Source organism: Pristis pectinata, chromosome 4 (genome assembly GCF_009764475.1).
Source record: "Pristis pectinata isolate sPriPec2 chromosome 4, sPriPec2.1.pri, whole genome shotgun sequence".
In the NCBI taxonomy this organism is placed as follows: Eukaryota; Metazoa; Chordata; class Chondrichthyes; order Rhinopristiformes; family Pristidae; genus Pristis; species Pristis pectinata.
In genome coordinates this window covers 89,289,505-89,403,331 of record NC_067408.1, presented here as the reverse complement: position 1 = coordinate 89,403,331, position 113,827 = coordinate 89,289,505, and the positions used below count along the sequence as shown (strand labels likewise).

Here is a 113,827-nt window from a genome sequence, read left to right as displayed (position 1 = left end):
GCTCATGGTTTCAGGGTAAGAGATGAGCTATTTAAAATAGAACGAAGGAATTTCTTTTCTCAGAGTTGCGAATCCTCAGAATTCTTCACCTGGGGATCCGTGGGTTCTGAGTCGTTAACTATATCCAGGGCTGACATAGACTTTTAGACTTTATAGGAATTATGAGAACCAGCACAGTGGACTCCACCTGTGTTCACAGTCGACTCCACCTGTGTTCACAGTCTGGCATCTGTTGTATGGTCTTTGTTTCACTTCTATTTTCCTCCCAAACTTTTTGGCCATCCTGTTTTGGTTTTAATTGCCCTAGCCTTATTCCTCACAGGGCTGTACCTAGACTGTAACGCAAATATTTCCACTTTAATGGCTTCTCATTTTACAATTACAGATTTACCTGCCAAACTTTTATTCCAGTTTACATTAGCCAGATCTGTTCTCATCCTGTTGAAACTTGCCCTTCTCCAATGAACTATTTTTACTTTGGCATGGTCTATATCATCTTCCATAACTATTCTAAATCTTGTGATTATGATCATTTTACAGACCCTCCCCAACAATACTTACTCCACTGTGCCTGTCTCATTTATCAGAATCAAATCTAGGAATGTCATTCTCATTGAGAAAGAACCTCCTGCAGAACACATTTCAGAAACTCCTTGCCTTTTTACCCTGTTGTTGATGTCCAAGTCAAGCCGGAATCGTTTTATCTTCCATTACTACTAAGCCATTGCAGAGATGTGCAAAACCAATTTCCCCACAAGTTTGTTACTCAATAAAGGGGTCACAAGTCTAGGGAACTCTCCTCCTCAAAAGGAAAGTGGAAGCAGAACTTAGAAATATTTCTAAGATAGAGATGGATAGATTCTTATAAGTAGGTGAATGGTTACAACAGGTAGATGAGGTTACTGAATGGTGGGGCAGGATGGAAAATTTTTGTGTACATTTTTATATCCTTTCCACTAGGTGAGGACCTAGAAACCAGCTCTAGTAACATAACCATGTTGCAATTGTTTAACTCTAAACAGGTGGGATGTTCTAGAAGGATTAGTGACAGAACTTTTATCTCCAGCACTTAATATTCTCACTCAGAACTGTTTCACCACCACTCCATCCCTTTTCCATCACCACCTTTCCCAAACAACTGGTAATTCAGGCAGATTTAGAACCCATGCCTGCCCTTTAGTTAGCCAGGTCTGATCTTTGGAAATATTATTTCAGAGAATGACTGGAAAGGTATTGGAAGCCAAGTGAAAGAAAAAAAGCAAAACAGTATTCCTCACAGTAAACTGCATGCAAAGGCCCAACAAGTAACAAAGGTGGCTCATGTCAGTGAGATCAGAGGCCCAGTCACCTGAAGATATCTTCATGTGACTATGCATCTCAAGTCTTCTTACACAGCACTTCTTTTAATTTTCAATAACTCCTTTCGCATCTTTAACATATCAAATGCTAAAGAGGTCCTTCAAAAAGTGTTTAAGCACAAGGAATGTAAGCAAGCCTCAAAAGGAGTTATTGGGACAGATGTTCGGAAGCCATTGGTTATTCTGAAAACAGCGCAAGTCTACAAGCAGAAGGTGACAGTTGAATGGTGCAATGTGGAATATGGGCAGCAGATGAGCTTAAGAGTAAAAGGTGTGAAAAATAGGAGGCTAGGTAGGACTGGATTGGAAGACCTAAAGCCAGAGAATTAAAAAGGAAACCATGAATGCAGATTTCAGTAGCTGATGAGTTAAGGCAGAGAGATAGTCAAACAAGTTGCTTTGGAGCTTGATGTGGGCATCTTAGCGATGCCATGGATATGCAGAGGGAAGCTCATCATAGGATCAAATAAGGCATCGGCTTTACTATAAGTTAAATTTCAGATAATTATTAGAATGTGATTTTAGTCTTTCACCCAGTACTGAAGGTCAGATGAGCAGACGGGCAATTAAGCCATGAAAGGATTGAGACGTGGAGGTGGGGTAATAAGAGTTAGGTGTTATCAGTGTACAAGTGTAAACTGACATGTTTTTGGGAGGGTCCCAGTGAAGGATCTTGAAATGAAACGTAAAATGTCCATTTCCCTCCATAGATGCTGCCTGACCTGCTGAGTTCCTCCAGCATTTTGTGTGTTGCTTCAGATTTCCAGCATCTGCAGTCTCCTATACCCACAATTTTGGACAACATTACTTGATGGGCAACATGTAAATGACAAATAGAGGGCTAGTTGGGGAATGGGAGTCTGGGGTTGGGGAGTAAAACAGGAAATCAAGACAAAACATTAAAACCAATTATAATTATCTGTAATCTAAGAACTCTAGAAAAGTTGGGCATTGATAAAAGATCAATATTGGCAAGAGAGGTTGGCAAATAGGCAGTAGTTTACAAGAAAAAAAGTAGTCAATTATCATTTTCTGAAGGGATGATGACAGCAGATTTGAAGGAGAGAGAGTGAAACCATACCCAAGGTCAGTTACTGTACCAGGTAGGGAATTGGGCAGTTAAGTTTAGTGGGAATCAGGATGGAGGAAGTGGTTTTGCAGACATGAGCAGCTCAGGGAGAGCATTAGTATAGGAGAGATTAGGAAAAAATGGTTAGTTTTAGATTCAAGTATTCATATTTAGTACTTGCATTTTTAAAAAAAAAGACATTTCCTTTCCCATTTTTAAATATATAGATGTTTACCACATTGTAGCCTGTTACAATTTCAATAATACATAACAGCAATAGATCACTTGGTTGATGTCAGGCATACATTTGAAATTTATGAAATTATTTCAAAATGGAGAGTTTTGTCAGATTGGTTATCAACAAGAGCACAGAACGCTGGTGTTAAGAATTATAAATATAACAATGGCACAGTGAGAGTTCTTTTCCTGAAATTAATGGCAATTTTTTTTTGCAGGAAAGGAAACATTGCACTGTCATTACATAATAACTTAATGCTTCATGCATTACCAGCAAATTCTTATTGGGTACTGAGGAAGAATATTGTGATATTAGGATTGTGGAAGATACTCAGCGTACAAGTGTAACACCAGCGAAAGCCAGAGCAAGTTGTTTGGGCTTGACTTGCATCAAATTTACTATTTTTCAATCTTCAAAGTTATCAGGCCATTGTGCTGAGTAACACATTTATCATCCACCTCCAGATTCATATTTTAAAAATCTAGTTTGCCTTGCTTGTGTAATGCTAATTCATTCACTATTTTACCTCCCCCCCCCCAGTTGTAGCAAAAACGAACTGATTCTTCCCCCCCCACCCACAGAAGATAAAACATTAAAAACTTTGTCATATTTTTATTTGTATTCTGCAAATATAAACAAGTTTAATTGAGGTAAACATCTTATTGTCAAAAAGCAATGGAAACATGAATTACAGAGTCTGTATTTGATAAGTAGCTTACTCAAAAGTAGAACAGGGGAGCACAAAATGTAGGTTTCATGGAAAAAAAAATGTCTTTATATTGACCAGTTCTCAGCAATCTCATTACAGAACTTCTGTGAAAGGGAACTGAATTTGAACAAGCAATGGTCAGAATTAGGTTGAGTAAACTGTTAGCTATGATTGAAAGGCAGCAGCACTTTGCCAACCCAGAATTCATTCTGAGAATGTTTTGATTATGTAAACTTTGAGTTACATGGTGAAGTGCCTTGTATAATCATATTCAATGGTTGGAATGACTGCTTGAACAAATTTCAAAAAAATAAGAAGGTACCTGAAAAAAATAAGTTAAGGAAACATATCTAACAACCAATACAAATAATAATTGCACAACTGCTTTTGTTTTTTTTAAACAACTAAAATACTTAAACATTAAGACTTAATATTTCTTTGAACTCAGCAAAATTTTCAAATATCTGAAAAAGGTTAATAGCTTTTACTTGGTGGCTACTTCAAACTTTCTCAGCCCTTGGCACAGATAGGATTGAAAACAGGCAAAACAAAATTTAGGTTAAAAGGGAACTATACATTGCCAGATAACCCTAAATGTTAAAATATTCTCACGCATCTCTAATGGCTTTGCTGTCATCCCGCTGAAAGATTTAAAATATTGGGATGCAATGATGGAGTAGACATTTTTAGAGTACAGGTCCTCCCCTGGTTATGAACATCCAACACATGTATAGCTCATACATATGGGTGAGAGACCAGGAGATCGGCAGGATAGATTTACCAGCTGCTGTGGGGCTGCAGGCACCTTCTGCCGTTATAGAATATATAGAAAGTAGATGCTATACTTTTTTTAATTCATAGTCTGCTGTGTTTAAGATGGCTGCTGATCTCCTTAAGATGGCCGCTGGGTCTCCTTCTCCAACCCGAGCACGGGAAACTCTTAGTGCGGGAAACATACAGCTCATTAAAGAAATAGTTAGCCTATTCCTAGGGAGACACTTTTGATTTAGTGTAGCTCATTAAACAGATGGTTAGCCCATTCCTAGAAAGACACTTGATCTATTGTGTAGCTAATGGTCATTATAGCTAGTGCGACTAATGATTTTGTAGCAGTTCTGTAGCTGATAGTTTTTATAACTGATAAGCCAGGTGCCAGTAAGTCTCAGAACTCATAGGTTATAGGGGCATATTGTGATGTTTTATAACTGTTAGCCTTGTAGTTAATAAGCCTAGTATTGTTTTATAACTGATAGTTCTGTAGCCTAGTGCCAGTACTCCCAATGCCCATAAATAATTGGGGCACCCTGTGACTGAGTCAGGAAGTGACTGTGGTGAAAGACAAATGGTTGTGAGCCAGGAGACAACTGTGAAAGGAGGAAAATGGTGAAGGATGAAACTGTGAAGATGAGAGAACATGATGGATTGTAACAATGTAATTGAGCTATGAAAAAAGGTATAAAACAAAGGCCCGCGAGCTTTGCTAGGGGGCAGTCAGAGAAAGCAGTAGTCAGAGGGTGACTGGTAACTGATTGGCTGTCAAAACTTATTTGCAAATAAAGGTTTAACTTCTTGACGAATCCTCTGCTTCTCCTGGTCATCTATTTATTGCGGGTAACCACGACACCGTGTGGTAACTCAGTTTGTGGAAATATCTGTATGGTTGAACTAAATGCCCTGGTTTTAAACCACCACCAACCCCCCCCACATGCGCACACACACCAACAATCTTATTTTAGCTCAATTGGCACATCCTCAGGAATCCCATTGGCCAAAGCCAACAGCTTTTCTCTTGCTGGAGGAGCTGACACACAACAAGGCAGAAGGAGTCAGAAGAGTTGTCCAGAATGTACACATTTTGTCCCTGTCGCAGGAGGCCATCATGGACAATATAGGTTGGGGGCATGGAACATTAAGATGTCAAAATCCCATGGTGCTTTTATTCCAACTCTGTACTGTTTCTTACACAATGAATGATAAACAAGCTTTTGCACTCATTAGTCCGTCACTGCTTACCCTTGATCCACTCAGATCCTGAAACTAAGCATCCCTCAACAATTACAACAAATAACATACGGATTGTCATTCTGCACAAGTGTGCAGGATCAGGGCGGGTTAATAAGACACGCCAAGCAGCATACCACTGGTGGAGCTAGGAAAGCAGACCTTGCAAAAACATTCTGTGAAAATGTACAAAAAGCAAAAAACTTCAGATACTGGAAGACTGAAATAAAAACGGAAAGTGGAGGGGACACTCAGCAGGTCAGGTAGCATCTGAGGAGAAAAACAGTTAATGTTTCACAAGAACTGGAAAAGTGAGAAAACAAGTGTGTTTTAAGAGAAAGGGGAAGAGTGAGAAGAATAACAGGAATATCTGTGATAGGGAAATCAAGAGAATCCAGGTGAAGTAAGTGCTCTTGGTGCCATCTTAGAGAGTGGTGAAGGCTTATTATTCACAGCCTGTGTCCAGAGAAGATGCATATGGAGGGAGATGACAGGACAGAAGAGAAAGCACAATAGAATGCAAGATGCACAGCACTATAGCTGCTGGTAATCTGAAATAAAACACTGGTCAAGCAGGTCTGTCTGCTGAGCAGAGAGGAAAAAAGGTTGATGTCATACCAAAACTGGCTAGCTCTAATACAAACAGGAAAGGCTGGTACTCCAAAACTGCTGAATGTAGTAGTGCAATCTCCAGATAGAACACTGGAATTAGTGGATACTATTTCAGATTTCCAGCAACTGCTATGATTTACATCTCAGCTGCAGCATTTTTTTTAAATCTTTCTCCTCATTCATCTCACTTCATTTACAGATCTTTTGAAAAGCACCAACAATATTTGTCATCTAGATTCTCCTGGTCTTCACACTAATCATAGACATTCCCTTTGTTCTTTCCAGAAAGAATCTGAAGCATTAACTGCTTCTCTCTCCATAGGTGCAGTCTGACCTGCTGAATACCTCCAGCAGTTACCATTTTTAATTAGTTAGCTATGCCACCTTAATTACAAGCATCCAGTTTATGGCAGAGAACACCATGGAGTCCAATTCTGGATTCCAAGAGACAGCAGACAACTTTGGACAATGGAATAGATTGAAAGAGAAGACATTTCTGTAATGTTGTTCTCAGAGCAAGTGATTAATAATCAAATCAAGCTTTGTAATGCCATCATTTTCCCCCACAACCATTAGACTGCTACAAACATACTTATCCTGCTCCTACCCACCTCAACTGATATTCTACAATATAAATTACCTATATTCAGAGTCAAAACTATCTTTCATAGGTCATAATTTTAAGCTAACTTGGGCATGTTTTTCACCTGCAGCAATTTTTCAAGTCCCATGTAAAACAGATTATTTAAGGCTAGCTGAGGTTACCACACAATCCCCATGGCTTCTGTTTTCTGCACAAATGAAGCTCAGATTAGGGGGTTAATTCAACAAGCTAGAATCAGATATTTTAAAGGCCCTTCAAAACAATTAGAGAAGTTGATACTTGAAAAGTCATTTGGAAACTGCTAAAAACACTGGATGCATGCAAGTAACTAAGAAACTGAACCAAAATCTTAAATCAATTTTCAAGGATACATGTGTACACCAAGTTCACCTCCACCTTCTGCAACTGTTTCAATGATTTTTTTCATTACTTCTGCGTGTCTGTAACGAAAGAAATAGGTTGCCCTTAAATTGCTTCTTACAAATATACAGTGCTGACCAAAGAGTACATCACTCAGAACTAATCAGATTAAATTAACATTCAGTTATGTAGAAGTAGATAATATTAAACAGAAACCTGCTGTAAGATGTATAAGAACATACAGTGGCATGCAAAAGTTTGGGCACCCCTGGTCAAAATTTCTGTTACTGTGAATAACTCAGCGAGTAAAAGGTGATCTGATTTCCAAAAGGCATAAAGTTAAAGATGACACATTTCTTTAATATCTTAAGATTACCTTTTTTATTTCCATCTTTTACAGTTTCAAAATAACAAAAGGAAAAGGGCCTGAAGCAAAAGTTTGGGCACCCTGCATGTTCAGTACTTAGTAACACCCCTTTGGCAAGTATCACGGCTTGTAAACACTTTCTGTAGCCAGCTAAGAGTCTTTCAATTCTTGTATGGGGGATTTTTGCCCATTCTTCCTTGCAAAAGGCTTCTAGTTCTGAGAGATTCTTGGGCTGTCTTGCATGCACTGCTCTTTTGAGGTCTATCCACAGATTTTTGATGATGTTTAGGTCGGGGGGGGGGGGGGGGGGGTGGAGACTGAGGGCCATGGCAAAAACCTTCAGTTTGTGCCTCTTGAGGTAGTCCATTGTGGATTTTGAGGTGTGTTTAGGATTATACTGTTCTAGAAGCCATCCTCTTTTCATCTTCAGCATGCTTTTTTTTCCATGGACGGGTGATGTTTGCTTCCAGAATTTGCTGGTATTTAATTGAATTCATTCTTCCCTCTACCAGTGAAATGTTCCCCATGCCACTGGCTGCAACACAAGCCCAAAGCATGATCGATCCACCCCCGTGCTTAACAGTTGGAGAGGAGTTCTTTTCATGAAATTCTGTACCCTTTTTTCTCCAAACATACCTTTGCTCATTGCGGCCAAAAAGTTCTTTCATCAGTCCACAGGACATGTTTCCAAAATGCATCAGGATTGTTTAGGTGTTCCTTTACAAACTTCTGACGCTGAATTTTGTGGTGAGGATGCAGGAAAGTTTGGAGAAAAAAGGGTACAGAATTTCATGAAAAGAACACTCCTCCAACTGTTAAGCACAGGGGTGGATCGATCATGCTTTGGGCCTATGTTGCAGCCAGTGGCACGGGGAACATTTCACTGGTAGAGGGAAGAATGAATTCAATTAAATACTAGCAAATTCTGGAAGCAAACATCACACTGTCTGTAAAAAAGCTGAAGATGAAAAGAGGATGGCTTCTACAACAAGATAACGATCCTAAACACCTCAAAATCCACAATGGACTACCTCAAGAGGCACAAGCTGAAGGTTCTGCCATGGCCCTCAGTCCCCCCCCCCCACCACCCCGACCTAAACATCATCGAAAATCTGTGGATAGACTTTAAAAGAGCAGTGCATGCAAGACAGCCCAAGAATCTCACAGAACTAGAAGCCTTTTGCAAGGAAGAATGGGTGAAAATCCCCCAAACAAGAACTGAAAGATTCTTAGCTGGCTACGGAAAGTGTTTACAAGCTGTGATACTTGCCAAAGGGGGTGTTATTAAGTACTGACCATGCAGTGTGCCCAAACTTTTGCTTCAGGCCCTTTTCCTTTGTTATTTTGAAACTGTAAAAGATGGAAATAAAAAAGTAATCTTGCTTAAAATATTAAAATGTGTCATCTTTAACTTTATGCCTTTTGGAAATCAGGTCATCTTTTACTCGCTGAGCTATTCACTGTAACAGAAATTTTGACCAGGGGTGCCCAAACTTTTGCATGCCACTGTATGTCAGAATATATATGGAAGGGACAGAAAGTCCAAGATAATGGTTGGGGATGGAAACATTGATGAGTAAAACAGGCTCTATAGGCACTATTAGGTATAAAGATGAATTCTGACATGATCAAGAGCAAAAAGAACAATTTTAACTGCACTATGTAATGAATTGACTTGTAAGATCGGTTTGTAAGACAAGTTTTTCACTGTACCTCAGTACAAGTGACAATAATAAACCAATACCAAGAAAGCCAGGATCCAACAGAAAAAATCTTAGGCTCTTGAGCCAGAATGAGGTAAATTCTGGACCCCCAGGAAATTTTTCTGGGATCAACTGTGGGATTGCTTAGCTCTATCCATTGATTGTTTTTGCTATTTATCACACATCAAGTCTAATGTTGCAGCTTCAGCAGATTGGCATCTTATTTTTAGTGAGGGTGCTGGAGCTTATTTCTGGATCTCTCAATAACATAGGGTTAGCCTCTTGTCTTGAAAGTAATGGGAGAGGGTAGGAGGTTGTAGTGGAATACAACAGTTGCTGCTGATGCCATGCAATGTGTCATAGAGACACACTTTTCAGCTGTCAATCTACTGCAACCAGTACAATGGCCATACCACACAACGTGATGGAGAGTATCCTTGGGCTGAAGATGAGATTTTTTTCTTTACAAGGATAGATGGTAGTCACTCCTACCACTACTGTCACTGGCTGTTTCATCTGCAATGGGTTCATTGGTGAGGTGGTTGTTAAATTGGTTTATCACAAGTGTTGGTTCACTGACCACCTGCTGCACACCCAATCTGGCTGTGCAGAGCTCAAAAAAGCAAATGACAAACAGGCAGGAGAATCCATAAATGTAAGCATTTACAAAATATTAGGATAGAATTTCCCATTAGCAGTGAGCTACTTCTGCTCTCCACTGGCCTACTCACTTTCATGGATCCCTTGGTGCAAAGTGCAAGCCTGATCCTTAATGGCATGGCCTGCAAGCCAGAATATTGCTCACAAAATGTCATCTTGTGGGAATGAGAAAGTGAGCCCCACCCACAAAGCAGCTGTCAGGGTTTTACAGCTGGGTAAACTGTGCTCCCTAGATTTGTTGTCAAACAGTTCAAAATATGAATATTCCTGAATGCCTCTAACTGCTTAAAAACTTTAAAATAAAACCATTTAAAGTTTTAATAATTTGTATATACGAATTGTAACATTTAAAGACAAAGACAGTTAAAATATTTAATTAAAAACAATTCAAATGATGCAGATTACCTGTATCCTTGCCCTCAAATAATATTCCACAGTAATTTGCTAGTATCTTAACTTTGCTTCATACTTAAGAAATCTCAGTTGTAAATAAGCCACTTGATAAATAGATATTCAGATTTCTGTGAACATATATTTGAAACAACTTCCAGAAGGAGCTTTAGATGTTACGTCCCATTGAAAATTGATAAGACAATTTAGCTCAAATGTTTCTTCACTTTGTCCATTTAGTTACTAGCTGATTTAAATTAGCTGTACTTAAATTTTAAACAAACTTCTGCAATCATTAATTCTTAACTTAGTTTCTTTAAATTATGTACCTGCATGGATGAACAGAGCACATTGAAGGTGGTGGTAAGTGAGGATGATTTTCAATTGTCACTGTTTTTTTGACATGGTCCTGGCTAATGTCCTCATACATCGCTTCAACAGTCAGCGGGAGTCGTTGCTGGAAATAAAAGATGCCAGAGTAAAGGAATTACTAAAAACTAAGATTTTATGTAACTTTAAAAACAATCTTCTTTTATTAGAACATGAACATCACATTGAAAGGAACAAATTTGGTGTATTCTTCATTTCAGTTACATCTCTATAATAAAAACCAATAATCAAGAAAATAAGGCCCAGAGATGAGGGTAAGAATCCAACATAAAATCAAATGAAAGCAAATTTATTTACCTCATCATAACCAAATAACCAAAGTCTTGGTGTCTGGTAATATTTGTCATATGTTATGTATAGATCATAGGTTCTAGTTTGAAGAATTCCATCTTCTCCAGCAGAATCTGCTTTAGGCTTATTCACTTCTGCAACCTTACTGGTATCCAAGGTTGCCTAGGGCAAAACAGTTTAAAAAGAAATAGTGCTTCAACCAACCATCAGAAAAATTCTGTTTTATTTTTATTGCAGCATTTAAACAAAATCTACTTTTCTCTTGACCTTTACAGTCATGAGTAATCTCCACACCTAGAAGTCTCTCCTGCCAGGAAATAAGTCAGATCATCTTTACTCAGATTTCCTTTGCATGAGGAATATTCCTTAACACTAGAAATTACTGCCTAGAAACCCAAACTATCTAATCTCTCTCGATAGGACAACTCTTTCCTCTCTATATACAGACTATATACAGTTCATTTTATGGAAATCTCAGCCTTCTCAAAAATACTGTTTTAAACAAACATAACCAACGTCTTTTGCTGTGATTCCAGTCTCATGACCAACGTCTTTTGCTGAAAACCAGTCTCATAACTAAGTGATGGAAAAATACAACCTTCAACTTCTTATTTGATGGTTTATAAGTTGGTGATAACGTAGATGAATCGAGTGAGCACACTTGTCCAAATTTCACACTAGAGTATCCTCTTATGGTACATAACTTAAGTGGCTTGAGAAGGATAGGAGGAAGGCATCTGGAGACTGAAGCAATTAGTTACGGTTGTACATCATTTCAATACTTTTACAGTACGCTTCTGAATGCCTGTTCACCTGCAGCCTATGTAGCGAGTACAGGATACCATCATGTATGCAGTCTACTTTCCCACCTTCCATACTCGTTTTTTCCCCCCCAAAAAAATACAAAGTTACAAGAGGCCTCAAAAGAGAAAACCTATTGTTCCAACATCACGGATGCAACAAAAACAATATGAAAAACATTAAGAAAACATATGGAAGTAAAATCTAAACAGTATAAAACACAGCTTCATAAGGTTATGTATTTTCCTGTGGAACCTTTATATGCCCTTTCATAAGCAGGAAAGTTTAGCTGCCCTAACTCTCATTTTACAAGGCAAAGCAGTTGACTACAATACTACTGAAAAACAGCCAATTTGATGTCAATTTATTGGAAACCGGTATGTTAAAGGCAGGAGCTAAATGAACCTAAAAACTAATCTGAAGATACACCAGGCATTAATTAGAAGTAGTCTGGGATAATGGATTTCTGTGTTTCTGATCACTCGTGTTCATTAATTGTAAGTCATTTAAAAATCTATCACATTTGCCAAGCTATATATTTAAGTATTTATAAGAAAATTAAAATGTCAGTAAATCAACAAAAAGCCAAAGAACAAAAAAAAACCTTTACGTTTCTGCACTGGACTGCATTTTCTGAAGGCCTGCCAGCATTTACAGGCTTTTCTCATGAGAATACAAGCAAACAGGTACTCTTGCTCCTCACAGCCCTCTACATATCTCAGCATCCCAGCAGAACCTCCCAGCCCTTCAATCTGCAAATAGCCCTCGCTACTGTGATTATGGCTGGGCTCACGTGTTGCCACACTGACAACAGGAACTGTTCAGCAGCTATGCTTTACGTGGCTTCGGACACCTTCGAGATTGTAGCAAAGTTCACCCTTTGATTGATATTGTTTCTATTTTTAAATATCAATTTTTATTAGCAGCTGGTTTGTGCTCTCAGTGGTCTAGACAAAGAAGGCAGCCCTGGTGACAGCTACTTCTTTGCCACTACACCAACAACCTAGCCTAAGTAAGGACAACAAATAAAGTTTTAACTGATAGCATTGTTGATTGTTTGAACATTTATGCAAGACTAACCTATGCATCTAAACGGAGCTAAAATTTAAAAATTATAATTACTATTCTGACATTTATCAGTAGAAATTTTAAGTCTGGTAGAGCTGTTGGAAAGGGGGGAAGCAAAAAGGAACATACAGCATTATTGGAGTGTCAGCACCCTGCCAATGGAACAGCTGGGGCTCAAAGCCAGCAAGCCCAAGGGCAGCGACTTGATAACTGACAAGGTCATTTAAGAGGCAAAGGCAACCACGTGATCAGAAAGGCCCTGCTCTGCACATGGCCTCACCAATCAGAAACCTGTGCTCAGCAACATGTTGAAAAAACCAGTGTACCCCCAAAAGCATGCCCTGACAAGCTCAGGTTACAGAGTACTGGTTATCAGAATTGATAGTATGGCAAGAAACATTCTTCCAAGACAATATCCTCAAACAAATGTGATATTTGTTAGGTCTTTTAAGATAACAGAGGCATTAGAATCTGTCAGATTGTTTATTAGAGCTATACATAACTATTGAGGACTGAGGGCACGAGAAAACAATATACAAAAGCAAAAATCTGTAAAAATTGAGCAAACAGTTAAGATTTTATTTTGTATTGGCAACTTAAATTGATGATTACAAGTATTAAAAGGCAGTAAGTTTAACTGGGACTGGTGATATTGGCCATTGCAATCCTCGCTTTGTGGATCAGAAAAAAAAACAATCCCAGCTTTTTCTTAAACTAATTACATCATTCAGTACATATTTACCAATATTGACTATGCTATTAACTGAATTTATGATACCATAGTTGAGCAAGGGAGGAAGTTAAGAACAATAGTTTAACTGGATTTTCATGCTGTACTCTATTAATTGGAAAAAGTATTTTAGGTTGGAATCTGCTGGCAAATGGCTATAATTCCAGACCTCAAGCATCAGGAAGTTCAGCATCCTGCAGAAAACACAGGTTTGAATCATGCTGGCCCAACTTTGTCCCATTGACAATTTCATGGCTGAACTTTGTCACTGGACTCCTCACACTTGAACATGAAGCAACTCCCTGGCAGCTGTACTCAAGCATCTGCCCCATGAATGTGGATGAACACCAAAGCCATTTATTTAACTAAACAGGAGTAGCTGCAAGAAAGTGTATGGTGATTTACATGTTTTTAATTAATTGCATCTGACAATGCTTCAATTCGGTAAAAACCACAGGCATATTCGAAAGTATTCAAACACCAGATTTCAGTCAGCAATATCTAGTGGTGCCATTTTACCAGCTGTCAGTTTGTTTCAGCCACTTCATAGCAGAAGCTTGTTCTGGCCTACCCTCACCACCAGCCCAGGTCATGACATTAACATGATCAAGGCAGATTTGGACAGCAAATTCATGGGGGATCTAATAAAGGCAGCCCATAGTTGGTATATGGCAGCGGCATCCAGCGAGCTTACCGCTGGCAGCAAGTTTGGGCCATATTCTGGATGTTGCCGACTATTAACTGAAGTATAAAATTTGTTTTAATACGTACACTGTAAAATATAGCAGAATGTGTAAAATATGGTTTCAAACTAACAAAGCAGACTATTTAATACTATAATCAGCATTTGTGAAAAGACTTAATGTGTCCTTCAGCTTCAGAGTAAAAAAGCATTAGTTTTTTTTAGTTAATACAGGGTATTCTGTGGATGCTAAATTCAAGTTGCATTGGGGACAAAGTAGCAGTGGAGAACTTCTTGTCTTTGTGCCTACCATATTAGAAACAGCATCAAGGTGAACAGGTGGCAGGGATACTTAAGGCAATCCACACAATTTACTTCCCCATCATCTGCTGCTTACTTGTCTTTTCTTTGATGTGCTCTATCAAATTGACCCATTATGCTTTGGTACTGTTTAGAAAATCTTTAAGATGTTTTAAGATTTTTCTATTAAACACTCAAGGTAAACTAATACATTTTATACATTAAACAGAAAATTATTGACACGAACAAATCAAAAAATACATAGTTTTCTAATCTAGCAGTTTGCAACTTACATCATCTGCTTCTTCTAACAACCCACTTTCTTCATAGGCTGCAAGATAGGAAATATTTAAAAACTAAATATATAATCACATTAATACATTGCCAAGTTGTTACGTGTAGTAGCTTTGTTTACAAAATGCCATTAGATTTTGAAATGCAATAACGAGAGGTACGTCCTAACCTATCTCCAATATTCAACAACATAGTGTAATTCCAAATATTTTAAATCTGTTGATTCACTTATGGAATAAAATTGACTGTCATTGATTCCTCAAGGTGTTAAGCAATGCACAAACTATAGATTGTAAATAGCCAGTCCGTTTCTTTCTGCACTTAGATTATGCAAGGCAACAAGGAGAAGCAAAACTGAAATGGCGACATAGGGATGAAGAATAGAATTCAATGATGATAATCAGTCCAGTCAAGTGCCACCCATACATTTGATGGATAAAAGTCAACAGTGTTTTTAAAAATAAAATTCAGCTAAATGTGGATGCCTTTAGATCTTTCAGGTAGTGGAACGTGGCTGTTACATTCAGGACCCTACATTAACGACCTAGAATACAAGGTCAAATCCTTTAATTTGGATAGTTAAATAAATCTGGAATAAAAATCTAGTATCAGTCCATAAAAACTTCTATATTGTCAAAACAAAATATCTGATTTGCTAATGTCCTTTAGTGTGAGAAATCTGCCATTATTACTCCATTTGACCTATATGTGACTCCAGACTCTCAGCAATCTGGTTGACTCTGAACTGAACTCAGAAATAGCTAACAAGTCACTCAGGGCCAACATCCTAGCAGGAACTTTGCTGGTGCTGTTGGGGAATGCTTAAACTGAGTTAGCAGGGGAATAGGGTTCAGAGTAGATGTTCAGATGGGGAGGTACAGTCACTAGAGAAAAAGTTAGTAAATCCAGCAGGCAGAGCAGGCAGGTAAATGTACACAAGAGAAATACAAAGCTAAATTGCATCTAGTTTAATGCAAGGAGTCTAACCAGTATCGTAGATGAACTTAAAGCTGTAATTAGCACGTGGATCTAATTTTGTTGTCATCACTGAGACGTGGTTGAAAGACAGACAGAACTGGTAATTCCATATCTTGGTGCAAAGAATTTTCAGGTGAGGTGGAGGGGGATATGAAGGAGGCAGCATTGCACCATTAGTCAAGGAATGTACACCTTCACTATTGAAAGAAGATATCCTAGAAGGTTCCTCAAAGGCAGACATTTGGATAGAAATCAGGAACAAAAAGGGTCTCATCATTTTGCCTGGGGTGTATTATCGATCTCCTAACAAATCATCAGGTGATAGAGGAACAGGTATGTATGGAAACAGCAGAGAGATGCAACAAAAATAGGGTTTAGTACCAGGGACTTCTGTTTCCCAAATACTAACTGGGATTGCATTAGCAAAAAAAAAGGCGACAGTATTCGAGGTGTGTCCAAGAGAGCTTTGACACAGTATGTAGACAGACCAACATGGGAGGGAGCATTACTGATTTACCTTGGGGAATGTAGCCAGTCAAGTGGAGGGAGTGTCAGTGGGGGGGCATTTTGGACCAAGTGACCATTACACCATATATTTCAAAGTGGTTATGGAAAAAGAGATGGACTAGGAATAAAGGTCTTAAAATGGGAAAAGAGATTTTATAAAAATAAGACAGACTAGGAGCATCTACTTGCAAGCACATCTACAACTGCAGTGGGAAAGCATCTAAAGGAGAAAGTGTTCTGGGCCAACATGTTCCCGTAAGGGTGAAAGCAAAAGGGATTAAAAAGTACAGGGAACTCTGGATGTCAAAGGATATCTGGGGTTGGATAAAGAGACAAAAAAAGGAATCATTTAGGGGGTATAGAAAACTAAAGATAGGGGAGGACCATCAAGAGTATAAATTGCAGGGAGGCACTTAAAAATGAAATTAGGAAGGCAAGAAGGGGTCACAAAATATCAATGGCAGACAGGATTAAGGTTACCTTAAGGGCAAAATAACCAGGGAAAGTAGTGCAGAAGCAATCTGTGGGTGGAGCTAGAAGGTATAGGTCCGAAAGGAATGCTTTTCATCGGTATTCACAAAGGAAATGGATTTTGTAGTTGGAGGATTTAGCAAATGGGAAGGTGAAAGTCTAGTGCAAGCTTCCACAGAGGAGGTACTTGGTGCATTAGTAGTCTTAAAGTTGGACATATCCACAGGGCCAGATTAAATTTATCCCAAGTGGCTATGGGAGGCAAGGGAACAGATTGCTGGGGCACTAGTTAAGACTTTTAAATCTTCACTGGCCACAAGCAAGGTACCAGACAACTGGAAGATGGCAAATGTGGTCCCCCTTTTCAAAAAGAGCAGCAGGGAAAAGCCTGGTAATGACAGATCTGAGCCCAACATCAGTAGGGAAGTAACTGGAAAAAAGATGAGGGGCAGGATTAATGATCATTTGGAAAGGGATTAATGGAGATATCCAACTTGTGTAGGGCCGATCCTGTCTGACCAATCTGACTGAATTTTTTTTGTTGGTAATAAACTGTAGGAAAGAAGCAATAGCGCTGGAGAAAGTGCAGAAAAGTTTACCAAGATGTTGCCAGGAAAGAAGCACTTCAATTAAGAGGAGAAACTGGGTAGGCTACGTCAATTTTCCCCCAGAGTGGAGAAGGTTGAGGGGACGTGAAGCATGGAACAGTACAGCATAGGAACAGGCCCTTCAGCCCACTGTGTCTGTGCTGACCATGACGCCAAATTAAACTAATCCTATTTGCCTGCACTTGGTCCATATCCCTCCATCCCCTGCCTGTTTATAGGTCTAAATGCCTCTACAATGTCACTATTGTATCCGCTTCAACCACCTCTCCAGCAGAGATGATTCAGGTATATAAAAGGGGCATAGATAGGATAGCCTACAGGAAACTTTCTACCAGAGGTGGATAAAACTTGAGGACATAGATGTAGGGCAAGGGGGAAAAGACTTAGAGGAGATCTAAGGGGTATCTTTTTCACCAAGAGTGACCAGTACCTGGAATACACTGCCTGAGAAAGAGTGATGGAAGCAGAGTTGCTGACAGCAGTTAAGAAACATCTACATGAGCACTTGAATCACCAAGGCGTAGAAGGCGATGGGCTAAGTACTGGAAGATGGGATTAATACAGATGTGTGCCCACTGGGCAGTGTGGAAGTGGTGGGACGAATGGCCCATTTCCATGTTGTATGACTCCAAAAGGCCCAAGACTTAACTCCATACCTACCCAGTTAAATGAACATAGTTGTGAACCTACCACATAATTTGGATTCTCATGATTGTTTTTAAGAACTCTTAGCATCTCACAGTTGACTCCTAGATGCAGCTATGCACTTATGGAATATGAGATTGATAGCTGTTTATATGGACTTCCACAAGGCATCTGGTAAAGTTCCAAAAACAACTTAATGAAAATTGAAGCTTACAAATTAATGTCCAAATTTGATTTGGCAGTGGAAGGAAGAAGAGATAATGGGTCTGTACTCCAAAAAGGAAGTAATTAGTGGTATTCTATGAGGTGGCATCTTTAGTATTCATTATATTTATTAATGACAGCTTGTTAACTTAGTATAATTCTATTCCTTCAAGTCTGACAATAAATATTCATGGTAGAGAACATAAATAAGAAAAAACCGAGAGTGGGTAAAAATGTGCTAAGTGAATTTGAGTGTATTTGTAGTTAACCTTCCATGTCAGCTGCTTCTCCTTCATCGTCATCGTCATCATTATCATCCATGCAAGTAGTGCTGCTTCCTATACACTTTGAGTCGTCTTTGCTTTCTAAAGTAATTTCCGTAACAGATTCTGTTAATCCAGCGACACCTGCCAATGGAAAGAAATAAAAGTAAGGAAAGAAAGTCAATTTTGGTTCTTATTTCTTAAAATTTTCTAGCTTCTGGAAAGATTCCAGCAGATTGGAAACCACAAATGTAATGCCATTATTCAAGAAAGGAGGGAGAATAAAAGCAAGAAACTGTAGGCTAGTCATCCTAACATCTATCATTGCAGGATGCCATTAAGTTTGTAATACCAGGAAATTTAAACAATTATAATGCAAGCAAAGTAAATATGGTTTAATGAAAGCAAAATACATTGTTTGACAATTTTATTACAGTTTTTTTTTTGAGGATGTAACTAGCAGGTTAGAGAAAGGGAAACCAGTAGATGAACTGAATTTGGATTTCCAAAAGGCACAAGATGGAAAAGACAAAGATAAGGGCTCAACATATTGAGGGTAACATATTGGCACAGAAAGAGGATTATCTAACAAACGGAGTCTGGATAAATGGGTAATTTTTAGATTGGCAGATATCTAAAGGGGTGCCATATGGAGCAGTGCTGAGGCTTTGACCATTGACAATCTGTATTTATAACTTATTGGAAGGTAAGAGTACATTGTCACAACAGTTGCCGATAATGCAGAGACAGGAAAACAAGTTGTGAGGAGGTCACAAGAAACTGCAAAAGGCATAAAAATAGCTAACATGAATGAACAAAAATTTGACAGATGGAGTATAATGTGGAGAAATGAGAGATTATCCATTCTCATAGAAAATTTTAAAACTTCGTATTTTTATTTTATAGTATTTAAAAAGGTATTTAAAATTATTTTTAATGTTTATTTAAATTATTTTAAACTACTTTGAAACATACTTCTGGGGAAATCCAGCAGTAGGAGGAATAGCTACAAAACCTGTAAGACAGAGGTAAGGAATTTCTCCAAGAGGTTATGAATCTTTGGAATTCGCTATTGCAGGCACTTGTGGACACAGACCCATTGAAGAGATCGAGAAGGAAAATATTTGCAATATAGGAAGTGGAGGGTTATGGAGGACAAGCATAAAGTGGGGTTCAGGCCAAGGTTAGATCAGCCGTTAAATAAATTAATAAATAGAGCAGGCTTGAGGGCCTAGTCGTGTTCCTATTTCTTGTATGTTATTAATATTAGTCACTAAAAAGTGAACAATTCAACAGATAACAAATGTCTGACCTAGCAGGCAGTTAAGAAAAATAGGTGGAGGGGAGTGATTAGAATCTCTTCTGCAATTTAGTTACACGCTCCTCTATTCATCCTTAATCATTTATTTTGTTCACTTCATTCAGTCTGACAAGTTCAGCAAATTGCCACACTCAAATTAAGCAAGCACTGTACTGACACATTCTGCAGTGCTACAACTACCACCTGCAAATGAAATCCAACAGTATGAAGGTGTTGTCATATTTATGTTCTAAATCTAATAATTCAAATAGTGAATTAATCAGACTTCAAGCCCAAGAATAAAAAGTGTCAAGAGAGTAATTCCTCCAAAAACTGCTATTTCCTCTAGCAATACCTGAATTGTGGTACGTGTCTACCCATCCGCCATCACCATCATCTTCTTCAATGACTGCCTCAAATTCATCGGAGTACTCCATCTGTTTGCAGCGCTTATAGCAGGGAACTGAAGGAAGTGAAAGAGAAACTCTTAGCAAAATACTACAACTAGCAGTATTATTTAACAATATACATCACCCATTTTAAAAAGTTTGTAATTCAGCAATATTAGTGCTTTAAGAGTGCTTGGTAAGTGAACAATGTAACTTGAAATATTTGGAACCAAACATGATGTTCGGTGAAGTTATAACTTACAAGAAGAGTTCAAAATGATGTATTATGACCAAGTTAAAAAAGTAACAAATTCTGCAAGAAAAACTCCTACCATTCCTAGTCAGCAGAAATTGCTTTTCCTTGGGCAAGTAGGCTTTGACTTTGGGATCCTCTCCTGTTCCCCTGAAAATACAAGATCAATTTATCTGTGTATTACTATTTGTAATTTGTGACAGTATGCATTAACAGCATCTCAGGTTAATTTAAAACAAATACTACATTTCAGCTGTCATTATGCCAACAACCTCTACTGCAAATTACAAGGGCCCACTTGGTCAGCAGAATTGGTGCCCCCTCAGACAGGAGTGGCTGAATCTTGGTCAGACCTTTGGAAAGCTCAACTCTGGAAGGTGGCCTAAGTGGCTGTTGGCTGTGAAACTACTTGGAATTTTCACAATTATAATTGGACATGCCATTCAATCGATAACAAGGAGGGTGTCAGAGTAAATGAACAAGAGATATAAACAGGTTGTTAGAGATTCTAAATGCATGCAAAGAGTGGGTGGGGGGAGGGGGGGGTGGGTGTGGGGAGAGTAGGAAAGAATAGTAGAGAAGCAGCAAAAAAGCCAAAAGGTAGCCTCAGTAAAGGAAGATGTAATTGATGCAGAGGTGATACCAGAGGACTGGAAAACTGCAAATGTTACATCCTTGTTCAAAGAAAGATCTAGAGATAAACTCACTAACTACATTCAGTTTAACCTCAGTGGTGGTGATGATTCAGGAGGCCATGAACAGGGACAGCAGTCTATTGAATAAATATGGATTGATTAGAGAAAGCCAGTATCTTAAAGGCAAATCCTGCCTTACCAACTTGAAGTTTGTTTTGACAAGGTACATACAAGAGTGAAGGAGGAAATGTGGTTAGTGTTATAAAGGTGCCACAAAAGTTTTCAAAGTTGAAGGCCATGGTATAAAAAGGGGCTGTAGTAGCATCGATAGAATAGATGGAATCAGTACTAGAACCACTGCTTTTCTTAATATTACATGAATGAATTGGATGCAAATATGCAAGCCCTGATTTCCAAGTTTCCAGATGACAGAAAACTTAGGGGTGCAGTGAATCGTAAGGAGGAAACTAATTGACTTCAAGGAAACAAACAGGCAGAATGTGAGATGGTTCTTGTTGGAGCAGAGGAGGTTGGGAAGATAAAGGTGTTTAAAAATCATGAAGTGTATATACAGGGTCACTGTTTTCATTGGCAGACAAGCCAGAAATGGGGGATACAGAATGAAGTTGATTGGCAGAAGACTCAAAAGTGACATGAGGATTTTCATTTTTTAAAAAAAATGGAAGAGGTTAGAGTCTGGAATGCACTACCAATGTACTAGTGGAGGCAGACTCAATTGTAGCCCTCAAGAGGGAGCCATCTAACTGAAAGGGGGGAAGAAAAAAAATGAGGGCTGTGGAGAGAGAGAGCGCGCAATGAAGTAGGACAAACCGTCTTATCCTTCCATATAGCAAGTACAGACACCAATGGCCTCTTTGCATACTGTAATCCTACTGTAATTCACAGCAGCACAAGAAAACAAGCAGCAAAAGTAAATATATGCCTCTTAAAAGCAGAAAGAGGAGAGATTATGTTGAGGAGTAAAGAAGTGGCTGATCATTTAAAGAAACCTTATTGAATCTGTCTGCACTGCATAAGACAAAGAATATATTGTAAATTGTGGGAAACAAGGGTGTAATGAGCAAAAAACAATGATTCTTACAATATTAATAAAGAGAAAGCTCAGGAAAAGACAACCAGAAGCCAACAATCCTTTAGACCAGATGTTCTACATCCCAAGATTCTAAGAGATAGAATTACCGGACGCATTAGAGTAACCTTCCAACATTCCCTAGACTCTGGAATACTTTTGCTTCGTAAAAGAGAGGAGGGAGAAAATACTGTAGACTAATTTGCTTGGCAACAAGTACCATGACAATGCTGAATTCATAAATAGTAAAGAGTTCTTAGAAAGTCATGATAATGCAAAGTCAACATGGTTTTGTGAAAGGAAAATTATGTTTCACTAATTTAAAGATTTCTTTTTAAAAAAATATATCACTAAATGCGTGAATAAAGAGCCATTGTATATCATTCCTTTTTGAAAATCCAGAAAAGGTGCTAGATAAAAGGTCATTAAATATAACAAGAACTCCAAAAGCTGGAGGAAATATAGTAATGGATAAAGGATTGGCTGAAGAGCATAAAACCAAGTATGAATAAATGAGTAATTTGCAGGTTAGCACGCTGTTACTGAGGAGGTGCCACAAGAATTACTGTTGGTCGTCAGCTATACGCAATCTATATTAATGGCTTATATGAAAATCAGGAATGCACAGTATCTAATTTTGCTGACAATACAAAGTTAGGCAGGGAAGTTATCTGTGAGTAGGATGCAAGGAGTCTGCAAAGGATTATGGACAATTTAGTGAATAAGCAATAAAGAAGAGAAAATGAGGAAGCCATTCCATTTGTAGAAGTAAAAGCAAAACCGGATGTATTTTTTCTTACATAACAAGAAACTCAAATACTGGCATAAAGGGATCATAGCATGTTGGTGCATGACATATAAAATATTAAAGCTACAGGAGCACTGGAGAAGGTGCAAAAAAAGATTTCCTTGAATGATAACTCAACTGAATGACAAAACTATCAGAAAAGACTAAACAGGCTTTTTCTCAAGTAAATGACCTCTAACAATAAATTCAGAGGAAATTTTCTTATTCAAATGGTGATTAGAGTCATGAACAACTTTTACAAAGGATAATTGAGGTGGCTAGCACAGATGCATTAAGAGGAGTTGATTAAAATAGAGAGAGAGAAAGGGAAAAGATTGATGGGTTAGTTAGGAGGGTGGTGGGAGAAGGTTTACATGGAGCATAAACACTGGCATGAAACTGTTGGGCCAGTTTCCATGCTGCAATACTATCCATATCTAAAATAATTCTACTAAAAATAAATGTAAATTTCAATTCCCAATTATTAATGCAATTTTTCTCAATCAATTATTCACTTACCATTGCCAAGTGGGACAATGATGGACCAGGTGGTCTCCTGCCACCACAAACTGCAAAAACAGAATGAGGATACTGACTAAATTACAAATAAAGAACAGAAAATGGAGATACTCAGCAAATCTGGCAGCATTTGTGAAAATGACTATCTTGTTTACTTCACTGGAATAAGCTGTGTTTTGATTTGTCAGAGTTCTGTGAATGCTGTAAATGTGTTTAAAGGTATTATAGCCAACTGAAATGTGTAATTTTTAAGGACATAGTTATTGGTTTACAGACACATGAATTTAGTATAGGATACATCTGTTTAATAGAAAATATGCAAGAACATTGACAAATGCTGCCCGCCAATCACATACACAACCATCTTTGAATGGTGTGCAAGAGTATATAAACCTATATGATGTTATCATAACAAAAATGTGGTTGTTAACATACAAATGTATCGACTATAAATATGCAAAATGTTGCCTGCATCAGTGCAAGCTATGTATGTACTAAATTTTATTAAACACTTTTCTGCAGCCATATTTAAGAGTCAAACAAAAAATGTTCAATAAACAAAATTTTCCCCTATATAAAACTAGACTGCAAAGATCTGTTTCTTAAGATCCTAATCAGGCAAAGTTATTTGCTTGTGCCTGCAATCATTTCTGGGTGAAGTCACACTAAGCTTGAACTGAACCAAGCAATTTCCTGCACCGCCTACACTTCCCCGATCTCCTGAACTTTTGCCAACATCAGACACATGTAGCCATCTCCTGCCAGGCTCTTCTGCTGCTGGGTCTCCTGGATTCCCAGCACATTGATCTCTCTCCTGGCATGTTATCATAGTGATCAGATCTTGCAAGTCACTCAAGTAAACTTGTGAGCCATCTCCCTTTTCCCTGTAGCCATAGTGTTTTCCATAGCATCTGTAACATGTGTTGCTGCTACATGGATTATCATTCTAAGGCACTATGCTTTCTCTGAATGTGGCTAATAAACATGTTACACAAGATGCGCTAAATTCAGAGAAATCCTGTTACCCACATATCCTGTTTTGGTGCTTGTTTCTGGTTGTAAGCCTCCTTAATGCTGGTTCATATTTGATATTGGCTCCAGAATTTTTGTACAAGGAACCCAATTTGATGTTACCCAACATACACCAAATATTTTTGCAGACCAACAACAGGTTCAATCCAAATTTCTTTCAAGAATGATTCAAAATATAATCCAGGAGACTTTGAATCAGATTATTGAATTAGAAGAAATTTAATTCAGCTCTAGCAATCAGATGTATTTTGTGTTGATTGACTGAATGCACTGAGATTATTAAAATGAAAGGGGATTGTTAAAGGAAGATTAACTTTGATCAAACCAAACAGCCTCTAGCATCCTATTAACAGCATGAAGCAGCATTCAATACAAAAAATGGATAATGACAATATTTTGGCAAATTACCCAAGCATCCAGTATGAAATATATTATTCTGCATCATTTTAAAAGGGGGTTAGTCTTCTGAAGAAACAGACCACTTTGCTCAAATGATCCATGCTGCTAGTGTTGTTCCAAAGGAGTCTCCTTCCAACTTTCATTAACTAACTTTATCTTTATATCGTCCTATTCCTTTCTTACTCAAGTGGTTATGCAGCTTAACCTTTAGTACCTATGTGACACATCCCAAAAATCTCTATTACACCTTTGAATGAAGTTTCTTTTCTACACTGACATTAAACTAACTGATAGTTCCCTAGAGATCAAGCTCCATTTTAAAATATTGCATTTTTAAGCACTATTCTCTTTTCTAATGTTTTATTATAAGTATTATTTACATAAAAACGTTACATCAAAAGATTATTTTAGATACAAGGCTTGGTCAAAGAATACTTGAAATTGGCTTAGATTAAGGTAGCTTAAGACATAGCTGAATAAAGGACTACTCCATGCCTACCTTCTGCTGATAAATTTAACATCCTTTCCAGTATTACAAGTTTTTGGATACCAAAGAAGAGATTTATGATGTGCACTTACAGCAAAACCAAACAACTTTCTATCAACCTTGACTCAGGATCTCCAATACTCAGTTTGTTCATTATTATGCATTTGCACTACTATCCTGGGCAAATCATCCACCCAAATCAAATCCATGAATTAGCATAAAAAAAGAACTCACCTCCTCCGGGGTTATTACTCCAGTTTCTTTAAATTTTGACTCCTACATTGAGAAAAGGGAATGAGAATACACATTAATGATAGGGAATGAAAGATCTTTTCATTAATTAAGCCATTCTTCCACCAGCACTATGGGTAACAAGAGATAGTTCTAGCTTCATTGCCTTTAATAGAACAAACAAAATTACATCCAGAGGTGTAATTAGCACCTGAGCCTCCACGGCCCTGTTGGGCAAAGATTCATTACCTTCTGGATGCAGGAGGTTATTATTACTATGCTGAATAGCCAACCCTCACTTTAAGACTGCAACCCCTGGTTCTGAACACCCCAGCCAAGGGAAACATCAACTCTGTAAAATCCCATCAAGCCCGCTTCTCTCCCTCCCCCCCCCCCCCCACCACCAAGGATTGTCTATTTCAATATCACTACTCATTCTTCGAAACACTAGATAGTGCAGGCCCATTCGGCTTACATCTTCTCAAACAACAAATCTACCAGGAATTAATCTGATAAACTTTTGCTACACTCTCTCTAATCTTTCTTCATGAGGAGACCAGATCAATACATAATATTCTGGATGCAGTCTTTTCAACTGGAGAACAATGTCTCTGCTCCTTTACACAAATCTTGCAATAAAGGCAAAATACTGTTGTGCCTTCCTGATTGCCTACTGTACCTGAATATTAACCTTCAGGCAATATTAACCTGAAGTCAAGGACACAATGATGCAGCACAGATACCAGTCATTTGGCCCACTGTTTGTGACAGTTCCTTAAAAGAGCCATTTGATTAATCTATTCCCCTACTCTTCCTCTATTGTGTTTCAATCTTTTCCTTGAAGTATTTTCCCCAATTCTCTTCTGAAAATTATTTATTCTTTCTTCCAACCTTTCTGGCAGTATATTCCAAATCACAACAAAAACAAAGCCATGTCACCTCTGGTTAACTTAATGTGAGAGGAAAGGACCAGCCTAGTACAATACAGAAGATAGACCTATATGAAAGGCAAGTATGAAAAGAAAAAGCTCAGACAACTCAAAATAAATATTATACCTTAAAGTAATAGTTGCTGTATTCTACTAAACCACAATCTTGAAATCTTGAAATATTCTAATCTTATACCAGAACCGTATTAAGAAGAAATTGAAAAGGTTGCAGAAAACCCACGATCACAATCACAAATAATTTTCAATTCACAAAACTGTGGTTAGAATGAGATTCTTTTTAAAAGAAATCTGAGTTGATATTAAAACATAATTTTCAGGAAGTTGCTGAAAACACGACTGCTTATCTAAGACCGTCATGTTGCTGAGTAAGCAAGTCATTCTGTGATCCTAAAAATACAGGACAACTGATGAATAAGCGGAGAGTTTCCTCAATTTGACATGCCATTAATTTGTCAGACTAACTGAAAAACTGTCATCATGCGAGCCAGAGTCAGAGAAGTCTAGCCCCGAACTTGAACATTTTACTGTGCTTAGCTTTCCTCAGGCAGAAAGCTAGCAATTTTTGGTCTGACAGAGCAGCTGATATGCCTTCAGGAAATCTGAATGTGACCTTGAGACAAGGATTTTAGTTTTGTAGCAGTTTTACTTTCACAAAATTTGGCGGAGTACATGCAACTTATTATTGTGAGAGTAGGCGACTTGCCCGATATTCCAGTAATAGAACAGTACAGAACAGGCCCTTCAGCCCACAATGTTGTGCCAACATAGCTATTCCCTCCTACCTACAGAATTCCCATATCCCTCTATTTTCCTCTCATCTTGTGCCCATCCAAGCTCCTCTTAAAAGCCCCCAATGAATTTGCCTCCACCACCTTAAATGCATGCCCTCTGGTATTGGATCGCTCAATAATAGGAAAAAGATCTGCTACCTGCTCACCCATCTTCAGCATTTGTCAAGTTTCCAGAATATAGGAATGCTTACATTCATGTTATTTTGGGGTTAAATGCATTTTTGAGTAAAGGTGACATGGAGTAGAGTTTAAGAAAGTAGATTTTTCAGTAGGGAAAATACTGGAGAAAATTCTGAGGGAAGAGGATCAAACATTCAGAAAGGCAGGGAGTAATTGCAGACAGAAAACATGTTTTGATTGAAGTTTTTAAAGAGGTAACAAAGTACTGATAATGGCAGGGCAATAAATGTAATTTACATGGACTTCAGTAAGGCCTTTGATAACCTCCCGCATGGGAGACTGGATCACAAGGTTAGGGCCCATGGGATCCAGGGCAAATTGGCAAACTGGACCCCAAACTGGCTTGGCAAAAGGAGAATATAGGGTGACAGTAGAGGGCTTGTTTTTGTGATTGGATGCTGCTGAGTAGTGGTATCCCACAAGGATCGATGCTGGGACCCTTATTGTTTGTAATATATATGAATGACTTGGATGTGGATGCAAGTTCATGGAGGAGACAAAGTTGATAGTGTGGAAGGTAGGCATGGGCTGCAGTGAGATAGCAATATGTTGGTGAAAAGGCCTGAAAAACAGATGGAGTTTAATCCAGACAAATGCAAGGTGATGCATTTTGGGAGTACTAATGAGATTAGGGCATACACCATGAATGGTAAGGTTCTAAGAAGCACTGATGAACAGAGAGACCTTGGAGTGCAAGTCCATAAAGCCTTGAAGGTTGCAACACAGGTAGATAATGTGGTAAGGAAGGCATATGGGATACTGGCCTCCATTACTCAGGGCATTGAATATAGAGTATGCAGGTTATGCTACAACTTTGTAAAACCTAAGTCAGACCTCAGTTGGAGTACTGCATGCAGTTCTCGTCACCATGTTATAGGAAGGATGTTATATTACTGGAGAGGGTGCAGAGAAGATTCACCAGGATGTTGCCTGGGATGGAGCAGTTTGTGTATGGAGAGATTGGAGAAGCTTGGCCTGTTCTCCCTGGAGCAAAGGAGAAGTATACAAAATAGAGGTATATAAAATTATGAGGGGTATAGATAGGGTAGAGTGGAGGGAATGTTTTCCCTCATCAGGGGTGAATACCACTAGAGAACATAGATTTAGGGCAAGGGCAAAGAGATTTAGAAGGGGTACGTGGAGGATGTTCTTCACCCAGAGAGTAGTAAGTATCTGGAATGCACTGCCTGAGAGTGGTTGAAGTTAGGTGACTGACAGCATTTAAGTGTGTAGATGAACACTTAAATCGCTTAGGTTTAGAAAACTATGGACCAGGTACTGGGAGATGGGATTAATATAGATGGGCGCTCATTGGTTGGTATGGAAAAGTTGGGCCAAATGACCTGTCTCCATGCTGTATGATTCTATGCCTGACTCTTCTATTCTGACATTTTTGCCATGTAATGCTTCTGTACTTACTAGGGAACAGACTGGGGCTAGGAAGGTGCCACTGCTGGATTAGTACTGGTGGCACTGCAGTGGAAAAAGCTTAACTAGTCTGCATAAGGTAACCTGTTCTGAGGTGAGGAACCAGATTAATTAAGCATGCAGAAAAGTAGCTAATTACCCTTAGAAACTCACCTAGATCATAACTGCACAAAGACACTAGTGAGTATGAACTGTCAAAGACTGATATACACACTTTGAGACTACAAAAGCAGAGAACAGATACGATACAATCCAAACTAAGTTTATCTTTTATCTTTGCATGGTAAGAATGAGCTAGAGTAACAAATAAGTGAATAGGTGATTAGGTTGCCTCAAATTGATCAACATGATGTCCAGACTGTCCAATCCCAATGACCTTGTGCGTCAAAAAAAAAAGATGTGTTCAAAATTGAAAAGCCCACCACATCAAATTTTAAAGAATAGGCAATGAATTTAAAAAGTGCATGATATCTTCAGCTACAAAACAGATAAATAGATGTGCATTTTTTCTTATTTCATTGATAAAACAAAGGATTATTTCTTGAAACTCAGATTATTCCATACTAAAACAAAACACAAAATAAAACATCACCTATGTGTTTCTGTATGCTTTCCACAGGAAAGCAAAATAATTGCACATTGTTCCTTTGTATTTTATTACCTGGCCTGTGCTAATTTTCACTTTACCTCAAACTTATCCCTTGCTGTTGTCAGTGAGGAATCATATCACTAATCCTGTGGCATTCATGAAAAGTGTGGTGAAAAGTGATGGAGCAGGAAGAATCAAGTAATTGAAAACACCAAGCCCATGAAGGAATATCTGGAAATAGGGATATTTGCCATTAAGAGGTCAAGAGTAGCAATACATTTTGAAAAATGCACAAAACCAAAAGAACTGCACAGCTTTGATGGAGGCCTTCTGTGACCTGGCAACCATTTGTGCAAATAGAAAGCAATGCAGCTCCATGATAACAATATTATTCATCTAAAACACAGCACTGATCCTGGTCCTACCCAGCACTCTAAGTGCTTCATTTAGAAGCTCTGACGCTTTGCAGGAGCTTTGAATGGATGCAGAGGAGAGTCAAATATGGGAGTGAGCCAAGCAAGCTCACATCCAACAGATCAGATTAAAGTTCTGCCAACTACCACATCTAGTTGTGAATGGTACTGGACAATTAAACAGCTAATGAGAGAGGAGGGGGCTCCAAGAACATCACCTTCCCCATTGACAGCAAGGCCAACACACAGGTGCTAACGAAAAAGCTTAAGTATTTGCAGCCACCTTCAGCCAGAAGTACCAAATAGATAATCAATTTTGGCTTTATCCTGAGATCCCAACCATCACAGAAGATAGTCTCCAGCCAATTCACTTCATTCACTCCATATAATTTCAGGGAATGGCTTAGCCTGCAGATGCAGCAGAGGCTAGAGGACCAAACAACATCCCAGCTGGAGTGTTGAACACTCAAGCTCCAGAACTAGCTGTACCTCTACCCACACTGTTGCTGTATAGTTATAATACTGGCATCTGACCATTGCCCAGCTACATGCCAATCACAAAAAGGACAAATCCAATCTAGCTAATTACTACCTAGTCCATACTCAATCATCTCAAAATGATGAAAGTTGTCTTTGCCAGTGCTATCAATTGCAGCAATTACTCGCCAATAATCTATTCATTAATATGTTGTTTGAGTTTGCCGAGCCCACTCAGTTCCAGACCTCATAACACCTTTGGTCCAAACATGGAGCAGAGATCCAAATTCCAGAGATGAAGAGCAAAAGTAACTGCCCTTGACTTCAAGGCAGCATTTGACCAAGTGTTGCATCATGGTATCCTGGTAAAATTGAAGTCAATGGGCATCAAATGGAAAACAACTCCAATGGTTGGAGGCATACCTCAAAGAAAAAAAAAGTTGTTGGAGGTTAATCATCTCAGCTGCAGGGCAACAATGCAGGGAGTTCTTCAGGCTCAACCACCTTCAGCTGCTTCATCTATGAACTTCCTTCCATCACAAGGCCAGAAGTAATGATGTTCATGAAGCAAGACAGCCATGGGCTAATAAATTACTATCAACATTTGCACCACAATAACTGCAAGGCAATGACCATCTTCAGAGAGTCTAACCCCTACCCTTGATATTCAGCAGCACCATTAGTACCACCAAGTCACCCACCATCAATATCTTGGGGAGCTTGGGGGCAACACTGATTAGAAACTCAAATGGACCAACCACAAATCTTATGACAACAAGTGCAGGTCAGATGGTGACTGACTCACTTCCTGACATCCCAAGGCCTTTCCACCATCTGAGGCATGTAAGGGGCAATAATGAAATACTCCATGCTCGTCGGGATGAGTACAGCTCCAGCAACTCTAAGAAGCTCAACATCATCCTGTGTGACTGCATTCCATCCACCACTTTAAACACTCAGCTGCTCCATCAATGGTGCATGATGGTCACCAAGGAAACTTTGGCAGCACCTTCCAAATGCATGATCTCTACCACACAATTCTGGGCTTTATAACTAGTGGCTTAGAGTATAAAAGCAGGGAAGATGTGCTGAATCATTACAAAATATTGGCCCAGCATCAACTGGAGTATTGTGTTCAATTCTGGTTGCCTCATTATAGGCAGGATGTAGAGGCATTGGAGAGGGTCAGATGAGATTTATGAGAATAGTTCCTGGGACAAGAGACAAAAGTTGCATGGATACATTGGAAAGACAGACTATTTGAGTGAAAAGAAAAGGCTGCGGGGTGATTATGGTTATCAAGAATTACAGCGGGATCTTGATCAGCTGGGTAAGTCAGCTGAGGAATGGCAAATGGAGCTTAATTCAGATAAGTGAGGCATTACATTTTGGGAAGACAAATGAGGGTAGGACTTTCACAGTGAATGGTAGGGCCCTGGGGAGTGTTGTACTCCTGGGTCCCTCTGTTCTACAAGTACATGGTTCCCTGAAAGTGGTGTCCCAGGTAGACAGGGTGGAGAAAAAGGCATTTGGCACGCTGGCCTTCATCAGTCAGGGCACAGAATATAGAAGTGGGATGTTATGTTGCTGTTGTACAAGATGTTAGTGAGGCTGCATTTGGAATACTGTGTTCAGTTTTGGTCACTCTGCTAAAGGAAAGATGCCATTAACCTGGATAGAGTGCAGAAAAGATTTGAGGATGTTGCCAAGACTCATGGGACTGAGTTACAGAGAGAGATCGAGCAGGCTAGGACTTTATTCATCAGAGTGTAGGAGAGTGATTTTATAGAGATGTAGAAAATCATGAGGGGCATAGATAGGGTGAATGCACAGTCTTTTTCCAAGGGTTGGGCAGAATCAAGAACAAAGGGCATAGGTTTAAGGTGAGAGGGGAGAGATTTAATAGAAACCTGAGAGGCAACTTTTTCACCCAGAGGGTGGTCCATATATGGAATGAGCTGCCAGAGGAAGTGGTTGAGGCAGGTACATTAACAACATTTAAAAGACACTTGGACAGGTACATGGATAGGAAAGGTTTAAAGCAATATGGGCCAAATACAGGCAAATGAGACCAACTTCGAAAGGCATCTTGATCGGAATGAACCACTTGGGCTGAAGGGGCTGTTTCTGTACTGTACGTCTCCATGAGGGATCTGGGCAGGGTGGACTGTGGGGGCTGTTCCCACCGATGGAAGGTTTAGGGACTAGATGCAACACATAAGAGAAAAGAGAGAAAAGAATCTATACAACACATGGCTGGAATCCGAAATGCATTGCCTGCAGGTTCCACTGTGACCTTGAAGCAGAAATATATAGAGGGGGAAAATTTGCAGTGTTACAAGGGGCTGGGGATGGAACTAATGAATTCCTCTGGTAGTGAGTTGGAGCAGACACAAAAAGCCAGATGGCCTTCTGTACTACAAAATTCAATGATTTCATAAAGGGCAGCAGATGCACAGGAAAACCATCACCTGCATATTTCCGTCTGCTTATATCACCTGCCTATCATGTAACACTATGGGAGTACCTACACCAGAAAGATTGCAGTTCAAGGTGGTATCTAATCACCATCTTCCTGAAGGCATTTATGGAAGGGTAATAAATACCAACCACATTAGTAATGCCCACTTCCCAGAAATAAAAAATTGGGAGTGTATACATGTATTTGGCATTGTACAACTTGCTTACTGTTTCTTTTACATTACAATGACTATACTTGAGGAGTACTTCATTAGCTGTAAAGTGTTTTGGATGGTTTAGGTCCTTGAAAGAAGTTATCTAAATTCAAATCTTTATATCTTTGAAGATTGCATTAATTCTTCAGATAGGATCTGTACTTTTTCTCATGCCCCTCCTTTCCCCACACAAAGGAAACAGAAATTTTAAATGTTTGTGATCGTAGATTAAAAACAAATGTTCTTTTTTCCCCAGACTAGCATACACTGCAACTAAGAATTTTCAAATAACTTTTAATTAATTTAAAATGTTATCATTTAAAATTACATTAATAGCTTAACATAAAGTTATTTTAGAGACCATATGTTTATGACACAAACTCTGATGTTGGCAGAATGTACATTTTGTATCAGTTCATAAATTAGTGACAGAGGACAGATTTTAAAAATCCATGTTTAGGCTCCTGCTCTTTATACATTAAAAGAAAATCTACAAGAGCAAAATTTTACAACTTCGGGTAAAAGAAAATTCCCAAAGGATTAAGAATTTTTACAAAACCATTGGTTATAAAAACAAGGAAAATGTTGCAAGGCTAAGGCCAAAAGACAGGGAAGAGGGTCCAATTGGTATCTCTTTCACAGAGTCAGCACAGGCACGAGTAGTTAAATAGCCTCATTCTGCACTGTATAATACCATTCTTTTAACTATAGCCTAGAAATAAAGACAATAACTTGTGCTGTTACTGGAGTGGTAATCAATTTCATACTGGGCCTGGAACTAGAATTCAAATCCTCTTCCATCTACCAGGAGCCTCCCAAAACAATCTAGGTTTTATGTAGCAGGATTCTCATCAAAAATTGTACAACGCCAAATCTTTAATTTTAATGTATTAATTTGGAAACTAATAAAAAGATTGAAAAAAAGAAAGAAAACTAAAACAGAACTGTTAAATATTGGAGCCACAAACTATAAATGTTTACCAAAAAAAATATCACGAGTCTTGGTTTGTTGAACATTCAGTGCCAGGCCAATCACATTTTGGAAGTCAAAAGAAGTCGAGACGCATTCTGCTAGCTCCTGTCATTCAGTGAGCGTTTGTTGGTCAGACATTGCCTAGTAAGTCAGAACCTTACTAATACATTGCAGTTACATCTTCTGGCTGCCGGGTCCTTCATTGCTGACAGTGAGCAAATCCTTATTGAGCCCGTTACTCAACACACGGTCAGGGGAGGGTCAGCGCTGTCACTGGCGTTATAGTAACCACAGGCCTTCACAAACAACACTCACTCACCTTAAGTACAGGCGTCAAGAACTCTGCCACGCCAAGCGCAGTGCCTTTAACAGTGTTAATGACGTTCTGCATATCGTTAGGCCGCTCGACCTGAGCGTACGGCAATCACTGCCTGCCAGCGGTTACCTGCACCCCTATCCTCTGCCGGACTCCCCGTCCCGCTCCTGCTCCACTCTCCCACCTCAACAAGTTCCGCAACCACACTCGCGCATGCGCGCACCCTCGCCTGGCAGCTTGCGCGTGACGCGGACGGGGGGAAAAAAAACCCCAGAGAAAGCGCCGCGTGCGCGTGCGCGCGCTCCCACCGCCGAACTCGTCGGGCGAGGGCGGTTGGCCTGGCGCATGCGCGGTCTGCGGCCGTGACGACAGCAATGACCGTCGTCATGGACCTAATGAAAGGGTGCGGGGAACTGTTGTCTGGAAGTACTGGGAATGGAGCCATCCAGGGGCTTTCAGGTGTGTGGGGCAGTGTGGGCGATGTTTAACTCCGGTCAGTTACTTCTGGAGTGACTAGAGAGGAGGCCTGCCGTCCGTGGGCCAGAGTGACTGTGTTTGGCCGGTGGTGAAGGAGGCTCACGGTCAGCGGATGGCTCAGGTCAGTGCAAGACCCGGACAGTGATCCCTCCTCAGCAAAGGGCATGGAAGGAGGAGTGGGTGGTGGAGGAAATTGAGGTAAGGAAGTAGAGGGGATAAGGAGAAGGGTTGCGTTCCATTGGTGGTTCTCCGGCAAAGGGAGATCAATTGGAGTTGATTTTCGACTGAACTGTGCAACTGAACGCCACTGTACCGTCGATCAACGGAGGAAAGTACATCGCAGCAAATAGTTGAAGTTTCAAAGGTTGTAAAAAGATAATTATTAGAACTCGGCAGCCCTTGGGATGGCTTTGTGCACACGTTCATTCTCAGCTGCAGTATTCAGCCGTAAGAACAATTCTTTGTTCGATCCTGACTTGATGCAGCATCGAGGCCAGCCAATTAAAATTGTTTTCAAGGCTCCAACAAATTGTGTGAAATATACAGGACTAATTTTGGGGGCAAATGTCTGATAGCCCTCCTATGAAAACTCAAGTGCAAGTTTGTAAGTGAATCCTGCCAAACATTGCTCTTGGTCAAGATGGCCTTTGTTAATAACCTGCTAAAATTAAAAACAGAAAATGCTATAAATACCCTTCAGGCATGCAGCATCTGTGGAAAGGGAAACCGAGTTAATGTTTCTGATGGATGACCTTTCATCAGAATAGGGAAAGTTATAAATAATTACATTTAAAATTACAAAGAAAATGGGGAGGAGTAAAGAGAACAAAAAGGAAGTTGCCAATATATGACATGGCCACCTGAGTTTACTCTGCCATTTATTGAGATCATGGCTGTTCTGATTGTAACTTCAAATCCCCATTCCCAGTTACTAAGGAAACTTTTGTTCCCTTGCTTGTCAAGAAGATCTGTGATAGGGTGGAGACCAGCAAATATTGAATGACACAAGTAAACATGATGCTGCCTAAAAGACGATGGGAAGGGGCAGTGAACAATTGTTCCTTGGTGGTGCCAGACTGGGTTATTGGATGTTATTCCAACAGACTTAATTCACTTTTTTAAGATGTTATACAATAGAGTGATAAAGTTGGAAATATTACATGAAAATCAAAAAATTGTGGTTGCTGTAAATCTGAAATTAAAAACTGAAAATGCTGGAAACAGCAAGTCAGCAGATCTCTCTTTACCATCTGTTAATCAGCCTTTAATACACTCAAGTATATTACCCTCAATTCCATATGCTGTAATTTTGCAGCTTCAGTGTGTGACCTTATCAAAAGCCTTCCAAACATCCATAAGTCATAGGAGCAGAATTAGGCCATTCAGCCTTTCAAGTCTGTTCTGCCATTCAATCATGGCTGATTTACTTTTCCCTCCCAATCCCATTCTCCTGCCTTCTCCCTGTCACTTTTGACACCCTTTCTAATCAAGAACCTATCAACCTCCGCTTTAAATATACCCAATGACTTGGCCTCCACAGCCGTCTGTGGCAATGAATTCCACAGATTCAGCACCCTCTGACTAAAGAAATTCCTTCTCATCTCTGTTCTAAAGAGATGTTCTTCTATTCTGAGGCTGTGCCCTCTGGTCCTAGACTCTCCCACTACTGGAAACATCCTCGCCACGTCCACTCTATGCAGGCATTTCAATATTCGGTATGTTTCAATGAGATCCCCCCTCATCCTTCTAAACTCCAGTGAGTACAGGACCAGAGCCATCAAACGCTCCTCATACGTTAACCATTTCATTCCCAGGATCATTCTTGTACACCTCCTGTGGACCCTCTCCAACACCAGCACATCCTTCCTTAGATATGAGGCCCAAAACTGCTCAGAATACTCCAAATGTGGTCTGACCAACACCTTATAAAGCCTCAGTATTATGTCCTTGCTTTTATATTCTATTCCTTTCGAAATGAATGCTAACATTGCATTTGCCTTCCTTACTACTGACTCGACCTGCAAGTTAACCTTTAGGGAATCCTGCAATAGGATTCCCCAAGTCCCTTTGCACCTCTGATTTCTGAATTCTCTCCCTATTTAGAAAATAGTCTATGCCTTATTCCTTCTACCAAAGTGCATGAGCATACACTTCCCTACACTGTATTCCATCTCCCACTTCTTTGCCCATTCTCCCAACCTGTCCAAGTCTTTCTGCAGACTCCCTGCTTCCTCAACACTATCTGCCCCTCCATCTATCTTTGTATTATCTGCAAACTTGGCCACAAAGCCATCAATTCCGTCATCCAGATCATCAACATATAACGTGAAAAGAAGCAGACCCAACACTGACCCCCACTAGTCACCGGCAGCCAACCAGAAAAGGCCCCCTTTATTCTTACTCTTTGCCTTCTGCCAGTCAGCCAATCTTCTATCCATGCTAGTACCTTTTCTCTAATACCATAGGCTCCTATCTTGTTTAGCAGCCTCATGAGTGGCACCTTGTCAAAGACCTTATGAAAATCCAAGTAAACAACATCGACTGACTCTCCTTTGTCTATCCTGTCTGTTACTTCCTCAAAGAATTCCAACATATTTTTCAAGCAAGATATCCCCTTAAAGAAACCATGCTGACTTTGGCCTATTTTATCATATGCTTCCAAGTACCCCAAAACCACATCCGTAATAATGGACTCTTAACATCTTACCAACCACTGAAGTCAGGCTAACTGGCCTATAATTTCCTCTCTTTTGCCTCTCTCCCCTGTTAAAGAGTGGAGTGACAGTTGCGATTTTCTAGTCCTCCAGAACCATTCCTGAATCTAGTGATTCATGAAAGATCACTACTAATGTCTCCACAATCTCTTCTACTACCTCTTTAAGAACCCTGGGGTGTGGTCCATCCGGTCCAGGTGACTTATCTGCCTTCAGACCTTTCAGCTTTCCAAGCACCTTCTCCTTAGTAATAACGGCTACACTCACTTCTGCCCCCTGACTCTCTCAAATTTCTGGCATGTTTCTGGTGTCTTCCACAGTGAAGACTGACGCAAAATACTTATTCAGTTCATCCACCATTTCTTTGTTCCCCATTATTACCTCTCCAGTGTCACTTTCCAGCAATCCGATATCCATTCTTGCCTCTCTTATACTGTTTATATATCTGAAAAAACTTTTGGTATCTTCTTTTATATTATTGACTAGCTAACTTTCATACTTCATCTTTTCTTAAAAGGAATGGTCCTTTAGGAATGCTTTACGGGAAAGGGGAAGACCTGTTCAGAGGTGGCATTGCATTGGACGTGTGATCTGTTGAATGGGGACAGAGGTGCTGGCGAGATGAAAACCAAAGCCAGTAGGAACTCAGTCTATACTCTGGGTAATAAGAGAAGAGGTGAGAGCAGAAGTGTGGGAAATTCTGTATATTTAGTTAAATTGTTTTTAGCTAATGCTAGGATGAAAAAGCAGCTTGCAAGTAGATGTAAGGTAAGTAGGATATTGCTGGAGAGTAGAAGATGTTAAGAAAATCAAAGAAATGAGAAGGTGAGTGAATAGGAGGTAGAATTGATTGGGAGAATCACAGACCTCACAGAAAGTAGTGGAGGAAGAAAGATCATGGGGTAGATGGAGGGATGTAGGAGAAGAAGTTGGACAGTTGTGGGATACCTGACAAAGGCTATTGAATGGGCTTGCACAAAAGACTCCTACCCCACCAACAGTCCTTTAATTGTAGTTACCGTTTAAGACTTGTTCTTTTCATTTCCTACATGCTGGGATTTACAAGCGCTGGGAAACCAACCTTGTGTTTAAATACTAAAGTTCCCTTAAAATGGATTGTAGGGGCTGACCTGCTTCCTGAGGGCAGGTCACTCTCACATTTTCCCAAACCACCTTTTTTAAAACTGAATTAAGGGTGGAGTTTTCATTTTAAAAAAATAATATGCATTTAGTATAGAAAATTTTAAGTCAATGTATTCATCATAAGTTATGTTGATTGCAATTACTAATAGTAGCATGACATTATTCAACATTTATATGCAAGCCTTGAACAAATAGATCATGAGGTTTTAGCATAGATTTCTATCACTTTGTGTGAAGTGTCAGGAGGCCATTAAACTGCAGATTTCTTATGTTGAGCCTTTGCGGTGGGAGCATCCAGCTTCAGTGCATTTTTTAGCACTTAGCCCTGGACCTAGACTTGCTTCTGGAGCATGACAGTTTTGCAGCATTTGGTTATGGATCATACCTTGCATGGGAAGACATGAGTTTCAGGCAGTCTTTCATCAATTTGATATTTGTCTCAGTGGATGTTCCAGGGAGTAGCCTACAGCATAGAGCCCTGAATCATGCAGATATTTGGGACAAATCTTCACAAATACTGCTGCATCTCTTCCCAAACCTTCCTAATAAAGGAGATGGAGGTGACAGTCTCATTTCCATGATCTGACAGGGAGATATCTTCTTGCCACTAGCTAAGCAAGGTCTTGCTGCTTGTTTGACAGTTCTATTGATGAGGCATTCTGCAAAAGACCAACACTGTGCTTGGAAAACCAACGCAATCCACCATCTCCTTTCCTTGCAGGGCTCTGATGTTTGTGCAGATCGTTGCCTGAATAATTTGTGGTCATGCCACGCCCTCTGTCCCTTGTGGAATACTGTCCATAATTGAGAATGGAGCTGGATTTAAGGTTTTTTGTTGAAAATGAAAAACTGCACATACTAGAAATCTGAAATTAAAACTGAAATGCTACAAATACTCGAGTAAGGCAGTATCTCTGGAAAGAGAGTTAAATGTATCACCTGCAGTTTTATCAGATGAAGGGTCTTCAGCCAGGTAAGTTAACTCGGTTTCTCTTTCCACAGGTGTTGCCTAATTTGCAAAGTCCTTCCAGCAATTTCTGTATTTATTTGACCTTTTTTTGCCTTCCATCTGCTCTATATTCCATTCCTTGCAATTTTCAAGACCAACTAGATGCCTGCTTCATTTGAGTAAGTAGGTGTCAATACATACTCACTTTGCCAGTTTCTGTTAATTGTTCAACATGTGTGAAGAATTTAGTGAACTTTAATATGTTCCAAAGGATTCTTATTGATGACATTGGCCTGTAAAGCCTAATTTTTTTATTTGATTACTTAGGCGACGGCTGTTTCTTTTGAACAAGAAAATTAAGGAGTGAGATTTGACATAAGGACGAGTGCCAGCTACCAGAAATTCATTAAATTTTCTTAAAAGATCATCAGTTTACACAGTAAGTCTGCATGAATATTCAAATTCTAATTTGTCCAAAGATTTAATTTGCTTTTTTTAATTTAACCGAAGTCTTTTTATCTGCGATTACAGTAAATCATCACTCCTAATCATCCTTGACCTAATTGTAGTTATTGAGACACTTGATTGCATATTTCTCTACTCTAGTTCAGCTGAATGAAATTTTGTCCCTCCTTAGTTTCACATAGTCAGAGAATGGTCTGCAATAGCTTCTCTTTCCACTCCTGCACCATTACCTCTAATGATCTCCAAGGATCTATGCTTTGCACCTATTTTTTGTCCACAGTGTTTTAACTTAACATTGCCACCTCTCTGGCTCCCTCCACTGCCTTGGTTTTGTCACACTGCTTATCCTACATTCAATATCCAATTGAATAATTCGGAAGACCCAAGACCGTTGTTTTTGGTTGCTGTCCCTATTAACTGATTGAAATAAGCCGGATTGTTTGCAATCTCTATGTTTTTAATCCTGAGATAAGTTTCTGGTCGCACATCTACTCCCTCACCTAGGTACAGCAGGAATGTCACCTGACATAGAATCCACCTTGGGTCATATGGACCTGAAATACTTAGCCTTGCTCGTGTTACTTCTAGACTTGACCATTCGTACTCAGTCCTGGTTGGACACCCATCTTCCATTTATCTCATCCAAAAACCTGGTGTCGTTATCTCCAAGTTTTGTCCCCTTGTGCTTCTTATTCGGTTTTCAGTCTGACAGCACCTCAGATTTGTTTGCAAGTATTTAAGGTTTCCAAACTTGCTCAATTTTGATCCCTTGTGCATTCTTGAGTTTATTTGCTCCACAGTCAGCGACGCTGCTTTCACTTGCTTTGGGCACAAGTTGACATCCTTTAGAACCTGTCTTGCAACCAAGCTTTCTGGCCATCTGTCCAAATGTGTCCTATGTTTTGTTGCAAACAATGCTTTTCATTTATTTTGCACTTGTTAAGTGCCTTGGCAGTTTTTGCTGTATTATAATTGTTACATAAATGCAGGTTATTGTTTTATTAAATTTGCTTAATGTAGACTGTTGAGCTTCATTTATCTTCCAATCTGTCTGAAGTCGTTATAGAATAACTCGCTCGAATAGTACATTTCAAATAAAAATTCTGAATGAAAGGAGTGTAGGAGACAGAGGCCTGTGAATTGAAACAGCCATAAGGTTTAAACAAAGAATCAGGGGATTTTATAAAAATGTTTAGGGTAAGTAAATCAGTAAATAATCTAATAAAATTTTAGTTATATCTATTAATTGAGCTAACCTAATAAGTCATGGCATGGCAGTGCATCCAAGAATGAGAATTTGAGGATGCTTCTCATGTCCTGGACAACTACAGGTGCAGGAAGTTTCATCAGACAGAGGATCTACAGCTCCAGATGTTGGAACTTGAACGACAGCTGAGGTTGCTGCAGTCCATCCGTGAAGCTGAATCTATGGTTGATACAAGAATTGATCAACCTGTAGCTGAAGGAATGCAGACATAGATGGAATGAGTGGCCACCAGACAGATTAATTAAAAACAGTAGACAAGCAGTTCAGGAGATCTCGAGGCCTCTTCAATCTCTTTTTAGTTCTCAGTACTGATAGAGGAAGGTTTCCACGTGGAGTGCAGTCAGTCAAGATTGTGGCACTATGGATGGCTCAGCTGTATACAGAGAGAGGAGAAAGGTCAAAAAAGAAATAATTATAGGGAATTTGATCGTTAGGGGAGCAGACATGGTTTTCCTCAGTTGTAGACATGATTTCAGATGGTATAACTCCTTCCTGATGCCACAGGGTTAAGAATGTTACTGAGCCACTGCAGAAATGTCTAGAGGCAGAGGGTGAACAGCCAAGTTTGTGGTCCATGTTGGTACCAATAACATAAGCAGAAGAAGGAATGAGGATTCGCAGGTACATTTTAAGAGATAAAAGGTAGACCCAGAAGGTAGTCATCTCCAGATAACTCCCTCTGTTGTGCACCAGTAAGTATAGAGATAGGAAGTTAGTACAAAGCAAAGTGTGGCTGAAGAGATGATGCTGGTGGGGGAACTTTATATTCCTGGGGCGTTGTGCGTTTTGGGGGATTGGGACATGTACAGGGCAGATGATGGCACTGCAACAGAACTGAGACCAATGGGCTCTTGGGATTTGCTTGCACAATGGGAGATGTTTTAAACTAATTTGAAATGGTGATAGGCACAGTAAGGCAACATTAAAAAGAAGCAAGAAGGATTGGGGGAGACATGTATTACCAGAGCAAGAAATAAATTTCTAAGGTCGGTTTGAAGTGCATGTACATTGGCTGAAGTATACTGTACAAGGTTGGGGAACAATGCAATTAATCGCTTTTGATTACAATGTTGTGGCAGGACGGAGACCTGATTTTAAATAAAGGGACAAAATGGGTTCTAGATATTCCTGGATACAAGATATACAGGAAAGATAAGGAAGGGAAGAGAGGAGCAGGAGTGCCCGTATTGATTGCGTTCCAGTTCAAAAATTTAGGAACGAATGAAGGTTTATAGAGGGTTCAGAAATTTTTACTAAAATGTTTCCAGGGAGGTCGGTTACATGGATAGAGTAGAGAAGCCAGGGTTGTTCTGCTTGCAGAAGAAGAGGTTCCAATCAGTTATGATCGAATTATTTAAAATCATGGAGGACATAGATGGAGAGAAGCTATCCTCATTGACAGAAGGTCAAGAATCAGGGTATGTAGAATGAAGATGATTGGCAAAAAGAACCAAAACTAAAGTGGAAAAAATTGCAAGAAACGACTGATGCCTGAAATACACTACCAGAGGTAGTGGTGGAGGCAGATTCAACTGTAGCATTCAAAAGGAAGCTGGATACATATACAAAAGGAAATAAATTGCAGAGTGATGGGTGAGGACTGGAGAGTAGAGTATCTGGATTGCTCTTATATTGAGTTGAGACCGACTCAATCTGCCAAATAGCCTCCATCCATGTTATAACCGTCCCGTGATTCTATTTTGACAAATAAATTTGTGTTCAAAAATTATTGTATACTCTTGTTTATGTGTGACTACAATGGATTAAAATATAAGGATGATATAAAGCTATTTGCTGATTTGCTTTCAGTGAAGACCCCATTTTACAACCTCTTTCTCTAACTTGGTGGTGATACAGATAAGGATGTTCCGATAAAGAACCCAGATCAATAAAGTCAATTTTCCCTCAGAGAGAGCTTACTCTGTCGGCAGATTAGTAAACTGTGTATTGTGCCACGTGCAGCAGGATTGTCCTGACGCACAGTATGCCAAACAACATCAGCATTGATTAAAAAGCTGTAATTATTTTCTTATCATTTGAAGAAGTTTATTTCCAATGATGCATGCCAATGGGCATATTAATTTGCCACATGATGTTTATAACACCTGTTTCGTATCAACTTACCTAGTTTAAATTAGTGGCCTTGCTTAGTGATGGTCTTTTAAAACATTATGGAATTTTGCAGCCTTCACAACATTGCATTTATATGATATCTATAGGTGCTAATTAAACAACTGCAGAAAGTAATGGATGATGTAACATTATGTAATTGCAAATTATATGTATTATGGTGCCAGTGGTTAGTTGGCTGAATCAGAACTCTGACTTTTTAAAATTCCCATGTCCTCAGCAAGGAAAAACACTACATTGTAAGATTCCCTGTGTTCAATCAGGCTGACATGTTGTTCAGTATAAGCTGGAGAATGAGGATGAAGCCTTATTTGGTTTGTATAGTTTAGTAACTTAATAAGTTACTGTGTATCAAATAACTTGTGTGGTTTAGTAACTTAACAAGTTGTTGTGTATCATATAACTCGCATGTTGTGATATTCTGAAACTTCATTAAGGTTGAATTGCACAATTGTGTTTTTCATTGGCAACTGCTTTAGTTAATAAGTTCTTTTTGTATTTTGTCATTTACAGCTGACCAAAGGCTGGAATTAGAAATGGTATCCAAATGTTGTGCTTTCTCATGCTCCTGCTCATTGGGGTATACACTGATGCTGGGTGCATTGTATGTCATCCTTGGCTGCAGTCGGATTCTCCTAATGAAGTTTTCTGCCAATGAAGGTGCCAAAACTTTTGTATATTTTTCTAATCACAAAAGCCTATTTTCAGGTTTAGCCTTATGAATTTTATTTGTAGTCTGGCTACCAGTTCATTTGATTTTCATTTCAAATGGAGGGAGTGGGGATGCATATTTCCAAGGTGGAGGGATGACACAAAACTATGAGAAATAGTAGTTCTTTATACATGTTTAAAACTCTTTTCCACCCATCAGTCAAATCAAATGGGAAAACCTGCTGTAGAAGGACACAGCTGAAGGCCATTGTTGACAAATTTCTGCATTCAGCAAAGTTTGGGATTCAATTAGATGTGGGAAGGAAGAAAGAAAAGCCCTGGGTACAGTGAGATAGAGTTTGCTGGGAGGGTAGGAAAGAATAATGGGTCGTAGTGGAGAGCAGAGGAGGAGTTCAATATATATCTTGAGGTAGATGGTTGATGAGGGGAGGGTGTTGGGGGATCGGATCAACAATTAGAAGGGAGAAATTACCTTGAAGGGTATTTGCTTGCCACTAAAGAGTTGATTTGGGATTGGGTAGGGAAGGTAGAGGGAAGGGGAAGCATTCCTAGCCCACAAGCACTGCTTAAAAAAAACTGTTCCTTGCTTTTAACTGTTTGGTTTACAGTGACTGGTCTACCAGCATTAAATTAAAATAACTTTCAAAAATTTAGGAACCTTTTGAACATGTTATAATTACAGTCCCACTTCTTTACATTTGGTCATTAATGCCCTTAGATCCCTGCTGCAGTTAAACTGGAAGTCAGTGTGTTTGCAGTGTGGGTTTAAATCACATTTTATCTTTTAATAATTTTTTAACCTCCTACCCCTATCCCACCCTTCATTGAGGTTTATAATTAACCCCTTCTCTGTCACCTGACCCCTAACCCAGAAATAAGTGCATAATTCCTATCAAAATCAGTCTATTACAAATTTTGCAGATTTTATTCCACTTTAAGTAAATTTTAAATTGCATTATTTTGAACTGCCCCAGAAGATACTTTGGATTCTACCAGAATTGCTTTTTCATGTAAAATATTTTGTTTCAGTTTTAAAAACATTAAGCACTTAGACAATTAAGTATTTTTATTATTTTTATTACCAAAGTGACATTTTAGACATGATATTATGAGTGAGGAACTGGAAGCAATATGTAAAACAAAGTACATTCTAAAGTTCGGCGCTGAAACTTTTTAATTGATGAGCAATAATTTGCATCTTGGCAACCACAAAGAATGTAGAATTAAAAAAATAAAAAAAACTGATTATTTTATGTAGTTTATGGAGAAATAAAGTTTTTTGGGGGTACAATTATGTTGACAAAAACATTTTCATTAGAGAGGGAGAAAGGGGGACTACTGACCATTAAAACAGCATTGTCCTATTAGATGTCCTAAGGGATTGTGTTAAGATCAAATATATAAAAATAGGAATAGTATAATTTTCAATGTACATACTGATATATTTGCACAAGATAACTTCATACATTACTGTAGGCAGTTTTAAGTAGCTGATACAGAAAGCATATTAAAGCTACTAAAAAACACCCATCCATTTATCACTTGATACTTGAGAGAGAAGAAATTGCAAGGCTACAGGGATCTTGTAGCCCTAAATTGCTCTTGCAAAGATGAGCTGAATATTCTCTGTGCCCTTATGATTTTGATACCCTTTTGTTTACTATGCTTCAACGAATGCTGTATTAATGTGGTGACTTCTCCTCAACCAGAAGTGCCATGTTATTTATGCCATAAATCCATAATGCTGTATTTTAGCATGTTCAATTTGAAAATCTGTATCAAACACAGTAATTGCATTACATAGTCTATCTCATTGTTCAAAAGAAATTCCAGATTAAGAAATTTGTGTTCATTGTCCTTGAATAACTCAGGTTTTCCCAAGTTGGTTAAAACAACAAACTTAAGAACAATACAATGGAAATAAGTAATTTGATGTTTTATTGAGCATCAACTAAAAATATCTAAAAATATTACTGTTTTCTTGCTTGATTGTGGCTCTGAGATTTGTCCATTACTAATTTTTATGGACCATTAAGTTTAGACACGATCCAGAATTATTCCTGCCCTGCAACCTTCATTCAGTTGCACCAACTGTTGCATTGTTTCACAAAAATCTCAAGGAATCTACTTACTGCCACCCAGTGTTCAAATATAATATTGTCCTGACAAATCAGGCAGGAAATAAAAAAGGCCAGATCATGTATGATTTGAATTGCCATCTGCACTTTTTATGCACCACACTTATTTTGCAGGTCCAGTCGAGCTTGGGGCCATACTGCTAAGGCCATCTTGTGAGCTGAAATGGCTAGCAAGCAGCAACTAGGCCTCAGGTGCTGGATCCTGCTCCTGCTCTTCGTTTCTGATGATCTTCTGATAGTGCTCCGATCAGAAATTTAATAGCGGTTCAATTTTAAATAAGTTAACATAATGTATGCCAGAAATTTGATAGATCTTACCTCTACTGACCTTTTATATCAAGGTTGTCAACCCTATTCAAATGTATAGGATTGTGCTAAATACACCACTCATCCCTGGCATAAGCCTGCAGGGCTTGGTGTGAAATGCATTTAACCCCTCAACCTTGTGTGTTCACAGTCCTTTCCGGAACTCATTGCTGAGTCAGTGATGGAGAGGGAAGTCAGTTGTGCCACTATATAACCGCAAGCTCATTCCTGATTTCTGCATGACAATATGTAGGAGAGAACTGGTCCATGCACTGCAGTTAGCTGTCAGCTCTAAAAGAGTCCAGGCTAAAGATTAGCAGAATCTGATCTTAGTTTTTCTGTTTTTAGTGTTTGATTATACTGAAGGAAGATTTAAATTCTTATGATTGGAAATGTCTTACAGACAAAAATCTGTTGTAGGTGGCAGAGGTATATTGCTACATTATTTAGACATAAACCTATCTATTTCACTGATAGAATGAGCATATCACAAATAGGATTAAAAAAAATTAAGTAAATGTAATGTATTTTTGAATGTATTAATGATAGGGAGCTTCTACAATTGTTGATTATCAATGTAAATTTCTATTGAGGAAGTATCAACCATACTTGCAAGTGAACTTATTCTAAAGAAACCTGCATAGATGGCTGCTGTGAGCTGCTAGAATGTGTCATGCATCAAGGGTTAAATATTGTAGGCTGTGTCATTAAAACTGATTAGAAGTTTTGGATCTCAAAAATGAATCCTGCCATCATTTCAATAATTTGTTTAATAGGTAGTTTTCTTGCCACAGCAGCTTGAGACTATCAGAAACATTTAACATAATATTTATGCTTTATTTCAATGCTTTAATGAATGAAATTAAATGTAATTTTATCATATTTATTGAAATTATCTGATTAGTACATTTCTTGATGTTTGAACTTGTGAAGCCAAAGTCTTGAGACATTAATAGCTGCAGACATCTGTAGGAACCTTTACTGAAAATTTCTAGATAGTGAAAAATATTTTTGGTCAGATATAAACAATAAAGCTGAATGAAACTACTATGGAATATGGTAAAGCCATGTATGTAGTAGTACGACAAGACTTGTTTATTAAATTTCAATTATGTTTGAACATAATTCCTGTGCAACTACACTTAACATGTTACCTTTTCTAAGATTTTAGGAGCAATTACTAATTTGAACGCAAACCAATTGTTTGGTAATAACCAACCTGTATCTTCAGAGTGTATTGGTTGTCTCCACACACACATCTTAACTTCTAGTCTAATCCAAACATGCCATTTTTTTGGGGGTGGGGGTGAAATTGCAGGTTTAATATTATCCATAATATGTCAAGTGACTTAGACAATTTATGTTTCCATTTGTTCACAGCCAGATCAAGCTAGATTTTGTGAGACCTAAAATCTATGTGCCAAAAATCTTAACAGAATTTGCATTGCACAGATGAACAGGGATGTAACTTGAGAAAGATGTGCAAGAACAGATATAGGCAGTTTAAAAAAAATCTCTGCAATTTACATTGCAGGTTTATGAACATTGTGGCAATAGTGGTTTATTGTAAAATGATGTACTTGCATGAACTCTTCAGCAGGGGATAACTAAATAGAGTTTTGAATTGGAAATCTACCAATTAAGCATAATATTGATTTATCACTGAACTGTTATTGTTGATCAACACTTTGTTGCTCAGAGCAGTTTCTTGTTAAACTCTTGAAAACAGTTGAGAGCTCTTATTGATTGCAGTTATTGATGACTAACACAAATCCTTTGTATATTTCTCAGAGAATAAGTACAACTACTTACCAGCCACAGTGAATGTATGTGCAGAGACTGTAAAACTGATATTTTGTTGCATTCTAGCACTAAGAGTCCTAATACAAGGTGAGTTTAAACGTCAATCATTATTTCAGTGTTTCTGTGTGGTTATTGTACAGGTGTTTAGAGGATCTGTGCGGGGCATTTAGTTGACTAAATAATGTGAAACAAGGAAATATCAGATATGTTAAATCAATACTTTCCATCATTTGTCATGGTGGAGAAGAGAGCAAAGATATCTGATGGGCTGGGTTTAAGCAGTACAGAAGTACTTTTAACAATCAAGAAGGGCAAGGTATTGGAAAAACTGAAGGGACTAAGGACAGACAAGTTGCCAGGTCCCAATGGCCTGCACCTGAGTGTTTTAAAGGAAGTAGCTGCAGAAATAGTGGAACCATTGGTTGAAGTTTTGGAAAACTCACTAACTTCCTGAAAGATACCAGTGGTTGGAAAACTGCAAATGTGACGCCATTGTTCCAGAAGGAAGGAAAACAAAAAGTGGGTGAATATAGCTCTGTTAGCTTAACATCTGTAGACACAAGAGACTACAGATGCCAGAATCTGGAGCAACAAACAAAATGCTGGAGGAACTCAACAGGTCAGGAAGTATCTGTGGCGGGAAGTGGACAGTCGACGTTTTGGGTCGAGGTCCTTCATCTGGACTGAAAGATAGAGGGGAGGTAGCCAGTATAAAGAGGTGAGGGGAACCGGTGGGGCAAGCTCTTGCTCCACCCCTTCCCCTTCAAAACAAATCAACATGGTTTTATAAAAGGTAAATTATACTTGACAAATGTGCTAGATTTCTTTGAGGATGTAACAAGTAGAGTTGATAAGAATCTTTGGAAGTGGTGCATTTGGATTTTCAGAAGACATTTGACAAGGTGCCACATAAAATGCCAGTGCACAAGGTTGAGATCATCATATTGGGAATGGTGTGTTAGCATGGATTGAAGATTGTCATCACATAGAAGACAAGAGAGTCAGGATAAACGGGTTTTCATGTTAGTAGGATATAACAAGTGGAGTGTCCCAAGGATCAGTTCTTGACCCTTGATTATTTACAATTTATATGAATGACCTGGAGGAGGGAGCAGAATATAAGGTATCCAAGTTTGATGATGACAAAATGGATGGGAGGGTGTGTTGCGATGGGGATACTTAGAACATAGAACATTACAGCACAGTACAGGCCCTTTGGCCCACAATGTTGTGCCGACATTTTATCCTGCTGTAAGATATATCTAACCCTTCCCTCCCACATAGCCCTCCATTTCTCTATCATTCATGTGTCTATCTAAGAGTCTCTTAAACGTCCCTAATGCATGTGCCCTCACAACCTCTGCCGGCATTGCATTCCACACACCCACCACTCTCTGTGTAAAAAAAAATGTACCCCTGACATCCTACTTATATCTTCCTCCAATCACCTTAAAATTATGCCCCCTCGTGTTAGCCATTGTCGCCCTGGGAAAAAGTCTCTGAATGTCCACTCAATCTATGCCTCTTACCATCTTGTACACCTCTCATTCTCCTCCTCTCCAAAGAGAAAAGCCCTAGCTCACCTATCCTATCCTCATAAGACATGCTCTCCAATCCAGGCAGCATCCTGGTAAATCTCCTCTGCACCCTCTCTAAAGCTTCTACGTCCTTCCTATAATGAGGTGACCAGAACTGAACACGATACTCCAAGTGTGGTCTAACCAGAGTTTTATAGAGCTGCAATATTACTTTGCGGCTCTTGAACTCACTACCCCGATTAATGAAGGCCAACACACCATGCGCCACTTTAACAACCCTATCGACCTGTGCGGAAACCTTGAGGGATCTATGGACGTGGACCCCAAGATCCCTCTGTTCCTCCACACTGCTAAGAGTCCTGCAATAAGATATAGAAATGCTGAGGGAGTGGGTCAAAACTTGTCAACTGGAATTTAAAGTGGGAAAGTGTGAGGTCTTGCACTTTGGTAAGAGGAATCTAAAGGCAGAATTATCCAAGTGGAGAAAGACTGCAAATGAGCAAAGTAGAGAAGAATATGTACAAATCACAGAATGTTAGCAGCCAGACGTAGCATGTGTTAGGAAGCCAAATAGTATATTGGCCTCTATTGCGAGAAAAGTTGGAGTTTAGAAATATTGAAGTATTGCTACAATTGTACAGGGTACTGGTGAGACCACACCTGGAGCACTGTGCACAGCCCCCTTATTTAAGAAAGGATATGTTAGAATTGAAGGAAGTCCAAAAGAGATTCACTTGGCTAATTCCTGGGCTGAGAGGTTTGTTCTATCGTGAATGGCTAAAGAAGTTATATTTATATTCTTTGGAGCTTAGAAGAGTGAGAAGTGATCTTATTAAAACATACAAGATTCATAGGGATACATAGGGTAGATGTTGAGATGTTTCCACTAGTGGGAGAATGGACATAGTTGCAAGATTAGGGGGTGGTCATTTAAAACAGAGATTTGTAGGAAGTTCTCACAGAGGGTGGTGAATCCCTGGAATTCTATACCCCAGAGGAAGTTGGATCATTGGGAATATTTAAGGAGGAAGTAGAGAAATTTTTTGAAAGATCAGGGAACTGAACTGAACTGGCATAGAAGAGATGAGGCCTTGGGCAGATCAGCCATGGTCGTATTGAATAATAGGGCAGGCTTAAGGAGCTGAGTGGTCTACTAGCTGCTGATTAGTTCTGGTGCATACAGGAAAACTGAGTTATATGAAGTTGTTTAATTCAGTATTGAATCCTAAAAGCTAATTCTGGTTCTAAATTATAATACCCTAATTCTAAATTTTCTTACCAAAACCCTGTTGATGTCAATTGTGACAAGCTACCTCAGGGTGTTTTTAAAGAAGATCTCATTCTTCTAAACTCTAGCGAGTACAGGCCCAATCTAAGACAACTCTTCCTACCTGGGAGATCAATCTAGTAAGTATTCTCTGCACTGCCTCCAATGCAAGTGTACCCTTGAACTGCAGACTTAGTCTCTTTAAAGCTGTGACCCTAAACTTCCCTATTTTTGTACTCCATCTGTCTCGCAATAAAGGAGACATCTGCTTTGTCTTCCTCATTAATTGCTGCACCTGCACCTAACTTCCCGTGTTTCTTGTACAAGCACACCATGCTCACTTAGTATTATTCAAGGAAGCTGTCTTGAATATATTCATTCTCAAAAATTATCTTTGATATTTAAGTCCTGATCTAAATGAAGATTAACTTTAAATTCTGTTACTGCGTTATGTTTGCCACATTATTTGATTAATACTGAAGACATGTTTTTAGAATTCATGAAAGAGTAATTACTGACATGCTTTTCTTTTCAGAGGGGCGGACGTGCAAGGATTTGAAATGTTCCTCTTGGCGCAATGTTTTTCAGTTTATGAAATGGTCTGTTCCAGCACTTCTCTACTTGTGGATAACTTAATTGTCTTCTATGTGTTGGTCTACCTCCAGCCAGTAAGTTGTCAAAAAAATAAATGTTTTGGGCCCACAGAAGGTGTAGTTTATTAGAATTTGTGTTAATTTATTGGAGACCCAAGTTATTCTTGAAGGGGAGTAGGAATGTTTCCCCATACTTGGTCAACACTCTTCCATTATCAATAAAACAGTATCTCATTATTTTATCTATTTTGTGAGCCCTAGTCATATGCAAATATGAAAATTTGCCAACATTAACACAAACTATTTTGAAGTGATTTGGATCATCTTCAGTCGCAAAGGGTGCTTTACATCAAAGTTTAAACTTGCTCTGAGTGTAAACCACCTCTACCTGTTGAAGATTCAATGTGAAATACATATGAGTAGTCAGAAGCCAAAAATTTGTCCAAATTCGTCTGGTATGAGAAATGGAAAATATTTTTGGGATAAGGTAGGGACACTGCAAAGAGGACTTTGGCATGCATGTAATCTTGTCATTTATAACCTGAAAGTGATTTATCTTGAAACTGGGTGATCAAAATCAATTTTGACAAACATCCTAAATTGTGTCAAACAGATAGTTTGCACAAAATTTGGCTCTCACTAGTATCTACTGCCCATAATAGCAAATCCCACTGATTTGTATTGGGTCCTAGTCCTCAGCATAGAACATGGAACAATATAGCACAGCAACAGTCCCTTCGGCCCACAATGTCTGTGCTGACCACAGTGCCGAATTAGAGATGCCACAATCTGCCTGCACGTGATCCATATCCTTCCATTCCCTGCATGTTCATGTGCCTGTCTAAACGCCTCTTAAACATCACTATCTTGTCTGCTTCCACCGCTGCCCCTGACAGCACGTTCCAGGCATCGACCACTCTCTGTGTAAAACTTACCCCACAAATCTCCTTTAAACTTTCTCCCTCTCACCTTAATGCTATATATTCTAGTAATTTGCATTTCTACCCTGGAAAAAGATTCTGACCATCTACCTTACCTGTGCCCCTCATGATTTTATAAACCTCTATCGGGTTTACCTTCAGCATTTCATTGAGTGTCATAGAGTCATACAGCATGAAAACAGGACATTTCAGCCCACCATGTCCACGTCAACCTCATATTTAAAATATTCATTCTTTGTGGCCTTGCCTTTCCTGACTTTCTGTTTAAAACACACCCTAAACTCTATAGTTTTCTTGTGCTTTCTCTTTTCATCTCCACTATTAATGACCATGACTTTTGTCTGCTTTATAAAAATATACAGATGTGGCAAATGCAAGCATACACTTGGGGTGGAATAAGGTTCACTGCCTTGTGTGCAGGATTAATGTTCTTTGGCATGCTGTAAAATCTAGCTTTAGCTGAAATTTTCTGATTTAAGCAAACATTTGGGTATCTAATCAAGCTAAAGGAAAGAAATTCAGAATCAGTTCTACCTTAAATTCTATAGGAGCATTTCTTAAGTTGCACAGCAGGAATGGTGGAGCCCACAACAGTAATTTCAGGACAAATCTAATGTCCGATCTGTATAAGCGATAAAAGAAAAGTGGCAATTGGAAATGTTGATACATATACTAAAGGTATTAAAGAGTCATCCCATCCAATTAAGCAGTAAATAGGAATAAAATCAAAACCAAGCCCACCAAATCAAAATAACATGTATTGCTGCTTATATAAGGAATAAGGACAACGAACAAATAGTAAGAGTTGATTTCTGACTCATTACTTCCCACTTCCACCAAAATAAGAAACTGACTTTAGATTTTTATAATGCAGTTATCTTTAATTATCCTTGAGATGATAATTTTTTATCAGTGTGTTTTCTATAGTTATTGCACAGTTATAACATTTAGCACTTTTAAGAGTGTATACTTTGGCTATTTTGATTGGAATTCTATATTTTCTAAACTGTACATATGGGACTTAGAATTGGCTACCACATGTGCCTTACATTAGTAGTAGCAGATCATACAATAAATGCTTAACATGTTAAGGCTCTTGCTTGCATGGCTAACAAGTTTTCTTTCTGGTATTCCTTGTATAGGCAATGGCAGTTTTGTTTTCAAATTTTGTTATTATCACAACGGCTCTTCTGTTCAGAATTGTTCTCAAGTAAGTTAATTAAATAATTCCTGCAGTAATTTGATAATTAGAATGAAGGCTGAACAAACCAACTCATTTGATATTCTCTTTATACTGCAAACATTGTGACCAAATCTGCATTCAGTGCTCAAATCTATATGGTATGATTCAAGTGCATTTGCTTGGGCTTTCACTAGAGCTATAAATCCATTATTAGAAGAAAAATATGAGACAATTATTTCTTCACATTAATAGGTCTTGATTCACAAGGTTATCGACTGAAACGTGTAGTTAAATTGTAATGCCTTTGATCTGGCTGTCATGAAACTTATTGAATGAAAGACTAATTTGGTAACTTTTTTTGAGATTCATTGATAATACAGTGTATAAAATGCATTCATGGAAGTGTCCAGTTGGCTTGCTTGTACAGTCTTTGCATGTTATAACATTCATGTGAAAACTGGATTTTTAAGGTTTTGGTGCTCAGGATCTAAGTCATGCTTGTTTTGTTCTGCACTCAAAGGAAGCTGTTCATAAGAACATATAGCACTGTAAGACTGTTCCTAGTTCTGTGAAACATGTCTAGACTTGTCAGAAAAATATCATTTTATTAAATCAGAATCATACAGAGCATGGTTTTAAATGATGTGTTCAATCAGTAGCTTAGATATTTAAAAACATTATAAAATGGTTATTTTTTTTGAGTTAAATGTATTTTGTTACTCAAGATAGGGTTAGATATACTGAATAATGCTTTTTCATCCACACATGCAAATTGCAAGCATATAATAATGCTGTGTTTCTTCTTTCCAATAGGCGGCGCCTGTCCTCAGTGCAATGGGCATCACTTATGATTTTATTCCTTTCCATTGTGGCTCTTGTATCAGGGACTGGAGAAGCCCAAGATACTATACCTAGGCACATATCTAATCATTATGTGCACCTCAGTGCATCAAATAGCTGCTTCTCGTTTGTAACATCTCAGGATGAAAATGCACAGCACCAGCTACGGATCAATCTCACAACAGCAGCTCCAAAATGGGACACTAGTTCATTCAAAAAACTTGGCCTTGGTTTTGGCCACCTTTTTATAATTATACAATGTTTTGTTTCTTCCATGGCTAATATTTATAATGAAAAAATGCTGAAAGAAGGAGATCAACTGACTGAAAGTATTTTCATTCAGAATAGTAAACTGTACTTCTTTGGAGTTATATTCAATGGACTGATATTACTACTTCGATCTGAATCTCGCACCCACATCCAAAATTGTGGATTTTTCTATGGGCACAATATGTTTTCTGTGGCTTTAATCTTTACCACTGCTGCCTTTGGACTGTCTGTGGCTTTTATCCTGAAATTCAGGGACAATATGTTTCATGTCCTCACTGCCCAAATAATAACTGTTATCATAACTACAGTATCTGTATTTGAATTTGATTTTAAACCTTCACTGACTTTTTTATTAGAAGTTCCTGTGGTATTCCTGGCAATATTTATTTACAATTCCAGCAGGATAAAGGACCCAATGTATATCCTACAACAAGAGAGACTGAAGGTTATAAATGGTGAACTTCTGGAACGTTCCAGTGGGGTAGGTAGTTCCTATGTTCAAAAAGTATATTTTTATCAAAAAATTAGTAAAGTCATCCCCTGGTGTGAAATGTTTACATTTTTTTCAAGCATAGTTTTGTGCTGATGTAGCTTACAACAACTTGTAAATAGTTAGTATGCTCATAATCAGTCATTTATATTGCCAAGTTAAAATTGTCATGTATTTACATGCATACAAGGTTTGAGACTTAAGGATTTTCACCTACATATTTCTTTGTGCCATAAGGCAACCTAACGTTATTGATAAAGTAAATTTTTAAGGTCATTCCGCTTTTTAATAGTTTTATGATCATGGTGAAATTTAATCATGGTATATGAACTGAAGTATAGTATGAGGTACAGGGCCAGGATACAACACCCTGCCATGAGAAAGAGTAAAATCGAAGCATGTTAACTTGCATCAGCTTTAAGCACTTCCTTGTGGAAGATTATTGCTCAAATAAAAATAATAAGAACAACAAATGCTGTTGATCTACAGCAGAAAATGCAAATCAATTAAGAAGACAAATAAAACTGCAGATGCTGGAAATGTTAACTGGTTTCTCTTTCAACAGATGCTGCTTGCCTAGATGAATTCTTCCAGCCTTTCTGTTTTTGTTTGTAGTCAGTCAGGAAATTCTCTGTCAAATTCTGTTTCTTTGTTTCCAATGTAGTTTCATTGCAGTATTTTTTCAGATATTGCTCCATTTTTGATTTTTTGAATTACGTTTGTTTCTGTTGCCTTATGGAAATGTTCTATTATATCTGATAGTTTGCTATTAATTTCCTCCTATGATTCAAGTATCTAATGTCTCTTTACCTGTCCCTCTCCACCCCTTTAATCTCAAAGCTCCAAATAGGTTGCATGTCTTAATGGACAAAGAATAGCATTATGTGGGGTAAAATGAAAAGTACTTATAATTTTCACTAGTTTCCTGAATAATCTCATTTAACAATTTACAAAAGGGTGTTTTTCACAATCATCAATAGTAAGCAGCCTTGTGAGATTTTGAGTAATATGGAATCCAAATATTTCAATATGGTATATATGTGAAAAACAATTTATTAAATGGTCCCTGTTGACTTTGTAGTAATGTTGAGGATGTTAAATAGTATTTATTTGCCCAATCCCACATGTCATATGCTTTCTTTGAGCAAGCATGCAGTAACCATGAAAGTCTATTTCTGTCACTGTGACTATGGAATTGTGTATTTAGAAGCGCTTGAGGATAAAAGGAGCTGACTAGTTCTGATTACGCCACCTGTAGCAATGTCACACATTTGTGATGTGGCTCATTTTGCCATGGATTGTGCACACAGTAGAGCTTCACCTTTGAGTATAGAAAATGTTTACTTAATGCATTTAATAATTTTTGACTGTAAGTAATTCCACATGGTAGTCTCGAGGCCATTATGTATGTACGTGTATTTTCTTTATTGACTTCACTGAAAAACTGCTTACTACTTACAAAGAATGAAGGTTTTAGATCTAAACACAAGTAACAATCATATTTGTTGTGCATGGTATTTGAAGAATGTTATGGAGCTATTATTACTTGAAAAACCATGCAAAATTGAAAAAGAATCTTTTGAATAATTTATGAAGACAAAGAAGTATCTGTTCTTGTTCCCAAAGTTAGAATGATTGCTTTTCTTAAGTTGATACCTTTTGTTAATCTTTGTTTATAACATCAAAGGCTACTATGTTCCATATAGCAGTCACATAACCATGATAAACTGCTGTAAACATTGCTTTACAAGAAAAGTGATATTATTAGTAAGTGTGGTAATGGGGGAATGGGAAATTGTTGCATGAAGTGCATATGAAGTTTTAAAAAAAATATAATTATCTTAGTGCATCTGCAATCAATGATTCATTACCCTGTTTTTGAATTTTTAGGATGGTGAGGAATTGGAAAGATTGACCAAACCAAATAAGGATTCTGAAACAGAAGAAGATTCCTTCTAGAATATTAAATTAAACAATGTATTTGCTTCATTAAATGAATGCTCCTCACAGGATGTGAATTAGCTACCTAATTTCTTCTATACATCAGTTGTTTAGGAAATGTGGACCATACCTCATTTGCACTGGAATTTTTCTAAAGTAACTAAGAAGTCAGATGGATTTCACATCAACATTCCCAGCCTGGTTATGAAATAACACAGGAATGACTAATTTCCAGCTTGTCTGCTGGTTGGACTACCTTGTAAAACTATATGATGAACTTCCATTGACCTGGATTTTGTGGAAGGAAGAATGCTCTTTGCTCATTATGCTTATAACTGTCCTTTGATTTTGTTGGCTATTGTATGGCATTCTCTACAAGCAATCTGTGATGTGTGAGAATAAGAAAAGCACGGATGTGCCTCCTTAGTGAATCAGACTGAAGAATCCTTACTGGGATATACAGTGGAGGTTACTGATCGGGGGCTTGTGAACAGATGGGAGTATGTAAAATCTGGGGAAACTAACTGTTAAGAACCTAGCTCTGTTCCAGGAGGTAGAGTGGAAAGTATTTTCCAAGTTTTACTACAGGCATTCAGCAGCTTCACAAGGCAAAGATGTCTTTGGAGAGATTGTAAGTGCCTTTACAGGGAAGAGAGGACCAGGAATGTTTTCTCTTGGTTCTCTAGTCCATTCGGTTCTTGGGGATTAGACTATCCTACTTTTCAGTGAAGCCAAACCAGTCAATCTGACTGAATTTGGGCAGGAGATCTGACAGGGGCAAATGATATGCTTTAGAGTTGGTCTCCAAAGCATCCAGGGAACGGCAACTACTAGTTCCACCCCCTACTTCCATTGCAATATCTAGCACACAGTATCTAAAACAAGAAGGATTGTTGGAATGTTCAATATAATATGTTTTAATAATTAATTACCAGTTTTTAATTGCAAGTTTAAACTAGTTCGGCACAACATAGTGGCCAAAGAGCCTGTTCCTGTGCTGCACTGTTCTATCTCCAACAAAAATTAAAATGCAAAAGAAATCTTCAGCAACATCTCTAGCAATGATTTTTTTTCTAGTAGTAATTAAAATCAATCACTATTAAGTTTTCACTAATACAAGAGCATACCCCTAACTTTTTCTAGTATGCTTAGTAGTTTCTGAAATAGAAAATGTGGTGGTTTGGATGGCTTTCTAGGAGATGCTACTGCAGCTTCATACCCTTCATGTAAAACAATGCTCTATCTCTTAGCAGTATACTACTTGAGTAAAGTTTGTGCAGAAGCAAGACATTTTGGAAAGGAACTTGCTGTTATCCATGCACATTACACACAAGGATACGGGATGCTGTCTGATAGAAACCCTCCATGGTATCTTAATGCAAAATCCAGACCACTACATATGTCCTCTTTGTACTACAGTTAATCCATCACATAAAAGTAATAGTATTTTCTGTCATTTCAATGTAACAATTATTTGCAAACAAATCATAAGCAATGATAATTGAACTGTACATGGAAAACAAACACCTTTTCTGGCATTTATGTTAATAATTAACCTCGGGGAATTATACTGAGGATGAAAATAAGTAAAAGTAGTTTGATTTAAAAATACAGGCAAATAAGTTTCAAAAATGTGTTGCATATAGTTTAAAAATTATCTAGCTCAAAGAAAATGCACAGTGCTTTGAATATCTTGCTGTAGAAGTTTTTAAGTAGCACAATTGTATTTAATAACTAATATCTATGAGTTGATGCAATAGTTGATATTGGAGATTTAATAAATATGGCCATTAGCTTCTAGCCTTAGTTCAATAAAATCATGTTACAAACAGTAGTTATGTGGAAACTGATGGATCCAAGTCTTTTCAGTATAATAACTTATATAGTGCCTATCACTACCCTGGGATGTCTTAAGAGGCTTTACAGCTAATGAAGTTTTTTCAATTCCAGTCGCTGTTGTAATGTGCTCAGCAATTTGATAATGACCAAATTATCTGATTTAGTGATATTCACTGAGGCACAAATATTGAAAAGGACAAAGATAATAACTTCCCTCCACTTGCTCGTTATAGTGCCATGGGAAAACATCACCTCTGACATTGTAACAGTGCAATATCAGCCTAGATACTTTGAACCCATTACCTTCTGACTTAAGAGGCTTAGAATGCCACTGACTGGTTGATACAAGAATATAACATCTGAACCATGACTGTAAATTCTTTGTAACGATTAATGCAAACATCTTTCTTGGATAGAGAAAGTGATGGGCCACAGTTTCCTGCTAGCAGCAAACAGCCCACACTCACACTTCAAAATGTCATACTTTTTGAAGATTCCCTCTGTTTCAACTTGCTGCTGTGTCCCAGGTCAATTTGAAGTAGTGTGCAGCAGCAGGGCCTTAAGTGTTTTCATGTGCAGCGGATGGTGCAGAATGAGACATGCCCATGAAACACATGGGGAAAAGGTGTTGACATTTAGCTAGGCCATACTCCTTGGGGTAGCCAGCTGGCAAACCTATCCAAACATTGTCTGATTTTTGGCTTACAGAAACATTCATGAAATTCAAACGATTAATAATGAATCAAACAAAATCTTTTAAATAAACAAGCTCAAACACCCAAGAACACATCAAATGTTTAACCAAACTATATGCAAAGGAATGTAAATTATTTAATGTACCTTGCTTCCTTCCTGCAGGCCCTCTGTATTCAAATGAATGGATTTACAGTTTTTGCTAACTTGGCACAGAGTCAGACAGAATCCCTGGTGTAAATGCTGGAGAGCTGCTGCAACCTTGTGCATTGTTGTGTCCCATAATAAAAAATCTAACATCTGCAACTTTCTGTCTTACTTCAGTCATCGTGCTTGCAGCATCAGAGCATATATGTATAGGTAGGTAAGAAAGCTGAGGGGAATGCAATGCCTGCAGAGGGCTTTGGCGATTAAGATTGGTTACAACACTAGTCTCTCTACCCAATGACATGGAAAGTTGAATCAAATTGAATCAAAAACAGAAAATGTTGGAAGCACTGATCAGGTCAGGCAGTATCCTTAGAGTCAATGTTTCAGGTCAAGGACTCTTTGTAATTTTTTTTGACCTCCTGCATCTGCAGTTTTTTTGCTCCACTGTAGATTACCAGGTATGTTCTATGAACGATGCAGGATAAATCCAATTACCATTCTATCAATCTACTATCAACCAAAAGCAAAGTGATGGAAAGTGCTGTAGGCAATGCTATAAAATGTGAAGTAGCTCTTACCAATAATTTGTTTACTGATGTCCAATTTGAATTTTGCTACCTGGCACCAGACTTTGTAACAACCTTGGTCCAAAGAGCTGAATTCAAGAGGTGAGGTGACATCAGTGCATCAAAGGTCTGCCTGGAATTTGAAGACAGCGGGCCCAGGAATCAGGCTGAATGACATCTCCTTTAATTATGATAGTTTTGGCCCTGAAGGGCTTGTACAGGGAGATTGGAGTGCCTTACCTGTTGATATTCTGAAATTTGAAGAACAATCAATAATGGCTATACTGAGGGTAAGAAAAAATGACCCTGTGAAGCTATAGAGGGCATTGAGCCTTCCGGCATCCTGTAACGATGAGAAATGTTGCACAGGTCTCAACATTTCTTCTTGCACTATCAGGCAACAGTAGAGAATTTCTGTTGATTTGAGAACATTGATGATGGATATTTGAAGTGACTTTACTGGTTTGCATAATTTTTGGAAGAGTGTCTTTAAGTGGACCTAGAATTATGAACAGGTTAGGAAGTTGTGGGCATGCTCTATTGGCACTGGAAGCGTGGCAACACTTGTGGGCTGCCCCCAGAACACTACGCAAAAAGATGTACTTCATTGTGTGTTTCGATGTACATGTGACTAATAAAGATCTTAATCTTAATTCAGAGAATATTAGAAATGGATCAATGGCATGCAGATGGTATCATGACGATACAGGGTAGTTTTCTTAGATCTCTGCAAATTCAAGCTGGAGAGAGACCTGAGCTTACTAGAGTTTTTACACAGAGTGATATATCTCCCTTTTCAGAGTTAACAGGAGAGACCAACCCACTTCATCTTAGTAAGAATTATGCAAAAGCCCACAGAGAAGAAAAGTCCGTTGTGCATGGTTTACTGGTATGTGGATTAATATCTGCAGTTCTGCCAACCAAAATGCCTAGATGTATTCTTCTACCTGATAGAAATATATAAAATTATAAGAGGCATAGATAGGGAAGATAGAATCTTTTTCCCATGGCAGGGGCATCAACAACAAGAGGACAGTTTTAAGGTGAGAGGAAGGAGTTTTAAAGGAGATTTGAGGGAAAATATTTTTTACGCAGAGTGGTTTATATCTGAAATTTGCTGCTGGAGGAGGTGGTGGAATTGGATACATAACTATACTTAAAGAGACATTTAGGCAGTCGCAAGGCAGTGGACAATGCGGATTAGTGTGGATGGGCAAAAAGGTCTGTATGGACATGGTAGGCAGAATGGGCCTTTTCTGGTTCCATCTGCCTTTCACCTCTCCCTTAATGGTTCCCATCATCACCTTCCTTATTTATCACATTCCTGCACTGGCGGCCTTTGTGTTCCTGCTTATCATCCTCCTAGCTATCTCCACGTTTACTTTCCCCTCCCTCCCACCTGTCTCCATCTGCCTTTTTTTGTCCGCCTACATCTATCATCCACCAGCCTTTGTCTCCCAAATCCAACCAACCCCCACCCCCCCACCACCCAGTCTGGTTTAATCTTCCCACTATCCTTCACCCCTCCTCAGTCTACCTTTCACTTACTCGCGCCCCCCACTTCCCCCCCCCCCCATCTTTTTACTGGCTATCTTCCCTCTCCACTCCCAGCCATGACGTGGGATTTTGACCCAAAGCGTCAACAACTCCTTCCCCCTCCCCTGACAGATGCTGCTTGATCCGCCGAATTCCTCCAGCAGATTGTTGCTCCAGATTCCAGCATCTGCAATCTCTTGTGGCCCATTTCTGTGCTGTACAATTCTGCGACTCAATTGCAGAATTTAATTGAGTATGAAAAAAAGGAGGCCTTGAAAAATTGAAGTCAATCGGCATCAAGAAGAAAACACTCCAATGAGTTTTCCACATCCCATTCACAAAGGTGGATGCTTGTGGTTGTCAGGGGTCAATCATCCAAGTCCCTGGCAACACTACAGGAGTTTCTCAGCCAGTGCCTTAGGCCCAAACATCCTTAGTTACTTCATCATAAACTTTCCTTCCATTGCACAATGATCAGGTTCATTTGCAGTTCCACAGGAAATGAAGCAGTCTACGTATGCATGCAGCAACAATAAGATAACATCCTGGCATGAACTAATGCAAGCAAGTAACATTTATGCCACAAGATTGCTCAGTAATGACCATCTCCAACAAGAGAGGATCTAACCACCTACCTTTGATATTCAATAGCATTACCATTGCCATGTATCCCACCATAAATACCCTGAGGGTCACCATTGACCAGAAACTCAACTCAATGCAAGAACAAATTGGAGGATGAGTATCCTGTAGCAAATAATTCACATATTAACACTCCAGAGTATCTGCCATTTGCAAGGTACAAATGAGCAACGTCAACTTATCTGGATGAGTGAAACTCCAGCTGCGGAAGAATATACCATCTAGGATAAAACAACCTACATTGGTACCCCCACATTGTGCTAAATATTCCAACCTACACCAGTGCACAGTAGCTGGAATGTGTATCATCTACAAAGTGCACTGAAGTTATTTAGATGCTTTGTCACAGCATCTCCCAAACCTACAACATCTACCACAATGAAAGTCAAGGAATTCTGGCACACAGAGGGGAATGTTCAAATGGTGGTGCTCCTAAGTTCCACACCGTCCTAATTGTATCATCATTCCTTCATCATCTGGGTCTAAATCCTGGAACTCACGACCAAGACACTCCATAGGAGTACCTTCACCAGAAGGATTACAGTGGTAAAAGAAGATAGTTCACTACCACCTCTCAAGGGCAATTTGTAGTGAACAACAGTGCTGGCTTGCAATGCTCAGCTCCTGAGAGATGAATTTAAAAAAAAAGTGCTTAGCAAACATACTCTAGGTGGCGTATAATGTGGGAAACTGGACGATTGTCTGTTTTGGAAGCAGGAACAGAAAAGCAGAATATTAATTTGTGTTGTGAGAAATCTGGATGTTCACGTATAAGAAACAAATCTTAACATGCTGGTTCAGCTCTTTGAGTCTGTGCCCACACAATGCAAGAATAATAAAACCAAATTGTGTTCAGCTATTCTGATTTAGTTTTTAAAAAATGAGGTTCTAGATATAATAAATGAGGTAAAGGAATATACCCTTTTCCCCACTCCAAATCCAAAATCTTTACAATATAAATAAAACCAGGATTGATCACTGGAGAGTACTATTCAAGAGAACACTTCCCTCCAGTCTGAAAACAACTCTTCATTACAACTTTTTTTTCAGTCATTCAGACAATCTATTATTCAAGCTGCCATTATCTCTTTTATTCCACAGGATTAACCTTGTTGAAGTCCATGTCATGCCACTTTAGCAAATACCTTTTAGAATCCTTACACAGCACATCAATGGAATTGTTCTCAATGATCTTCTATTACCTCATTTTTAAAAACTGAAACAGAATAGCTGAACACAATTTGTCTTTTACAAATCCGTACTGGCTTCCACTAATTCATATTTGTTCAATTTTGTTTTGGTGTTAGTCATTTCTAAAAGTTTCCCCATCACAAGAGTTAAACTGATTGGATGGCAGTGGCTGAGTTTATCCTGATGCATTTAGACAGGAACATGAACAAGCAAGGATGAATGGATATAAACCATGTGCAGGCAGATGGGATTAGTTTAAATTGGCACCCTGGTCAGCACAGACATGGTGAGCTGAAGGGCCCGTTCCTGTACAGTACCACTCTCTGTTCTGTGTCCCTCTTTGAACAACAATTTAGAACATGGAGCATAGAACAGTACAGCACAGAACAGGCCCTTTGGCCCACAATGTAGTGCTGACATAGCTATTCCCTCCTGCCTACAGAATGCCCATATCCATTTTCCTCTCATTCATGTGCCCATCCAAGCCTCTCTTAAAAGCCAACGATGAATTTTCCTCCACCACGCTATCAGGCAATGCATCCCAGGCATCCACCACTCTCTCAGTTAAAAATGTACCCCCTCACGTCTGTTCTGAACCTACCCCCTCTTGCTTTTTAATATTTGGAATCTTCCAATCTTTTAGCTCTACCCCTATTACCCAAAGATGATTAAAAGTTATTGGCAGGTATCTCTGCAAATTCCATCCTGACATTCCCTCAGTAACCTGGAATGTCTCCTATCCAGATCTGATGACTTACCTAGCTTGCATTCAGCTAGCTTTTTTAGTGCCTCTTAATCCATTTTTAGTTTATCTAACATCTCAATTACCGTTTCCTATGCCTGGTATTTTCTTTCTACTTCGCTGTGAGCTTTCTGTACCTAGCCTAGTTCTTGTTTGTTATCAAACTGACATTTATTGTACCTCTTTGATTTGCATTTTTTTCACCTCATCCAGTGATCCGACTGATCTACTTTTCCCCTGGTTGGCATTACCTCGATTTAAAAAAAGAAGCACCTCCACTTTGTGTGTCATTGTATTTACAGAACTTGCCTGCCAACCTCTGATTCAGTTTACCTCAGCTGCTATGTTTTCATTCCACTAGAATTACCCTTCCTTTAACTTAGGAATTATGGTCCTGCTTTTTTTTTAATAATTGACATAATCATAATACTATAGTGATGCCTCCCTAAACATTACCTCCACTGACATTTGCTCCACATGATCAGATCCAGATCCAGCACCTCTCCCTTCCTTGTTAGGGCAGTTACATACTGATTAATTCTCATGAATGTATTTCAGAAATCTTCCCCTTTACAATCTCAGTCTCTATAACATCCTTCTGTAACTTCCCCACAAATTTGTTCATCTATATCCTTCCTAGTAATTAGTGGCCTATAGGAAAACACTAAGCAATGTAATAGCATATATTGTTTATTAATGCTAACCAAACTGCTTCTGCTCAAGAACCGCAGCAGCACTGAAATATTCTTCTTTATTTAGTCACCCCCACCTACCTCCTTTTCTTCTTTGTCTTTTCTAAACACTTTGCATCCAGGAATATTTAGCATCCAAATATGTCCTACTTTAAGCTAAGCCTCTGTTATCATCACAATATCTTAATTGCATATGGCTATTTGCACCTGTGGCTCGCCAAGATATTTACCAGAATTTGTGTATTTGTACAGATGCACTGTAAAGCTCTTCAAGTTCCTCTTGCATTTCCTCATAATCTATTTCCCAGTAATTTTGTACAATAAACAATTTCCTGGAGAAATTCAGTGGGTCAAGCAGCATCTGTGGGGAGAAAGGAATTGTTGATGTGATTTGTCGATGAATTGTTTATGTCTCCATAATACTGTTCAATTTCTGGCTATAAAGCTGTCTCTCCCTCTTTCTCTCTCTCAAAATAATGCGTGTGCAGTGTTACTCCTTTCTAATTGAGACGAGGTGAGGTATCTTTATTAGTCACATGTACATCGAAACACACAGTGAAATGCATCTTTAGAGTAGAGTGGGGGCAAGCCAACATAGCATGTCCTCAACTTCCTAACCTGTACTTCTTTGGAACGTGGGAGGAAAACCATGCAGATACATGGGGAGAATGTACAAACTCCTTACAGGCAGTGGCCAGAATTGAACCCAGGTCACTGGTGCTGTAATAGTGTCACGCTAACCGCTACACCACCATGACTTGCCCTGCCTTATTCTCATCCTCCTGAACCTTCCATAACAACAATCAATCCTTTGGTCAATACCCCTTAACTCTCCTTATAAGATGATGACGATGATGATATCTTTATTAGTCACAGGTACATCGAAACACACAGTGAAATGCATCTTTTATGTAGAGTGTTCTGGGGGCAGCCCACAAGTGTCACCACGCTTCCGGCGCCGACATAGCATGCCCACAACTTCCTAACCTGGATGTCTTTGGAATGTGGGAGGAAACCGGAGCACCCAGAGGAAACCCATGCAGACACGGGGAGAATGTACAAACTCCTTACAGACAGTGGCCGGAATTGAACCTGGGTTGCTGGCGCTGTAAAGCTTTACGCTAACCGCTACACTACCGTGCCTGCCCACGTGTCCTGGTATCAAATTTTGATTGATATCATGACTGTGGAGCACACTGGAACATTTTACTATTTTAAAGCTACTCTGTGAAAACAAGTTGTTAATGGGGCACAGGTCTTGGAAGTAAGGATTCAATACTATAGTTTCTTGATCCTCAGTGAAACCATGTGTAACATTGGCAAGGAATAAGAGATTAGATTTTGATTTTTCATGAGTTTCTTACTTCTGACCTTGAGCTCTTGGAACCCAGGAGCTTCAAGTAACTTGAAAATAGTCTCCAGATTGATGGCAGTTTTACAAAACTCCAGATTTCACAGCAAAGAAAATGGCAGATGCTGGAAATTTGAACAGGTCAGGCAGCATCAGTGGAAAGAATAATCTACATTCATGTCAAGTGGAAGAGTGAGAAGGACAAGCATGTTTTAAGTTGTAGAAAGGGGGAGAGTGGAGAGAGTATAGGGTGTGTCTGTGGTAGGGTGCAGATCTACATTATCAAGGTAACAACAACTTAATAACAAGCAATTGGAGCAAAATGATACAAAGACAAATTGAAATGTAACAAATTGAAACAAATTTGCAGCCACATGAAAGCTTGTGTTCAGCATCATGAGAACAATATAGGTAGCTGATGACAGAGAATCATAATAGGAGTGGGACAAAGAATTAATGTGACAGGCAATGGGAAGTTTGGAATTACACTTGGGAAATGAATGGAGGATTTGATAATTATAACTTGTAATGCTCCCCAAAATCCAGTAGGTGGCATATTGTGACATTTCTGTTGTGGTTTTGTTGATATAACAAACTAATTCAAAGACCAAGAATGTATTCATTGTGATAAATATCAGAATGCATTTCACCCTCTTTTGGGTGTAAAACTGATTTCTGGGCTTAAGGTCCCATGCCTGATTTGTGCCAAAGGCATTGCTGCACCATATCTTCTTTACTGTTTTATGTGATTGCATGGAAATAACAGTGGGCCAGTTTAAAGATAGGTAGAAAATGTCCTTTGCTGGTTTCAGAACCCTCCTACTAAATATGTGGAAAATATGTGATCGAGCATAGGGTTTACACGTTTTTCAGAAGCCCAATGAGTCATTAAACAAACTAACAAAAGCCACAAAGAAATAGTAAATAAGGTCTTTCCCCTTTTATTTCCTCTGTATCCGCAAGAGCCACGAGTATCCCACTGCATCTACAATAACACTATAGTTTGCTGGCAGTTCACCACAGATTTTCCATGGTTTACTTCTCACGCTCCCTCTGCCCCCTCGACCAGAACCTACCCAAGGGCTAGGTTGCCTTTAAATATTACAGAACAGTTACAGATAATAGATTCATCAGTTCTCTCCTAGTAAACTCCCCATAGTAATGTTCTCTCTTAATGTCCTTTATTAATTGACAGTCACAAACAACACCTGTGAGACTGTGGCAAGGACAAACTAACCAATTTCATTCCTGTTAAATTGTTGGTAGCCTTGACACTGTTGGCCACATCAATTTCATTTGTCATCCTGCTAGGTTGGAATGTACTAGTCCAGTTCCATTCTTATCTATTACATCTTAGTCAGAAAATATCTTGAAATGGCTTCTCCGGACTGTTATCTGGTGTTCCCTTAGGCCCCTCCCACTTTTTACCTGTATGCAACCCCTAATGAAAATATATCAGATTCCATAAGTATGTTGATGGGATCCATTTGTACCTTGCTATCACTAGCCCCCACAGAAGTTCTGTTTGCCCATCACTCTAGTATTTATTGATTTACATTGATTCTTAATTAGGCACAGTCTTGTATTTAATATTCTTGTGGTAGTTTACAAATACTTCCTATGCTCTGTTGATCCATATCTCTGTACTCTCCTCTAATCTTATAAAGCTCTGAGGTTTCTGCACTATTTATCCCTTTGTGGTCTGGTGTCAAGTTTCTTTCTTTTATTATATTAAAGACATTATATAAATGCATGTTGATGTACCACAGAGCAAGATGGGACTTCATAACTTTTCAACACCATCTACCTTGATATTCTGCATAGTGTTCTTGCATTGATATTTGAATTCCTTTTTCCTCCAATCTATAAACCTGGAATCAGTCAAGAACTGTGGGGAGAAAAAAAACCTTTTGTACACTGGTGAGCTGCTAGTTTCAGTGGAGCAGATCTTTAATTAGGAAAGTAGGCTTCTGTGGTGAGAGCAAAAATTTGAAAAGTTAAGAATATATTAAACCAATCCATATCTATACATGTTTAGCAAACACATCTGCAAAACTACAATTACTAAAGAGCTCATGCATATATGTATGTAGTCAGGACCTAATGGCTACATTATGCCTCTCATTCCGCAGTTGGCACAGTGCTTATGGGTTTTTCATATTTTCATCTTTAAAGTTATTTCTTAAGTTCCTTCTTTTGAAATATTCTTTTTCTGATAAAAGAGATTCGATGCCTCAATCACTCAGAATGTACTGCAAATTAAACAGACAATGAAACAATTTGATTTGTTATACTCAACTCATTGTTTGAGTTCTAATCAGGTACCAAAGTCTCTCGGCTGTTATCAAGTTGGATTTGGACTGTGTTTTGGTAATCACATTCCCTTTAGGCACCACATGTTGAAATTCAACATCATAACTGGAGACAAAGGTTTCAATCAGTGTTTTCACTCATTATGGACATCAGTACAGAAAGCAACAGGCTCTCAACATGAAAAATCAGAAAGCTGCAGATGCTGGAAATCTGAAATAAACCCTGTTTTTACACCGATTACACTGAAATAAACACAAATCTGTGGAAAGAGAAATAGATTTCTACAGATGCTGCTTGAGCTGCTGAGTGTTTCCAGCATTTTCTGCCAAAACACTGAGTCAGGTCACATTTAAATGGCCAGCATTTAAACTTAAGTGACAACAATTTTTTTCTGAAGTACTTTGCCTATATGAGAAACACTGAAAGATTTTAAGTACCTATGAAATCTCCAGTAATTACTGCACACCCTTGTTAGATTTGCATCAATATGAAGCAGTTTAAATTCTACCTTGACTTGAAAGATTAGTGTAAATAGAATGTCAAAAATAGAACCTGTGGTCTGACTACCAGATACATTACAGCAAGAGATGTAAGATTACCTCAAATGGAAAATCTCATGGCCTCTTAAGCATACACAATTCAGTTTGTACATATAAAAAGCAGAAATAATTTCGAAGTGCTTTTTGATCATAACATCCTTAAGGAAATAAACCAGACCTAATTTGGACTGACAATTAAAAATAACTTCTTAATTATAATACTATTAGAATCAAATAAAAACTGGAAATTCTGGAGATATTCAACAGGCTAGGAAGCATCTGCACAGAGAGAAACAGTTAACATTTCAGGTTGATAATTTTACCTCAGCACAGGTCAACAACCTGAAATATTAAATCTACTTAGCTCTTCACCAGATTCTGGATAACCTGCTAAATATTTTCACTTTTTGTTGTTTTGATACTGGTTTCCAGCGATTCTAGTATTTTGCTTTTGTATTTCAGAAATCTAATTTATAGCATAGATCACTTCAGTTGAATCCCTAGTTCTGGCCAAGCTATTTCCATGGTTATACAGAATTTCGGCAAGTATCTTGATTGGCTCCTGTGTGAGTTAAAGAACTTGAAAAGAAATTTAAGTCATAATGCACTTTGACTGGACTGAATATGAAGGTACTGTAATTTTCCAGTGAGTAATGTGATTATGCTTCATAGTGTTCCAGCTGGCAGGAATCTGCACAACATCTAGATTCCAGATAATTTGACATGAGGTAATGGTGAGCTGTGCCTGAATTGATTCCACTGTGACTTTCTTACTACTTTCACATATTTATTGACCTTCTTCAAATTATAGAAAAAGTGTGATTAAAAAGGAAAACGTAGCATGAAGAACTTGACCTGATGATTCACTTTTTCATTAAGCCAGTCCATTGTCAGAAAAGTACATCTCTATTGCTGTTTTATATTTTCAGATTTGAAACGTACTTTGGTGATCTTTTGTTACTTTGAGGCTTTTAAGATCAACTCATTTACTGAAGAAAATCTTATTTTACAAACTTTAACAAAATTAGCATTCAATCTATAAAACAGGGGAAAAAAATTGAGAAAAATTGATGGGAATTTATAACATGTTTTATTATGAATGTCCAATTACAAAAAAACATGAATATGTGGTGATATATGTTTTCACTTGGCATCTAGGTTTATGACTGCTATCGTGAATTTACACAATTCAGCAGCCTTGTGACTTTCAATTGCTTTGGATTTCCTTGGAAATAGGATTAGTGAAGTTTCCACAACATGATCCCCAGGCAGCAAGATGAAATCTTTCCTAATGCTTAAGAAAATAGGATTTCATCAAAGCGAGCATGCAAGAGTTGGGTAGACAATTTTGGTGTCATATTTTTAATGGTTGAAGACACTCAAAAGCAGAGTATCGTAACAAAGGAATATATTCCTCAAAAGGTTTCAGAGAATAGTAATACATTAAGTGGCAAGGTGTTAAGGGACAGACATTAATAAAGGGGTCTTCTCTAACTTTGAAAGATTGGAAGGATACCTACAGGTATCCTGCGGCTCTTTGCAAATCTTCCACTGAAGTTACTTAGCAAATCTAAAGAAACCCCTAGAAAATACAGTATTTTTAAGTTGGACATCTCAATATTATTTGTGGTGAGGTAATGGGAAGATTTATTATTTTCAGTGCAGAATTTTCTCCCAGTGATATTCTTCCTCCCATCTTCATGGCAAATATGCTAAATTGTTTGTGTTGTTGTCATTGTACAGCTCCACAGTACCAGCTACCCAAGTGGTTTGCATTCATATGTGTCCATGGCAATGAGCAACAGTTTGCTGCAGGAGATGTCACAATTGAGCTCATCCAGGCGTGGATTTGATTACACACAACTTATATCCAGCAGGATGTGGATTGTTTTGTTAGAGGTTAAGTTTGTTATTTCTTGTTGCTGCAGGGCTGGACTCCATCTGGTGCTCTGGGTACAGCCAAGTCAGACCAGTGATCAGATTGGGCTTTTCTTGGTATGGTTCAACCAGCTGAACTAGCAGTGGAACAGTTCTGTACCACAAGAAATGGTAGTGTAACATAACATCATTTCAAAAACAAGCTTGGGTTTATTTTCAGACCAATGATTTTTACTTTCTGTACTTTGGAACATTTTTAACGATGTAAAGTGCAAAGGGAATTCAGCACTTAAGTACAGACATAATATAATGTTTGCTAATAGAAACAATGGCATGGTCTGAAAGGAAAGGTGTCAGCACAGTATTTAGATTTTGATGGGGTGAGACAAGAGTAATGTGATAAAAGACAGAAGTTGCAAATGGTAAAATTAAAAGTACTAGAAAAGTGCAGCATTTATATAGAAATTGGCAGGTTACATATTGCATAACGACACTTCATCACCACCTTCAAAAGAATGTTCTCTACCCAAACGTGATTTCCAAATGCTTATGAACTTCCTATCAATTCCAACATTTGCTCTTTCCCATGAAGAACTCTGTTTACTTAAATATTAGGAAAGGTTCCTTCACAACAGCATGACTATGCTACTCCACTAATTGAACTACCCGGTCAGAAAATTGTTATACTGTAATTGCTTCCCAAGTAAGTATGATTTGGACTTCTATAAAAAAACAAATCACCTGAAGGAAAATAATCATTGTTCTAAATGTTACTATCCTAGGTAGTTATCTTTTAATAAGTGGGGTATTATACCAAATACAACTGAAAGCAGTGTTCGTCCTCTAAAACGTAATGCATCTCTAACTTCTATGTAATTCTAAGGTCAATGATTGTGAACCACAGCGCACAGTGTAGTTTACCACATACACTGCAGGATTTCTCAACACATTTCAAAGAGTCAGCTACAATAAACAATTTATTGATTTCTATATAACTATATGAAATACCCCTAGTTTGCAAAATAACTCTTTGACTAGGAATGGTTATGTGCTGTAATATACTGTGAAATAATACCATGCAAGCAGGTACTGTATCTCCCTCCTTTTACCATCAACTCAAACTTAGTCCCTTTGTAAAATGTTTGTTCAACTCATCTTCTCAACCTGGGAATGATTCACACAAATAAAAAGACTTGCATTACATAGTACATTTCACAATCTTAGTTCTTCCCGAAGTTCTTAACAGCCAAAGAAATACTTCTGAGGCTTAGTCACGGTTGTGAGAAATATGGCAGCTTAATTGTGAACAGCAAGGCCCGACATACAGCAATGGTATTAAGACAGATAATCTGTCTTCATGATGCAAATGCAAATACCATAGCAATCTGAAACAAAAATAACTTTGCTAGAAATGTTCAGTGGGGTTAGGCAGCATATTTGGAAAGTGAAATAGAGTTTTACTCTTCAGGTCAAAATGGCTTGAAATGTTATGTCTGTTTATACCTCCACGAATGCTGTCTGAACTGATGTGCATTACAGCATGATTTGTTTTATGATGTATCCTTATGTCAAGGAACAAGGGTGCTACAGTCTCCTGTGGTTTCATATGATTCTGTCATACTGCTCACAGTGTAGTTTAATTTGAAAAATGTCTGTACCCAGTACACAGCTTCTAGTCCAAGCTTTGTATAGGCCTTTCTTTGTAAATGTGTGTTAGATGTAATGCAGAGCCAAGAGTATGTCATTCTTATAAGCCCTTCACATTGATGGTGTGGATATTTTCATAGTGCAGACATTTTTTTTCTTTCTTAGATAAAACAAGTATTATTTATCACAAGTGATCTGTAAGTTGTGTCCAAATCTATATTTGAAATGTTACGCATCTTTTGCACGCAGCAGTTCTCACTAACATCTAAAACATGTGTTATTCAGACTGGTTTCATTTTTGCTGAATTCTTTTGAAATTTTGTGTCAGTGTAAATACATCTCAGTTGATACACATTGAAAATTCAGAGGAACGTTTCTGGTTGTGTCTAATTTATACAGTAGGAGACCAACTATTTCTATTTGATTCCTTAAAATTGATGCAAATCTTTCTCCCTTTAATACATAATAAATATGCAGAACAAAAACACCTCTAATTATGGATATACATACTTTCCATTATAAGTATCAGCTATAAAATTTTCTTGCAAAAGGCTGACAACTATATGGCTTCTGTAGCTACTATTTGTTCTTTAAATCAACAGAATTTAGAGATTTGTCTTTCAATATGTCCAAAATGTAACTGAAAATTGACATTTTTCCCTGATGGCTAGTGGCGGAGTATGTTCAGTAATTATATAAAACTCCAATCAGTATCAAATTTAGGATGCTTTAACAAAACTTGGTCCATGGACTTTACGGCATTCAAACCCAAATGCCACAATTTGTTTTTTAGTAAGGGTATCCACCATAGTGACCTTGTTGATGAGATCCATCTTGGTAACCATGGTAACTATATCCATATTCATCCTCTGGGCAACGCATACCCAAGGATTGTTGAATAGCCATTTCCTGTCGACGGAGCTGCATGAGTCAACGAGGTCATACACAATGGCCATATTCCACATTGGGGTTGGATACCATGACTTGACATTTCCATCCTTACCAACCAGGAGCATTGAGAAATACTCTGGGCTCACTTGAAATAATTCCTTATGTCTTTTACCAAGGACTGTGAGAGATCCTCACGATCAACAGTTGCAGTTCCTGTAAGTGTAGCATACAAAGTCAATTCACTTGTTTTACCAAACAGAAGTTTCAAAAATTTCTTCATTTGAAATGCAATTCTAGTGCAACTGACATTGATTATATATTTTCCTCAAAAGTGCACAAATAATTAATACATAATAATATCTTATACAAAGCAAGATTTTATTACAAAATACAAAGATTATTTTAACAGAAGACTAAGTTATGAGATAAGATATCTTTATTAGTCACATGTACATAGAAACACACAGTGAAATATATCTTTTGCATAGAGTGTTCTGGGGGCAGCCCGCAAGTGTCGCCACACTTCCGGCGTCAACATAGCATGCCCACAACTTCCTAACCCGTACGTCTTTGGAATGTGGGAGGAAACCGGAGCACCGAGAGGAAACCCATGCAGTCACGGGGAGAAGGTATGAACTCATTACAGACAGCGGCGGGAATTGAAACCCGGGTCGCTGGTGCTGTAATAGCGTTACACTAACCACTACACTACCGTTGCCTGCTTTACATTTAAGAAATCATTATCTATTCTATTCTGAGATAGACTATCTTCAGCTTTATATGCATTTTCACAAATTTATTTTGCTTAGCATTAGAAACATCATATCTAAAACTTTAAAAAATTTATACAGCACAGTAACAGGCCCTTCCGGCCAACGAGCCCTCGCCACCCAATTACACCCACATTAACCTACTGACCTGTACGTCTTTGGGAATGTGGGAGAACACCCGAACACCCGGAGGAACCCACGCAGTCACAGGGAGAATGTACAAACTCCTTACAGACAGAGGCGGGAATTGAACCTCATCGCTGGTGCTGTAATAGTGTTACGCTAACTGCTACACTACCTTGCCGCAAGAATTCAATCTTGCACCAAAATATATTAATATAGTCAACTTCTAAAACTTTCTGGTTTTGTGTTCAGTTCAGATGATGTGCCATAAGATAAACTTATGACACGCCATTTACCAAAGACCTGAAAGTTTGTTTAGCCAGTTTGTTAAGATTGGCTAAGATTAAGAAGCCAGCCAAACTTTGATTCTTATATTTTTTTTTACTTACTGTGATATTTGTATGAAATTGCTGTTGGTATGCTAGTCTTACAGATAGCAGAGCATATCAAATATCACTATCAAGAATACACAATCCCCATACCCTTTAAAAAAAACTTGATGTTTACCTGATTTGGAACATCTCCCAAGTAGAAAAATGACTTAAAGCCATGAAATTTCAATACAGTACATTATTATGACCACAATATTTCCTCCTTCTTGTATCCCATTATATGAGAAGCAGAGAAAAAAAAAATAACATTGCTCACAAGGATTTCTGTGTTAAGATTTGCTACTTTCTTGATTTTGACTTTGAGCAGAGGGCTGACAGCAATGGAATTAGCAAAACAGGAACTTCGAAAACTGCCACATCTGAAAAAAAAGATTCTCATGAAATTTTGAAGTTCCTCAATGTGTATTTTGGAGGCAGTAGTTGGATTATCTCATCGTACTTATGCAGGAATTGGGAAATCTTTACTTGATGAAACAATGAATCGTGGATACTATTTTTACAGTACAATTAATTGTGGACAAATCCTTGTTCTGTTCCAACAAATATATTGGATTTAGAAAACTTTAAAACCTACTGGAAACCATTGGGAAGTTTAAAAGGGTGTGACAATTCAGTCAAAAGAGTAATGTTTTATAGAAAACCATTATCTCAAGGCTAGGAAAAACATCAGAGGGATATTGAGGGAGGGAATATCAAAAGGTCATGGACATGTTTGGGTGGTGATGGTTATTGGACATGCGATTGGATGGTGGGGAGGGGTGACTTCAGATACGTGATTGGGGGCTTCAATGACTTCTGTAGCTGAGGGCTGGTGGGGGGTGGGGGGGGGTGGGTGGGTGGTGGGAGGGGAAAACAAGCAACTGAAGATAAAATTCTTAGAGGACTTGACTACCAGAAAATCAATTCCTTGGACTTCCCATCCTTCATGGACTTCAAATGCACAAAAATGTTGAAATTGGGACATAGTTTTGAAATCATATGAGCTTTGCCCGAGAAGCTAAATTCCATCAAGTAGTGCACAAAAATATACTATTTTGAGATATAATATCTAGCTTTCTATCTGCGAAACATTATGGTTTACTCTACATCATGTTCCCTTGGAAAATACTGATAAATTTCCACATGATACCATTCCAATGATAGAATTGCCACTGAAGTAACAACCCTCTTGTTTAGTTCCTACATCCAATTGTTTCAAGTCCGAAGACAGACTTAATGTTCCCTTAGATGTAGTCGTGCTGGCCACTCATGTAAGTGGTCCATGTTCCTCAAGTTTGTCTACACTCCCAAAATTTTACATATATATATATATATATATATAAAACATTTCCCAGGAAATCCTCTGTGATCTATATGGGATACTGACTTCCATTTTATGCCCTCATATGTGCTTCGCCCAACTTTTTGAAAATAAACAATTAATGAGAGCAGATTTGGTGCAAGTTGATAAGTTGATTAATTTTTATGTCCATAGAACACACAGAATAACAAAAATGATTAAATCTCACCTTGTACGGATTGTCCTTGCAAACAATGCATCACACAATCCGCATTAAAGAGTTCATTTTATCTTTTACCTGTTCACTCTCCTAATTCTGACTGGTCTATACAGCAGTTGTATTACTGAAATCCTACACACCCTCAACCGTGCCCTCTCCCAGCCAAGATATTTCAGTGCTGATATCACACAGGCTTCCATAGCTTTGTAGACATTGTCTAGACATATCATATTCACATCAAAACGAGGATTTAGTTTAGTAATTAAGATTATACTGGCAATCCTGAAGCATAGACTATTCTCACATTTACTTTATGGTAATTCCATATTTCCCAAAGAAGGCAGATACAAATTGACTTGAGGATATTATTTATTCAAGAACCAATAACAGCATCCATCTCACTGAATGCTGAACGGTATCAAGGGGCTGAAAAGAGTAAGGTCCCTACAAAGCTTGGTGAGAACTCGGCAAGGAGTCTGTAAATGTCAGTGACATTAATCTTTAATAAAAACATTGTCTGGAAAGGGATAGCTTAAACATAAGTTTCTAAAAACCTGCTGTAAAAGAGAAGGAATCATTTATCAAGGACCTAAAAATGAATTCTCAAGTAATGCTGACGACAAGTATGATCAGGAGTTCTACAGTGCCGAAAGGAAAACAGACTCTAATGGATGACAGCATAAATTAATCCCACCCTTCCATACCCTTATATTTCCAATAGAATATGGAGGAAGTAATGAATTAAAAGAGTTTATCATCACTTTTCTGTCAAATAATTTATGAGACAAAAATAAAATGAAACATTTTACCTATTTTGCAATAGGGAAATAACATTGATGAAAAGCTAGCCATGAGATGAAATGTAATCATGTAAAATTGCAAAGCCTCTCCTCAGTTGCCCCTATGGGCACTATCATTATTTACCTATAAAATAGCAGCATGTTTATATTGGAAAATGTTGGGCTGTCATAACCAGATGAGTTTCAGCTCAAACTGCAAAAAACATTGTTAAATTTATCCAAACTTAATGAAAGTTATCTTACCATTAATAGGATAGAGTTCCAAACCCCTCCAACATCAGTACCCACACCCATCAACTTCAGACAGCCAAATGGCGTAAACCTGAAAAAAAGAGATTTATTCTCATGTTGATCTTAAGGAATAAAATGTAGACCACAACAAATTAGATAAATTCTAAAATAATGAAACTTGGGATTATGTTTTTACAAAATCTCTCTTAGTTTCAAATGAGTCAATGAGGTAAGTATCTAAAGGTCAGTTTGGAAGCAGAATTGCTAGAAAGTAAATCAATAAAAAAATAAGAAAAATAGAGGATATATAGGCATAGGTTGAAACATGAATTAAATCCTGTTAAAAAATCCAAATTGGAATACTACTTTTCATAAAAGCAAACAAAGAGCTTTGGTATATATTTAATATGGATAGAACTGAAAGACAGAGATGCTATGCTAAAAAGCTGTAATGTTACACCCAGACTGGCAGGAGAGTGAAGAGGTCTGGTGTCATCTTTATAAAGAATACAAAGGCAATGGTGATGTACAAAAAAAAAATTGCAGGGTGATGCTGGAAAGGTTAGGTCATATCACAAAAGCACGGACAGGCTGAGCTTTCGATGCTCTTGAACAAAGAATGGACTAACAGAGTGTTCTTGCACACAGGGTAGAACAAAACCAGAGGCCATTATGTAAGAAGTGCAGCAGAGATTTGTAAAAGACTTCTTTACCAAGGTAATGGTTGGAATGTAGAACCCACTCCCATAAAAAGTGGTTGAGGTGAATAGTATGGATGCAATTTAAAGGGTAAAACAAATAGTGGGTCATACTGGGAGAATTTATGGAAGGATGGGAGGAGGCATAAGTGGAGCTTAAATGTTGTCATGGACTGGTTGGGCTGAAAGGTCTGTTTCTATGTTGTACTCCATGTAAATTTATGAAGTTAAATAACATGTATTATAGAAATAAAGTGTTATGTTGATAGGATGAGAAGACGAATGGTGAGTTGAGGGTTATGTGCCACTACAACACTGCCTGGACCAGTTGGCCTGAATGGTCTGTTCCTATGCTGAATATTTTATGTACATTTATGAATCTGACTGGATGGGGTTCACTATTTCCTGCAATTGTGCAGCCTTTGAAGGAACCACTGTTAATAATTCTTCACAGGAAACAAATAATCAAAAGACATTCTCTGAAATAGGAACAACTATTAGGTGCTGCTCACCAGACTCCTCTGAATTCGATTTAAGCAGAAGGTTTTGCAGAATAAACTGCACCACATTCGACAAACTACCTCCTACTGAATACTAGTTTCAGAATTAAACAGTTAGATTGCTCTTGCACATTATATTTTGGATGATTCAGGTTAGTTACAATAAGATTAATAGAAATTGTTGTGTTTCATTCTAACTAAAATGAATCATGGTTAAGCAACATAAAACTTAGAAAGTTGACAGCAGTGTATTCCAAATGATATTCCTCTGTGTGATGCAAGTATGCAGAAACACATATTGATCGATAAGAATGCTGAATTTTACCTAGGTTGCAAGCTTGTGAATTTAAGGCATAAAGCTGATGTTGATAAGCCCATTCTTCATCAGTTGGAGTAGAAATAATAAATAAACGTCTTCTCCAACGGAATCTGAGAGAGAAAAAAAGCTAATGAAAACACTTCAGTTATTTCTCTGTTCTCAGCTCTGCAGCCAGATGGTGTGCAGAGGCCCCAGGGTAACTCAGTATCTTGTGTCATCAACAGAGAAAGGCAGAAAAACTGTTTTCTACACAGGCATTTCTTTATTTAAAATAGATTAGCCAGTTATTTAAAAACTACCTCCATGTATTTTACTTTCCTAGAATCATGAGATTATAAGAAAGACACTTGCAGAACACCAGACATGGTCTATATATCAATGGATTTTGTGCTTTGTCGGCTATTAAAATAGGAGGATCTAAGTCAATCTGATTATTTTTTTTAAATGACTGATCTGATTCATAGGGTCGGGCATGTTTACATGCTGTACTTTGGCCGACGTTCTCCATGCCGACCAAGATGCCTGTCTTTACTAATCCCAGCTTCCTACATTTGGCCCATATCCCGCTATTTCTTTCCTGTCCATGCACCTGTCTAAATGCTTTTTAAATGCTACGATTGTACCTACTTCTACCACCTCCTCTGGCAGCTTGTTCCTTACACCCATCACCCCTTGTGTAAAAAAACTTGCCCTTCAGATCTCCTTTAAGTATTTCCCCTCTCACCTTCAACCTATGTCCCCTGGTTTTAGACTCCCCTATGCCTGTGTAGGGATTAAAGGGATATTTTGTGTCTGAAGATTTTGATCAAATAAAATTTGTGTTGACCACGTATATCTGAGTTCAGTTTAAACCTGCTAATATTTGGCACAGCAATTTGTATCTTAATCACTGGTTATTCTTAATAGTTAGGCAGTAAGGTAGGTTTGATCTTTGACTTTCACATCTGTAACTTAAGTCCATATCCATCCCAGACAGATGAGACAAAATTCTCCTCAAGCCGTTGGGAGTAAGTTTTTATTTCGAACATATTTCACCCACAGGCCACTGGGTGGATGGTGTGGAAAATGGAATAATGTCATACTATGTTCCAAGGCTAAGGAATGCTGCTGAGATGAAATAAATTTCTTTCTTTATTGCTTTCTACATTATTCTAATAAACCGGTTATGGTGCCTATCTACTGGAATTAAATAAAAATGAGAGGAAAGTTGATTGAAACATACAAGATGTTTAGGTGTCTTGACTGGTGGTAGGAGAGAGGATGTTTCCTCTTGTGGGAGAATCTAGAACTAGGAGGTCACTGTTCTAAAAATTAAAAATTAGGGGTGGCTCATTTAAGACAGAGTTGAGGTAATTTTTTTCTCTTTCAGAGGATTGTGACTCTTCTTCCTCAAAAGGGCACTGGAAGCAAAGTCTTTGAAGATTTTTAAGGCAAAGATAGATATTTGATAAGCAAGGGGGTGATGTAACACAGGGTTGAGTTCTCAAACTTCCAAGTAGATCTTCAAATAACAAAAAATCTATGGGAGGAGTGTAAAGAATGTCTGCCCTTGAAAAGTGCAGGTATTTTGCTGGCACATGAAGATTCAGTAGGCATGGCTGGGTGCTTTCCCCCACCATTCCCTATGTAAGAATAACTGTATGTCCTTAATCTTCTCGGCTCATGTGTGAAGAATGGCCATTTAGTTGACATACCATAGGTCCAGAATGGCCATCCAAGTATACCATAACTTTCTCAGGGAAACGATTGAAAGGGACAATAAAGATTCAATGTTAAAGCCATTTTGATCAAAATGTCTGGAACAAAATGCTGTATTTATTTAATCTAGAACATAACCATAATAAAACTAATCAGCTAAGTGCCACAGGCAACTTAAGAGGCAAAACATCTGGGAACTCAACACATAGTTATACTACAAGATATTTGTTGAACTTATGTCGTCTCCCATAGAGGGCCTAACACACAGAACCATAAAATGGCAGAAAGAATGGTGCAGTGGTGAGAAAATAGAATAAAATCAGCTCATAGATCTTTTGTTGAAGATAATAACTCCAGAATATTATTTTATATGAGAGGAAAAAACTTCGGATGCTGAAAATCTGAAATAACAACAGAAAATGCTGGAAGTAGTCAGCAGATCAAATAGAGAGAGGGGGGGGAGAGAGGGGGGGGGAGAGAGGGTGGGGAGAGAGGGGGGGGGAGAGAGGGGGGGGGAGAGAGGGGGGGGGAGAGAGGGGGGGGAGGAGGGGGGGAGAGAGGGGGGGGAGAGAGGGGGGGGAGAGAGGAGGGGGGAGAGAGGGGGGGGAGAGAGGGAGAGGGGGGGGAGAGGGGGGGAGGGGAGGGGGGGGGAGAGGGGGGTCAGGTGACCTGAAATGCTCTCTCCCCCTTCTCTCTCCCCCTCTTCCCCCCTCTCCTCCCTCCCTCCCTCCCCCTCTCCCCTCTCCCCCTCCAGTTATTTATCAGGAGATAATAACTGGACAAGGTAAAACTGCTTTAAAATGGGAACTGAAATAAATCAGTCTCATTTTTATTACACATTCACTTAGGATTATACATACCTGGATAAGAAATTTTCTAGTGATCTTGGTTTGTCTTCCTTCTTGCATTGTAATCCTTCTTTCTTCTGTTCTCCATCTCTTTGATCCTTGTTGTAAAGGTGTCAATCAAATCAAAGACAGCTTGCATTGCAATTGGTACTTCATAGTGTTGCTGTCAATACAGATAACCATGGTTTATGTTTCCTGTCTTTACATGAAGGATTCATTTATCCAGTAAAGCAACATATAATAGCAATACATCATTCAGTGCTATATAGTTTCATATGTACATTCAATTCAGTATGCATTTATATGGTGCATTTAAGGCAGTAGAATATTTCAAGCCTCTTCACAGGAGCTGACTTGTACAGAAATCAAGACCAAATCAAAAAAAGGGTTTTAGGGAAGATGACCAAAATGTAACCAAGGACTTACACTTTATGGAGCATCTGAAGGAAGAAGTGAGAGATGAATTGGTGGGGAGGTTCAGAGAGGGAATTCCTGACCTTTAACTTGACTGGCTCAAGGACAAAGGGAGTGGAGAGTGAGCAAAAAGCTGGAGCTGAAAGTACACAGGATTTTGCACAGATGCAGGGTTGGAAGAGGTTACAGGATAGGGAGGGGCAAGGCCACAGATGGCTTGGACCTCCAGGTTAATTCCACCACTGGCTCACTTTTATGAATGAAGCTGTACTCATATCTACGTAACTCTGAGTTGATCTGCCAGTTAACAATGTATGTTAAAAAGGACCATTCTTTGACCTAAAATGTTACTGTTTCTCCTTCTACAGATGCTGTCTGACCTGCTGAGTGTTTCCAGGGTTTTCCCTTTAATAAGTTCAGACTTCCACCATCTGTGATATTTGATTTTCAGAAATAGCTGATGATCTGCTATTTAACAGGAACAATAGAATGTGGTGCTCCACCACACAATGGATTCTCAGTAAGATTGTGCAATCTAAGTACAGTCTTATCTGGGAGATCATCAACCCGTGAACACAACAGGGAATCTTTTTAAAAGAGTTATGGAAACCTTTAAAAAATACTGCATTCTCAAGCACGATGGAAGGGAAAGAAATTACAGCTGCCAGGTGCATGGGAAATGGAAAATTCTTGCTCATAACACGGCCAGACTAACAGAAGCACTGCTTGAAGGCGTTCTAGATGAAGTGAGGCAAAATAATTGCTACTTTCTTCGCAATAAGAGGTAAACTCCACTGAAGAGTGGTCCAGTCAACCTGCCAGGTCACAGCTGATAAACTAAATGCCGTCAGCAAAATCCAGAAAACCTGGCAATAACTCCACTGAAGAGTGGTCCAGTCAACCTGCCAGGTCACAGCTGATAAACTAAATGCCGTCAGCAAAATCCAGAAAACCTGGCAATAAATACTTAAGTAATCACCAATATGAGGATGACTTCCATAGTAAAGCCACTCAGCAATCTCCTATTATAGCCGTTGTGGGCCGTATCTCAAACAGCAATGAGTCGGAGTACAGGAAGGAGACAGAGAGCTTAGTGGCATGGTGTCATGACAACAACCTCGCCTTCAATGTCAACAAAACAACAGAGCTGGTCATTGACTTCAGGAAAGGGGGTGGTGTACATGCACCTGCCTACATCAATGGTGCTGAGGTCAAGAGGGTTGAGAGCTTCAAGTTCCTGGGAGTGAACATCACCAACAGCCTGTCCTGGTCAAATCACATAGAAGCCATGGCCAAGAAAGCTCACCAGTGCCTCTACTTCCTCAGGAGGCTAAAGAAATTTGGTTTGTCCCCTTTGACTCTCACCAACTTTTACCGATAGCACCATAGAAAGCATCCTATCTGGATGTATCACGGGTTGGTATGGCAACTGCTCTGCCCAGGACCGTAAGAAACTGCAGACAGTTGTGGACAAAGCATCAACGGACACCAGTTTCCCTCCTTGGACTCTGTCTTTGCCTCTCGTTTGTCTTGGTGAAGCAGCCAGCATAATCAAAGACCCCACCCACCTGGGACATTCTCTTTTCTCTCCTCTTCCATCGTGTAGAAGATAAAGGAGCCTGACGGCACATACCACCAGACTTAAGGACAGCTTCTACCCCACTGTGATAAGACTATTGAACAGTTTCCTTATACAATGAGATGGACTATGGCCTCATGATCTACCTTGTTGTGACCTTGCACCTGATTGCACTGCACTTTTTCTGTAGCTGTGACACTTTGTACTGTTATTGTTTTTACCTGTACTACCTCAATGCACTCTGTACTAACTCAATGTAACTGCACTGTGTAATGAATTGACCTGTACGATCGGTTTGTAAGACAAGCTTTTCACTGTACCTTGGTACAAGTGACAAATATAAACCAAAAACAAGCAGCTGCCCAGTTGTCCTGCCACAGACGGTTTCCTTATAACCCGTTAAATCTTTATTGCATCTGATTCAAGGCAATCATACTGCCTCTTTGGCTGGTTCTATGCATTGCTATCTATTCCAGGACATGAAGCTGGGATGCTTATTTCAAATGATTGTCACATTGAAATCTTTAAAATGATGATAAAATACCAAAGGAGAAATTAGGCTTTTCAATATTACTTTGCCAACCAGATAATGCAGCCTTGTGCAATACTCACTTTAACTGCTAATAGCAATAAGCTTCAGGGAGGCAAAATGAGAATAAACCTAGCTAATTTCAGCAAAACCTCCAGGAAAGTTCTCCCTAAGGAAGGCCCAAAAAGACTGAAAGTACTTAAAGTCGCCCATGCAGCATTCATGTCCTGTTTTCTATTTTTTTCTGGACTAAAACCAAAATCAAAACAACCATCTCCATTCAACCCTGCTTTTATTTCTGTTTTGAAACAGAAAATGCTGGAAATATTCAGCAGATCAGGCAGCATCGGTGGAGTAAAACAGAGTGAATGGTTCAAGCCAATGACCTTTCATCAGAAAGATATTTCTTTGGAAAAGCCCCGTTTGTCAAAATTGACAAAACCCTAGCTGCATAACTGATAGTTAATCTTAGCTTCCTTTGACATGTATTTATTTATCATTTGTACACTCTCCTTAAACTTGCCATACCTTGGTTACAGAACAAACTGGTAAATAACAAAAGTGAATAAACCAACCTGGAGGAACAGTCAAGAAATTTCAAACCCATAAACAGACTTTGGAGAGGCCACGGTAAGAAAAAAATCTTGAGCCTGCTCTGCCATTCAACATTTTATCTAATCTTTTCTCTCTGACACTTTTCTGCAATAATCCCATATCCCTCAAGCTCCTTAATGTCTTAAAATATATAGCTTTTGGTCATGAATTACTTAACAAGTGAGCCTCCTCTGCCCTCTTGGGTGCAGAATTCCAAAGATTCACTGCCATCCAGGTGAAGAGACATCTTCTAATTTCTGTCCTGAATGGCTGACCCTGTATTTTGAGACTGTGATTCTTGGTTTTATATACTGCAGCCAGGGGAGCCATCAACCCCGTCTCTATCCTATCAAGTCCTGTAAAAATTTCTAAGTCTAAAATGAAATCCCTTCTCATTCTTCTAAATTCAAGGGCAGGTCAACCCAATCTACTTAATCTCTCCTTGAATGTAGAACATGCTGCTACAGGAACCAATCTGTTGAACCTGCATTGTGTTCCCTTTATCTCAAGTATGTTCTTCCTTAGGTAGGGAGACCAGACCTAGACACAGTACTCCAGATTTGGTCTCATCAGGATCACATATAATTGGAGCAACATACCTCTGACTTATACTTAAATCCTCTTGCAATAAAGCCAACATACCAGTTGTTTTCCTACCTGCTCACTGTACTTCAGTGTTAACTTTCAGTGATTTGTGTACAAGTAGTTTTTCGTTCTCCATGTATCCTTAAGATATAGAAGGAGGCCATTTCATCCCACAGAGCAATCCCATTTGTCACTTATTTTCTCTGTAATCTGCTCTCCCCGTACTCCCATCAATTCCCCCAGGTTCCTCTGAATTTCACCAGTAATTTTCAGTCTCTCGCCATTTGAAAAATATTCTCCCTTTCTGTATTTTTTTTTCTGCAAAGTGACGATCTCACATTTTTCCACATTACGTTCCATCTGCCATGTACTTTCCTGTATAATTACCCTTCTATATCTGAAATAAAAACAGAAAAATATTCAACTCTCAGCAGATCTGTTTCTCTTTCCACTGATAAGGCCTGACCTGGTGCATGTTTCCAACATTTTCTGTTCTTATTTCAGATTTTCAGTATCTTTGTTTCCGACTATCTATATCTCCTTGAACCCTCTCAGTAGCTTTCTCACAGTCCATGTTACCACCTAGTTTTGTATCGTCAACAGATTTTGATTTCACACACTTGATCCCATCAAATCCAAATCATTGATGTGAATGTAAAAGGCTGCAGCACCAGCATTAATCACAGCCTCCCAACTAGAAAATAACCTATTTGTTCCTACTCTCTGTTTCCTGTTAACCAATCCTCAGTCCATGCCTGTATATCATACTCAATACTATGCTGGACTTGATGGATTCAAGAGACTGAGAACATTTATGAAGGAAAGCTTCTTTAGCTCAGGCCAAGTAGCAACCAAGTCTAGTTATGTTGCATTCTCCTTCTCTCTCAAAGATTTAGTCTCCCATTGCAATTAAAGTTCTGTTCAAGGGAGTTGTGTTGGACTTTTCTGTTCATCTTGTTTTCTGAATCTCACAGCAGAGTAAGTGACCCTAAGCAGTGGGTGACACTTCACATTCGACTGCTCCACTCTCATTCCCACACACAGCCATGCACATCACAAAGGATTTAGAAAAGATGTTAAAGAAGCAGCATCAAGTGAGTGGCAGCGCACAACTGTTGGTGGAAAATAACCTACAGGAACCACGGTCCAGAGGACCAGCTCGGCATTTCTTCAGTTGCAGTACTTGGAGGTTCAGATTTCATAGGGCTTTCTTATCAAAATGAAATGGAGGATTGGTCCATGAATATTGCTTGTTTATCCAAAATACACTATGGAGAAAGCCAGCAGCTGCATCCATATGTCTGTCTAGCAAAGCCTTTCTGCATTGTATATTTAGTGCAGCAAACCAAGAGGCATCTGGAGCAGAACCTTCTGCAGCCCAGGTCCAATGGTAGTTTCTTTGTGGACATTCCAGCTCCTGCCAAGGAGGCTTTCGCTTTTAATTTTCGGGCAGTGGTTTGCCCAGCATCATGTGCTGGGGTATAGGAAGGATAGGGTAATCCGAAAAGGTTCTTCAGACTTTATTGCAATGCTGCAGATCAGGCTGCTGCTCATCTTGTCTGTGGCCAGAGGAGTCAGTGATGAAGAGGTTCTCTTTCAAGGCAGCACTATAATCCAATACCCAAGCGACATAAAGTGTGTCAGAGAGGATTGAGGACCAACCACTCATGTAACTGCAGGACCAATGGCATGGCTGCCTTACAAACTAGTACAAAAAGACATAGCGACCCCTGACTGCCACAAACCTCTGCAGCCACCCATTTCACCAAAGATTTAGCCAATGATTTAGGAGCACCTGCAACATGGCTGAAGCACTGAGAGAAAAGAGATCAAAATCATTTTCGATTACACAGACCTGGTGGATTAACTGCTTGTACTTTGAACTCTGTCCAGAAAATTTGTTACAGCTTTCTTTGAGAATTAGGGAGCTGCGTTGTAGGACTGAGCATCTGAAAGCTCCCGGAGAAATAGGCTACACGTTTCAGGGTACAAGATGTTGTTCCAACATCAATACCATGTGGAGAGCTAGTTAAGTGTTGATCCTTTTATTATTTTTGTATCCTTGGAGATATAAGTGAAACATTCTGGAGTCAAGTGAAATGTAGTCTGTTAATCTTTTGCTGCACCTAATTTCTTGATTTTGCTTCATAGACTATAACCTAAACCATATGGGTTGATAGAGTGATAATTCTACTGTATCCAAAGGCAGGATAAAATGATGCTAGGCTTGGTTTATTTTCAGTGAGCTAGTCACAATAACCACGTTCTCTATTCAAACAGTATTGCCACATACTGTGTGCGTAAGATCATATTTTGATACACTAAAGGTTTACAAGAGTGGTTCTTCACACTGATAAGATGTGTGTGGTTTCTAGTCTGTGTGATCTTGGTTGGAGCAGCAGTAGCCCTACACTTGACCCCAATAACAGTGGACATGTGAGAATAGGAACAATCAGCCCAAGTACCTGGGTAGTGAAACTCCTCATGAGCAGAAACAGAGAACAGTTACTTTTCTCCATAAAAAACAAGGCACTGGCTGATAGCAAAGTTGCTTGTTTCTGTGATTTCATTAAAGAATCATTTCATTAAAGATTATAGGACATTCCCAGTTTTATTGTTTAAAAACGGAATTTCTGATCCTGATCATGATTAGGCTGTACTGAGAAGTGTAGCTGTGTGATTGTTGGGTGAGAGCTGCATCAGGCACGGCTGCAGCTCTTCACAGTAAAGCAGTCTGCTGTTTAGTCTCACACATCGGCTGCCCTAAATGGATAAGGTCCTGAAGGCTGTCCAGATGTCATAGCACAACAAAAGTCAAGCCTCAAAGCAAAGGGGGAGAGCACTGAAATAAAATAAAGCTGGACAATCCAAATATTTAGTCATATTAAAAAAAATGTGTAAAATGATAAGCTGCAGAAAGTGAAAAAGGCTACTAAAACTTAATTATAGTGAACCCATACATTAAGACATGTTACATGCTCTGTATGAAAAATAACTTTGCCTTACCTTTACTTTCATGTCTAAATCAGTTAGTACCATGAAGAACTCATTCTCAGTTAACCCATACTCCTTGCGAAGTTCAGTGATGATAACTTGATCCAGGTCATTGTACCTTATATCTTTCACTGGCTTCTCATTGTCTTAAGATAATAAAGTATATCATCACAGTTAATATCTTTACAAATAAGTAAACTACATCCTGACACAAAAGATATCATTAACATTTGTTATAGAATATCTGATATGAAAAAACTACTCACTGAACAAAAGAGTCTGGAGCATTTTCAACAATATCCATTTTAACAATATTGGAAGCACACCATTCTCACTCTATTGATTGGGTAAAATAAGCAAACAGTGGCTGCTACCATATTAGAGAATATAGTTGTCACTGATAATTTAAATCCTTTAGATTTTAAATTTTGCTGGAACAAGGACAATATCTTTCAGAGCATCACATTTGCCTTCTCAAGACTTGTATTAATTTGTGCACTGGGGACAAGCTTACTAAACCTATACTGAGCAGCCAAACTCTTTAGAGAAAGTTTTCTGAACTAAAATGCAGCCAGTTGCAGAGGCCTGGTCCCCTGCAAAGATCATGAACTTGCGAGCCAAAGAGATGATTGTTGACTTTAAATGCACCTTGTGAATTTTGGAGTAGTGATCATAATCTCCTGTTCTTGCCTCCCCTCTACTTTCATCTTCTTCCTTGTTTTATATGCTCAGTGCTGATAAACACCGCGTAAGCCAAAGGTCATATAAGCTTTATTTCTTTTCAGGTGGTGATGGACGTGCTTTGCCAACACATTTTGACAAACCTACTGGAGCTTTTTGGGGATGTAACTTGTACAACAGAGATGGGAGGACTAGTGGGTGTGAGATTTTTGGATTTTCAGGTCTTTGATAAAAGTCCTCATGAGAGGTTAGTACGCAAAATCAAAGCTTATGGGACGGCATGTGATATACTGATGTAAAATGAAAATTGGTTGACAGAAACAGTGCTGAGGAGTAAATGTCTTTTTGGAGTGTCGTGTGGTAACCGCAGGGACCAATGCCTGGGTCTCAACTTTCACAATATCCCAATGCTTTGCATGAGGAAACCGAATGTAATATTTTGAAGCTTGCTGACAATATGAAACTGGGTGGGATTGTGAGTTGTGAGGAGGATGCAAAAATGCTTTAAGGCAATTTAGGAAAAGGTTGAGCGAGCAGGCAATTAATGTGAATAATGTGAATAAGTTTGAAGTTACCCACTTTGACAGGACAAACACAAAGCATGGTATTGGTTTAATGGTGGTAGATTGGGAAATGTTAATGCATAAAGAGATATGGGTGTCTTTCTACACCAGTCACTGAAAGCAAACATTCAGGTGCAGTAAGCAGTTAGGAAGGCAAATGTAATGTTGGCTTTCATTGCAAGAAGTTTTGAGTATAGAAACAAGATGTCTTAGTACAACTATACAGGTCTTTGGTGAGAGCACACCTGGAGTATTGTGTGCATTTTGCTCCTTACGCCTAACAAAGGATATACTTGTCATACAGGGAGTAGAGCAAAGGTTCACTAGACTAATTCCTGGGATGACAGAGTTGTTATATGAGGAGAGATTAGATCAACTAAGTCTTTATGCACTAGAATTTAGGAAAATGAAAGGAGATCTCATTGAAATGTACAAACTTCTGGCAAGTTTCAACACATTGGGCCCAGGGGGGATGTTTCCCTGGCCTGTGAATCTAGAACCAAGGGTCACTATCTCAGGATATGGGAAAAGACATTTAGACCTGCTGGTGAATCTGTAGAATTCTCTGCCACAGAAAACTATGGAGACCAAGTCACTGAATATGTTTAAGCAGGAAATAGATTTTTAGACACAAAATGCACAGAGGAGTTTGGGGATACACACTGTGACCTTTTACCAGTATGAATTTGATCCACTAATTAAAAGTATTATATATACGTAGCCACGTTAAACAAGATACACACCATTGGCTCTCTTGTTTCTGCCATAATGCGGAGCTTCACTATAGCTGGGTAGGCACACAGGCAGGAATAACAAAGTGTATATGTGGCTCCACATATGAGGTGCTGCTCTGACTTTTGGAGAAACCTGTGGCAAGCATAATACAGGGCAAAACTGCACATCACTCACAGCAGAGCCATGTCTAACACCGGTACATATAATGCACAATATGCCAAACATCTCAGCCGTGAATCAAAGTTATGGAAGAAATTCTAGATATAATTTTACAAAGAGAAGGAAAAGAATGAAATACTGACCCAGCTGATAATGATCAATTTTAATCGTGCTGTTACTCAAGGGCCCAAAAATGGTGATGATTGAGATTTTTCTTAATGCCATTTCGCAGACGTGCTCTAAATATTCATCTCGCTGCTGTTCATACATGTTGTTTTGGTCATTTGGAGAGGTGATAAGCTATGGGTAAGAAGAAGTTCATATTGGAAAAGTTAATGTTCCAAATGCAAATATTTTGAAATCAAATATTATTCTTATTCATATTATGCCCTTGAAATTGCCCATCATCAAAGTGACAATAAGTCAGCAGACTACTGAATACAATAATCCCCTGAAACTCCAAACAGTCCATTCTAATTTTACAAAGATTGCAGTAGAGTTGTAGTTACCACTGTGAGGGATAGCTGCTTTGAAAGAAGGACAGGGTCAGATATTTGCCAATTCGTTAACACATATCATTGAAGGCAACACACCTAAAATACTTCAGTATGATCACTCTGAAATGACTAAGCGTTGTTAAAATTTAACCAGAGAATAAAGCGCCTGCTGCTAATATCTATGCCTGGTACTTTCTGTCAAGCCCCAATGGCTTGATGGTGTCTGAATGTGTGTGAAATAAATGAAGTTACTTACCATCCAGTCCAGGGGGAATCCACTCCAGGTCTTACAGGTCTGACCCTTAACAATAACTTACCTGGTGGCTCCACTTCAGGACCAAAGAGTCGCCGCCACGTATCTCGGAAACGTGGCAAGAGGGCCGGGCTGCAGATGAGGCTGAAACAACATGGTTACAAGACCCCCCTCCCCAGCATACTACTAGCTAACGTCCAGTCTGTTGAGAACAAAGTTGATGAACTAAGGGCAAGACTGACCTACCAAAGAGAACTGAGGAACTGTTGTGTACTATGTCTCACTGAAACGTGGCTCACACCCGCCTCACCTGACTGTGCTATTCAACCTGAGGGCTTCTCAATCCATCGAATGGATGGTACAGCATCCTCAGGCAAAGTTAAAGGCGGAGGGGTCTGCTTCTTAATCAATAACTTACGGTGCTCGGACGTGACGGTCCTGGCGAGCTCCTGCTCACCCAACCTGGAATATCTAACGGTGAAGTGTCGACCATTCTATCTGAGAAGGGAGTTCACTTCAGCTATCCTGATGGCAGTCTACATCCCACCCCAGATGGACATGAAGCCTGCACTCAATGAGCTATACTCCGTGGTCAACAACCTTGAGACAGGATACCCTGAGGCCTCTTCATCATCGCAGGTGACTTCAATCAGGCCAACCCTCAAGAGCATGTTATCAAAATACTATCAGCAAATTTCCTGCCTCCACCAGGGGCGCCAAACACCCTTGAACACTTCTATACAACCATTCCAAAGATGCCTTCTGAGCCACCCCTTGTCCTCACTTTGGGAAATCAGACCACCAGCTGTGCTCCTCCTCCCTGCATACAAACAGAAACTGAAACGGGAGGACCCGGTACAGAGAGTCGTGCAGTGCTGGTCTGAGGAAGCAGATTGAGCTCCTACACGTACTGCTTTGAGACGGTGGACTGGTCCATGTCAAAGACTCAGCTGCCCAGCCTAGATGAGTATGCCACCAACCACCACAGACTTTATCAGCAAGTGTGTTGAGGACTGTGTACCAAAGAGGACAATACGGTGTTCCAAACAGAAAACCATAGAAGAACCGGGTGATCTACTCCCTACTGAAGGAGAGGACTGCTGCACACAAAATCTGTGGATCCTGATCTGTACAAGAAATTGAGGTATGCCCTTCGGAAAGCTATCAGGATGCCAAGAGGCAATACCGACTCAAATAGAGTCCCGTACCAGCTGTAGTTACGGCAGGGCTTACATGCCAATAAACAGGCTACAAGATGAAGTCGGGCAGCATAGTTAACAACAGCACATCCCTTCCTGATGAACTTAACACATTCTATGCATGTTTTGAACAGAAGGGAAGTGATTGTCCACCATCCACCGACAGCCTCCAATGCAGCTGAACCTGTTATCACAGTGGAGGACGTAAGATCAGTCTTCCGAGAGTGAACACGAGGAAAGCAGCTGGCCCAGATGGTGTCCCTGGCCTGTGCTCAGATCTTGTGCTGATCAGCTGGCAGATGTATCTGCGGACATATTTAACCTCTCCCTGCTTCATTCTCAGGTTCCCACCTGCTTTAAGAAGACCACTATCATCCTGGTACCGAAGAAAAGCAAGGTAAACATGCCTCAATGACTACCGACCAGTGGCTCTGACATCCACCATCATGAAGTGCTTTGAGAGGCTGGTCATGGCACGCATCAACTCCAGCCTCCCAGACAATCTTGACCCACTGCAATTCGCCTGTCGCCGAAACAGGTCTACAGCGGACATCATCTCCCTGGCCCTACACTCAACTCTGGAGCATCTGGACAGTAAAGACACCTACGTTAGACTTTTGTTTATTGACTACAGCTCTGCCTTCAATACAATAATCCCAAGCAAACTTGTCACCAAACTTCAAGACCTGGGACTCAACACCTCAATCCGTAACTGGATCCTTGACTTTCTAACCAACAGACCGCAATCAGTGAGGATAGGCAGCAATACCTCTGACACAATTATTCTCAACACTGGTGCCCCACAAGGCTGCATCCTCAGCCCTCTACTCTACTCTACTCCCTATACACTCATGACAGTGTGGCCAGATTCTGCTCTAACTCCATCTACAAGTTTGCAGATGATACCACCGTTGTAGGCCGTATCTCAAACAGTGATGAGTCGGAGAACAGGAAGGAGATAGAGAGCTTAGTGGCATGGTGTCATGACAACAACCTTTCCCTCAATGTCAACAAAACAAAAGAGCCGGTCATTGACTTCAGGAAAGGGGGCGGTGTACATGCACCTGTCTACATCAATGGTGCTGAGGTCAAGAGGGTTGACAGCTTTAAGTTCTTGAGAGTGAACATCACCAACAGCCTGTCCTGGTCAAATCACATAGATACCATGGCCAAGAAAGCTCACTAGTGCCTCTACTTCCTCAGGAGGCTAAAGAAATTTGGTTTGTCCCCTTTGACTCTCACCAACTTTTACCGATGCACCATAGAAAGCATCCTATCTGGATGTATCATGGCTTGGTACGGCAACTGCTCTGCCCAGGACTGCAAGAAACTGCAGAGTTGTGGATACAGCCCAGCGCATTACGGACACCAGCCTCCCCTCCTTGGACTCTGTCTTTACTTCTTGTTGTCTTGGCGAAGCAGCCAGCATAAACAAAGACCACACCCACCCAGGACATTCTCTCTTCTCTCCGCTTCCATCGGGTAGAAGAAACAGGAGCCTGAGGGCATGTACCACCAGACTTAAGGACAGCTTCTACCCCACTGTGATAAGACTATTGAACGGTACCCTTATATGATGAGATGGACTATGACCTCACGATCTACCTTGTTGTGACCTTGCACCTTATTGCACTGCACTTTCTCTGTAGCTGTGACACTTTACTCTGTACTGTTATTGTTTTTCCCTGTACTACATCAATGCACTCTGTACTAACTCAATGTAACTGCACTGTGTAATGAACTGATCTGTACGATTGGTATGCAAGACAAGTTTTTCACTCTACCTCGGTACAAGTGACAATAATAAACCAATACCAAATACCAAAGCACTATATTAGGGCTAATGGAATTGATAATTTTAATAACAAAACTTGGCAATTGTAGAAGTATTTGTAAAACAATAAATTGGTATTGAAAGACCATGCTATTGTGGATAAAACAATGATGGTATATGGATAGCAAAGTGTTAGAGAAGCTGAAATTCATGGAGAATTGATGCATCAGTGAAGCTTTAGGGTAGCTGAGCTGGGAGGTGACAGTGGTGTGCATGAGTATTCAGCAGCTGATAAGCCAGTGTAAGTGCCGAACCTGGCAATAAAACAAGGGTTAATTTGAATGTCTATGATGGGATGGTAAGGAAAGGTTTCCTCAAGCAGGATGCTGAGGTAATGTCATAAAGTCACCACAGGACAGAAAGAAGTATTAAGCCCATGTCCACATTGGCCCATTTCCCACTCCTTGTTGAGGCCCAGCAAATTATTTCCCCCAAGTACCTATCCAATTTCCTTGTGAAAACCCTGACTTTAATCACCCCTACAGGCACTGAATTCTAAATCATAACCAACCACTGTGTAAAAAAGGTTTTTCCTTTCGTCTTTCCCATAACTGATTGTGAATGGTCAGATTCAGCTGGAGAAAGTATCTGAAGAGTAGCTTGAAACGAATGTTAAAGTAGTTGCAATGCTCAATATGTAAAGAAAAGTATGTCTAAAACAGAACTGGGTGTTGGACAAGTGATCTGACAGAGTAGCGATGATGGAAGCCTTAAAACAAGAGATGGAGAAGAAATGGAGGTCATTAGTGTAAAGACAAAATACTCTAAATGCTGGAAATCTGAAATAAAAGAAGAAAATGCTGGAAATATTCAACAGGTCAGGTAGTAATTGTGGAGAAAGAATGAGTCAAAGTTTATTGAAACACCACTGAACAGAAATGTCAACTTCATTTTTCTCCCCATGGTTGTTACCTACATTCTTAAGTATTTCAAGTATTTTTTTTTAAATTTTATGGCAGCAATATCTGTGGAAGCTGACTGTATGTCTACCAATGATGTATCTGAGGAATATAAGGAAGTTACAGTTAGTTTTTGGGAGATTCAAGGACACTCGATATAATCCAGCCAGATCTGATGATCAATGGGTAAAGCAGCGAGACATAGGTAGGCTCAAATCTGAGCCCTAGGATTTGACATGGCAAAGTTGTGTGTCCATACCACAGAGAAAGAGTTGAATTGAGAAGAGTTACACCAAGAAATTCATTCCCAGCACTAAAAACAGCTTGTCCCTGAATTTCAGTTTCATTGACTGGGATACTTGGAGAGTTGGGTAAGATCATGTTATCAATCAAATCTTCTGGTGCTGCATATTTTTAGAGCCATTTTATCTGGTGAGGGGACTACAGACTAATTTCTTCTCTCAGCCTTGTGTCAGATAACAATGTGTTAAAATAACATATAATAATTTGGCACTGTTCTGGTCTAAAACCTATCTCTATGATTCATTGGCTTTGCATCAATAAATATGTTACAGCTGGAAATTTGGAAGGGAGCTGAGGTGTGAGCCTGTCAGTTTAAGTATTAGTAAAAGATAAATCTGCTCATTGGTGCTGACAACATTTCTCCCCATGCTTTTAATATTTTGAATTCCTGGATTTAGGGAGTTCCAACAAACTATTAATACTGCATGCACGTGGGTCACAATACTGCTGTTATTCTTTTGTAGCAGTTAGACCTTCACTTGTTGATTGTCAACACCATTTAGGTGTTTTATACCAAACTGCACAAAAGAACTTCCAAAGCCCACAGTGGAGAACATCTTTGCAGTCGAAAACATTTCGACAAACAGTAATATCCTGCCCAGGGGCCCTGCAGTATTGGAGACATCAGATGTTGGATGTTAGTGCTGGGGTGCAAAACAGTTTCCATTTGACTGTCAATACTAAGTAATCCCAAGTCAGCTTAAATATGGAGTAAAGCTTCCCACACTCTGTCAAGTGCTGGGCTACAAGTCTACTTCAGAGATTTGTTGCTTGCAGTGAACATCAGGTGGCTCATCCAAGTGAGTTAATTTGAAGATAATCTGTATTTAAGAATGAGGCAGATCTTCTACAGAGATCCAACCACAGGCGCAGCCACCTGCTGGGTGCCCGACTCAGACAGCCATTGTGGCTCTGCCCCCAGACCACCGGCTGCCAAAGCACTTCTTACTTTTTTCCAAGTAACCAATTCCATCCATTCATTTGAATGGGACTACTGTACCTGCTCTGCATTAACTTGGCACAGCTGGAGTGGGAAAATTTACTTGTAAGACAGCTGAGGAGTCTGGTGAAACTCACACTGCTGTATTGGAATCCATGAGGACTCCACTAGTGCACAATGGGCTTACACCCAGCTCCACACTGGACTCTGGAGTTTCCATGGAGGAACATGGGAATGTCTGGTATAAGCATGGCACTTTTATTTGATACAGAACTCCTGCCACAACAAATGTCTAGATGCAAAGTCATTATAGCGATATTTCTTTGAAATAACTATTTAACTCGTCACTGTGCTGAAGGTAAGTTCACATCTCTAATTTCCCACAACATTTTACATTTCTTCAGGTCAACAGTGTTTGTGTCTTCCTAACTGTTTGTCCTTCTTTACAACAATTGGCTAGTCTGATATTAATATTGATTCACATCCGCATTTGGAAGTGATCCTAGTGTCTCAAATGAGGCTGGTGGTAGGACCAGGATAAATTAGTTTGTTAACCTCATTTGCTTGTCACTGACAGCTGAGAGGAGAGGCAAATGGAGGGGTGGGGGGGGGATGGAAAAGGTGAACAAAGGAAGAGAGAACCCGGGTGGGCTGGTGGGAGTGGGAAAGGAACACGGGGGTGGGGTGGAGGGGGGGGGGAGTGGATTACCTGAAAGTGGAAAATTCAATATTCAAACCATTGGGCTGTAGGCTACCCAAGTGGAATATGAGGTGTTGTCCTCCTGGTTTGCATTGGCCTCACAATGGAGGAGGCTGAGGACTGACAGGGTGATGTGGGAGGGGAGTTGAAATAACATGGAACTAGAAGCTCAAGGTGGCCATTCTGCAAAATGGTCACCTAGTCTACACGTGGTCTTGGCCTTCTCAGCCAAAGGCTGGCATCATTTAGAAAGTAGGGAATAGGGAGATTCCAGACAATTGTTTTTTATGACTGGTATTATTATGGTCTATTCAGCTTCTTCCTCTCCGCCATCAGATTTCTGAATGGTCCGTGAACCCATGAACACTGCCTCGTTATTCCTCTTTTGCACTATTTATTTATTTTTTGTAACTTAGAGGAATGTTTATGTCTTGCACTGTACTGCTGCTGCAAAGCAACAAATTTCATGACATACGTCAGTGATAATAAACCTGATTCTAATTCTAATTCTAAGTTGGAAGGCCTTTGCAATTATTCTTATTCCTATCCACTGTCATGACAGGTGCTAATGATTTACTTTTACAGAATTGACACCAATTAAGAATACTTCAGATTGAAAATTTTCTCTTGCCCCTAATTTTGAACTTGCTGATTCTTGGCACATTTCTGCATGCAACTCAGTAGATCACCCATCTATCCATTCTTGTATAGTATGCTTGGTCCATCAGTCCATGCCGACATTTATTCTTCACTTGAATTACCTCCTGTCTTTCCTTATCTACATCTGTCAATGTAACCTTCTATTCCTTTCTCCCTCAATGGCATCTTCAATCTCCCATTAAATACACCTGTGCAATTTATTTCATTCACTCTTTGCAGTAACAATCACATCAGAAACTTCTTTACCTTCTTTTGAGTTCCCTGTGGTTTTCTTGTTGACTATCTTATATTGATGGCCTTTCGTTACACTCCTCTCAATGTGAAAACAGTCTCTCTGTATTCGCTCTTTCAAACCTCTCATAATTCAAAAGACTCCTATTACGTCACCCCTCATCCTTCTTTTGTCAAGAGTAAAGAGCCTCAGTCTGTTCATTCTTTCCTGATGTGTACACCCTCTGGTATCATCCTTGTAAATCTTCTCATTACCCTCTGCACATTCTTTATGAGCCTAAACAGTGAGCTAATTGTAATTCACATGGAAAATTGTAGCTGATACGATCCGAGAAACTCTACAACATGGAAGGGGCCCCATCATGTTCAGGTCAGTTGCAAAAAAGCTAGTTAGCCTAATCCCTCCTTTCAGCATTTGTTCTGTAGCTCTGGAGATCACTACTCTTCAAGTACACCACCAAAAATGATAATTTCTGCTTCTATCACCCTTTCAGGCAGTGCGTTCCAGACTCCTACCACCTTCTGGGTGAATTTACCCTTTTCCTCATCTCCCCTCCAATTTTTCTCCTGATTACTTCAAATCTATGCTCTCTGGCTTTTGAGGCCTCCGCTAATGAAAGCAGCTTCTTCTTATTTATTCTATCAAAGTCTCCCATAATTTTATACACCTCAGTTAAGTCTCCCAAGAGCCGCCTCTGTTCTAAAGAAAACCCCAACCTACTCAATCTTTTCTCATAGCTTAAATTTTCCAGTCCTGGCAATATCTTCATCAATCTTCTCTGTAACCTCTCCTGTACAATCAAGTCTTTCCTGTAATATGATGACTGGAACTGAATGCAATTCCCAAGCTGAGGACTAACCAGTGTTCTATGCATTTCTGGCATATTCTTGTATTCAGTTCCTCAGTTAAAAAAGGAACACATTCCTATGCCTTTCTAACCACTTTGTTGATCTGTCCAGCTACTTTTAAGGATCTATGGATTTATTCTCCATGGTCCCTCTGTTCCTTCACAATTCTCAATCATCCCATCGATTGTGTATTCCCTTGCCTAGTTGCAACACCCCAAAGTGAATTACTTCTCACTTCTCTGGAATAAATTATTTTTGCCACTTTTATGCCCAACAGACCACCTACACTTTCTGGAAACACAAGAGACTGCAGATACTGGAATCTGAAGCAAAATAAAACGAGCTGCTAGAGGAACTCAGAGGGTCAGACAGCATGTGTTGAGGGAAATGGACAGTTGATGCTTTGAGTTGAGACCCTTTATCTGGACTGAAAGAGTAGGGAGGATTTAGCTAATATAAAGAGGTAAGGGGAAGAGGTGGGGCAAGAGCAGGCAAGCGACAGGTTGGATTCAAGTGAGGAGGGGTGATTGGCAGATGGAGGAGGGGAGGGGGGAAACAGTCAAAGAGGCTGGGAGGTGATAGGTGGAGGTGTAATGGCCCATACTTACGAGACCCGAACCGCCATCGGCGGCTGCAGGCAGACGCGCAGCAGCGCGTCGCGAGCGAACCGCGGGGCGGGCCTTCTGGCGGGATCCTGATGTCACGTCCGCCAGAGAGGCTCTCGGGTATCTTTGTGCGCGTGCGCGTTTTGCTTCACACAGTAAAGTGCGCTTCGATTCAGCCACAAGGTCTCCGAGTTTTCCTTTCGGGAACGCGTTGCGTTCGGCTACAGAGGCAACAAAGGGCTGCAGATTTATCAAGGCTTTTGACAATTTTATTACCTCCACATCTTTTTGGTCCCTAACGGACCTTTTGCTTTCCTTAGTTATCTCTTAAGGTGGAGCATGGAACCACATAAGGGAGCTGGGGTGGGCAGATCTGTCCACCTATATCTTGCTGCTGTCCAAAGCCTTTCTCCTCACTGTCAATCACATGACCAATGTTTGTATTGTCTACAAACTTCATTGTCATGAACCCTACAATTAAATTTAAATCATTAATTTATAATACGAAAAGAAAGAGGCCAAGTACTAAGCCCTATGGAACCCTAAAAGAGATAACCTTCCAGCCACAAAACCAATTTTGTCATTCTCCCTTCATCCATGGGCTTTTACTCTTTTGATAGCCTGCCAAGTGGGATCTTGTCAAAAGCCTTGGTAAAATCCATGTCATCAACTACCTCCCCAAAAAATACAATTGTCAACCAGAACTGACCTTCCCTTAACAAATCCACATTGACTGTCCTTGATTAACCTCTGTCCTTCTACACAGGTTAACAGTTTATATATTCCCCTGGATCTGATTCCAGTGATTTGGTTACCACCAAAGTTAATTAACTGACCTGTGATGATCGACTTTCTCTCTTCCTTTTTAAACAATGGCACAATACTAACACTCCCCTAAGCCATTGGCACCACTCCTGCAGCCAAGAAAGATTGAAAAATAATGGTCCAAGTCTCCTCAATTTCCTCCTTTGCTTCTTTTAACATCCTGAGAAAAATTTCATCCAGGCAACATATCTATTTTCAAAGAAACTAAGCTCTTTAATACTCTTATTAAACCTTATTAAACTATTTTTACTAAACTCATTTATTATCATCCAATTTATCACACCTTTGCAGTTTAGCTGCAACATCATCACCCTCCTTTGTGAAGACAGACATAAAGCATTCATTGAGAATCTTATCCACATTCTCTACCTCCACATCTTTTTGGTCCCTAACGGACCTTTTGCTTTCCTTAGTTATCCTCTTGCTCTTTATGCACATATAAAACATGTCTAGATTTCTTTTTGACCTTACCTGAAGGTACTTTTCTATGATCATCTGACATCCAAACTCTTGTACTTATCAGCTGGGGCTTTGACTTGCAATCAAAAGGAGGAAATCTGTCTGCTTTTCCTCCCCTCAATCTCATGCACCAGCCATTTGTACTCATTCTACTATCATCCCACTGGCTAAAACGAAGCATAAACCTCTCTTTGTTTAGTCAGTACAGCTTAGGCATTTACACACTAAACTATCAGGGAACCACTTATATGTGAGTATTGTATCCATTATATCACATATAATCATCACTGGTTCGTTTTCTGCACCAGTGATCCACTCCAACAGTGGCTTATGAACATCTGTCACTGACCTTGGGCAGTTCCCCTCCAAGCTTCTGCCACTGATCTTGTCTGCACCGTGAATTTGAGATCCTAGCATAAAATATTTAATAGTTCAACTGACCATGTAATACTTGTAATTCTAAATGTGAAAATGTTTAATTGATATATTGAACAAAAAATTATAAAAGATTGTGAGACAATCCAGTAAGGTTTCAAGCTGCAGTGAGTCTCCCAGGCTACAGCATGAAAATGAGCTCATTTATGGGAGAGATATTATCTTACACATAAACCACATTCTTTGTTTGAGTACTTCTAATGTATTGTCCTGAGATTTACAAAGTTAGAAGGCACTGCTTCTGAATTTAAAAATCCGTCATCTGTTAGAAGTTCAAAGGTTAACCCATTGGCACAACATCAGATTCAGTCCCAAGACTTTTAGCAACCATACCACACATAAACTACATAAACAGTTCAAAGAATTTGTTCTGAAATGTAACTTCTCAAGCATTACAGTGCTGGCACCTCTCCATGGATTTTCTTTGACTATGAATGACTTTGTGACCAGACCAGGCATTAAATGGATATATTACGACTTCTGTTTTGGTAAGCCAACAATTGTAATAATCTGTGTATTTTTTTTATTGTTATCTCCTGGTAAAGCTAATTTGTTTACTGTAAACCAGACTGCAGCTAATTGTGTTCTGATGAAAGGTCATCAACCTGAAATGTTAATTCTGTTTTAATTTCCTGAGACACTGACTGACCTGCTAAGTATTTCCAACATTGTCTATTTTTTATTTCAGATTTTCAGTATCTGCAGCATTTTATTTTTGCAGCCAATTATATATTTTGTAATTCTTACAAGGAATTATCAAAGTAACAAAAGGCATAATAATGGACCGTAGCTTTATCAACCAGATTCCTATTCATTGACTGTTAAAAGCTAATAGGTCTATGGTGGTTTTTATTGTTCGGAACATAATCTAAAATACTGATCTTGTTTTAATTAACTGAGTCCTTGGGACACTCAGAATTGGGTTGGGAAACATGGGGCCAGCACCTGTTGGAGACACTATAGAACAAACCAGCAGTTTCTCTTCCTATGGTTCCTGGTAACTCAGAAAAAAGGTCAGTTAAGATTTTAGTGCATCACTTTTCTGTAAAAAAAATAGCGAATTGCTTTAAATAAATATTACCCTTGATTTGCTTTTTCCTTCAATTGAATAATGGTTATGTTCAGCATTCAGAAACCAATGAGAATTATTTGATGGGATTTATATTGTTTCTTATTATCAAATATTCATTGTTCATTAGTGCTATCAGTACATGCAATCTTTCAAAAACATCCTGGGGCATGGTTTTAAGTGCTTTTTATGTTCTTGGCTTTGGGACCACAAGGTGAAATATGTCCCCACTTTGGAAAACACTATTCTGTCATGTGCACATAATCTCATTGCGGCTACTCTTCCTTGCCATTAACAAAGATACCATCACTTTAACAGTTGGAACACTTACTACTAGTCGTCGCCTATTTTCATAGTAGCTGAGAATAGATGCCAGTGACTTTGTTGCTCCTGGAATCTTCTTAGGTTGTTTAAAAACCCCTTTCTTGATTGTCTTCTTGGGTTTTTTATTATTGTGACTAATTTCCTTTGTAGGTTTAGTTTTCTGCAAGGGTTTGACTTTCTTCCCTGTTTTTTTATTCTTCACAGGCTTCTTCTTCTTTTCAGTCTTGCTAGGCTTTTTCTGCTCCTTCTCATTTTTCTGAGGTCCATGTTCCACCTCGACCACTTGCCTGGTGTTTGAGGATGAGACTTTCTCAGGCTGATATTTATCCTCATACTCATTTGTTAGGATTTTATTATTTGTAGTTTTTGATTTTGGGGACTTGACTTTGGTAGGCTTGCGTTGGACAGGTGCCACTGGCAGGCCCTTCTGGCGATAATTCCCCTCTTTTTTGTCTGCCTGACTGTACTTCTTTCTACTAGTCTGTACTTTTGTATAACCTGGCCTAGTGGTTGTTGTTCCTGGGGTAGGCTCCTGCAGCGATTTGCTGCCACCAGGGAGGCTCGCTGCCCGATGCCCATCTCTGTGCGAGTTAGCCTCAGTTGAAGACCCTGAAGGAGTCTCAGCAACCAGTGGAGGTCTGTGGAACCTTGGCGGCCATGGAGAAAACATTACATGAGACCTTGTGAACGACTGTCTCTCAGCACTTGTTGTGGAGGGAACAATGATGGTGCTGGGAGTGGCAGTGGTTGTGGTAGTGCTGATGGTTGTAGGAGATCTGGTTGGGGTTGTTCTGGGCACAGTAGTTGTCCTAACGATTTTAGAACCTCCATGTGTGTTCAGTGATATCCTGATGGGCCTCCTCACTGTGGGCTTTTTCTTTTTCTCTGGAGCTCTTTCTTTGGTCTCCTTTGGAAGGGTCACCTCGGTATTCTCGTTCTTTGGCGTTGGCCTGGGCTGCTCCACTTTCTTCTTCTCCCCTTCGTCGGCTCCAACCACCCGCCCTTCTACACCGGCTTCCTTACACTTCTGCACAAAGCCTTTCTGCCTCAGCCTCTCGATCTTCCGAATGGGACCCTGGTCAATGACTTCGTACATCGCCTCCAGTCTCACTGGGTAAGGGTACGTTTCTTCCAACTGCAGGTTCTTCTTCAGTAAGACCATGCTAAATTTACCCCTCTCCAGTTTCAGGAAGTCCAGCAGCTTGAGGACGGTCTTGGCGTCCAGAGGTTCCTCCAGGATTTTCCCCTCGCTGCTGATCTTCCTGACTTTTCCGGCCACCTCTCCCTCCTGGTGGAACAGTACCAGTTGGGTGATGTGCCTCTCCGCCAGCTCGCAGTAGACATCGTCCTTGAGGAGGCTGAGCATGAGCCTGTAGTAACCGTCCGAGGGGTGGGGAGCCGAGATGACCCACAGCCGTTGCTTGCCCACCATCCCGGACAGCAGGGTGGGGGTGCCCGAAGCTGGGACACGGGCCACCCGGCTCCGCGCCGCTCTGCTTGTGTCCCGGACCATCCCCGAACGGGACCCCCTGACGGGGTAGCCGAGGTGCCTGCTCCGTCCTGTCAGCGACCTGCTGTCGTCTCTCTGCACCGTCGTCCTGCGTGCGCTGGCGGGACCTCCTGGCTGGGGAGTCCTGCCCGGTCCCTGAGCTCCGGCGGCGGGTCTCAGCTGCCTCTTTCTCCCCGCCGCCGAGAACGTCCCGCGGTCACACAGCAGCCACAGCAGCAGCAGCAGCGAGGCGAGCGGCCGGAAGCCGGAGCCCCTCATGTTGCTAACCACTCGCCGGTTTGCGATTCCCTCCCCCCTCCCCCAGCCGCTCACCTGCTCCCACAGCGGCCCACGGTCAGATCTCCTGGGCGGCTGCCCGTCCAATTCCCGCTCAAACCCCCGGGGGGAGGGGGCAAGTCCGCCCCGGAGCCCAGCGCAACACCTCTCGCAGCCCTGCTACTGCGGGGCAGCGGGGCTCACCCTCCGCCAGGGATCACTGCAGCTCTTTCAAACCGGACACGGGCTGGGGCAGAGCGAGGTGAACCATCTCCTCCCTCCCTCCCTCCCTCACCTCCCCTTCCGAATCCCGGCGAGAAAAGGGCGGCGGAAGGCTCTGGTTGCCCGCGGCAGGCTGCTCTCGCTGGGGCGCTCCCTTCTGTCCGCTGTAGGAGTCGGACGCCGGGCACTGGCGCTCATTCCACTCCCGCCGAGCCCTCGGGCTTTCGGGACGCCATGATTCGCAAGGGGCTGCCCTCTCTCTCCGGAGTTTGCCGAGTTTCCAAAGGAAAGGGAGGACAAGCGGAGACCACCCCCCGCCTTTCCCCTGGTGAGGTCTGGCGACTGTCGAGAGATGTAGGGTGAGGAGAAAGGGAGGGAAGAGGGTGAACTCCTTGCCTTTCCTCTTCTCTGGGTGTTAGTCTGGCGGAGGGGTGGATGGAAGGGGGTCCCGGCCACACACCGCCGCCCTCACAAAGCACAAGCTCACCTACTCCACACAGTTTCCAGCTAAACACCGCCTCCCTCCCGCGGCTTCACACGGGACGCCTCAGAGCTCACCCACGGGGCAAGGGTGACCTGTGGCCGGGACTCCTTTAACCAACCGGCCGGCACCGCTCCCTGCAACACAAACACAAAGAAATCGCCGTTATCACAGAAAGGTTTCTGTTATTGCCTCTTGGCCGTTTTATCTCCTTCCTTTCTGAGCATCGTTTCACTTATGTTTTCAGTGTGCAACTCTGAGAGCTCTGTCCAGTCAATGCCAAGGTGCTTCAAGGATAACTTGTATTTCTACAGGGAATAAAAGCCCCAAGACGCGTCACGAAAAGTTAGCAAACAAAAATTTGATACCAAATCACACTTTTGTTTGCAATACACACAAATTGCTGAAGGAACTCATAGGTCAGGCAGCATCTATGGAGGGAAACAAACAGTCCACGTTTCAGGTCGACACTTCATCAGGACTGATGCTCCATAGATGCTGCCTGACCCGTTGAGTTCCTGAGCATTTTGTGTGTATTGCTCAAGATTCCGGCAACTGGAGGATTTCTTGTGTCTCTGAGCCACGCATTCGTTTGATAACTTTTCCTGATGCAGGGCTTCGACCCGAAACGTGGACAGTTCCCCCCTCCCCCGATGCTGCTCGACCCGCTGAGTTCCCCAGCAGATAGTTTGTTGCTCCAGATTCCAGCATCTGCAGTCTCCTGTGTCTACATAAAAACGTTAACACAGCTGAGGGAAGCTTGGTCAAAAAGGTTGGTTTAAAGGAGTGTCTTGAAGGGGAAAAGAGAAATAAAGATGCAGAGAGGCTTAGCGAGCATTTCCCGAGCTTAACAGCTGAAATCAGTGCTGCCTGTTAAATTCAAGCATGTTCCAGAGGTGTGCAGATACACTTGGAGAGTGTAGGGCTGGAGGCATTTACAGAGGTGCATGGGGCAGATGGTGAAGGATGAATTTTAATACTGAGATTTTGGGGTGATGGGCAAACTACACAGGGTTTGTTTCAGTACTCGATTCATCCACACCAACTACCTGTGGCAGTTGCTTCTGTCCATGATAACACTGGGGAAGAGTGAGCACTGCACAGTCCTTGTGAAGACAATGTGGAGATGACACCAAACAGATCTGGCAACTCCAGACTGGGCATCCATGAGCCACCATGGACCATCAGAAATGTACATCAGTACCATCTATAACCTCATGCCCCACAATGTTCCTCACTCCACCATAACTATCAAGCCAGTGGATCAACCCTGGTTCCATGAGGAGTGTAGACTAGGAGCAGCACTGGGTACACCTATAAATTATGAGTTGGCCAGTTCAGTGAAGATGCAACATGGGAACACACATGTGCTAAAACACACAATAGACAGATCAAACCAAAGCTTTGCAGTCCTACCACATCTGGTTGTGAAAAGTGGTGGACAATTGAACAGCTAATAGGAGGAGGAGGCTTCAAGAACATCCCCATACTTAATGATGGCAGGGCCCAGCATTTGAGTGCATGTTGAGCCAGAAGCGCTGGAGAGATGATCCATTTTGACTTCCTCCTGGGATATTCATGGGAGCCAGTCTTCTGTCAATTCACTTTCCTCCACATCATCCTCCAGCCACAAGAAATGGCTGAGAGCACTGGTTACAACACAGGCCATGGGTCCAGACAACATCAAAGAGAAAACACTCATGTGGGGATGAAATCTTACCTTGCACAGAGGATGGTGTTTGTGGTTGGAGGTCAATAATCTCAGCCCTAGGACATCTCTGCAAATGTTCCTCAGGGCTGTGTATTAGGTCCAACCATCTTCAGCTACTCCACCAATGACCTTTCTTCCATTGTAATGTGAGAAAACATGTTTGCTGATGATTATACAATGTTCAATTTCACTTACAAGGTCTCAGCAAATGAAGCAATTCTTACCTGCATGCAGCAAGACTTAGAAACACAAGTGACAAGTAACAATCTTGCCACAGAAATGCCAGGAAATGACCATCTTCATGGGCGAAACCCCATCATCATCATGAGGGTCACCACTGACCAGAAACTCAACAGGACCAGCCATATAAATACCCTGGTGACTCGAGCAGATCAGGCATTGGGTATCTTGTGGTGAGTGACTCAGATAATCCTTTCCTCCATCTACATGGTACAAGTCCGGAACTTGATGGAATACTCTCCACCTGCTTGAACGAGTGTAGTTCCAACGATTCTTAACGCTATCCCGAAGGGCCAGGAGAACTGCAGCAGTTCAGGACCGGCATCCCAACAATCATTTGTTCCATCTACAGCTGGAGCATGGTGTGTTGTCTACAAATACACAGGACTTATTTGCCTCAGCCACTCCATCTGCACCTCCCAAACCTGGACTATCATTATGAAGGACAAAGGCAGGAGGTGCAGAGGAACACCAGCACCTGCAGGCTATCCTGATTTGGAAATATATTGCTGACCTTTCATTGTTACTGGGTCCAAATCCTGGAGCTCCCTGTCCAACTGCATTGTGCGAGTACCTTCACTAGAAGGACTGCAGTGGTCCAAGAAACTGTTCACCATCACCTTCTCTTGGGCAATTAGGGATGGGCAATAAGTGCTGGCTTTACCACTGGCACCCAGACCCCCAAAAAAGAATAAATAGTGGAATAAAAAAACACATCTGAGACTTTTAACTTAAATTAAACCTCATTCAATTGCAGCTAACTTATTGACCTAACCAGGAAATTATTTTGGTGAGATAAAATAGAGAGTAGAAACTATGGGTACTGAGCAGGTGGATGGAATTAAGACATAGATCAGCCATGATCTCAGTGATTGGTGGAATATACTCGAAGGGCTCAATAATCTTTTTCTGTTTCTATAAAATATTTTATCCATACGTTTGCTAAATGTGAGCTCATAACAATGTCGTGAGGGCACCTTGAAAACTGGTGAGCCATAGGACCAAATAATGTATTTCTTCAATGAACATGGCTTCAATGTTGAGAAATAAACAGAGGAAGAAGTGAAAAAGAGAGTGATTAATGTGAGTGAATTCGATGTGCATTCAAGTATAGAACTTGTGAACAGGAGAGGGAAAGGAACTTTAGATTAAGAGAGAGCCGAAAAGGATAAGTAAGGAAAATATGCAAAGGTTGGTAACTTATACCTTGTAAAGCGATTTACAAACCTGGTGAAATGAAATGCCATTGTTATAATTGTTTACGTTCCTGGCAAAGTGCGTGATAAATGATAATTCATTTTATTTTATGTAATTCATGACTGGACAGTGGCATTTTTAATTGAATATTGGTGTATACACATAGAAAGATCTTAGAAGCAATGGGAGGTTAAGTGTGAGATACTGCTTTTGTGAATCTAACAGAACATTGACAAAAGTAAACCAGCACCTTGCCTCAATTCGTAATATGTGTTCCTTACTAAAATTTGCTGGCTGTACAGTTATGTGCATTAATAGTGGTGCAGCATTCAGACATCAAATCACTTCATTCCCAAATTCTCTTCCTAAACCGCTCCTTATGTTTAAGAGCTCTCTTAAATCTTTTTTTTAACCAAATCTTTGGCCACAACCCTGAATTTTTCCACTCCTGGTCAGCATCCTTTCCAATTCAAACACCCTCAACCACTTCTTTGAAGTATATTAGGTGATTTTGTTACATTAGATGAATTATGTAAGTGTGAGTTGTTTTTTTTGTTGAAGTTATTTAAACTAACTGGGAATTTCAGACTCTAGTTAAACAAGGTTCTGTGTCTCCTCTTCTTCACTTTGTTCTGCCATTGACCATGTTTCCATCTCATTTAACACTGAATTCTGCAGCTGACAGCTCATGTTTCATCTTGTGCTAAATATTTTTAGTCAATGTCTGTTACTTTCACTGACTGATTTTGTACATCATTGAAAAAACCATGCATTGGCTTGTTACTTTTTAAAATGTGTCACCTGCAGAGGACCACTTAGTTGTCATTGCAACAGGAGAAGGGCTAATAAAGGAAACTCAACATAGAAATAGGCAGTTTGGCTAATTCATGTTTACATTTGCTTTTTACATGAGGAGTGTCCCCATCATAAAGACCCATTATATCACTTCATCCCCTTTCCTTCCAGTTATTGATATGAGGATCATCAATCACTAACTTCAGCTTTACAGTCCTCTGCCAGGAAGTCTCAGAACATTGAAGACACAAAAATCTAGGCTGAGGTTTTGATGCAATCCTGTTAGAGGCTCTATCCTTCAGATATGCATTTAAACAACGTCCCCTTTCACCTCTCAGGAAGATGTAAAAGAGCCAATGGCATAATTTTGAAAGAAAGTTACCCTTTGTGTCCTACTTAATTCCCAATCAACATTAAATAATCACATTTCTGTCAATGGAAAATAATAGTGGTCAAATCACATATCACATTTAGAAGGGTGCTTATAAATGCAAGTCTTTTTTTATTTCAATCCTTAAAGTTTTAGTTTTAATTATAACTGCTTTTTTTTTCTGGATATCATTATCATTGGGACTATTCTGCTTCCTATTCATTTCTATTTTGTCATAATTTTAAACTCCTCTGTCAAAAAGCTTAATGTTAAACTCCTCCACCAAATAGTTTGTAATCTTGCTGTTCTAAAATAAACACCTCCAAGTGGTCTACAAATACACATTAATTTATATCAGCAACGTTCTACAGAATATGCCCTGCCCTTTCTATTAATTTGATTTCACATAACATGCTAATATTAATGAAACTGAGCCACAATATCTCCTGCTCACCCACATTTCACATTTACTGACTTTAAACTCCATCTCCCACTTTTTTGGCCTCAGAATTATTTACTATGCTTACTATTTCAGTACTGCCTGCAGTTTAGAACATCACTCCCTCTGTTCCTATATTTAAACAATTGATGTACAGCATGCACAGTTCAAGCAAGTACAGAGCCAACTTCATCATGCTGTCTCCAACTATAATGAATTTTCAGATGTCCCTGCGAGACCTGAACAAAGCAAAGGATGACTGCAAGACATTTCAAAAGAGATAATAGCAAATGTAACAAAATCACCTATTACATTTTTAAGAGGTGATTGAGATTGTTTGAAGTGCAGTCACTTTTGTAAGATACAAAACAGCACAGCCAATTTATGTACAACAGTGACATATGATATCCTGCAATGATTTAAGCATGCCAATCCTCTTCTTGGGTATCTATGCAACTGCCACAACATACAATCTAGCATGGGAGAAGCAGGATGCCAACTCCAAAATCCATCTCAGGAATCCTCATGACCGCTCACCCTAAACTGCTTCACCCGTTCCCAGTTGGTTCCAGTCGAGAAATGCCATTTTAATAACTACAGCCATGATGGCACATCTTGCAAAATACGATAATGCTGGAGAAACTCACCAGGCCAGGCAGCATCCGTGAAGAAAAGCAGGTGGTCAAAGTTTCGGGTCAGGACCCTTCTTCAGGACTCGCTTGCTTTTCTCCATGGATGCTACCTGGCCTGCTGAGTTCCTCCAGTATCATAGTGTTTTTCATCTAGATTCCAGCATTTGCAGTCCTTTGTTTCTCTGGCACATCTTGCAGATTTGTTCACTTGCATCCCCAGTATTATTCACGTGCACAATGTCTTAAATTGTGTGCATGTAGAAAAATTACTCCCAATGGCACAGGATCACAATGGCATATCCACCTGGAATTGCCAATTTTGCACTTGTTTTCAAATGCTGATGAATTTCTGGGTCCATGTCTTTACTGCTGATCTGGATCAAGATTGCCATGATGACAGGAGTGATTTCACAGATCAACATTGTCACCTCATGGTGACCATATTCAAGATGTTGAGGCATCTCTTAAAGCATTTCCATTTCCAGGCTGGAGATGAAGTCCTGAAATATAACTAAAATATAACTGCAACGGAACAGTTATGGGTTTTCCGAGGGAAGCTCCTGTTTAGCTGTTGTAGCAATACTGGAAAGGCTCCCAAAATCTTAGAAAGGCAAAACAAATTGTAAAATTGCCATAGCTCTGCTGAAGTTAAAGCCTAGAAAGTTCACATCTATAATGTATTTGAAGATAGCGAAATGTATGACCTAAGCATTGCTTTGAGCTGAATGGAGTGAGATGATGAGACATATTTTTCAAAATAATTTTGCAGTGGCTTGGAATAATTGAAAGTGGAAAGAAGAAGAGAATAATACATGGCACAAACTGAAGGAGGTCATTAAAAACTTGTTTTATAATGTGTCCAGATACTGTGAAGTCTTTCCAGAACTGATTTCTGATTGGTTCCAGTGAAATCTGAACCAACCATGTTTGATTTTTTTGTGTGGCAGTCAATACTACTGTGATGGAAATACACCAGATGCTCTCCCTTGGTCCATAAGGGAACAAAAAAAATGTTTTAAACCCTTACCTTGCAGGGCCTCTTCTGGCCAGGGCTACTATTCCCAGAAGGCTAGTCCTGGCAGTGAAGCCATCATTGCTTCCATACTCAGGCCTTGGCCTAGATGATGTTACCAGCACACTTAAAGGGGACCCAGACAAGCTGCAATGATTGAGATGTTTTATATAGACTGGTACTTTGAAGTCAATAAGTGAACTCAACTTTATTGTTAGTCCTAAATGAGTAGTGCTACAATTAAATGAAGGTACAGTGATCCTTCTTTCTTCAGAGATTGATTGAAGAAAATATTTTGTATTATATTGAATACATAATGAGAGAAGATCTTTGAATGAAGAAATAGATGCAACAATCATCAACCAAACATGGCAGGATAAAGCAACCCATCAGTTCTTGGATAAACACTGAAAGTTTTAGATTTAGGGTTTCGTTTTAGATGAACATTAAAGGCCATGCAACAAAGCATGTCCTCCATTTCATCACTAATTTTGTCATCCACTGGAGACAACACTGATCATCCACTGGAATTGATACACCATTGTCTGACACACTCTGCTTATGTTTTTTCTTTATTTGTTCCCACAGATTTTGCAGACAGCACACTGCTGGATGAGCTCTCAATACAGTTGAAGAGGAACAAAGTGAAAAGATGTTTTCAAAGGGGATTTTGGATATAGAAGAACAAGGGAAAATGGAGGAGTAAATTGGTTTAATTGCAATTTTTGTGTATTGAGATTGTAAAGTTAAAATTTGCTAATAATATGTTCATTTATAACAAAAATACATTTGACCAGACTATGGCAGGAGAGGAATAGGTAAGTGTCTGCTCCAGTTTAACAGTTCTTAGCTGCTTTCTGCCAAGGCAGAATTAGAATTGAGACCTCAGTGTTTAAGTTTGAAGGATTTTAAATATCCTTACCAACTATTTTTGTAGATAAGTAAACATGTATGTTTCATAAGAAGCAAAGTCTGGGCTTGTTTGCTTTTTTTCATCTCAACTTGTTTACAGAGGGGCTGCTCAGTTAGCGGTTGGCAGAACCCAACAGTATCCTGTTCCTGAACTGTTAAGTGTCACAACTGGCAACACTAACAATGAATATTTAACATTTTAATTAGTGGCCAGCTTGTTAAGACATATCCATTGTGACACTGACGTGAGAAATAAATATGCAGTTTGTTCATATTTTCAGCATCATCTTAATCAGAACAATTTATCTGAACAGGAGACCCCAACGGAGTGAGTTACCTCTTTAATTTTATAGTGGAAACTCTCATGGTTGAGTACTAATCATATTGTGCATGTTCCCTCAACCCAATATACTGTTTTGTTCATCTGTCCACAGTCTTGCTTTGAATGTTGCTACTGTAAATGTAATTTTTGAGAGCCTCTTCTTTAAAGCAGTTCTCAGTGACTGCTCTGTTCGTCTGCTCGTTGATGTCAGTAGCACACAATTTTTCTGAAAACAGATTATAAAACTGCAGAAATAGAGCAAGCATGGGATATTTTTAACTGCCTACTTTTTTAAAATGCCATTAATTATCTTAATCCTTGTATTTATGCTTTTTATGGCATAGGTAAGTAATATGTTGTGCAATACAGTAATGGATTATTTTACACTCCCCAGAGTTATATTAAAAGTAAAATATTTTCTCACTACCAGGATAGGTAGGACAAAAGACTTCATTATATGACTTTGAATGTGTATGTGAGTGATAACTTTGAACGTGTGTATGTGTGTGTGTGTATGTGAGCGTGCGCGTGAATGAAAATGAGCCAGTGAGTACCCGTCCATGTAACTAAGCACAGATGAGTGATTGTATCAGTGAGTGAATGAATGAATCTTTGAGAGTGAGTGTATGGACATTGAGTGACAACAGTGTCAGATGCAGCTGTACTGCCTCAGCCTGTAACCTGGGATTACAATAATGAGATGCTTCAATAATGAAAGCTTACAAAAGAGTAGAACAGAAAAGGTTAGAAAAATGGACAATAATGGTAATTTTATCACGTGATATTAAATTACCATTGGGATCTTTTTAATCTTTATCATCGTGTGAGCAATGAGTGACAGTGAATTGTAAATCATTGTTACAACTCTTGCCATAAGGGCTGCCCGTTCACCTACACCTGTTCTCTTCCCTGCCTGTAAAAG

At 39.6% G+C, this 113,827-nt stretch overlaps 3 protein-coding genes across 4 annotated transcripts; 1 reads left to right on the top strand and 2 right to left on the bottom strand.

Annotated features, from left to right (window-relative positions):
• Positions 1–3,261: 3,261 nt before the first annotated feature.
• Positions 3,262–34,535, bottom strand: atg3 (autophagy related 3). Of its 2 annotated transcripts, XM_052013932.1 has the most exons (11): positions 34,221–34,535; positions 25,429–25,470; positions 23,277–23,326; positions 20,325–20,395; positions 19,959–20,066; positions 18,310–18,447; positions 14,627–14,664; positions 10,759–10,914; positions 10,401–10,528; positions 6,963–7,031; positions 3,264–3,696 (listed from the first exon to the last, which is right to left on the bottom strand). In XM_052013932.1, exons 1-11 carry the CDS (start codon positions 34,290–34,292, stop codon positions 3,615–3,617), a joined length of 954 nt encoding a protein of 317 aa, XP_051869892.1. In that variant the 5' UTR covers positions 34,293–34,535; the 3' UTR covers positions 3,264–3,614. The 2 variants fall into 2 exon arrangements, with proteins under 2 accessions (XP_051869893.1, XP_051869892.1); XM_052013933.1 differs by lacking the exon at positions 10,759–10,914 and having other exon boundaries at positions 3,262–3,696; positions 34,221–34,440.
• A 20-nt stretch (positions 34,536–34,555) lies between these two features.
• Positions 34,556–60,252, top strand: slc35a5 (solute carrier family 35 member A5). Its single transcript, XM_052013931.1, is given in 9 exon segments — positions 34,556–34,815; positions 39,828–39,939; positions 43,876–44,022; positions 48,270–48,368; positions 51,622–51,705; positions 51,708–51,754; positions 53,763–53,830; positions 54,617–55,394; positions 57,294–60,252. Coding segments are annotated over 7 exon segments (1,269 nt in total). The 5' UTR covers positions 34,556–34,815; positions 39,828–39,939; positions 43,876–43,898; the 3' UTR covers positions 57,363–60,252.
• Positions 60,253–71,685: 11,433 nt separating this feature from the next.
• On the bottom strand, positions 71,686–104,816 carry ccdc80 (coiled-coil domain containing 80). The gene is given in 12 exon segments (XM_052014906.1): positions 71,686–74,052; positions 74,055–74,162; positions 74,165–74,227; positions 77,842–77,865; positions 77,868–77,903; positions 77,906–77,920; positions 79,353–79,456; positions 81,905–81,974; positions 81,977–82,055; positions 88,600–88,733; positions 90,869–91,025; positions 102,815–104,816. Coding segments are annotated over 12 exon segments (2,691 nt in total). The 5' UTR covers positions 104,576–104,816; the 3' UTR covers positions 71,686–73,912.
• Positions 104,817–113,827: the final 9,011 nt, after the last annotated feature.

Bases quoted from the DNA above. Each gene is read 5' to 3' on its own strand.
- atg3 (XM_052013932.1), bottom strand. From the start codon at position 34,292: ATGCAGAACGTCATTAACACTGTTAAAGGCACTGCGCTTGGCGTGGCA. The intron at 20,067-20,324 runs GTAGGAGTTTTT...CACTTCCTTCAG, and splicing joins ATTTCTGCTGACTAGGAATG to TTCCCTGCTATAAGCGCTGC. The intron at 10,529-10,758 runs GTAAATAAATTT...TTTTATTTCCAG, and splicing joins GGTTATTTGGTTATGATGAG to CAACGACTCCCGCTGACTGT.